The sequence below is a fragment of the Helianthus annuus genome, chromosome 13 (genome assembly GCF_002127325.2).
Source record: "Helianthus annuus cultivar XRQ/B chromosome 13, HanXRQr2.0-SUNRISE, whole genome shotgun sequence".
Lineage (NCBI taxonomy): Eukaryota > Viridiplantae > Streptophyta > Magnoliopsida > Asterales > Asteraceae > Helianthus > Helianthus annuus.
In genome coordinates, this window is record NC_035445.2 from 136135004 (window position 1) to 136279182 (window position 144179).

Below are 144179 nucleotides of genomic sequence, written 5' to 3' on the forward strand. Positions count from 1 at the left end.
TTAAAAGCTTAAAATGAAATAACAGCTTAACGGTGCTAGTGTTTAATCAGCAGTTGATATGATCCTCTTGCACGAACTCACAAAAATATGTTTGTATATATTTCATTTCTGCATTTTAATTGATGTTATTGCATTTGTGTTTCATTTTTGAAAAATTCAAAAAGATTTTCGACAACTGATGTTGGAGAGCTGAAATTCAAAATTTCAAAAGCTAAACATGATGAACAAGAGGGTTGGTTAAATTGGTTTGAAATGTTTAATTAGATTTTGGAAAGTTTAATAAATTGTTAAATGTGAAAGATTCTTGAATATTCTTAGATGATTAGTTGATTCATTAAGTTGAATCACAATTGTGTTTGTTTGTAATAGATTGTTTGAGTTGTGCAGGTTTCTGATCCTGTTGCTACGGAAAGCCAGGAGATACATCAGAACCTGAGAAGAAGTTTAAATTAATAAAGCCAGGAGTTGATTTCAATGGTGATAACGATTTCCAGACGGCGATCCCAGCATGATGATAGGGGGAGTCTGATGAAAGTTAGAGCCAGAGAAAGATCCGGGTACATAATTCCAGGAAGAGTTCCTGAAGAAGACCGATCAAGATTGAAGAGCTGTCAATGTCTGAAGACTCTCACTAAAGATTCCGTCAACATTCAAGGGGGAGTCTGTTGGTGCAGTTGTCTGTCGACTACATCTTAGTTCGAGTCTTAGGCTAGGGCTGATTGTATAGTGAACGGAAATCGAGAAATCATGTATTAGATAGGTCCGCTTATAGGTCATATCAGGAGGTCCGCTTATTTGTCACTTAAATAGGTTCGCTTATCTGACATGATGATAGGTCCGCTTATATGGACATGTCTATATAAGCGAACCCATGACTCCTATATATAAGGGTGTCATTCAAGCGGATCTGTGTGCGTGTTTTGTGTGTGAAACGGCGAAGCCCTGCCTGTTTGTCTCCGGAACTTGTATATTTGTCAGATAAGGAGACGTTAAATAGTGAAATCAAGCTACACGAAGACCGAATCAATGAATTCCGCCTCTGATTCTGTCTAAGCACTCTTCTGATCGATTCGTCAGGTCGTATAACGATCCTACAATGTCACGCCTCCTGCGGTGATACTCCGCTAGTGGATTTTGGGGGTGTGACACCTAATGCCTCCATCATTTACTTACTCGGGTTTAAATTGGTAAGGACCGGGAATGTATCGTCGTGATAAGTTCTAGAGTTGTAAGAAACCAAGCGGCTATTCACACAAGAAACGAAAAATGAGCATTTAGTTTAAAGATGTGTATTTGTATGCTCAATAAAGGCTCAAAATTCACTTTTATGAGAATAAGTTTTTATGTAATCAAGTATATATAATCAAATTTTAACTAGATTTGTCATGTCGTTTCATAATTTTCTTATGTTGGTTCTTTTTATCACGACGCTATCGGTTGTAAATTTGTAAAAATATAACCTTTTTTAAAACTTGTAATTCCCCAATTAAACCAAGACAAGTAAAAAAATGAATTTTTTTTTTTTGAAAAAAATTTGGGGTGGTTAGCGGTTCCAATAGAGTTTTGTGTAAGGCTTGTGATTAGGTTGATTGATTGTGTAAAAGTGTGCTTAAAAAATAAGTTTTAGGTTGATTGATTGTGTAAAAGTGTGCTTAAAAACAATTTTTAATGTTACTGGGCGTCTGGACACGGGCCCGTGAAGAAAGTTTGAAGAAGCAAAGGTCTTTTATGAGTCAACAAATCTTAAAGAACAACAAATAATATTCAATAGATCCTGCTCAACAGAGGTTTTCAATGTAATAGTGCTTAGGCTAATAGCACATGTAGGGAGTTTGTTAGGCTATTAGATGTTTTGCATTAAAAGCAGTTGTTTTTAAATATAATTTTACTTGTTTATGTTAAAATGTACACGTTTTTTCCTGCTAGATTGTTTAACCTACAGTGAATTGAAATCTGACCTTCGGGCTGTAAGATATTTCACTATATAATATCATTGATTTAGATTTTGTTGATGTTGAATTGTGTTTGAGCAGATGTTTGGTAAGTCAACAGTTTTTTGAAGAATTTCCTCATGTCATTTACAAATACTCAACATCTGCTACTCTAAATGTCTGTTAAAGGTAAATTTTACCCAAAGAGAACATCTGTTAATGAAGACAAAGTCTGAAGAAAGTTTGAAGAAGCAAAGGTCTGCTATGGGTCAACAGGTGTTAAAGAACAACAGATGATATTCAATAGATGCTGCTCAACAGAGGTTTTCAATGTAATAGTGCTTAGGCTAATAGTAGATGTAGGGAGTTTGTTAATTTGTTAGGCTATTAAATGTAATTGCAATCTTTATAAAAGCATGATGATTAAAGCATTCTTCTCATTATCCCTGAGTTTCATTTAGATTATGTGGATGTTGAGTTGTGCCTGAACAGATGTTTCGTAAGTCAACAAATGTGAAAATTTTAAAAGACAATAGTTGAAGTTTTAAAATGCGGATAATGGTAAATAATCATTTATAGTGTTTAAAATGCGTCTTATGGTAAATGAAGAGGTTAATTGTTATTATGATAACCTGTTTTTTTTAAGGTTTAAAATTTGCCCTTTGGGTTTCTTGATATTTAATTTTATAGTTTTCACATGAAAACTTATTTTTGAAATGTTTTACACTACAAGCCTAACCATCGTCGCATCATATTATTTAATAGTAAGTTAGTCTCACCATCTATTTAGTCATTACCGCCTTCATTGGGTATATAAAATAAATTTATTTGCCTTACAGTGGGAAACTGCTTTCATCATTACCGCTTTCATCCATCTACTCAATCATCTTCATTTTTTTTTGTTTATCAATATCATTACAGTCTCTTTGGCTTTTAAACACACATTTGTTCACCACAAAATCAAGACACAAACTGAAGCATCGTCGCATCATATTCTTTAACAGTAAGTTAGTCTCATTTGACAATTGTAAAAATGTCTCTTTTTTATGATTCTCTTGAGATTTTACAATCAAATTATGAATCCTAAAGTTAATCAAGAATATTGATTAAAATTTTACTTCCACAACAATGTATCTTATCTAATCCTAAATTTTTTTTGTTTTAACTGTCATTGTAGTTACTCTGTTCATTAAAATTATGATCGGTTTTGTAGTTACAAATATGATGTTTGTTTTTTAAATTTTTGGTATATTTATATATAGTAACATCCTTATTTCTTATTTATAAACATTTACATATACAATTATATTTTATTTGTTGTATTTTTTTATTGTAGAACATATAGATCATAAAATGGAAAACATTGGGTTTCAAGTGATCGTTGATGAAATTTTCACAAGGCTCCCTGCAGAAGCTATTGGTCGTTTGAAATGTCTTTCCAAAAATTTTCATAGAGAACTGTCAAGTCATGCATTTGAGATGATGCATTCTCTCCGAAGTGGAGATTCACTACAAAAGAAACTACTCTCCTTTAAAGATACGTTAATTGTTGTTGACAACATAGTAGCTAGTAATTTTGATGTCGTTACAAGCAAACCCATAAGCTTTCCTAACAATGTCCACCATGCCTTCTTACATATTCTATCATCATTTAATGGGTTGTTGTTAGTTTGCAATGAACGTATTTGCTGTGACCTGATCCTTTGGAATCCAACAACCAGGTGCTATAAGTTTTTGTCTGATGACTACTTTAATAATAGTCATGATCGAACCTCTGATACAAGTGGAATGTATTTTGATGAATCTAATGATCTGAAAGTGCTTCACATCAGATGTTACCGTAATGTGGTTACTGCTCGTGTTTACTCCCGACGTCGTGAGTCATGGAGAACAATAAATTTCTTGAGCGTAAATAATTATGGTTCAAGCAATTATTCATGGTCTCCCGGAATTTATACCGGTAAAACCATATATTTCATGGTTTCAAATTATTGGTATCCACCAGGTGAGAGGAACATAGTTGCTTTTGATATTCTTTCTGAGACTTTCAGAATGCTTCGTTTTCCCGAGAGTATCGGAGTCAATCCTTGCCAAGGGCATTTTTTGACCATCGCAAAGAGACTGCATGTGATTGTTGTTGGAAAGTCTGCTGAGCTAACTGCTGATTTGCTCAAATATGAAGAAGAAGAAGGCTGGATCAAGGTGTTTGCTTTCAATAATCCTCGTGTAGTTGATTAGGTAGATAGGCGCTGAATGTTAGGATCCGAGGCTGACATGATTGTGCTTGTTTGTATGAATTGAACATTCAGAGTATATGAAATGATGAGAAGTGCAGCGGAATTGTATACAAACTTTGTAAACACAATCAAAGGAGAATATAGTTTGATAAACAATTGCTTTTTCATAGAGTCAAAAGATTACATTAAAAGCAAAAGATTACAATGCAAGCTTACAGACTAAACTCCCCTCAGCCAGATACTTCAGAGTTGGTTGCACAAGATGAAAGGATTGAATTGAGGAGAAGAACTCACTCAAAACGAATCAAATATAACAGTACAGAGTACTGTTATATTTATAGGCAAACCAAACTACTGATGTACCTCAGCTGACGTCACCATGATAGTGACATCTAACAGCTTAACAACCTATAGACACTGTTCTATACAAACTACTGATGTCTTAACAACTGATTGATAATACAATACAAAACAAGTCTAACACTGTTCACGTTCCACTGTTGTAGCCTAAGCACTAATTATTTGAACATCAGTGCTTTCTTCAAAAGGTGATCAGTCTTTGAATGAGCAGTGCTTGAATCTTCAGCAGTGCTTAAGAGACAACAGTAGATAGAGCTCAGCGTTTGCCTTTTAGCAGTCTTTAGTTGTTTCATCAGTGTTTGGTTCATCAGTTGTTCTCCTGAGCAGTGTTTAGAATGTATCAGCAGATAGGTAGCCACTGTCAAGGGGAGAGCTTAGTGTAAACATCTGCTTATTGTGAATCCACTGTTGTGATCAGGTTTTGGCTTTACATTATCTGTTCCTCTGGTAGGGTTCAATCCCAACAATCTCCCACTGGAACAGATAATGCCAAAACCTGTCATTATTCTGGATCTTTATTCTTCATCAGAAGTTCCTTTGCTTTTCTTTTAAAATCTTCTTCAAACTCTTTGGAACTTAAATCAGCCTCATCCCTGCACAGTGTAAGCTCAAGGAGATCTTGTAGATCTTCAACACTTAGGCCTAGTGCTTGATTCCTTGATATATGCCTCACTTCTCCAATGGTTCTGATCAGAGTCAATACGTGGGTCTTTTGATCAGAGAGCCACTTTAGTATTTTTAAACCAAATGGGTTTCTTGGGAGAGGTTTATTGACTGATGAACTTAAAGTGTTTGGCCTAGAGAAGAAGTGTAGAGCAGTATCATGAGCTTCAGACACTCGTGTGAATGCTTTTTCAATAATCTCATTAGCTGCAGCCATATCTGCTTCAACTTCTTTGTCATACAGCTCACTGTTTGTGACATCTGCTGATGACTTTTGGCTTACTACTTTGACCCTTTTGGCAAGGTCTTGTAGTTTTGCTAATCTTTCTTTGTCTGAAGCTATTTTCTTGATAGCTTCTTCAATCTGATCAGCTTCTTTGTTCTCTTCTTCTCCAGCAGACAACATTTTCTTCCTTTCTTTTCTTAACTCTGTGACAAAGGCTTCTGCTGTGCTGATCTGTGTTTCAAATGTCTTGACTTGCTCTTGTAGCTTTTTGTAGTTAGACTTTTTAGGAGTGTCAGAGACTTTCAACCTCTGCTTCTCAAGCCTTTCATAAGCTTCATCCGTTTGCTGCTTTGACCATTTTGCTATGGCATCCGCAGTATCCACCTTTCCATCCACCAACTCCTGCTTCTTTCTTTTATGCTCGGAAATGAGATCAGCTATGAATTTGTTGTATTTGTTCCAGTTTGGAGCTGTCCTTTTCTTCCGTGGATCAAGTTTAATCTTTTCAATTATGTTAGCCTCATGCTTTAGTGCAATGATTGGCCAGTCTTTGAATTTTGTTTCTTCAGCAGGATAGAACTTTTCTTTCATTATGTATGCAAGATATTCTTTTCTCAATTCATTTCGTTGTTCTTCAGGGAATAAACTTGACATTTCTTTGTTCAGATCACTTGCATATTCTTCCATTTGTTTGACTTTGTTTAGCAGGAACTCCCTTCTTTCCAAAATGGCTTCATCACCTTGATCCTTGTATTCAACTTTGGCTCTTATCCTTGCTTGTCTTGCTTTCATTTAAAGATACTCATCCATGTTTTCTGGAATTATGAAACCTATGAGAGAAGGAAATTTCCTTTTTGTAGGATCATCTTCAGTGTGAAACTATTTCATCTCATTTTTCACAGCTTCTAATTCCAATGGATATTTAGCAGCAACAGGATCATACTTTGCATCAGTAGCCTGTGTTGTTTCTCTTTTTCTTTTGAGAGGCTTTGAAGGTTGTGATGCCGGAATGATGAGATTCAGTGGTGGATGTTTGACTAACAGTGGTTGAAACAACTGGTGTTACAACCGCTGTTGTCATTACAACTGCTGATATGTCAGCAGAAGTCTTCTGCTTTTGAGCAGGGGATGGAAGATGTGAGATAGTATTTGATGGTGGTGATGGTGGTGGTGACTCATCATCAGGAATGAAAACCCTTCTCCCTTTTATTGTAGGGGAGGCTAATGATGTTTTGGGTGGATCAGTGGTTTGAGATTGGATAGCAGTGGTTTGTGATTGTGATTGACTGACAGTGGTTGAAACAACTGGTGTTACAACCGCTGTTGTCATTACAGTAGATGTTGTAACATCTGCTGTCTTCTGCTTTAAGGCAGGAGGCAGCGGTGGTGATATGATTGTAGGTGATGATGGTGGTGGAACAGTGGTTGTGATGGTGTGTGATAGAGTGGTGTGTGTTGGAGGTGTGTGTGTTGATGACATGACAGCTGTTTGGCTACTGACAACAGTTTTTGTAACTACTGATGTATCAGCTGTTTGAATTGAAGTTTTGGATTTTGTGGTTTGAGATAATTTAGATGATTGTTTTTCTTCTTCTGGTTCAATATACAGCCCATCTTCTATTCCTTTCTTTCTTAACTTGATTTTTTCCCCCTTTTTGGCATTATCTGAAAGGGGTGTATTCATGAAAAGGATGGGAGCTGGAACTTTTCCACTGTGGGCAGTCTTTTGTATGCTAGCCTTTATAGCCTTGATATCTGCTTGAGTGTCTTTAAACCTTGATTCCACCATGTTGGTCAGCATTTGTACTTGAATTGCATGCTTTTGATCAGCCATTTGTTGCTGTTTTTCAAGCATGGGTTGAAAAATATTCCAAAGCTCATTTGCAGCAAATGCATGTTGTGCAGGTGCTTGAGCAGGAACAACAGTAGCTTGTGCTTTTTGAGCTTTTAAAATCTCTTGCACCATATCTTTAATTTCAGCAACTGAATCTTCAAGTTTTTCAACTCTTTTCGTCAATTCCTGATATTTTGAATCATCACCTACATGAATAGGATCATCTGAATCCACACCAGTGGTGGTTGTACCAATGTGTGACTTAGGAACTGAGTCCCAAACATCATCCATTGATGCCCCTTGTTCTTGGTACTGGGGACTTCTTTCTTCAGCACTCGATAGACCTTTGATGGTACCGGTGGTTAAAATCAACTCACTGGTGGTTACCGATGTTGCCATGGAAGAAATTGCCTTCAAGGGAGTCTTATTTGTGAAACAACTGTCCAACTGAAGATCTGTTGATCCATCAGTTGTAGTTGCTGCTCCACTTGAACTACCACCGAGAGTTACTTGTAACTCAGGGGGTGTAACCTCCTCAGTTGTTGCTGGGATAGCAGAGGTATAAGCATCAGACCCAATCACTTGTGGAGGTATGCTCTCAGTAATGGGTGATAGAGAGGAACTGGTTTGTGTCTGTGCAATATCAACTGCATGCAACAGGGGTATTATTGATTGTGGCATTATGATTGGTGAGGGTATGGGTGTTGAAAGAGACATGTCCTTGGGATCAGGACTGTGGAAGATAGATCCGAGTGGATCCAGAGCTTCATAATTTGGTGTCCCTGTGGTTACAACCTGATCCTTTTGTGAGGATGCAGGAGGAGTTTGAGGTTGGGGTTGAGATCTTTCTTCCACCTGCTGTGAGGAAGTAGCAGCAGTGGTTATTGGTGACTTTTGTGCTGTCACTGGCATTGTCTCTGGGATCTCATCTTCCAGAGATGCCTTTGTTTTGGGTTTGGTGGGTTTTCTGGATGTTTTTCTTTTGGTCTTTTTGGTAATGTCAGGTGTGGGTTTCAGAGCAGTGGTTGTGCTGCTCTGATCACCTGGAGTAGTGGGCTCAGCAGAAGTTGCCTGAGGATCAGTGGCAGTTTCTAAAATCTGCTCAGGCTCTTTTGCTTTTAATTTTATTGGTGCCATCATTCTTGAAAATGTTTCAATTGTTAAACCTTTTATTTGAAAATGGACACCTTGTTTGGGCAAATTTTCATCCTCTTTTTCAAATTTTTGTTTAAACTAATAGCCCAGAAATCTTGGAAAAAGAAGAAATGATTTGCTGTCAACATTCTTTACCATGTCATTGAAGATCTCCTGGGAATAGTTGTAATCTTTATTGTTTAGAATAGCATATCCCAGGCATTGAATCTTCAATGGTATTTCATTAAGCGCTGTTGTTTTATTAGAAACACAACTTAAAAGTGTGTGGAATAATGATGTGTGTAAAATGCAACATATAAAACACATCAATTAAGGCATAAAACTAACCCTTTTTAAGTACTAATGTTGGAAAAAGAGTGTTTTTGTCTTCCTTTTGTATTTTCAGGATGAAATGAGCTCAAAATCACAAAAGAAGCAAAAAGACCACTAATTCTACCATAAATACAAGAAAAGGAACAAAAGTAAACTGCCCGGACCCTCAACGGCACCTCCCAAGACAAAGAGAAGAGAACAGAGTCTGAACACGCCCCGTGTCCAGTGAACACGGGGGCGTGCCCAGGAAGCAGCAGAAAAGACAAACCAGTAGAAGCTTCCATTGCTCACCACGGGGCCGTGCCCAGCGGGCACGGGGGCGTGTTGAAAGTACAGCAGGCGCATTAATTGTAATTCGCAATTACAATTAATGAAGAGAGAGAATGTCAGACGGGCACGGGGCCGTGTCCAGCGGACACGGGGCCGTGTCCAGCGTTCTGTTCAGCCTATAAATAGAGGAGCTTGGTTTCATTCTCTCTCATCCCTTGGCACACCACCTCTCTCACACTTCATCCACCACCCATCACCACCATAACACCATCATCCACCACCATCATCCATTGTCCATCGTAGAGTGTGTGAGTCGTCTCGGGATCCAAGATTGATCGTAAGAGTTCTTGACAATCAAGGCCATGTTTGCCTAAGTCTCTTACATCACTTGGTGAAGACAAGTGTTTAGTATAATACTTTTTATTTTTAATCTTTTGCACTTTTTATTTGGTTTTGTATTAATGACTTTAATAACTAGTTACTTATGTTGAAGGTGATCTTTCCTTATCGTTTGTCCGTGGTGTCTTGGCGTTATTTTACTGTCTATATAAAATAAAAGATTTTCACCATTCATATCTCCACGGTCTATATGGAGGTATGTTGGCTACCTGGTCGGGGGTTAAGGGAACGGTTTGGTAAGGGTCTTGCCCTTGTTCAGCGTTTAGAGGTCCTGCTTGGGACCTGGGTCAAATTTAGTAGGATCTCCTTCAATGCCCATAGGTATTGGATGGCGGGGATCCAAACTCTTTGATCCCCTCATAAGCTAACTACTATTAATACTATAACCCGACTATTTAGGACTGTATCCCTGCTGACTCAGACTACTTAGCCGAGGGTAACGTCACCGCCAAAAGCGGGGCCTACCATAATTTGCATTAATAACTTAATTCATTATCTTTCAATAATCCGACCCTTTAGGATTGTATCCTTGCTGACTCAAACTACTGGGTTGAGGGTAACGTCGCCTTCAAAAGAGGGGCCTACTACAATAACTAAGATAATCTCTTAAACAAGTGCAAAAGTGCGAAAATAATCAAAGGTTATACTAATACACGAGTCGGATCCAAGTGATTCATCTTGTCTATCTGTTTTTATTTTATTTTCTTTTTCAGCATTTAGTTAGTTTTTATTTTTCTTAGTTTAAAACATTTTTCTAACTTTTTGATTTGATTAGACGTTGAGGATAAACCGGTATTAAAAGCTCTTGTGTCCTTGGACGACCTCGGTATCTTACCAACACTATACTACGTCCACGATGGGTGCACTTGCCCATATGTGTGTTTAGTGTTAGTGAATATCGTGTTTTATAAATTTAAAACTTGGCTAAAAGTGTAAAAAGGGCTTAAATAAACATCTAAAAATATATTACACTACACACGCATCAAGTTTTTGGCGCCGTTGCCGGGGACACAAGAATTTTAAGAAAGTTAGGAATCAACGGCCTAATCATCTTTTTATTTTTCTTTAATTTTTAGGATTTTTTTTTAGATTTTTCAGCTTCTGCAGAGCTCAGCACGGGGCCGTGCCCGCTGAACACGCCCCGTGCCCAATCATTGGAACTGGCAATCCTGTTTTATATCAGACAGTAGGCTGAACACGGGGCCGTGTCCACTCAACACGCCCCCGTGCCCAAGATTCAGTTGCTGAAAACAGAACCGTTTGATCCCGGCGGTTGGTAACTTCTGATACAAACATGAGTAATAGTGATTCTTTTTACTTTCGGCACTCTTATGGTTTGTGGTGTCAAATATGTGGAGGCGAACACGAGGAATTAAAATGTTTCTTCCTCACTTATAGGCCACACTATATAGACCCACCAATTCCTTGTAACCTTAAGAGGGGCGAAAGTAAAAATAAACACTATTTCTCCCTCGAATGCGCCCAACCGGATATTCTAGGAGATATGCTCCTTGACGAGCTATTTCAACTAGAAGAACTACTTCTAAATTGGTCAAAAGAACTTAGGAAGGATTTCTTAGATCCATCCCAAGATGATGACCATGAGGAAATGTTGGAACCGCATTCTGACAACCTCGTTGCTCCCAAAAATACCTTTCTTCCTAGACAAGACGTGGACGATAGTCGTCCCTGTGCCGATTGTGCCGTGAAGGACTCCCCATCGACCTCGTTCGGTGCATACATAGACCTGAGCGATTCGGCATACACCTTCTTTAACGAGAGCCCGGGAAAGGGTTGGACTTGTCCACCTAGAATGAAAATAGGAATTACCCTCACCGACAACCTCTTGCGTTCTCGCCTTAGTATAGGACAATTAAGGTATCTTAGGCATTTTGGGGTTGTTCCAACAAGTCAGGAGCCACCCGATAAGAATTAGCTCCTTAATAAAGACAAAACTCCATAAAACAGCCCTCTGACACGGGGCCGTGTCCGGTCACCACGACCCCGTGTTCGCTCAGAAGATTTTCTGCTGATTCTGTCAGAATACGGACAAAATGTGTCAGGATTTTCTCTGCACACGGGGCCGTGTCCGGCGGACACGGGGCCGTGTTCAGTGTGCTGTCGTTTTCTTTAAATGCAGCCTGAATCCTGCTCATTTTTGACCACTCCACCAAGCAGAGATTCCTGGAATCTTCACATATACCATCCTAGGTAAGTACCAAAAGAAGGTTCCTAAGGACCATCTTGTCTTTTCCACTTTTGTTCATTTCCTCTTCTTCCAAAGATTTTTCAAACCCTACCTCCATGGAAGCTTGGAAACCCATGATTCCAACCTTCTATGCAAAGTTTGTAGGAGTTTTAGCTATGGGTTCTTGTCTAAAGTTAGTTCTATAACTTTGTTTTTTTTAAATTATCTGAGCTTATAACACAACGTAAGTATATGGAAATAATTTAAACTAGAACCATTAGACAAAAAAAATTCCTGCAGACAGTTGAACACGGGGCCGTGCTCACTGAGCACGGGGCCGTGTTCAAGGTACTGTTTAGCAAAAATCCAGTTATCCTCGGCTTATTTCGCAGAAAATGGCCAGCCGAAACAGCGGAGCGTCTTCAAGGAATAACCGAAATGGAAGGAGATCATCCGCCGCAGAGGATTCCCTGGTAAACTACGTTTACGCTTTAAGGGAAGCCGTAGATGAAATGACAAGTGTAGAAGAAGCTTTGGTGGACCGCATTAATCATCTGACAATAAGCTTGGAGGGCTGCTTGCAAGAAGTGAACCTTCTGCACCAAAGGTTAAACCTTCTTGCTTCCCCGCCTTTGGTTCCGGTGATAACACACAGGGCGTGGAATGTAGTACCCGAGGTTATCATCCCAGCAGAATGGCACACCTTGCACCAAGTACCTCAACCAAGAGTAGTGCAAGGAGTCCCGGTTAGCGCTCCTCCTCGAGAAACCGAAGAAAATGAGGCTACCTTCTACCTCCCAAGGGAGATAGAAGAATGGCTTTGAGTGAAAACCGAGGAGCCATGGGCTGAAGAATGTTTCTACATCGGGAAACTATTCCCGAAATTTTCCTAAATAAGTAGAACCTTTATGATAACCTTATGTTTCCCTTAGTTTAATTAGCTATGTAATTCCTCTATGGTTAGCAATATTATGATGGTTTTTATGATTTATGGACTAATGGTGGTAATGGATGAAAAAGGGAACGAGAAAAAATGGAACCGTGCAGAAGAACAGAACAAACCGACAAAAATCTCCATAACAGAAGGCTCCACACGGGCCGTGCCCAACCAACACGGCCCCGTGCTGAGCCCCCTGCAGGAAATCACCTAGTTCAGGTAACTGAACACGGGCCGTGTTCAGCGGACACGCCCCCGTGTCCAGGCTTCTGTTTCAATTCTAAAATTTTTGTTACTGGCACTTGACCACGGGGCCGTGCCCGGTCAACACGGGGCCGTGTCCAGAGCGCCAGTAACACAAATCTTTGTTTTCAAACACACTTTTACATATTCTAATCAACCAAAAACTTTATTTTTGGACACATTGAGGACAATGTGTAATTTAAGTGTGGGGGGGGGGGATGCTAAAACCTTGGAATTTTGCAAAATCCTAAAACAAGCCTTACACAAAACTCTATTGGAACCGCTAAACACCCCAAATTTTTTTCAAAAACTTTTTCATTTTTATTTTATTTACTTGTCTTAGTTTAAGTTGGGAATAACAAGTTATAAAAGGGTTATATTTTTACAAACTTACAACCGATAGCGTCGTGATAAAAAGAACTAACATAAGGAAATTATGAAACGGTATAACAAGTCTAGCTAAAATTCGATTATATATGCTTGGTCACATTAAAAACCCATTCCCACAAAAAGTGAGTTTTGAGCCTTTATTGAGCATAAAAATACACATATTTAGATTAAATGCTCATTTTTCGTTTCTTGTGTGAATAGCCGCTCGGTCTTTACAAATCTAGAACTTGCCACGACGATACATTCCCGGTCCTTACCAACTTAAACCCAAGTAAGTAAATGATGGAGGCATTAGGACTAACTATTTTTCTTTCAAAACCATTATTTTTCATTTTTTTTTACCTACCCAAAATCCCCCTAGAAAACCCCTTTGAGCCTAAACCTTTCATTTCATTACCCCCAAAACAAAATTTTTTTTTACCCACCAAAAACCTTTTTCATTTTTTTTTCACCTTTATTTTAGTAACAAACTCGGTTTTTCATAAACATACCCTTTACGTGACAAAAAAAAAAAAAAATGAAGTCAAAAACAAACATAAGCTACAAAAAAGCTTGTTTGGAGAAATACTTCAAAAATAAATGTCACCAAAAAAAAAAAAAAAAAAAAAGGTATTTCACGAAAACCGACACTTGTTACGATTTTCGCCCTTTTTACTAACCACTAACCAACCACCCACCTTTAAACCCGAGCCTTCACCCCAAAAGACCTCTTGATATTTACAAAGGTAAAAAGTTAAAAAGGAGGAGGATTGATCGCTTGGCAAGCATATGGAGAATGTAAATTCGTGCCGCTCTCGAGCGATTCACTTAAATATACACCTTCGGCCGAGTGATTGAGTGATCTCCCGTGAGGTATGTGAACTTGTATATAAATGGAATTTTAATAAGGCATGCTATGCCCAAATAAGTAGTTTATCTTATGAAAAGTTCAAAATAAACCATGACGAATAAGATTGTAAATAAAATAAAAATAGAACCTATACAAACCTTGGATTCCCGACACTCTAGGACAAGTTAAAAAAAAAAAAAAAAAAAACTTCTCTTCTACCTATTCCATTTGGGAGTGTAAGCCACATTAAAAGAGTTTTGCTTGAGGACAAGCAAAAGTTCAAGTGTGGGGGTATTTGATGTGTGTAAAATGCAACATATAAAACACATCAATTAAGGCATAAAACTAACCCTTTTTAAGTACTAATGTTGGAAAAAGAGTGTTTTTGTCTTCCTTTTGTATTTTCAGGATGAAATGAGCTCAAAATCACAAAAGAAGCAAAAAGACCACTAATTCTACCATAAATACAAGAAAAGGAACAAAAGTAAACTGCCCGGACCCTCAACGGCACCTCCCAAGACAAAGAGAAGAGAACAGAGTCTGAACACGCCCCGTGTCCAGTGAACACGGGGGCGTGCCCAGGAAGCAGCAGAAAAGACAAACCAGTAGAAGCTTCCATTGCTCACCACGGGGCCGTGCCCAGCGGGCACGGGGGCGTGTTGAAAGTACAGCAGGCGCATTAATTGTAATTCGCAATTACAATTAATGAAGAGAGAGAATGTCAGACGGGCACGGGGCCGTGTCCAGCGGACACGGGGCCGTGTCCAGCGTTCTGTTCAGCCTATAAATAGAGGAGCTTGGTTTCATTCTCTCTCATCCCTTGGCACACCACCTCTCTCACACTTCATCCACCACCCATCACCACCATAACACCATCATCCACCACCATCATCCATTGTCCATCGTAGAGTGTGTGAGTCGTCTCGGGATCCAAGATTGATCGTAAGAGTTCTTGACAATCAAGGCCATGTTTGCCTAAGTCTCTTACATCACTTGGTGAAGACAAGTGTTTAGTATAATACTTTTTATTTTTAATCTTTTGCACTTTTTATTTGGTTTTGTATTAATGACTTTAATAACTAGTTACTTATGTTGAAGGTGATCTTTCCTTATCGTTTGTCCGTGGTGTCTTGGCGTTATTTTACTGTCTATATAAAATAAAAGATTTTCACCATTCATATCTCCACGGTCTATATGGAGGTATGTTGGCTACCTGGTCGGGGGTTAAGGGAACGGTTTGGTAAGGGTCTTGCCCTTGTTCAGCGTTTAGAGGTCCTGCTTGGGACCTGGGTCAAATTTAGTAGGATCTCCTTCAATGCCCATAGGTATTGGATGGCGGGGATCCAAACTCTTTGATCCCCTCATAAGCTAACTACTATTAATACTATAACCCGGCTATTTAGGACTGTATCCCTGCTGACTCAGACTACTTAGCCGAGGGTAACGTCACCGCCAAAAGCGGGGCCTACCATAATTTGCATTAATAACTTAATTCATTATCTTTCAATAATCCGACCCTTTAGGATTGTATCCTTGCTGACTCAAACTACTGGGTTGAGGGTAACGTCGCCTTCAAAAGAGGGGCCTACTACAATAACTAAGATAATCTCTTAAACAAGTGCAAAAGTGCGAAAATAATCAAAGGTTATACTAATACACGAGTCGGATCCAAGTGATTCATCTTGTCTATCTGTTTTTATTTTATTTTCTTTTTCAGCATTTAGTTAGTTTTTATTTTTCTTAGTTTAAAACATTTTTCTAACTTTTTGATTTGATTAGACGTTGAGGATAAACCGGTATTAAAAGCTCTTGTGTCCTTGGACGACCTCGGTATCTTACCAACACTATACTACGTCCACGATGGGTGCACTTGCCCATATGTGTGTTTAGTGTTAGTGAATATCGTGTTTTATAAATTTAAAACTTGGCTAAAAGTGTAAAAAGGGCTTAAATAAACATCTAAAAATATATTACACTACACACGCATCAAATAAAAATCTGGGTACAGATGGAAAATAACCTTTTTGTAAGGTATCTACCTTTGATTGTTCTGCATACCCTCTTTTCAGAAAATCAGCTTTTAACTCGGTTTTATCAAAAGAAGTTTTACCTTTCAAATCATCGAGTTTGAAGACCTTTGAGATTGATTGTGGGGTGATTTGAAATGCTTTACCCTGTATCGAGGAGTTAATGGCTACTACTTTCTTGTCTTGTTTTTCAAGATTTGCATTTTTCCAAAACTCTCTCTGGGTTTGCAAGTAAATGGGAGCATCTGATGTCAACAAAGTTTTATACTTTGATGCAGATAGTGTATCAATGATGGAGTCGAAGGTGTGGTTATCGGTAGGTTTTGTGAGGAGACCCACGTAGTTATGAGGTGATTTGTATGGGATTTCAATAGTTTCTTCGGTCGTTTGAGCGACCTCTTTTGAAGATGATGGTGATTTTGGTTTAGATTTTGATTTTGATTTTGACTTCGTCATTTTGATGAAGAAGAATCAGAGAATGTTTTGAGAAGAAGGGTTGGAATCTGCTATGAGAAGAGAACTTTGGAATTCAATTCGACAGTGTAAAACCCTGTTTGGGGGTTTAGGGCAGGGTTTTATTTAGGGAAAAAAATGATCGCTGATGTGGCAGCGGTTATTTTGATCTGAAGGCTAAAAACTGACCACGTGTCAAACACTGATGAAATGGATGAAGAGTGGAGAACAGTTGTTTTAAGAGCCACTGATGAATCAAGCATCAGTGGTTACAACGGTAATAATGTGAAAACAGTAGAAGATTTTTACTATCAGTGGATAGTATATCATTGGATAAGACACTGATTTTGAGCATCAGTGCTTGTCTTAGCAAAATGAGAAATCAGTGGTTGACTTTCAGCAGTGGATAGTTTTTAGAGATCAGATGTTTGAACAAAACAGTGATTAGAGTAAATGATACAGATTTGAAGAACAAATATTTCAGCAACTGTTTTGAGAATTTTCATTCAAGGTTTTGCCACATGTCAATTTTGAAGAACAGTGGTTAAGTACCCCAGATGATGAAAACTTTTTACTAAGGCATCTCATTATCGTTTAATATTCAAATTAAAACATAAATACCTCAGTAGTTTAAGCACTGTTTAGCAATCAACCTTTGATGTTTAAAACAACCCTAAAAATGACATGACCTTGACATATGTACCTTTTCCTCTTGACCCATTTATGAGGACAATAATACCAACAAAAATAAGGTATTATATCCTGACAGGTAACAGAAACAATTGCCAATAAAAACAAGCAAAAGTTCAAAATATATTATTCTTTTAAAAAATTGAACAATATATCCTGGTTATTTGAGAAAATCCTTTGAAGGGAAAAAAAATGATTAAGGAATTTTCTGAAAACAGCATCAAGGAGGATCTGGTAAAATTTTCAATAAGATACGTAATCATATCATTCTTAAGTTTAACAAAATGGTCAGTTGATTGCAAACATGAGGACACATGGATGAAAAATTTGTCTAGTCCTCTTTGGAGTTCATTCTCCGGAATCAAAACCTTTTCCTGAGCAAATGGATGCACATAGTTGCTTAATGATCATTATTACTCTAAACTATGACTCATAAGTGTTTTATGTTTATACTCTTTTCTTTTGACTTGAAAAGTTTTGAGATAAACACACTTCTGAGTTTTTGTGGATTTTCTTCTTCCCTTTTTACCCTTCCCAATCATAAGTATTGAAATACTTAATGAGGGGTATTTATTGTAGGAATGCATGTTCCAGAATCATTTTGCAGTAATGTTTTAAGAGATTTGGTCATTTTTGCACATGTTTATGCCAACCTTCTCATTACCTATGATCTGGACATTTTTGACTCCTGATTTTCTTGATGTATTTTAACACAGTTGATTTTGCCCTATTGAGGAGCTCAACCTGTTTTCAACACATAAGATCTGAATGACTAAAGTTTTAATTTCCCTCTATTATGTTATCAAAAACACTAATGTTTTAAGAACATAGGTTTTTGTTAATCTGAGGTTCATACTTTAGCTTTTAGTGAAAACATCACAAATATTAAAACAACAAATGAAATCAATTTTGAAAATATCGAACGATCCCATAATTTATTAGATATTTTACAGATCTGAAAACTATGAGTGACATGTGCATGATATCACTTGTTGCTTAAAATTTGTGTGTCATATGACATCTTGGTTGACTTACAGAGTTTCTGAATAACCATTTTGATCATGATTCACTCGTTACTCTGTTTTTCAACTGAATACAACCATCCTTAGTATCAATAAATTTTGAGCTGAACTATCATGTCAAATTGATTGTTAGATCGAATTTGACTGTCCAGGCTCTAATACCAATTGTTAGGATCCGAGGCTGACATGATTGTGCTTGTTTGTATGAATTGAACATTCAGAGTATATGAAATGATGAGAAGTGCAGCGGAATTGTATACAAACTTTGTAAACACAATCAAAGGAGAATATAGTTTGATAAACAATTGCTTTTTCATAGAGTCAAAAGATTACATTAAAAGCAAAAGATTACAATGCAAGCTTGCAGACTAAACTCCCCCTCAGCCAGATACTTCAGAGTTGGTTGCACAAGATGAAAGGATTGAATTGAGGAGAAGAACTCACTCAAAATGAATCAAATATAACAGTACAGAGTACTGTTATATTTATAGGCAAACCAAACTACTGATGTACCTCAGCTGACGTCACCATGATAGTGACATCTAACAGCTTAACAACCTATAGACACTGTTCTATACAAACTACTGATGTCTTAACAACTGATTGATAATACAATACAAAACAAGTCTAACACTGTTCACATTCCACTGTTGTAGCCTAAGCACTGATTATTTGAACATCAATGCTTTCTTCAAAAGGTGATCACCCTTTGAATGAGCAGTGCTTGAATCTTCAGCAGTGCTTAAGAGACAGCAGTAGATAGAGCTCAGCGTTTGCCTTTTAGCAGTCTTTAGTTGTTTCATCAGTGTTTGGTTCATCAGTTGTTCTTCTGAGTAGTGTTTAGAATGTATCAGCAGATAGGTAGCCACTGTCAAGGGGAGAGCTTAGTGTAAACATCTGCTTATTGTGAATCCACTGTTGTGATCAGGTTTTGGCTTTACATTATCTGTTCCTCTGGTAGGGTTCAATCTCAACACTGAAGGACTAATATAATTGAAAACAACAAGTGACTGATAACAAGCATTGGGGGGGGGTATGATTGAAGTTGATATGAGCAATGAAGTTTTGAAATACCTCCAACATGTTGACAACTACAATGGTCCGAAAGGAGCTTTATTTATCGAGACTATTGTTTCGCCCATTGATTAAAAATTATTATGCTGTCTTTTACTGAATGGTGTTTGGTTTTTCGAACTTTCTTTATTATATAGTTAGCTCTGTTTGACACTTTCATATTTTATATAATTAGTTGTGTTAAAATTATTAACCATGTCTGTTATTTAAATTAATTAAATAAATATTTAGGGTTGAGAGTTCAAAAGCTTGTAATAGTGGCAAAGGTCCGTTTATCTTTTGAAAGCTCTGTTGTTGTGAACAGATGTTTGAAAACAAAACAGTGGTTGATACATCTGTTGACTTTGGTCAACAGATGGATGAAAATGGATGTTTGAAAGCACCGTTAGGTTAAAACAGAGTTTTGTGGAGAAAACAGTGGTTAAAACTGCTGTTGAGTTAAAACGTTGGTTTAAAACAACTGCTGGGTTAAAACAATGTTTTGTGGAGGTTGAAGGTGATTGAAACGACTGTTGAGTTAAAACAATGTTTTTTGGAGAAAGAACATGCTTGAATGCAAATGTTATTTCGTTCACAAAGATTAATACATCGTATATTTTCATATTTTTATACTCTAAACTTTAAGTATTTACCGACTGACTTATCTATTTATATAACCATATTCATCATTTATATGTGTTATGCATGGTTTTCTAAAAGCCACCCGTGTTTGCAGACGGGTCTTACCTCTAGTACTATATAATAAAAGAAACCACTTTGGGGACACATGTCGCTTTATGAGGTGGTCTCAACTAAAATTTGTAGAAGATATTTGATGATAAAGATAAAGATAAGTGATAAAATTAAAAGATTTTGATGATAAGAATAAGGATAACTGATAATCATATATTAATTAATAACATTAAAAACTATATATTAAAGTTTTTATTATTCATAAAGATAGAGATAGTTTTAATTGTTTATATAAAGTTTATAATCTTTATCTTTATTTACTATCTAATAACCGACGGGTCGGGTTATTTTAATATATGAAATTATACTTATTAAAAAAAACACTTTAATTGCATTAAAAATAAAAAAAAACAAGTTACAATCCACGTCATTACTCGACGTTAGCATCAAATAAAAAGGAAAAAAGAAACAAAAATCCACATCATTACGGTTTCCTATGAAATGGATGTAAAACCCTTAATTTTAATGAAAAATAAATGTTGAGTGATCTGATTAGAACACTTTTGAAACTTAAGTGACCTAATTGGAACACTTTTAAAACTTGGTTACTATTATACAAAGTTACCCCATAATATAAAAGTTATATTTATTCAACCCGTGTAATAACAACAACAACAACAACAACAACCATACCCAGTATATCCCACAAATAGCAGAATTATTCGTAGGGTCTGGGGGAGGTGGGATGTAGGCAAACCTTTCCTCTATCCTGCGAATAGAGAGGCTGCTTCCTGAGAGACCCTCGGCTCCAAAACAATCAGCAGGCAGATATATGAAAGATGGGTAAGTAAATAGCGTAGCAGTAGTCAGATAGATCATTAGCATGCAAACATAGGCATAGATACACGAGAATCATCATATGTTAACCTACCTAAAGTGTAAAAGAAAAGAAACACCCCTTCCCAAGGCAATGCTAGGGCACGTCTATACCCTCACCTACAAGTCCTTAACCTTAATCCTACGTCTCCACGAACTCCTATCCTGAACCATGTCCTCAGAGAGGTGCAACTCTACCAAATCTTTCCTAAGTCTTTCATCCCAAGTCAACTTTGGCCTGCCTCTACCCCTCCTTCCTTCCACTGTTATGGTTTCCACTGCTCTAACTGGTTCTGTTAACTGCCTCCTCTTCACATGCCCAAACCATCTCAATCTCCCCTCTTTTAACTTGTCTAATATACTAGCTACTCCTAACCAATCCCTATAAACCTCACTTCTTATTCGGTCTAACCTCGTGTGGCAACACATCCACCTCAACATTCTCATCTCCGCTACCTCCATCTTGCGCGCTTGAGTTTTCTTGATGGCCCAACACTCTGTCCCGTATAACATAGCTGGTCGAACTGCTATCCTATTGAATTTTCCCTTCAATTTTGTCGGGAACCTCCTGTCACACAATATCCCAGTGGCTGCTCTCCACTTACACCAGCCAACCTGGATGCGGTGAGATACATCACTATCTATCTCCCCGTCCCTTTGCACAAACGATCCTAAGTACTTGAACTTAGTCGTTTGTGGGACCACTTGACCTTCAATGATAACCTGAGTGGCCTCGTTGTCACCTGCACCGCTGAAATTACAATAAAGGTATTCAGTCTTAGACCGACTAATCCTTAAACCATTGCCTTCTAACGCTGTTCTCCATTCCTCTAGCCTCGCATTTAGGGTTTGTCTAGTTTCCGCAACTAGCACTATATCGTCCGCAAAAAGCATGCACCACGGAACTGTCTCTTGAATAAACTTGGACAACTCATCCAAGATAACCGCAAAAAGCAACGGGCTCAATGCGGACCCCTGGTGGAGTCCGACTTCCACGGGGAAAGACTCTGTATCTCCTACTGGCGCACGAACCCTAGTCACAGTCCTATCATACATATCCGTAATTAAGTCTATATACTTCGCCGGAACTCCCCTACCCTCCAAGCTTTCCCAAATCAGTCTCTCCTAATTAAGTCAACCCGTGTAATACTCGGGTTTATAACATACTAATCCATAATCTAATACTTTAGATATCTCTAGTTTGTTAATGATAATAATATATTTCTTTTAAGATAAGACAGAGACTAACCGAAAAAATTCCAACTTATAATCATAAATTAATTAACCTTTAGATCTCATAACAAAACATAAAGATTCATTAATTAAACACTTAATAATAAATAAATTATAACATTAAACACTTAATAAAAAAAGTCAAAAAAGAGTATATACAATAACAACAAGATTCAAAATTGCCGACGAAAATTGGTAACCAGCAGCTTTGACTATGATCACTCCACCAGGTGTCAAAAGCTATCTACACCTTTACAACTATACCCAACAACAACTACAACTACAACTACAACACAACTTGGTTGATGTAAATGTAATCACCGTTTCGTGCATATACGGCGGCATCAAACTCAAAAAAATCTCTACTTTTTCCAAACCCTAATTCCCCCTTTCTTTAATCTCTCTTCAAGATCCAATTTTTCACCCTCAATTCCACCTAAAGATCCACCCACATTCCAAGATTTTCATCAACAAACAAAACCCACAAATCTTTTTCTTAAAAAATTATGGATTCTCGTGAATCTTTAGCTCCCCCACCACTACAACAACCGCAACGCCACCAGCCCCACCACCAGCACCACCACCAGCTTCCACCAGGGATGATGATGCCACCCAATTACCACCACCACATGCCCAACACTTCCACAACTGCTGTTAACAACAATAATAACACTAGTAACATCATAACCCATGAATCTTTGCAGCAGAGGTTTGCCTTTGATGGGTCGGATCAGTACGGTGATGGATCGTCGCCTCCGGGTGGGTTTCGGCCCGGAGGGTTTAACATTGAGCCGGCCCGGAAGAAGAGGGGCCGGCCCAGGAAGTATTCGCCGTCCCCTGATGGCAACATTGCTCTCGGGTTGGCTCCGGCGCCGGTTAGTGGTGGCGCGGGTGGGGGCGGTGGGAATTTGGAGAGTGCGAATGATGGCGGTGGAGGCACGCCGAATACTGATTCCGCTGCGAAGAAGCACCGCGGAAGGCCGCCGGGTTCAGGGAAGAAGCAGTTGGATGCTTTAGGTGAAATTTTTGTTTTTGTTGTTGGGAATTTTGTGTGGATCAAGTGATTTAGAGTAGTGTTAATGTGGGAAATTTTATTTTTAGGTATTAAATTGAGTAATTGATTAGTTTTGTGATTACATTTTTCTTGTGTGATTCTATTGTGAAAAATGAGGGGATATGATCTTAATTTTTTGTAGATCAAGTAATTAAAGTAGTATAATATTTATGTGGGAAATATTATGTTTATTATTATATTAAGTAAGTGATTAGTCTTGTGACTGCATTTTTTGTAGATCAAGTAATTAAAGTAGTATTAATGTGGGAAATTTTATTTTTGTTATTAAATTGAGTAATTTATTAGTTTTGTGTTGACTATGTGATTCACTCTTATTAGAAGTAGTATTATTCTGTTGGAAAAAGTGAAGAGGATATGATCCTAATTTTTGTAGATCAAGTAATTAAATTAAAGTAGTATTTATGTGCAAGATCTTATTTTTATTATTAAATTAGTAACTGATTAGTTTGTGATTAAATTTGACCATTTGATTCACTCTTAGTAGTTAGTAGTAGTATCATTCTATTGTAATGAATGAAGGGGATGTGATCTTGACCTTATATCTTTTATATTAACTAGTATGATTTAGTGATTTTTTTTTTTCGCATTCTTATTAAATATGTCAATTAGTTAATAGTTAATAATAATTCGGGTTTATAGTGTGATCTTTTGTTACAGTTCTTAAACTTTGCTGATCTTTTGACAGGTGCACCTGGTGTCGGTTTTACTCCTCATGTCATCACGGTTAAAGCAGGAGAGGTAATGATCTTCATCTTTCTTATATAATCTTGAAATTGATATGCATTTGAATCTTGTCTTTTATTATTTTTTTTTATTAAAAATGGATTATAATATTTTTTCAAGCAAGGAGCTTTAAATTAATTTTTTCATGTTGGGAATTGATGATTTGACTAGTCAATTTACATATGTAATTAATGAATATATAGTATTATGAGTTGTATAGGTCTTTCATTAGTACTATATCCAAGTAGCATTAGAATGCATTGCTATTTGTGTCCAAAATGAATAAATGGATATACGAAATGAGTCTCTTTAACTCATGCAAATGATTCCTTTGTTAACTTGGTACCAAAATTAGGGCAGAATATACGGTTAAACGTGATAATTATTGTGAAAATCGAAAACATGATATTTTCATTTCAAAATTTTTCTTATTCTTCTTCTTCCGTTCGATAGTTTTTACATTATGTAACCTTTGTCGCGTGAAAGTTATCAAAATCTTTATTTTAGATATGTCCCATTCATAGTCACATGGATCGCAGTTCGCTCCGGTACGCAGAACGAAAACGGGTACGCAGTTCATGCATTTCTAAAATTCGGGGGGGGGGGTAGGTTCATTCGGAACGCCAATTCGGTATGCGGTACATCGCACCATATAGTTTGGTACGCCGTATCGTATACAAAACAGTTTATAGATTTTTTTTTTCGAAAAATTCCAATTTAAAATAACACATTTTATAATAGATATTTATACATACCTAGATGTGAATTAGCGCCTTTAAAAACAGCGGGAAAGAAGAGTATGTAACAACGTAACTGAAGAGTCAGATTTTAATTCGCATTCCAAAAGTCTAATTACTGGTCTGAATCAGCCTTTTCGGTTACCGGTACGCGTGTTGGAGCGTTCCGGAATGCCGAATTTGTCAATCGGAAACGCATTTTTATATGATTTGGAATGCCTTTAGTGACAATCCGGTACGACCAATTTCTCCGATCCAGATCGTGAACCCGTAGCATTCGGTTCGATTCTATACCCGACTTCGGTACGGACGATCTGGTTCGGGATACGTGGGAGGGTCTGCGAATCCTGTGACTATGGCCCCTTGGTTTTAAAATTCGCGCATAATGCGTGATGCGCTGATGAGAGCGCATCGCCACAGCTCATGCGTTGCGTTTATGTGATGCGAGAATATTGCGCCGATTTCGCATAATGTGCTCCAATGCACGCAACATTGTTTGTTATGTTTAGTTTTCCATATTTTATGAAATAGGTTGGGTTTTTTCAATAATTAATATCTTAGTATGCTTGATTTGGATCATTATGGTTCCTAAACACTTCTTGTGGTTCTAGAAACAATTTAATATGCTTGATTTGAACCAAAAGAACAACTCTTTATCTTCTTATTACGTCAGTTGTTTAGTACTTTTTGTATAAATAATTTTTAAGTATTTTTTTTTATGAAGAGCGCATCGCATACGTGATGCGCTCGCATCACGCATCACGCTTCACGCATCAGATTTTTGGATCGCATCTAAGCGCATCAGGCAATTTAAAACCAAGGTCCCTCATAGTATGTGTGTCATGTATTTTCATCATCCTAAACTTTTGGTTCATTTTTAATTTTTAACACCATATGTGCGAATCATGACATATAAACCACTTATTGTGTATGTGTTTTAGTGTTTATAAATGTGCATATATTTATGTGCATGCGTGTATTAGATTCTTTAAGTGGTTTTCTATACCTTCTAGATCCGTATCCTTGTTTCATTGTATTTTGTTTTAGGCGTTGACTATATAAACATTTGTGTGTTTAAACTCTGAACATATGCATATATTTATGTGCATGTGCGTATATATATTTCAAGATTCTGTATAGTGTTGCCCTTGTATACTAGATCCTTGGACTATAATGGTAAAAGATTATTTAGATTTGACTAATATCAACATATACCTTGTTTTGTTGTATCTGCATTGACTATAGTCTATATATGCATATGTATAATGTATGTACGTATTTACGGGTGTGTGTAAATATATATATTTCTAGTTTTTATGAACGTTGTCTTTGTATTATGTCTTGGGTTATTCTAGCTATTATATTTTTGTATATTTATCGTCTGTATTTATAAAGTCAATGGTGAGTAGGCGGAGCGAGGCTGGCTTAGGTGCCTCGAAAAAATGCAAGGCCGCCATCTTCATTAAGTGCGGCAAGCGCCTCAATCCAGGTGTTGCGAGGCGGTCACTTGGTATTTGAAGTCTGGCAGTTTCTGCTTCTCCTTTCTTTTTTTTCTTAACGCTACATCAACCTGCTTCTTCTTTCATCTCTTCTACACCTCTAACTGTCGGTGACCTATAAAATGAGTTTTGGGTCTCTTTTTTTCTCTCTTTTAATTTCTTTTTATTGTCTGGACCTTTTATTTTTTGTTTAGGCTTTCTTTCTTTTCGTTTGGAATTTCTTTTCTCGTGTTTGCACTTTATCTACAATATCAATGATTAATTAGGCAGAATTATGTAGTATGCAACTAGCTATATTAGATTTCATTTTAGTCGGACGATTTTCAAAGGTTTTCTAACTCTTTTGGGGAGTAGGCAGTAGCATTATGTGTATGTATACATAATATTCTTATTATTGTGCTTTTTTTTTTGTCTTGGCTCTGCGATTTTCTACGCCTTGTTCCTAGGCTAGGTGACATGGGAATTCTTTGTGCCTTGCGTGTGCGTTGTTTCTCTAACTACCTACGTATGTATATGTTATATACTTATATATTAATTATTAGAGTAAAATGCCATTTTCGTCTTTGAGGTTTGGCCGGTTTTGCGACTTTTGTTCAAAGGTTTGTTTTTTTGCATCTGGATCCAAAAGGTTTGAAATCTTGCCATTTTCATCCGCCTCGTCAATTCCATCTATTTTTCTCCGTTAAGTCGGGAATTTTCGTCTTTTTTGTTAACTTAAAGGGCAATTTGGTCTTTTGAATACTTGTACATTATGCTAAATGATTGTACAAAAGTGAAAAAGACCGAATTGCCCTTTAAGTTAACAAAAAAGACGAAAATTCCCCTGACTTAATGGAGAAAAATGGATGGAGTTAACGAGTCGGATGAAAATGGCAAGATTTCAAACCTTTTGGATCCAGATGCGAAAAAACAAACCTTTGCACGAAAGTCGCAAAACTGACCAAACCTCATGGACGAAATGGCATTTTACTCTAATTTTTAAATAATGTTCCCACATCTATGGTTTCTATGCTCAATGTTTGTTCTAACTATTGCTAAATATCAGGAATGCGTAAGAAAATAACCATAAGATCTAGGAGAAGGTTACCTATGTACATGTGCCTTAATAAAATAATAAACCGTTGTAAGGACTTGAGATATGTTTTTGCAGTTTTGGTACTATTTTAACATAAAAATGTTTGTTGTCAAGGGCTAAACAAGTTCCACGTAATTGTTTGACAAATGAGGGGCTCTACGCCTCTACTTGAAAATATATTTTAAGCTTTGCATGAGGTTTTACGTATGTTGTTTTTGAATATCTCTTTTGACGATTTATATCTATAAAATATAGCTAATTGATTGTTTTGATGGGGATTACAGGATATAGCCTCAAAGATGACTGCATTCTCACAGCAAGGTCCTCGTACTGTTTGTATCCTTTCAGCAAATGGTGCCATAAGCAACGTAACTCTTCGTCAGCCTGCAATGTCTGGCGGCACTGTAACATATGAGGTTTTTATCACCTTCATTCTACATTTATTCATTATATATGTGTGTGTGTGTATTCGTGTATGTATGTATATATGTTATATATAAGGAGGTTCAAATGAGAACCATTACATTATTAGGAACAAAAGAAACTATTTTCTGGCCCTTGGATCATGGTTTATCTCTAATAATTGCCCTATATGCGTGACTTTTAGTGTTTGGGTCATGGTTTATCTCTAATAGTTCAAATGTGCTACGAATAAAATGGCTCAAGCGGGTTGATAGGTGTTTGTTTATGCAACTTCCTAAATTGCTTTACTTAGTAACTTAGATTATTCGTGTAGATATTATAGATATTAGTGTAAATAATAAAGATTTCGTGATCATAGTTTTATTAAAAAAATTGGGCAACAAGTGTTCCGGGTCAAACCAACGTACATGTTGACCCAGCGTGCCACCTATAAGTTTTTTAATTTTTTATTGAACTGGAAATTCTGATTGGGCTGACGATGTCATCTTGTAGGGCCGGTTTGAGATAATTTCTTTATCGGGCTCGTTCCTGCTGACAGATAGTGACGGTAACCAAAGCAGCAGGTCAAGTGGATTGAGCGTTTCCCTTGCAGGTTCAGACGGTCGGGTTTTGGGTGGTGGAGTTGCTGGGTCACTGGTTGCAGCAACACCCGTACAGGTCCGTCTCTCTCTCCGTCGCACGCACACAGACCTGTGAATTTTTGACACAACCCGAAAACACGACACGAACTTAACACGAAATTCGTGGGTTTAGGTTTAGTCTAAACGGGTTCGGGTCAATGTCAGGTTGAACCGGTGAACCCGTTTAGCTAAACGGGCCGGGTTTGGGTTAACTTAGTTGGGTTGAAACGTTTGACCCATTTATTATATTATATTTTTTTACAATATGTTTCTTGTCATAAATTAATTTGGTGTGTATTTTATGCCATAATTATAACTTAAAAAAGAGAAATTAACATAAGATGTTATAATTTGTATTATATATATTTGTGTTTTCTAGTAAATTTTAGTTTTAATATATTAATTTGCGGAAAAAAAAAAATTAAAAAGTAAAAAAAGTTGGGTTGAACGGGTCTTGTTTTGGCCAACCCACGAATATTCAGGTCGTGTTCGAGTTTGTATGTATGATACGACTTTCGGGTTCGGGTTGAACCTACCAACCCGTGAACACGGCCCGTTTAGCACCCCTACACACATATCTATAGCATCAAGCAAACTAGTGTTAATCACTTAATCAGTCTCTTTCTTTCAGGTGGTTGTCGGTAGCTTCATCACAGATGCGAAAAAACCAAAATCAAGCAGTGGTCCAACGACACCAGCAACAAACATGTTAAACTTTGGTAGTGGCGGTGGCGGTGGTGGGTCCGTGCCCGGTGCTAGTCCAGCATCTGACGGACCATCAAGCGAGTCATCTGACGACAGCGGCAGCAGCCCTCTTCATCGGCACCCGGGGTCCTACAACAACGCTAGCCAACAACCGCAACAACAACAAGCTCCGCCACCGCAGATGCCCATGTATTCCAACATGGGCTGGCCAAACTCCACCATGAACATGCTCCGTAATTGAAGTTGAGTTGAGTCGGTTATCGGTATCCTTGTAACATAGGATCTTGATTACTATGTTTGGTTATTGTGCTATTTCGAATTGATTTGTAGAAGTCGTAATCTAGGAATCAGATTGGATGTGCTTGTTGTTTAGCCGCGGTATCAATCTAGGATTAATCTTGATGTTTTTTATTTGTATCCGAGTTATCTTATTTTTTTTCAATTCAAATTATTCGCTGTTTCGTTTCAAACTAACTTGCGACTAGAGGTGGTTGAAAAAACCGGTTCGGGAAACTGAACCAGAGGTGGACAAATCGGCTTTTTAAAAAAACCGGCCAGGTTAACGGGTTTTGTTTTTTTTTTTTTTTTTGGCACAAAAAACCGGTTTGATACGAGAACCCAAACTGGTACGAACCGGTTCGGTTTTAAAACTGCTTCGGGACAAAAAAATTGTAATTTTTTACAACCGGTTACAAAGATCACACAAACCGCCGGATCGGTTTGAGCCCGAATAGGTTTAAAAAAACCGGTTTTGGCATTTGTAGTTTAGATCCTAAAACCGTTTTTTTACATCTCTAAGCTGAACCGGGTTGAATCCAACCAAAACCGAAGATTGATCTGGTTTGGGAGGAACTGGTTTGGAACCGATTGAAATTGGAGGTTTGGGGGCGGTCGAGGTGAAGTGGGTTGAGACCCGATTAAACCGAACGAACTGGTAAAAACCCAAATTGGCTTGAAACCAAACCGATCATTAGACCGGCCTGGACAGAGGTTAATTGAGTCTATTTTATATTAACCGTCGGTTGACAAGGATAAAAACTTGTGCCGAAGCTAACCATGTTAACGTTATAAAGTTCGGTTATACAATGTTTTGATGGTAATGCATTCGACGAATTACACAATGGATGACTTAACATTTACGGGTCGAAAGATGGAATTTGATCCAAGGATCCATGTTTCATTTGCCACAAAAGCCTTTGAACACCACTTCTATAAGGATCCTCTTTTCTCTTCTTTAACAAATAAGCTATATTCTTTTCAACATCACTTCTTACCTGCAAATATAACTCTTGCAAATAACCATAGTCGTATAACATATGTTCCTTTCCTTTCGTTCGTATAGGCTTCCCGAACTTAAAGTAGACTCTACCGGGTGGCTTGGGCACAACTATCGGTATGTGAAATGGTTGCTTTGCGATTTCTCCTCCGACCCCCTCCCTGTCATGTCATCGAATAACGTCGGTAAGCAATGTACAAAGATTGGTCCTTATATCTAAACTGTGTGTGTAGTGTTAAGGGTCATTGCAGTAGCTTGTAGGTACAACACGGTCCAATCATCGGTGACAGCCAAAGCTGTCGCAGAACACAATTGCGACGGTTTTAATATAGACAAAAAATCTCGTTATTGTGATTAGCGACGAAAAATAAAACTGAGAAAAAAAGTACTACATTAGACAGATTTCACAACAAAAATTAAAAGACATTTTGTGACAACTTCAAGCGACGGGTTTCTTTTAAAAAAATGTGAGACCGCATTTTCGTTACCAATATGGTTGCAATTTCTGATGCTAAATTGCCACAGGTTTTCTCTCTCACAAAACCAGCGACACACATTTTCCATCACTAATACTGAGTTATGTAGTAGTGAGTGGCGTCGGATCAAGGTTGTTCGAAAAATGCTTGCATAAAATTGGCTCGTTTGTAAACAAGCCAAGCCAAATCCAAGCCAAGGTAAGCTCGGCTTGTTGGCTTGCTCCGTTGCTCGTTAGGATCGTTTAGCTGGTTGCTTGTTAGGTTCATTTTACACAAATACGGCTTGATCGAAAAAAACTTGCTTAAAATTGGCTTGTTTGTAAGCAAGCCAATCCTAACCCAAGTCAAGGTAAGCTCGGCTTGTTGGCTTGCTCGTTAGGCTCGTTTAGCTGGCTCTTTGGCTCGTTTAAATTAGATATCAAATTTTAATATATAGCAATTGTAACACCAAAAAGTGCAACAGAAATTTTAATAGAGGTATATGAAATTCATTAAGAATGTGAAGTTCACCTCAAGTTTTTCTTCCCTTGATTAAATTCATTCACTATGTAGTTGAGAAGAGGGTTTCTCTTCATGTCATTATAATCAACAATTAGCTGCCAACAAAGTAGATTATCATCATTAACAGGTGAGCATCAACATTTAACTAGTTATTACTACTTTGAAGACCAAGTTTAAGTCTATTTAAAGAATGAGTGTGTTCAATCTTACTTCTAATATGTCATCTTCCCCAACACTACCATATGGTATAATGGTGGCCCCAAACCTCACTGCCATTCTTACAAACTCTTGTTTATCAGGCCAAAACAACTTGCCAGCTTCACCCTGTCAAGAGACATTAATTTGTAATAATATTGCACAAGCAACCAATGTTTCTAATATGTGTCACATTTTTGTGGTGAAAAAGAACATTGTGTTGTCCTAACACATGTGACATAAAATCCAATGTATAAATAACATTACACCATGTGTAATATTGAATCCCCTTATCAAATAAATTTTGTTTTTTCCAAGAGAAAGAACAAGAAAAGGTCCCTTAAATGCTAGAATCCTGAAAAAGGTATTGTTTATTTTTCGTGGTTTGTGACAAAAACAAAAGCGTTGTAAAAAACGGCAAGTTTGATATGTGACTAATGTCACTTCAAACTTTCACTTTGGTTGCCAGAGCCGGCCCTGAAGGAGGGCGGGGAGGACAACCGAACAGGGCCCGTGATTTCGTAGGGCACGTAATTTTTAAAAAATCCGATATTATATATGCAAAAAAAAAAAAAAAAAATTAATAGGGTATAACCAAAAAAATATTAACATAGGCCCACTTAAAAAAAAATCATATTGTTTAAACTATTTAGCCCATTAGGTTAGTAAGCCCAATACCCAAATATTTTCTAAAAACTAATGTCGATTTCTGTTATGTCGATTTCTGCAATTTATGTTGTCGAACATTATTTAGGCATTAATTCAGTTAACTTATGTCGATTTCAGTTAACTTTTGTATTTTGTTAATTGCATTGTTTATTGAATGCTATATTTTTGTCAACGGTTCAAAGTTGTATGAAAAAAGTAGTTTAAATTTTTTATTTAGTTAAGACCTAAGGGCACGTTTTTTTGAGCTCGAACAGGGTACATGAATTCTTAGGGCCGGCCCTGTTGGTTGCCCAAGGGATATCTAGTCTAACAGAAAAGTAAATCCATCTGCCTCTAACTTCCATTTATGTTGTTTCATAACAATCTAGAACGTTTTGACAGGGAAATTAAATCAATTATTTGTTCATTAAGGGCGCAAACGGAATTACTTCAGCGTTTGTAGTGAAAGGCAACCAAAGTAAAAGTTTGTAGTGTACTTGGTCATATTGTAAGTATGAATTACCATCGGCTAATGGGTCATAGTTTGGATACATCAAAAGGGTAGTGTTTTCAAGAGAAATGTAAGCATAAGTACTTCACCTTACGATGGAGAGCCTCCCGTATGCCACCAGGGTAAAGTAATACATGCGACTTTTTCTCTAACAATTTGAAAAGGTTTCTTCCAGAAATCGGAATCGAGCCACCTAGCTTCAGTAGATCAATAATGGGAATCATATAGTACTCATGTTCGACATCGATATCAAAAAGTTCCGGGTGACTTAAACCATGAAGAGTGATTTTCTTTTCTCTCAAAAACTCCGCGATAAGCGGAAAAACATCAAACGCCATTAACATGTGATTACCAACAATTAATACAGGCCCTTCATCTGGAATCCCTGCAAGACCTCTTACTATCTTCCCATCTTCCATGGTTGAGAACATTACTGCATCGATATAAAGACGAAACCACCTGCATATGCTTCATTTTGTAATATCACCAACAATGAATTGAATCTTGCTCTAGTAAAGTTATATGTTGAATTACCAACTCTCTACAGGTGATGTTTTGAACTCTGTGATACTAGCAGGCAAGTAGTCCTTCAAGATATCATGCTTTGAAGAACGGCGGTACATGTAAGTAGTTTTAATAGCACTAAGCACGTTAACACCACTCTCCTGCACCAACAAAGAAGTGTCATCATTGTTATATCATAGCTTCTTTTTTATTTAACTCTTTAGTATTTGTTACAATGTTAATTAAAAGAAAATGAAAAAACTGTGCCCAGAACGTGATCTTTGATCTCTAGAACAATCGAATAAACTAACTTGAATATCTAAAATACATGAATGTTTTACAATAGAAATTGAAACCCTATTAATACTACACCAATGGATGCGAATGAATAGACGTCTCTCTTCACGAATAGGTATATCTCTTGAACTTGTGGATGAGATTGAAACTTGAAGAGGTGTGTCCCTTGTTCTTGGCTTGAAGCCGTCGATCAAATAGATGTCTCCACAGGAGATATGTCGATTTATTTAAGGAGTTGGTTATCAACTTCTGTTTTGCCACATCTAGTCCCTATACTTCATAACTATCTTCTAAACTATCTATTAACTATATAATCATGAACATCCTTGAGTTGTTGTAGATCTTGAACTCCGAGCAGTTCTTGCATTGTAGCAAACTTGACCCTTGCTAGTGGCTTTGTTAATATGTATGCCCGTTGTAATTCTCCACTGATGTGTTCCACATTGATGTGTTCGTTCTCCACGCATTCCCTTATGAAATGGTAGCGTGTGTCAATGTGCTTGCTTCTTCCATGAAAGACAAGACTCGATTATTCATGAGTGCTATTGCAGAAACATTATCCACCCTTAATGTTATCTTCTCTTCCCTTCCGGCCTGTAACTTCACTCAATAATCTTTTAAGCCACATGTTGCTGCAGTGGCTGTCATGAATTCTGATTAACATGATGATAATGCCACTGTTTGTTGCTTCTATGTGCACCAGGTTATAGGTGATTCTCAAAGTAGAATACCAGACCAGTTGTACCTTTTCCTTGGTCCGTGTTAACACCATAACTGCTATCACTATATAACCTGTGATCTTACATCCTTCTTGCTTTTTGTAGATGATTTCATGCTGTTTAGTTCCTTTGATATAACGTAGTACTTGCTTGACCACTTTCAAGTGATGCTCCTTTGGTTCTTGCATGAATCTACTAAGCAGACTGACTGAGTAACATAGATCTGGTCTTGTATGCAGTAAGTACTTGAGAGAACCTATTAGGCTTCTATAATGCGTTGCATCTACTAGTTCTCCTTCTTCAGTCATTGTTAACTGTGTTCCTGGATTCATAGGAATCTTTGTATCGTTGCAGGTTAACATATCAACTTCTTTGAGTATCTTGTTAACATAGCCTGTCTGCTTAATGGCTATCTCACCCCCCTGCTTGAATAACTTCTATTCCCAGATCGTATGCTAGCAATCCTAGATCGCTCATTCCAAACTTGTTTTCCATCTGAGACTTGAAAAGATCTATCTCCTTCCTTGAAGTTCTAGTGACTATCAAATCATCAACATAGACTCTGACTACCAATGCAGAAGTCTTACTTGTCCTTGTATCGATTGCTTGCTCTAAAGTGCACTTCTTGAAGTTAAGTGACTTTAGTGTTTGATCTAACTTGCTTGTCTCAATCCATACAGTGCTTTTGATAGTTTGTAAACTTTTCCTTCATCTCCTGGCTTTACAAATCCTTCTGATTTTGAGATATAGACCTCCTCCTTGAGATCTCCGTGTAAGAATGTAGACTTCACGTCTAAGTGATGTACCTCCCAACTTTGATATACTGCTAAAGCCAACATTAGTCGAACTCTCTCTATGCGTGCTACTGGTGCAAATACTTCATCAAAGTCTATCCGATGTTGCTGTACATAACCTTTTGCTACCAGCCTTGCTTTATATCTTACGACATCTCCATTTGCATCTTTCTTAGTCTTGAATACCCACTTTAAACCTATTGCCTTGTGATCTCTTGGCAACTTTGTCAATCTACATGTGTTATTCTTGTTTATTGAGTCTAACTCAGCCTTCATTGCTTCAATCCATTTTCTATCACTAGATGCTTCCTTGTACTTCCTTGGTTCTTCTTCAACAAGTAGTAATTCGTGTGGATCTACTTGAATTTCCCCCGTCTCTTCATATAGTTCTTTGAGACTTCTCAAGTTTTACTGGAGTGTCACTAATACTCCTTGTTGTACTTTAAGATGTAGATGGACCTCTACTTGATAAACTGCTTGAACTTCCTGATGAGTTTTGATTGTACAAATGTGCTCGCAGGGTTACATAGGAGTCTGGATTATTTTCTTACTGATCCACTCCTGAATCTTCATGATGTGGTCCGCTACTATCAGGACTACTTGGTGCATTTTTTTCTAACTCTGGTGGGTTGTCATCTTCTTGAATGATAAAGTTTTTCTATTCGGGATTTCCTGAATCTATAGCTTCCATATAGCTATTCCAGTTCCATGGTTGACCTTCCATGGACTTTACATCTCTACTAACACATATCTTGTTCTTTGCCGGATCATATAATCTAAATGCCTTTGATCCTTCTTCTATTCCAAGATATACCATAGGTGAACTTCTATCATCTAATTTCTTTTGTTGAAGTGGTAGTACCTTAGCGTATACTGTGCAGCCAAAAACCTTTGGGTGTTCCAGATTCAGCTTTCTTCCTTTTAATGCTTCATACGGTGTCTTGTTCACCAAAGCTTTCGTTGGAACCCTGTTTAGTATGTATATTGTATGTCTTATTGCTTCACCCCAAAAATTCCGTGGCATGTTCATTGCCTTGAGCACACTGCGAGTAATTGATAACATCGTCTTGTTCCTTCTTTCTACTACATTTTGCTGTGGGGAATACGGCGTTGTAAGCTGCCTTGCTATGTCGTTGTCTTTGCAATACTTGTTGAATTCAGCCAACATGAATTCTCCTCCTCTGTCTATCCTTAGAATCTTTAACTTGGATCTTGTTTCTGTTTCCACCTTTTCCTTGAACTGCTTAAAAGTTTCGAATGCTTGATCCTTGGAAGTTAGTAGATATGCCCATATGTAGTCAGTGCAATCATCTACAAGTAGAAATATATACTTCTTCCCAATATGTGTTGGTGGGGATATAGGACCACACAAATCTCCATAGACTAAATCCAGAGGTTTTAGCAATCTGAATTTCATCTGATTTGGAAATGTTGTCTAACTATGTTTCCCAAATAAGCATGCATCACATACTTGACTGGTATGACTTATTTGAGGGATTCCATGTACTAAGTTCTTTCGAGTAATCTCTTTAATAACATCGAAATGTAAATGGCCTAACCTCGCGTGCCATAACCATGCTAAATCTTCTGTGTTTGAGAGTAGGCATATTGGCCTTCCAATCTTCAACTTAACTTTGTACAACCTGTTCTTCATTCTTCCGACTCGCATCGGTAACTTTCTATTTCTGTCGCGAAGTGTTAGTAGGTCTCCATCCATAACTACTTTACAACCTATTTCCGTGAGTTGTCCAAGGCTCAATATGTTGCTTTTCCAGACTTGGAATGTAATATACTTGAGAAACAATCTTCTGTTCTTGGTTTTGACATTCCAATAGTATTGAACCTATGCCTTTAATCTCTACGTGCGACTCGTCACCGAAACGTACTTGACTTCTTACGTTTTCATCTAATTCTCTGAAGTGACTTCGTACACCTGTCATCTGGTTGCTTGCACCATTGTCTAAGTACCACAGACTTTCATCTTCTGTGGTGTACCTTGCTAGTTCTATGCGTTCTTCGTTTAGTAGAACACTTTCTTCAACAATGTTTTCTTCTTTTATTGCCATTAGCAATAATACTGGTGCTTCGTCTTCCTCGACGAGATTTGAGTGTTTTGTACGACTTCTTTTTCGGGATAGTCTTTCTTAAAGTGTCCAAACTTTTGACACATGAAGCACTAGATCTTACTTGGGTCTATTTGATTCCTTCCAAACTTCCTCCAATTCCTAGAATTTCCACCTCTAGGTCTATATGAAAATCCTTTGTTCTTAGTGCTTTGCTTGTCTTTATTGTCTCGCCAATTTCCACGCAATTAGTTGAACCTGCCACGCCTGCAGTTTCCGAACTGTCTTCCTCTGCCAGAGTTGTTGTCTTGATGTGTAAACATCACCCTGTCTTGGCTATCTCCTAGGTTTCCTTTCTTTAACCTGAGCCTTTCTCCGTAAGTGTTTAACCTTCCTTAAGTCTTTAACCTTTCAACTGCTTCTTCTAGCGTCATCGTGTCTAGATCGGAGTATTGTTCTATGGAGACGATAATCTGAGTAAATTTATTTGGTACGACGTTTAGGATTTTGCGTACCTGAGTCGGTTGTCTCAGTGTTGTCCCTAATTCACTTGCCCGGGTAACAACACTATTTATCTTTGCGGTGAAAGAGTCCATAGTGTCATCTTCCCTCATTTGCAATAACTCAAATTCCGACAAGAGTGTATGCATTCATGCCTTTTGTACCCGATCAACACCAACGTGTCTTCTTTTCAAATTGTCCCAAATCCCCTTTGCAGTTTTACAACTTCGAACTTGCAATACAACATCTTCCGGTATTGCTTAGAACAAATATGCAATTGTAGACTTGTGTTTTTTAACATCCGTCTGTGCATTTTCAGCCGATTCGATTGTTTCCAAAATTCCATTCACTTTCAAAATCGTTTTGATGCGAATTGCCCAAACCGTATAGTTTGTCGGTTTCAAAATTGGACATTGAAACTAGGAAAGAGAATTTCCCTCCTTTTGAATTACAATTTGTTGATTCAAACCTCCTATCGTTCCTAACATACTTTCTGACCGAACGATTTGACAAAACTTGTAATCAAACAACTTTCCTTGTTTCAGCATTCCCTAACCACCAATACAAAACTCCTGTACCGTAAACCTTGGCTTTCTTGGTTTCAATAAACCTTCAAATCGTTAACCCGTGTGTAAGCCCAACGCGTAATAACCGAAAAAGTATAACTAACTAATTCGCACTATAACTCCAAAATCAAAACCCTAGATTTCTAACCCTAGTTTGATACCACCAATACAAAACTCCTGTGCCATAAACCTTGACTTTCTTGGTTTCAATAAACCTTCAAATTGTTAACCCGCGTATAACCGCAACGCGTAATAACCGAAAAATTATAACTAACTAATTCGCACTATAACCCCAAAATCAAAACCCTAGATTTCTAACCCTGGTTCGATAACCTTGAACCGAAAAACTAAAACTTGCGAATTGAAAATTAGAATGATAAAACCTGATCGCGAATGATTCATGCGATGCCTAGAGCCTCATGCTCTGATACCAATTGTTGCCCAGAACGTGATCTTTGATCTCTAGAACAATCAAATAAAGTAACTTGAATATAACTTGAATATCTAAAATACATGAATCTTTTACTATTGAAATTGAAACCCTATTTACACTACACCAATGGATGCGACTGAATAGACGTGTCTCTTCACGAATACGTATGTCTTTTGAACTTGTGGATGAGATTGGAACTTGAAGAGGTGCATCCCTTGTTCTTGTCTTGAAGCCGTCAATCGAATAGATGTCTCCACAGGAGACATGTCGATTCATTTAAGGAGTTGGTTATCAACTTCTGTTTTGCCACATAAGGTCCCATACTTCAAAACTATCTTCTAAACTATCTATTAACTATATACGAAATAACCCGTGTACTTGGATGTGAATGATTAACGGTTTCAAAGACTATCCACATTGCAAAGCTCCCAAGGGTGTCCTGTCCCCCTCCATGTCAGCTTGCCCGCTTGAAATTTTCTCATCTCACTCCTGCTTTTCACGGGTCTCACTCGCTCTACTCTCTCCTCTCCCTCTCACAATATCGAACTCTAATGAAGCCCTATGGAAGGGCCTCTCCAAGTAGTCCAAGGGCATGCATTGGAGACGTTCTAAGTCAAGAGGGTTCAATAGTTGATTTCTCTTTTATTTTATGTAGTTTCTTAGTTTAGGTTGTTTTCATTTTCTTAGATTTATTTTTATATAAATAGATGTCCTTACCTCATGAGAAACACACAAATACAATAATTTCCAACCATGGGCATGTTAGCCTTAACCATATTGTTCACATGAGAAATGGGTCAAAATCAAGATTGAGGTGGAGAAGGAAGACGTTAGTCTTTAATTTAAAGAGAGAAAGATCATACGGGTTAGAGGTAATTTTTGGTGAAATATTTATTGAGTCTCTTATATTTAAATTAGCAATAATTGTTAGTTTGAATTAGAGTTAAATGTCATTTTAGTCCATGTGGTTTGGGCCATTTTGTTGGTTCAGGCCCAAAGTCTATACCTACACTCACATATAGAACAGAAGTATATATATTTGAATACTTGCTGCAACTCTAAAGAAATATGTATGTGAACAGTGGACTTGAAAGTGACGTTTCACAAAGTAAATAAAAGTTGAACAAAAGCTGCTGCACTTCTCATTAAACATGAACTTGGCTTTTATAGCCATACAAGATGCGAATAAAAACAGAATATAAAAGATGCTTTCCTAAAGAATTGGTAAAACCCATGACTCCATATTTATCCAACGTTTATATCCACCTCAAGATTCAGTCAACCCAACTACCAACTCTAACTTATTAAAAACTATTAAAATAAACCATAAAACAATAAATGCCATGTGCTTTTATGTCTTCATGTATCCAACATGCAAACTGCAAACGTGACACAAGAAAAATCCATGCAAACAACCATCTTATTCCATGCAAACTATCGACCAACTCATAACCCGCAACCCGCGACCCACGAACAAACCCGAATAAAGCCAACAATCACCCCCTTAATCGGTGCTTGTTCGTACCGCTTTCTTCACAACAATGTCAGTTCATCATCTTCACATCGGTTCAAGTTGAGCTCTTCCGTTTTCTCCCACTTTGGACACTCCGATATATAATGCCCGACCTGGTTGCACTTGTAACATTTAACACGACTCTTGTCCCATTGTAATCGACCGTCTCCTCGACCTCTCCCGGACTCCCGACCTCCACCTCGGCCACGCCCATAGTCTTCGCGGTTCGATTTACTACAACCACAATGCTCACACTTGTGCTCCTTTTTTTTGCCTTCTCTTCTGCACCTGCAAACAAGAGTTGGTTTTGATGCTCGGCTTGAGTCTCCTCATCCTTGAACCGTTCCTCATATGCCTTTAGCCGGCCAACAACATCATCAAAACCGACGGTCTTCAAGTCTACAAGCTGCTCTATAGACGCCACCATATGAATGAACCGTTTAGGTAACCCCATAAGAAATCTCTTCACCACCTTTGTTTCCTCTATTTCTTAGCCGAGTGAGGCGGCTCGCGAAGCATATCCCGACAACCTATTAGCAAAATCATCGATAACTTCTTGATCCTTCATTTTCACATTATCAAACTCTCCCATGAGAGTGTGAAGTCTTGCTTCTCGAATCCGTTCCGCACCCAAATGACGGGTTTTGATGGCACCCCACATCTCCTTCGCCGTTTTGAGATTCCCTATTTGCAACGTTTGTTCCTCGGGAATAGAATGAAACAAAAGAGCGATTGCAACATGATTCTTCTTCGCATCCACGTTGGTTCCCGGTTCGATTTGCTCCCACACCCCGTGAACATTGAAGATAACCCGCATCTTCATGGCCCATACCGTATAATTCGTGGATGACAACACCGGGCATTGAAGAGAAAGAGTGTTGTTCTCCTTAACGGTGACCAAAGCTTGATTCTCTGTATTAGGCATAGTTGTAAAATCCTGCTCTACCAAAGATTAATAATCAACTAAAACACTGCTGAAAGTTGTACCTGCAAACAGCTTTTGCTACCTTTCTCCTACTATTTTACACACTTGATTATTACCTTCTGGTCACTTAATCTCTCCTTCGTTCTTCCATCAACAACTGGGTTAACAAGCCCGCTGATTTGGCCTTAATCACGACTTGTCTCCGCTACCCCCCTCTTGATCCCCCTAGAACATAAACTCTCGAACCCGCTGACCTGTGATCACCTAGTTCTCTCCGATCACTGCTGATCTGTCGCCTTCGATTACTGCACACCGGTAACTTCTGATCGCTGCAGCCTTGACAACTCCGATCACTCCTTCCTACGATCAGATCAGAATGTAGCCCCTCTTCACTCGATCTAAGCTCTGGTCCCTTTTCTCGGAGGATCGAGAATAAACCTAAACCTTGTTATACAAACTCACTAGCGAGTGCGGAATCCAAGCTAGCGAGCAAACCGGGATGATGCAAGAACAAACACAAGAACACACAAGACTCAACGATTAACACCACTTGTATTAATGCGTAGAAAGTTTCCGGTTACAAGCACAGACTGTTACGTGTAAAACAGATAAGAATTGAAAGATACAATCTGTTCGAAAGATCAATATTTGTTCGAATGATCAACAAGGTTCGAAAGATCCTTGTTGAGTTTCGAACAAAGACTTCGAAGGATTGACTTCGAAAGATTGACTATACGAAGGATCCTTATCTTTCGAAAGATGATTTCGAAAGATTCTCCTTATGTTTCGATCACAGGTCTCGAAAGATGACACTTGTTCGAAGAATCAACAGTGTTCGAAGGATCACTGTTGATGGCTCGAACGATAACCTCGAAAGATAACCTTGAAAGATTCACCCAACACGAAGGATCCTTATCTTTCGTAATGAACAGTAACTCGAAGGATGTATCTATCGAAAAGATTCCTTGACTCGAAGGATAACACACTGACTTCGAAAGATGTTCGAAGGATGGTTATCTTTCGAATCTCCTTGATCGAAGGATGATCCTTCGAGCTCGAAAGTTATCTTTCGACGGTCTGACACACTGACAAAAGTACGACAGGTTGGTGAAAAGTTGATGTGGTTGGTGAGCCAACTTTCGGCAGAAAGGTATGTGCAGACACGACTTTTCACCAACTTTTTGACTTTCAAAAAGTTTTCCCAAAATGGCAACCTTATCAACAAGATCTGGTCACCGGAAACACACCGGAGATATGGCCGGAAAAATCAAAGTCACTTAAAAACAAGTTTTCAAGTTACCCAACCCAACCTTGAACACTCCCGAAGGTTTAGAAACCGTTTTTCAGTTAAAACAAGCAAGAAAACCACCAAAAACTGGTGCTAAACCAAGTGTTCAAACACACCAAGAACTCGAACAACCCGGTTTTAAACAAGGTAAAGAGCCAAGCTCTGATACCACTTGTAGGTCCCTTGTCGCGGAGGATTACGAACCTAAACCTTGTTATGCAAACCTACTAGCGAGTGCGGAATCCAAGCTAGTAGGCAAACCGAGATGAAGCAAGTAGAGAAACAACACACAAAAGTTCACCGATTAACACCACTGTATTAATACGTATGAAGGTTCCGGTTACAAGCACAATGTTTACAATCAGTTTGCAAACTCTCAAAGTGGATGTGTGTGTGTTTCGGACAGAACTCTCTCTAACTTTCTGTCTATGTGCATCTAAGTGAAACACAACACACTGCATGGGTATTTATACCCAGCCCATGTTGTCTATCCCGAAGGATCCGATAGATGGTCCGAAGGATCATCTATCGAGGACAAGTCACTCGAAGGATTAGCTGAGACCTCGAAGGATGATCCTTCGAGGTCTAACATTCGAAGCATATCTTTCGAGCACCTCGAAGGATCAACAGTATCCTTCGAGGCTATCCTTCGATACAGACAAACATACAACTTATTTGCCAAGTCAAACTAGGAGGATAGTTGACTTGGTCAACTTACAGACCAACTTAGGACATCGTTTACATACAGACCGAATACAGACAAAGTACAGACACAAGTGCACCAACAAGCTCTGATACCAAATGTTGGTTCAAGCCCAAACTCTATACTCACACTCACACTCAGGTACAGAATAGAAGTATATATATTTGAATACTTGCTGCAACTCTAAAGAAATATGTAGGTGAACAGTGGACTTGAAAGTGATGTTTCACAAAGTAAATAAAAGTTGAACAAAAGCTGATGCACTTCTCATTAAAAATGAACTTGACTTTTATAGCCATACAAGATGTGAATAAAAACAGAATATAAAAGATGCTTTCCTAAAGAATTGGTAAAACCCATGACTCCATCTTTATCCAACGTTCATATCCACCTCAAGATTCGGTCAACCCAACTACCAACTCTAACTTATTAAAAACTATTAAAATAAACCATAAAACAATAAATGCCATGTGCTTTTATGTCTTCATGTATCCAACATGCAAACTGCAAACGTGACACAAGAAAAATCCATGCAAACAACCAGCTTATTCCATGCAAACTATCGACCAACTCATAACCCGCAACTCGCGACCCACGAACAAACCCGAATAAAGCCAACACATTTTGCCAGTTTAGTTCAAAGGTTTCATTTTTTCATCTATGGGTCCAAAAAGGTTTCACCGTTGCCATTTTAGTCCACTGGGTTAACTTTATCCATTTTTTCTTTTAACGAGAAGAGCAATTCGGTCATTTTATATGGCTAAATTGCCCTTCTAGTTAACAGAATTAATAAGATATATCTAGTTGGTTTATTTATTTAGTTTATTAAATGGGTTTGAGTCCTTATAAGTTTAGAATTGTGTCTTTACAATAAGAGTTATGTAATTCATTTATTTGTGTGTTTTTTCGGTGTTTACATTAATAAAAGAGCGGTGTTCGTTTGTCTCGTTTTCTTGTGTTTGATCAGAGGTGTTTGGGCAACAGACCAGTTCCAGTAATCATGATTGAGTTGGAGTTTGTGTTTGTGTTCCAGTTTTCAGTAAAACTGGAGTTTTAACTTGTAGTTTTCTAGATAGATATTTTTGTGTAACAAGTTAGGCAAAATAAACACCTTTGCTTTAAACTGAGGACTTGTGTTATGTATGTTAGTATAATCTAAAGGGTTGATTTGGTTTGATTCAGTTTCCACGTTTAAATTTATCTGGTTTCCTTTTCTTAGCCTTGTATTTTATGCAAACAATTGTCATTTTTCAGATACATTTACATCACCACCATATCATTTTTTTCTTTTTTACTTTTATTGATGTCATCATGTCAAGAAGGTGCAAGAATAGGTCTTAATACCAATAGGATTGTGTGCCCATTGTCTGCGAACACACGTACATCGCAGTGCTTCAATAATCTTAAAAGCCTTCGGGCCTCGTCTATACTTGGCAAGATGTTGTCCCTGCCGCTGAAATGCAAATATTGTAGACATATTAGATTCCATAAGTTCATACGAATTCAGAAATACATAGAGAACACAAACTTTAAACCGGGGACTTGGCAACTATTAATTGTCAACTAATTGGCACAAAAATGTATAATAAAAAAGAATCAGCTATGATTATCCACAGAAGAAAGGAACCTAGCAAGCACAAGTACTTGAGATGTAATAGCATGGAGACGAGAATTGGCATAGGCAGCTGCTGATCGAACAAGCTTTACCCTCCATGTGAGTGTGTCTTTGGGTAATATTTTGAGCATCACCTAGCAGGAGAATCATAAAAGATAGGAACAGGATGGAGAAATATTGATATTAAATAGTAATTCAAACAAAGTGAAGTAACACAAAATAAAGCAAACTAACAGTATCAGATAAATGAGCCAACTCTACAAGATAAACTGTTTACTTTCAAGAGGTAGATCAAGTCCTCCATCGATGCTCACTCAATAAATTGTTTGTAATGAAATAAGCTTAACTATTACATTCCCGAACGCTTCTATATAGATAGTTAAAAAAATACCAAAACTACACTTACGTAACTAATTTAGTACCTAACAAAAGATTTGTCCAAGATTACACTCCTACAAGACAACAAGAAGTTTAGGAATTTATGTACCAACCAACTTCTCATACCAATCAATAATGTCCTTTTTCCGAGTTTTAACCTTGGAGTTCTGTCATCCACAACAATGCTTCTAAAACATGTTGGTGGTATGATACATGCCCACGTAACCGGAACTACTACCCAGTTTTTATTCTTTGCATGATGTTTCTTATTTTTGCATGTTTTTATTTTAGTTGATTGAGTGTGGAAACCAACTCACCACTCTTCCATCTAGCTGACAATTAGGAGTACTTTTAGTTCACATTTTCATCCATGTACTATTTACTTTCATGTATTTAAGTTGACAAATGATGAATGAAAAACTAGAGAAAATTGTTGCAAAACTAGTCTTGTTCTTGGAGCCTAACCATCTGTAGATTGACCATCTCAAATCGGCCTTTAACATGGTATTTGAGGTCAAACAATCTTTATGAAACCAATAACTCTCATGTCTATGTGCAATGAATACTAATGAATACTCATGTCTATGGATAACATTCTTTCATGATTTAGTTGCCATCCCAATGAATACTAATGCAAATTATTACGAAGTGAACTTTTGACCATTCCTTGATTCTCTTAGACTTAATACAAAATTAGCTTTTGTCCCAACGATAGCATTGGGATGTAAGACTCATAACCAAAGAAAGCTCTACTGCTTACTAGAGCTTGTTGTTGAATGTTTTGGGATGTGGTTTTTTCAAAAGGACCAACCCTCCTGTTTATACATGCTAGCCTAACGTTCAAGTACGATCCAAAACGTTCTATATCTAGACTATTTTGTACATGTATTCCTAGTTCTTACTAGCATAATCTAGACTTTTCCATGGATGTATCTTGACTAGTCCATGAATGATCTAGGTAGAATTTTCGTGACTAATACACGCTATGTATCTATGTATCTGCTACTTAAAATTTAGGCGTGCCATGACAATATGCCCCACTAGTGATTGTAGGATTGCAGGTGAATTCGTCGCATGCCATACAACTTGTCACTTAGCCCTTCTGATGATGAAAGAATCCTTGCGCTCTTGAGCTATGCCTTGTTGATGATGTATGATCCTTAGAGGAATTCCTTAATATTCTAGAGGCCAGGAGGATAGTTTCGATAGCTTGTACACTCTAGAGTATGCCCTTCGGCCTTCACGTATCAGGTATAGTGTATGTGCTTATGAAGATGGTTAAAAATTGTTGATACATTTTTGTGTGGACGCGGCACGTTCGGTTCGAGCCTATCTAATTTGTTTTGTAACGTTAAATGAACAATGCATGTTGCATTTAGATTATTAGTTGTCTAGGTGTGTGTTTATATAGTTCACTAGGCCAAATCTTCATGTGGGCCAAAACCTCATTTGGGCTTTGACTTCTTTGGGAAAAACTCCTGCATGACGAAACATGATGAAACACAAAGTGTTTCATCACACTAAATGACAAAACCATGATGAAACACAAAGTGTTTCATCACACTACAGGACAAAGGGACGACGAAACACACTTGTTTCGTCGACTGTTGGGCTTCTTCAGGCCCAATGTCTGGCCCAATGTTGTTTCGTCGAGCCCACTCTTGGTTTCGTCGATGTATGGCCCAGGCTGTTATATAAACACCTTTCTGGTTTCACTTTGAAACCAGATGAGAGCATACCCTGAGAGTTATTCTGTCAAACTGTGTGTGTATCAGTCAGTCTTGGTTCTCATCCCATTTAATCAATAGATTGTGTTTCATTGGTTAATTTCGTGTTGTTACTATCTGTGTTTGGTTTGGCATCGTTATGGAGATTCCGCACCCGTGACATTGTTTGTTATAAACAAGGATTCGGTTGTCGTTCTCGATCCTCAGATTTCGGGACCTACAAGTGGTATCAGAGCTTTGGCTCTTATCCTTGTTTAAAACCAAACATCGTTGGATTTTATCAAGTGTTAAAATTGTTTGTGGTTGATTTTCTGAAAACTATTGTTCTTGAAAACTCATAATTTTCTGGAAAATGAACTCTTAAAATCTGTTGGATGTTGTTTGTTTGCTAAAAGTTTTATCAAAAACCTTGTTTGTTTGCATGATTACATAGTAAAACCGGGTTTTTAGTGAAAGTTTTGTGCAAATTTGTTGTTCGGAAAATTTATCGGTGACCGGAATCTTCAAATCTTCATCGTGTTCTTCAGCAACCTTCAAAGGATTCTTCAAACTTTCCACTTTTTGATCCTTTATAATGTTACTGTGCAATTTGTTGGAAAATTAAAAATTATATTTGATTTGAAAATTGTGTTTTCAGGGCATGGTGTGTTGTTCGGTTGGTATGATAAGGCATGGTGAAGTTTGAAAATTGTGGAGTGTGTCAGTAAAAGATAAGGCAAAGTTGCAAAATATCTAACCAATCTCACCAACTCTTGAAACCTTATCCATTCTGTTTCGTCGACATTAATAATCATTCAATGTTTCATCGCCAAGTTCACAAACAGGTTTCGTCGTTTATTAATCATCCCTTCTGTTTCGTCGATTAACAAACATCAACCATTCAGTTTCATCGCCAAGATCTCAACATCAGTTTCGTCGCAGTCTTTCTCCATGTTTCGTCGATCTTAATTCAACACAAAACAGTTTCATCGCATACATATAATTGAGTTTCGTTTCATACATATAATTGAGTTTCGTCGTCTGATATCACAATCAGTTTTGTCGTTCATTATCAGAAAGAGTTTGGTCGAGATACTTGTCATTTTTAACAGAAGACTTGCAAAAGTGTCTTAACAGTGTGACCAGGTTTTCAATTTCATACACCAATCATGAGTTGTACTAGCCCTTGGGATTGGAGTACGGACCCACAACTACGTCAAAATCAGACTTCAATGGCCGAATATTTAATGAATTCCATACCTAAACAACAACATTCAATAAGTGCAAGTCAATGGGCATTGGTGTCGAATCAAAATCAAAACTTTCAAAATCTATTGCTTAGTGAGAGTGAGACGGGTAGCAACAATCGCCCGCCAAAGTTAAATCACATGAATGACTATCCATTATGGAAGGGTCGTTTCCATAATTACGTTCAAGGGCAAAACACAGAATTGTGGACGTGTTTCACCTCTGAATATAATCAAGCTCTTGAAGAAGCAGGATCAAATGCGACAACTTTCAATAATATGCAAGAAGCCAAGAAAAAGGCATATGATCTTGAGAAGAAGGCATTTTCTATTCTCACACAAGCACTCCACAAAGACATTTATCATCAATTCGGCTATTGTAAGAACACGAAAAATTTATGGGATGCATTAGTAGCGAGAGGAGAAGGAAATGCAGCTACTAGAAAGATACGCCATGATTTATTGAAGAAAGAGTTAGAATCATTTCAATTCTTGGAAAATGAAACCCTAAATGATATGACTTCTCGTTTTTATCATTCGATTAGTGAAATGAGTTGTTATAATGTTAATGCAACTCATCAGATATGATTGCACGGTTTACTGATGCTCTACCTCCTACGTGGAGTCCATTCATTGAGCTTCTAAAGCATACGGGCGCTTTGGATGCAGCCAATGTCAGTCTCTATGAATTCATTCAGAAGTTGGAGCACAAGAACGAAGAGGAAATTCGGAAAGCTAAAAGGATTGCAATTGCACCTCCTCAAAACACAGAAATGTATTTGCCTGGTTTTGGTCCTTCAGCTAGTTCTAGTTCCGTTCAGCAACCGAAGCTTCAAACGGCGTTTGTATCTAATACAAGCTCATCTCCGTTTCCACAGTTCAATCAAGCCCAACCACAGTGGCATCAAAGTGCTTATCTTTCACAATCCATACCTCCACCTCAAGTTACCAATACTCAACAACAGTGGAATCAAAGTGCTTATCTTTCACAATCTATACCCAAACCTTAAGCCCTACCACAACAACAACAAGCACATTATACCAACAATCCTTTACCCCAAAACACCAACAATGTCAGAGTTGATACTTCCAATCTTTCAAAAGTCAGTGTAGAAGTTGCCAAGGAACATTTGGAACTTCTCAACACAATGTTCAGTTCCTATTGTGGATTGGTAGCAGGTCAAATTGGAAACATCAATATGACCAATGAAGATTATCAGCAGATAGACCGTGATGAAATGGAGTTAATGGATATCAAGTGGGCGTTTGCAAGTGCTGTTAGAAGGGCACAGGATTTCATGACTCGAACTGGAAGAATTTCGTTGGAAAGCAAAAATGATACGAAGTACAGGTTTGATAAAGATGCGGTTACATGTTTCAATTGTGGCGAAAAGGGTCACTTCAAACGTGAGTGCACCCGACCAAGCAAACATGGCAATCATAATCCGTTTAGAAATCAGACGAGTACTTCTAATGCAAATCAAGACAATCGTGAACGAAGGATAGTAGCGGTGAAGAACAACCAGAACCAGTCTGGACCTTCAAACACCAACAGAGCATTAGTTATTCAAGCTGATGAAGGGTGTAATTGGTCTGTACAATTCAGAGATAATGATCAAGGAGGTGGAACCGCATGCTATGCAAAAATCATCAATCACATCAAGCATGTTCACAAGGAAGAATTTTCTAAGAGTGATGATAGCTCGGGTTATAGCAGGAGTTCAGATGAAGAAAGCTCGAATGCGGGAGATCATAATTCTGAAGATGGATCTTTTTCTTGTCAGACTGCCTTTATGGCAAATGTCTCAACCTCTACGAGTCAGGTAAAATCTGAAACTCCTGCTCCTAGTGTTTGTAATGTTTGTGCAGATTTGAAGCTTGAATCCGAAAAGGTTCATAGTCACAATCAAAGTTTAGTTATTGAACTGTCGAAGTGCAAAGAGGCAAATATGGCTTTAGCTAGAAACGAAAAGGATTTTAAATATGTAATTGAAACTTTAAAGAAAAGTGTTTTCGAATTAACAAAAATTGTTTTTAACAAACAAATTGGTATTAACAATTACATTAATATCATCTAGGAAACCAAAAAGGAGCTAGCCGTTGCCAAGTGTGAGCATGATGCGATCAAGCTCAAATTGGATAGTTATTCTAACTCCCGATATGTGCTTGATCACATCATAGACGTTCAAAAGCTGAAAGGGAACGTGAAAGGCCTTGGGTATAAGTCGTGTCCGCCCCCTTTGAGTCACAACTATTCCAGAATGCCCGATGAAGAGGATATGCCTCGTTTTGAACCCAGTGTGCCTCTTGATTATGAGGAAGTTACTACTGGCCTAGGGTTCAAATCGGACAGTTCTTCAAGTACATCATCTGAGCAAACAGAAACTTCAACATCTATGAAACAAAGTCCTCCAATCATTGAGGACTATGAGTCGTCTGATGATGAATCAGAATCAGATATGAATGACCAGGATGAATCACTTGATAAGAAGAAGGGAATAGAAATTCCAATTGAGAATCATATTCTTTGTGATCCTCATATTCCTGTTGTGCAACAAGTTGCCAAATAAGTGATTAATCCTGTGAAGGAAGTAAAAGAATCTGTGTCTATCATTAAGAGTAACAATGTGTTGTATACTTTGGTTGGTGATATCAAAATTTATTCAGACAAGGACTTTCCAATTAAAAACGTCAATCCATCTTTAATTGACAAAATTTTTGAAGATAATACAAGCAAATTTTTGGGAAAGACGATCCCTGGAGTTGTTGTAACTCAATGTGATCCCATTCCAAAATCCAAAGTCAGAAAACAATTTGAAAGTCAAAAATCACCAACAAAGCAACAACCTTTTTCTCCTAAGGGCAAACAACTAGTTCAACGAGCTCAAAGGCCTAACATTTCTAAATCAAAATATGAAACAAAAGGAGCTCGTTATCAGAAGAAAAACAGTAATGCATCGAAGGGTACGCATCGAAGGGTACGAATAAAACTGAGACTTTTGAAAACAAATCAAACACCCATTTTATCCAACAAGTCAAGATTTTAAAACGTAACAGTCAAAAAAATTACACTCAACATACAAACGGGTGTGATGAAAGAGCAAGTACCTCAGGTTCTACTGGTTCAACATCTGTTAGTCGATCAGATTCTCCTAAGTTTGTTGAAAGGAGAACGTGTTTTAAGTGTGGGGAGTTTGGACATATCATTAAAAATTGTACAAATACTCCCAAAGAGAAATTTGTTGAAAGAGCACCACCTGAAAAGGTTCACCCACAACGTCGTCCTGTTTCACCAAAACATGATAAAAGAACTGTTAAAGAACAAGAAACAAAACAATGACGTCAAAACGTCAAAGCAGTTGAAAAGGATTTAAAGTCTGAATTCAAATCTGTTAATAGGGAACCAAGTTCATCACAATCCTCAAAACCAGAAATTTCAAAATCTTTTTGTAAGAATCAAACGGGTAAACAAAAACAAACATGGAAACCTGAATCGGGTGAAAGTTCAAGGGGAGGTGCTGTGTTTGAAAATCATCAGGAAATTGAAATTACATTTCTTGATTCTCAGGGGCAACCCAAGTCTGTGAAGGCTTGGGTCCCCCTCTCCAACTAATCTCTGAGTGAGTGTGTAGGATGTTCCAGGAGGAACTATCGATAGTCATAAGATTGTTGATAGTGGAATGTTCACACACAAGATTGGCGACAAAAGATATTGTTGCCTTTGATGGAGAGAAAAAGAAAAGAAGACAGAATTGTCTGTCGAAAGAACTTGAAAGCTTCGACAAAATGAAAATCATTCAAAAGTTTGATTGTTAATGGCTTTGATCGGGTCTCCAGGATAGATTCAATTAAAATGTACGCACCTGCAGCACGTCTGAAGTTCAAAATCAACAAGATGAATGTGCGGTGTACATTTCTTCGCGGTGTGATTGAAGAAAATGTGTTTGTTGAACAAACCAACCGGGTGCGCGGATGCCTTGGCGTGGATTGAACAACCGCACACTACTTCTCAAGAGAAAGATAAAGACCTTCGCTGGTGCAATATGGAAGACCAGCCGGACCCAAAGGTTTATGAATTTGTTGCTGTGAGGAGTTTTCTCACTAGCTACAAAATCGACTTTGAAATCCACAACGGGTGGATATCCAGTTTGGGAGAGCACTCAAATTCCTGGCAATGCACGAAGCAGTTGCAGGATACGGTTTTAAATTTCTAATCTCTCCTATACTTGTCGATATTTAAGTTGCTTTATGAATTATTATTATCTCGTACAACACTCTTTGACCAAATACGCTGACCTCAAATATCACCTCACACGTGATCGTTTCAATATGAAACTTGTCAACATTGTTATGGTCTGCACCGCTTACCGACGTGCCAACTCATTTTCCCAAAATTCGATAACTCATTTTTGATTAAAATTAATTTTGGTAAACAGCATTGAGGTAAAACATGAGTTAATCTGACATCGGGAAATCGTTTTTTATAAATACCTTTGTGTTTTTAAAATTTATCATAGTTTGTTGATTTTAGGGGGAGTAAATCCAAATTTTAAAAATCCAAAAACATCGAAAAATTTCAAAACCCAAAAACAATAGAAAAAGAAAAATGAGTTTTCTGGCGAGAAAAAGAGAAAATGATAGTAAATCAGTGGTCTGTCGAATCCTCTTTAAACTGAAATGCAAAATGAAAAATGTTAAGCAGCTCTATATAAGATGTATCGGTAGGCTCACAATCATTTTAAAGTGTGCAGGGTGATATAAATCCTTAATCGACGGAAGATGAGGTGGGAACCATTCATTGGCATATGGTCTTAGTACCGAAATTTCGTTTGAGAGATTGCCGAGGTTCCGAGATATTCGATATTTATGCTGCTTATCATCTGGGTATCATGGTTGTATCTGTAACCGAAAACAACGGGGACGCAAGTCTAGATCTTCCATGATACTATACATACGTGTACATACTGCATACAACCTCAATAAGTGATCAACAATCACATGTCCCTCAAAATAAGTGATAATATATCACATTTATCCGAGAGTCAAGTTCGTCTCTCTGCTGTACGAAAGTACTGACCTGTTCACGGACTTGCTCCTGTGCCCTCATGCATATGAAAATGAAGTTCCTCATCAATAAGTGATTCTATCACATAGGGCTTGTTTTCAAATCAAAATAAGTGAGTTTCTCACATCTTTTATACGGTCAAACAGATGATAAACGGTATACTCACCGGTAAGATGAACTCTCGTGCATACCTTGATACGGGAATGTGTCGTGTGTGGATGAACACCGGTCGGTAAGTATAAATCATACACTAATCGTATCCCCTCGCCATGATTACATCTGATAAGTTGAGCTTATGTGGACAACAATACTTATAATTGTGATAGGATGCTTATCTTAATTTTTACTAAATGAACAAAAAGAGCGTTTTGGCATGACCGTACACTGATATGATTCTCTTATCCTCGAAACTCGCAAAAAGAATGTCCGTAAATATTTATTTACTGCTTTTAGTTTTTGCATCTTTCTGTATATATTTATTTATTGTTTTCCATCTTTACATTTGAAAAATGAAAAATACCAAAAAGATTTTAGGTGTGTTTTAATTTAAACTTTATAAAAGCCAAAAAGATTTTGCTTCTAGTTTATTTTTGATTGACCGATGTTGGAGCTCGAGTCTATCCTACCCAAAATCCTGATCGTAAGCCGGAAAACAACTACACCTGCATAAACAGTCGAAGTTAACAAGTTTTGAAAGTTAAAGGATTAAATCTGAACATTTTTAAACTTTCAAACTGTTGTCGGTCGGTGTTTGATTGAGATTTGATCTCATATGTGTTGTCTGTTTAATTTGTCTATATTCCAAGCGGTTGTTCTCATTGTGTGTTTAGCTTTCTTATATGTGCAGATGCGACATCAGAACCAGCTAAAAACGAAGAGAACGTGTCAGATGACAAGCCGTAAAGTGAAGACACGACGTTGATGCAATCAGAAGATCAAGATAATCGGGTTGTAGTTGATCAGTCATCAACACCACAAGGATCTAAAGAATTGAAGAACAAAAGATTCACGAGCATAACTCAAAGGAGAGTTTATCTTAAGGGGGAGTTTGTTAACACACTTCCTAAATGAAAAGTGAGTTTGTTGATACACTTTCTACTTACTTACGACGCGTGAAGACTTTGAAGATCCTCCGACATGAAAGACATGGAAGTCGAACCATCACAGCAGCGTCCAAGGGGGAGTTTGTTGATACATTTTTGTGTGGACGCGGCACGTTCGGTTCGAGCCTTGAAACAGAATGAAGACCAAGTCGGATATCCTCCTATCCCACTTGGGTCCGACAACTTTATCTAATTTGTTTTGTAACGTTAAACGAACAATGCATGTTGCATTTAGATTATTAGTTGTCTAGGTGCGTGTTTATATAGTTCACTGGGCCAAATCTTCATGTGGGCCAAAACCTCATTTGGGCTTTGACTTCTTTGGGAAAAACTCCTGCATGACGAAACATGATGAAACACAAAGTGTTTCATCACACTAATTGACAAAACCATGATGAAACACAAAGTGTTTCATCACACTACAGGACAAAGGGACGACAAAACACACTTGTTTCGTCGACTGTTGGGCTTCTTCAAGCCCAATGTATGGCCCAATGTTGTTTCGTCGAGCCCACTCTTGGTTTCGTCGATGTTTGGCCCAGGCTGCTCTATAAACACCTTTCTGGTTTCACTTTGAAACCAGATGAGAGCATACCCTGAGAGTTATTCTGTCAAACTGTGTATATCAGTTAATCTTGGTTCTCATCCCATTTAATCAATAGATTACGTTTCATTGGTTAATTCCGTGTTGTTACTATCTGTGTTTGGTTTGGCATCGTTACGGGATTCCGCACCCGTGACATTGTTTGTTATAAACAAGGATTCAGTTTTCGTTCTCGATCCTCAGATTTCGGGACCTACACAAATTCTATGTTCTGTATTATGCCTTGTGTTCTGTTTCCTATAGTGTAGGTGCTTATGAAGATGGTGTGTTATAACAGTCTTTGTTTCGTATAGCTAACAAAAAGGTAAACTAAAAAAAATCAAAGATAAAGATATAAGCACCCGAAGAACAATATTTAAACTTAATTATGCTTTTATGTATAAGTATTAGATGTTATGTTCGGATTGTATGATAACCTATTGGTGTGTGATAAGCGGGTGAAATTTAAATAACTGTTCCGGCAGTTATTCCCGCCAAATGGAACCGCCAAAATGCGCCGTATATATACTTGATTTCCGGCTTCATTTTCCGGTATCAAGACATTCTCTCATAAAGAATTGTCCATTTAATCTTATCTTTTCGAATTCCTTTGTTCTATTCTGCACACTTCCATACTTAGAATCATGAATATTGATTCGAATCAACCACAATCTTCCACTGAAAATGATCATGTTTCCCAACATAGTGGTATCAGAGCCATGTTTGGGAAACGTGCAGAAATCAAACCGAGTTCAACCATCATGCCATGTCAACACTATGTTGATGAGAAGAACGAGAAAGATAGACGGATCCCTCGTGTGAGGCTTTGCTACTACTGCCATCAACCGGGCCACCAAATCTACATGTGCAAGGCGAAAGAGAACGATGAAGCCACTCAACTGATCAAACAGGCGATCAACACCAGAATCAGAAGATAGGATGATGACGTTCACTGCCAGAACGAGATGATTGTCACCAGTACTTAGGGTGGACAATGGGGAGACATCTGGTACGTAAGTCCAACATTTAATCATCATTTCGCGGGAAATTTAAATGTTTTCAAACAAATAAAACATATGATCGGTGTTAAAACAAGATCAGGAGAGAACAATTTTCTGTTCATACGTGGGATAGGGGCTGTTGAAATGAAATATGGGAATGATACATTGAGAATACAAAGCGTGTTCTATTCACCGTAATTGGAACAGAACGTCCTAAGCCTTGATCAATTAACACTTCAAGGCTTTACGGTTAGAAAATCCGGTGACAAGTGCAAGATATTCCCAATATTTTCAACCCCTGTAATAAATAGGGTGAATGATGTGAATGGATTAACCAAAGAAGACGAACTGGGCTTAAATGAAAAACAGAGGATAAGAGAATTATGTACTAGGGAACGAAGAATTCAAAGAGAATTACTTAAATTCTTACTTTGAATCACTAAATGTTTTGAATGGTGATGAAAACGATTGGAGTCGGATGATTATACGGGCTCTAGAGTTTCATGACTTTGCGGATTGCAAGTCACTACTTGATATGATTGGTGACAGAGATTTTGTATTCAAATACAAGCATGATTTGGAGAAGAAATTCGAGGAATTGGTGGGTTGGTTTCTGAATGTGAAGATGGGAATATCTTCAAGACCTATTCCACCATTGATGCCTGATGACAGGAGAATCGATCTGCTGGGTTTATATGTAACTGTAGAGAGAGACGGAGGCTATCGGAATGTCACGAATGACAACTTATGGCCGGCAATTGATAAGAATTTGGGATTCGAATATCAAGACGAAGAATTTATGAGAATCATTTACGCCATGTATTTGGATGTCTTGATATATTATTACAGGTTCAAATCCATAAAGAGATCATTAGGGAAGGAGAAAGCTCGTCAACAACCACCGGCGGTGGCCATGAGAGAAGAAGAAGTGTAGATGCTGCACATGAAGAGGCTGCAATCGATCATTATGCTCTCTATGCCGGAAACGATTGGGAGGGAACCTGGAACCTGCATAAGAAACGTCGGAGGTTCAACTTCAATGAAGCCCGAAAAGCTGTTGATGAAGCAAATTATAGTGTCTTGATGTATGCTACAAAGCATAATCAAGTTTAAGGGGGATTATGTTAGAACAATATTTAAACTTAATTATGCGTTTATGTATAAGTATTAGATGTTATGCTCGGATTGTATGATAACCTATTGGTGTGTGATAAGCGGGTGAAATTTAAATAACTGTTCCGGCAGTTCTTCCCGCCAAATGGAACCGCCAAAATGCACCGTATATATACTTGATTTCCGGCTTCATTTTCCGGTATCAAGACATTCTCTCATAAAGAATTGTCCATTTAATCTTATCTTTTCGAATTCCTTTGTTCTATTCTGCACACTTCCATACTTAGAATCATGAATATTGATTCGTATCAACCACAATCTTCCGCTGAAAATGATCATGTTTCCCAACAGTTTCATATAGCTAACAAAAAGGTAAACTAAAAAAAATCAAAGATAAAGATATAAGCTCCCGAAGATGGTTCTTACAGAAAGGTTTGCTTGATCTTTACTAAACCCGACAAGCAATTGCCAAAGAGATTCCACATAATTTCTACCATAGAATTTAATCATTGAGATCTTTATATAATCAGCTGAAAGGAAAACATTTAATATAGTTAGTTTAGAAAAAGACATATAGCATAAGAATCCCCAACGTTATACATTATCATATCGTACATTGTATAAAAATATTAGAAGCATGGCTCAAATGCAAGTTTACTATGTTCTCATTCAGATACATATTGTTTACAAGGATTAGAGGCATTAAACAATTGTTAAGCAGTTAAAACACATTTTAACAGTTGCGAGCTAACTTAAGCAGTAACCTACCAACAAGGGGGCTAATGGCATAAGGAAACATCCCATAATATTCTTCGGGCATTTCCTCAATAAGTGGTGGTAAAAAAAACAATGGTGACCTCTCACAAGAAGTTGCTGAAATGGATACAATAGCACTTACCATCAGACATGCATACGTACATAGTGGAATATAGAATAGAATAATAATATATAGAGTTAACTGCCATTTACGTCCATGTAAGTTTCAAAATTGTACCGTTTTCCTCCCTCCCTGACATTCTCAAAACATGTCATTCAAGTCTAAAAAACTAACTCCAGTTAAAAAAACTCAGTTAGCACAGGGATAAAATAGTCATTTTACATAGTTTAAGCTTCTTTATAAACTTCAAATAATACTGTTGATGCATTTTTTTGCGTGTCTGTTACTAGTCTTGTATGTAATTTCGTATTTTGTACGGTCTTTATTAATTATCGAGTCTGTATTCGCAGTCGACCAAGTCGGATATCCTCCTATCCGCTTGTGTCTGACTTGTTTGTCTCTCTTTATTTGTATTGGTCGTAAAACAATGCTTGTCGCATACTAAGGGTAATTCTGTCAATATTGTAAGTGATGTTTGTGCCTTGTCTGTTTGCTGTCTGTTTACAGCAAACAGATAACAATCTGCAGACCTTGGCGAAACAGGCCTGTTTCGTCAAAGAGATGTCGACGAAACAGAGTTGTTGTTTTTGTTTGTGTTTCGTCAAGGTTGTCAACGAATCAAATGTGATTCGTTGACTGTTGGGCTTGTTAGTGGGCTAACTTCTGCTTCGTCAGCCCATGTTCTGATTCGTCAAACACAACAGCCCATCTGCTATATATAGGCACAGATAGTTCACAGTTTAGGAGTAGTGATGAGAGTTTACCCTTGAAGCTTGTAAGAACTGTGTTTGTATCAGTTACCAGATCTCATCCAGTTAATCAACGTTAATCAAACGATTGTGTTTCTTTGGTTAACCTTGTGTTTGTCTTGTTCTATGTTTGATTGGCTAAGTTAAGTGGATTCCGCACACTTAACTTTGTTTGCTATAAACAAGGATTCGGTAGTGAAAATCGATCCTCCGATTTAGGGACCTACAAGTGGTATCAGAGCATTGGCTCTTATCCTTGTTTAAAATCAAACATAGTTTGGTATTTGAAAGTGTTGTGTGTTTTTCTCTGAAAATTGTTCTTAAAAAAAATTATTATCATTTTCTGGAAAAAGGTTATCATAAACTGTTGACTGTCTTGGTAACTTTGCTAAAATTTTAGTGAAAACCTTGCTTGTTTGTGTGTTTTTCATACTTACAAGTTGGTTTTTGTTAAAATTAGTAGTTAAAGTTGGTTTTTGGAAATTGTCAGTTCATCCGGTTGTATTGTGTTCTTCACATCTTCATAATATCTTCAAGTGTTCTTATTAAAAGTGACATTTTAATCTAAAAGATAAGGTAGCTTGTATTTTGAAAGTGTTTGACCAACCTCTTTTATCCACCATACTTCTAAGTTGGTGGAATAGCAGGTTTGAAAATCGTGTGAATTGACAGCTTGGGTATAACCTTTTCACCAACTTTTACCAACCTCTGACAACCTCTTTTTGACGAATCAGACCTCAACGAAACACAAAGTCAACGAAACAGAAAGCATCTCGCCAAAGGTCTCTTTGACGAAACTGAAAAGTGTTTCGCCAAAGATCCCTTCGACGAATCAAATCTATTTCGCCAAAGGTCCCTTCGACGAATCAAAGTCTGTTTCGCCAAAGGTCCCTTTGACGAATCACATATCTGTTTCCTCAAACTTCTTTGAAGAAACAGGATCTGTCTCGTCGACTGTTGTTTCGTCAAGAGCTATTTCAGTTTCGTCAAGAAAGTTGAAAGTTTTCAACAGAAGGTTTGCAAGTTCATCATAACAGTGTGTTTTCAAGTGTTTGTTCAGGTTTCTTATTAGTAATTCATCACAATGAGTTGTACAAGTCCTTGGGACTGGAGTATGGATCCACAACCCGGTCAAGATCAAACTTCCGCAGCAGCATGGGCGAAAAGTATGTTTCCACAACCAGCAATCAGTGCCAGTCAATGGGCATTGGTATCCAATCAAAGTCAGAGTATTCAAAATCTTCTGATTAGTGAAAGTGAAACGGGCAGCAACAGTCGTCCACCAAAGTTGAACCATATGAATGATTTTCCATCATGGAAAAGCCGCTTTCACACATATGTGCAAGGGCAAAGTACCGAGCTTTGGACGTGTTTCATCAATGCATTCAACACCAATCTTGAAGTTGCAGCATCCACTTCAGCGGGTTATGCTAACATGCTCGAAGATGACAAGAAAGCTTATGATTTGGAGAAAAAGGATTTTGCTACACTTACACAAGCACTCAACAAAGATATCTATCATCAGTTCTCCTACTGTAAAGACACGAAAACATTGTGGGATGCTTTGGTTGCGAGAGGAGAAGGAAATGCAGCTACTCGAAAGTCTCGTCATGATCTGTTGAAGAAGGAGTTTGAATCTTTTCAGTTTTTGGAAAATGAAACCCTTAATGATATGACTACACGTTTTTATCATTTGATTAGTGAAATGTGTGCTTACGGAGTTTTGGCTACTCAACAGGATATGGTGAACAGGTTTGCTGATGCTTTACCTCCAAAGTGGAGCTCTTTTATTGAGTTGTTGAAGCATACGGGTACTCTAGACACAGTTAACATCTATGAGTTCATCCAGAAGCTGGAACATAAAAATGATGAAGAAATCAGGAAAGCTAAGCGAGTTCCAGCACCTCAGAATACAGAAATGTATCTTCCAGGCTTCGATGCCTTGGCCAGGTCTAATGCAGCTCAGCAACCAAAACTGCAAACTGCATTTATGTCCAACACAAGTTCCTTTCCGTTTCCTCAATCAACTACTGCTCCAGCTTTTGATCTAAGGGCTTATATTCCAACACCTCAACCTCCACCTCAAGTCAATCCGGCACAACCACAATTTGACCCAAGGTCTTACATTCCGGTGCCATCACAACCACAGTCACAACCACAACAACAAGCTCATTATGCCAACAATCCCCCACCCCACAACCCGAACACGATCAGAGTCGATACTTCAAACCTCTCACAATTTAGCATTGAAGTAGCAAAGGAGCATATGGAAATCATTAATACAATGGTCAGTGCTTATTATGGGTTGGTGGCAGGTCAAATTGGAAACATCAATATGACCAATGAAGATTATCAACGGATCGACAAGGATGAAATGGAGTTGATGGATATCAAGTGGGCTTTTGCTAGTGCGGTTAGAAGAGCGAAAGACTTCATGGCTCGAACTGGAAGAACTTCGTTGGAAGGCAAAAGGGATACGAAGTACGGGTTTGATATAAACGCTGTAACATGGTTCAATTGTGGTGAGAAAGGGCACTTCAAACGTGAGTGCACTCGACAGACAAAACAAGGCAATCATAACCCTTTCAGAAACCAGACGAGTACTTCGAGTGTGAATGCCCAGCAAGAAAACCGTGACAGGAGGATTGTGGCAGTCAACAACAATCAAAGCCAGTCTGGACCATCAAATCCCAATCGGGCTTTGACTGTTCAAGCTGATGAAGGATGTGACTGGTCTGTACAGTTTGGAGAAGGTGATCAAGGTGGTGGAACAGCTTGTTATACAAAGATCATCAATCACATCAAGCATGTTCATAAAGAAGAGTTTTCTGAGAGTGATGACAGTTCTGGTTATTCTGGAAGTTCTGATGAAGAAGGCTCTATTTCTAGGGATAATCAATCTGAGCTTGATGTGAAGGAGGAAGGAGGTGCTGATGTTCAAGATCTATTGACTGAAGCTGATGAGCTTAAATGTCAGAAATCAATTCTGATCAGGAAGGCTGCTATTGCATCTAAGGAAATGGAGAAGTTCTTTTCTGAAGATGGAGCTTTTTCTTTTCAAACTGCCTTTATGGCAAATGTCTCAGCCTCTTCGAGTCAGGTAAATTCTGAACCTCCTGCTCCTAGTGTTTGTAAATCATGTGCAGATATGAAGCTTGAATCAGAAAAGCTTCATAGTCATAATCAAAATTTGGTTATTGAACTTTCAAAATGCAAAGAGGCAAATATGGCTTTAACTCGGAACGAAAAAGAATTTAAATCTGTAATCGAAACATTAAAGAAAAGCGTGTCCGAAGTGAACAAAGTGGTTTACCATAAACAAGTAAGTATAAATGAGTACATTAACATTGTGGAGGAAACCAAGAAGCAACTAGCCATTGCCCAATGCGAGCATGATGCGATCAAACAAAAATTGGAAAGTTATTCTAACTCCCGATTTGTGCTTGATCACATCATAGGTGTTTAACAACTGAAGGGAAATCAGAAAGGCATAGGATATACGAAATGTCCGCCCCCTTTGAGGCATAACTATACCAAGATGCCTGATGAGGAAGATATGCCACGGTATGAACCCAGTGTGCCTCTGAATTTTGAGGAATTTTCTACTGGCCTAGGGTTCAAACCGGACAATTCTTCAAACACATCCTCTAAGCAACAAGAAACTTCAGCATCCATGAAGCAAAGTCCTCCAATTATCGAGGACTATGAGACATCGGATGATGAATCAGAATTGGATGTAAGTGATCAGGATAAATCACTTAGCAAGATGAAAGGAGTAGTTATTCCACTTGAGAATCACATCCTTTGTGATCCTGATACTCCTGCTGTTCCATCAGTCGAGAAACAAGTGATAGATCCTGTCAAAGTTGACAAGACATCTGTGTCAGCTGTTAAATGCAGTAATGTGTTGTATACGTTTGTTGGTGGTGATAAAATTTACTCAGATCGCGATTTTCCAATTGAAAATGTCAATCAATCTTTGATTGATAAAGTCTTTGAAGATAACACAAACAAATTTTTGGGAAAAACACTTCCGGGAATTGTTGTAACACAATGTGATCCAATTCCTAAGGCTGAGATCAGAAAACAGTTTGGAAATCAAAAATCACCAACCACTCAACAACCTAGTGCTTCTAATGGTAAACACCCTGTCAAGCGAGCTCAAAAGCCTAATGTCTCTCAAATGAAATCTGAAACGAAAGGAGCTCGTTTTCAAAAGAAAGTGAAAGATGTCGAATTCGTGTCATCCAAGGGTACTGATAAGATTGAGACTTTTGAGAACAAGTCAAACACCGATTTTGTACAACAAGTCACGATCTTAAAGCGTAACAGTGATAACAATTACACTCAACATACAAATGGGTGTGATGAAAAGGCTAGTACCTCAGGTTCTACGGGTTCGATATCTCATGGTCAATCAAATTCTCCTAAATTTGTTGAAAGGAGACATGCTTTAAATGTGGGGAATTTGGGCATATCATTAAAAATTGCCCAAACGCTCCAAAAGAAAAGTGTGTTGAGAAGTCACCACCTGAAAAGGTTCACCCTCAACGTCAGTCAGTTTCACCAAAACATGATAGACGAACAATTAAAGAACAAGAAACGAAACTGCGACGTAAGAATATAAAAACTGTTGAAAAAGCTTTAAAATCTGAAGTTAAAACAGTTAAAAGGGAACCAAGTATGTCACAACCTTTAAAACCAGAAGCATCAAAAACTGTTTGCAACACTCAATCTGGTAAGCAAAAACAAACTTGGAAACCTAAAGCGGGTGATAATTCAGGGGGAGCAATTGTACTTGAGAATCATCAAGAAATTGATATCACGTTTCGTGATGCTCAGGGACGACCCAAGACCACTAAGGCTTGGGTCCCCATCCTCAACTGATCTTTGAACGACATGTGCAGGGTGTTCCAGGAGGAACTATTAATAGTCATTGGATTGTTGATAGTGGAGCATCCAGGCACATGACTGGCTACTTACGGCTTCTGTATGACGTGAGAAATATTAGAGGAGGCTATGTCGCATTTGCGGGAGACAAAGGCGGATACATCACTGGAGAGGGAAGTATCTCCAATGGTATTGTGTGCTTTGATAAGATCAATTATGTTCGTCAAATTGATCATAATCTTCTCAGTGTGTCGCAAATCTGCGATAAAAAGTTCACCGTGCATTTTGATGATGCCGGTTGTTATGTGCTTAAACCTGGGTTCAAAATTCCACAAGAATGGATTCTCTTATCGGCTCCGAGAGTTAATGATCTTTATATTCTCGATATGAGCCAAGCGATTACAACATCTGCACAAGTCACTTGCTTTGTCTCGAAAGCCACAGAAAAGGAGTCTATATCTTGGCACAGAAGAATGGGGCACATTCACTTGAGGAAAATGAACCATTTGGTGAAAAACAATCTTGTGAATGGTGTGCCTGTGAGAAGTTTTCATTTACAAGATATCTGTGTCTCGTGCCAAAAAGGGAAGCAAACAAAGAAGTCTCACCCTTTGAAGAAAATCAACATTGTCAGCATACCTCTCGAACGTCTTCATATGGACCTTTTTGGACCTATGAATCACAAGACAACATTCGGAGATGCTTATTGTCTAGTGGTTACAGATGACTATTCTAGATTTTCTTGGGTATCCTTCATGGCACACAAGAGTGAAACTCCTGGCATCCTCAAGGATCTTCTTACAATGTTGGAGAATCTCTATTCGTTGAAAGTGAAGAGGATCCGAAGCGACAATGGAACCGAATTCAAGAATCAAGTTATGGATGAGTTCTGTACTTCTAAAGGCATTCTTCATGAATACAGTTCTCGTTATACTCCACAACAAAATGGTGTCGCGAAGAGGAAGAATCGGACGATAATCGAAACTGCAAGAACAATGTTAGTAGAGTCGGAACTCCCTGTTCAATTCTAGGGGGAGGCTGTATCGACTGCATGCTACACATTAAACTTTGTTCTTACAGTAAAGAGACATGGAAAAACTTGCTTCGAACTCCTTCAGAAAAGGAAACCGGATCTTTCTTACCTAGAACCGTTTGGTGCTCCATGTACTATGATTGAGCCGGATGGAAAGTTTGGAGCGAAAGCTATCGAGGGTTTCTTCCTTGGATATGCTACTCCGAATTTTCGTGTTTGGAATCTGGCTACCAAAAAGATTGAGCTATGGAGTGAGGTGAGGGTTCAAAGGTACACGAGTCCTGTTAGGGCTCCGGGTGATCCGTGGATGTTCGATTATGATGGACTGTTTGACTCCTTCGATCTGCCAACCTTTGACGAAGAATCAGCAGCTGCTAGAATGTTGTTTGAAAGTGACAATGCTACTATCTCGCCATTGGTTAGACCTGTTCTTGTTGACCCACAACGCTCTTCATCGGTTAACAATACGGTTCAAAATGAGGTATTTGAAGATGCTGCTGATTACAATGAGTCTTCGGAAGATGATGAATATCATGATGCAGCAGAAGGATCTTCAGCTCCAGTTGCTCCTGTTCAAGGTGCCTCTGTTGATACACCTCATGTGCAGAATGTAGACACTGCTGAAGGGAATGCATCCACCTCTACACACATTCCTGGTGTGGAGTTGGTTGTTGATCTTAATCCTAACAATTTGGGTATCAATGCACGTGTGTCAGAAAATCCTGAAATGAGGATTCATGATACCCATCCCCAGCAGAATATTATAGGAGATGTCCATCGCGGTGTGCAGACGCGTAATCAGCTGAGAAACAACCAGAATGCTGGTTTGTATTTAGCCATTAGAGAATCTAGTCTTCAGAATGATTGGTCCTTCGCGTGTTACGTGTCACAAGAAGAACCAAAATCGTGGAAAGAAGCCTTAAAGGATAATGCTTGGGTTGAAGCCATGCAGGAGGAACTGCAGCAATTTCAAAAGCTTGGTGTTTGGAAGCTTGTTGAAAGACCAGAAAACTACAAGAAAATTGGCACTCGATGGGTTTTCAAATGCAAGAAGGACGACCGTGGAGTGGTTATTCGTAACAAGGCAAGATTGGTCGTTCAGGGATTTCGTCAAATCGAGGGGATTGACTACAATGAAGTCTATGCACCAGTTGCTCGTCTGGAAGCTATTCGGATCTTTCTTGCTTATGCATCATTTAAAGGATTCAAAGTCTACCAGATGGATGTGAAAAGTGCTTTTCTTCATGGGATAGTTCAAGAAGAGGTGTATGTCGAACAGCCTCCAGGTTTCGAAGATCCTGTCCATCCCGATCGGGTTTGGTTGCTCAACAAAGCTCTTTATGGTTTACATCAAGCACCTAGAGCTTGGTACACAACCCTATCCAACTATCTTCTCGAGAATGGATTTAGATGAGGCCTTATTGACTGCACCCTCTTCATCAAGGAACAAAATGGAGATCTTCTGCTGGTGCAGGTATACGTTGATGATATTATATTTGGTTCTACTAATGAGTCTTTGTGCAGGCAATTCGAGAGTATTATGCAGGAAAAGTTCGAGATGAGCGCGATGGGGGAGATGAATTTCTTTTTGGGCCTACAAGTTCAGCAAACCGAGTCTGGGATATTCATCCATCAGACTAAATATGTTGATGACATCTTGAGCCGGTTCCAGATGTCAGATGCAACGCCCATTGGTACCCCACTTCCGCAGAATCACGGGATTACTCCGGATTTGAAGGGTGAAAGCGTCAACTCCTCCTATTATCGTGCTATGATCGGATCTCTCATGTATCTTACTGCTTCGAGGCCTGACATAATGTATCCAACGTGCCTGCTCGCAAGATATCAAGCTAATCCGAAGGCCTCCCATTTGTCAGCTGCAAAATGGATTTTTCGCTATTTGAAGGGATGTCCAGACACCGGTCTTTGGTACCCTAGGGATGACAGCTTTGATTTGACCGCATACAGTGATTCTAATTTCGGCGGTTGAAAAATTGACGGCAAATCAACAACAGCAGGATGTCAGTTCTTAGGAAGTCGCCTGGTGACGTGGCAGTGAAAAAAGCAGACATGTGTTGCTACATCAACCTGTGAAGCAGAATACATTGCTGCCTCCAGTTGTTGCTCCCAAGTCTTGTGGATACAACAACAAATGCGCGACTACGGTTTTGAATTCCTAACTACTCCTATTTTTGTTGATAACAATGCTGCCTTACAGATCACTAGAAATCCCGCGCAGCATTCCAAGACCAAACACATCGAAATTAAATATCACTTCATACGTGATTGTTTTGACAAAAGATTAATCGATGTTGTTCATATCCCCACCGATCACCAACGTGCCGACCTGTTTACAAAAGCATTTGATAAATCACGGTTTGATTATCTACTTTTGGTCAACGGCATTAAGGTGATACCCGAGTAAACCGCTTTGGCAAATCGATTTTGTAAATATTTTCTTTCAAAATTCGAAAAATACAAAAAAGATTTTCCTTTTAAAATCTTTTAGCATTTTAGGGGGAGAAAATTTCAAGAAAATACAAAAACATTAGAAAATCTCAAAAAAATCCAAAAAGATGTTTTTTTTGTTTCTGTCTTTTAATTTAGAAAAATTCAAAAAAAAAAAAAATAGAAAACCCAAAAATGAGTTTCTTGGAAAATGGAAGGTGATGATATTCACTGGTGTGGTCGGTCAACATGGTTAAAATCGTTAAACAAATGATAAGTATCTCTTCTAACGATGTATCGGTAGACTCACAATCAAACTAATATGTGCAGGATGATACAAACCTAACAGACTTCAAGTCAGGTGGGAACCATTCATTGGCATATGGTCTTGGTACCGAAATTTCGTTTGAGAGATTGCCGAGGTTCTGAGATATTCGGTCTTTATGCTGCTTATCATCTGGGTATCATGGTTGTATCTTTTACCGAAAAAGTAACGGGGACGCAAGTCTAGATCTTCCATGATACTATACATACGTGTACATACTGCATTCGACCTCAATAAGTGATAAACAATCACATGTCCAAACAAATAAGTGATAAAATATCACATTTATCCGGGAGTCAAGTTCGTCTCTCTGCTGTACGAAAGTACTGACCTGTTCACGGACTTGCTCCTGTGCCCTCATGCATCGAAAATCAAGTTCCTCATCAATAAGTGATTCTATCACATAGGGCTTGGTTTTCAAATCAAAATAAGTGAGTATCTCACATCTTATACGGTCAAACAGATAATAATCGGTATACTCACCGGTAAGATGAATTCTCGTGCATACCTTGATACGGGAATGTGTCGTGAAGTGGTTTTACATCGACTTGTATGTATAATTCTTACCGTAAAGCGTATCTCCTAAGTGTGATTATGTTTGATAAGCATGAGTTTATGTGGACTACAATATCGATAATCGAGGTAGTATACTTATCAAGAACTTTAAACAGAAATGAAATTATGTTGACTAAGACCGTAAGCTGGTATGATTCCTTATCCTTGAAACTCGCAAAAGTTGCATCTGTACAGTTGATTATCTTGTCAATTTCAATTGCATTTAGTTTAGTTTTCAGCATTTTAAGATTTATTTGTAGTGTAGTATTTAAGTCTGTTTTTGATTATGCCAAAGATGTTGCTTCGTGTTTATGACCGGAAGCCTGAAATCTACTTTATAAATCGTTCTTGTTTTTGAAAACTCAAACGAATGTCAAAATGGTAAATTGCTAAAACCCTGTGTGCAGTATGCAAAATGTTTCATGCCTTGGTGATTTTGGAATAGAAGTTGACGAATCAAAACTTGGTTGACGAATCAAACTGCTGTTGACGAAACAGAACTAGTCAAAGTCATAGTAGGAGTCTTGGTCAGCCTTAGGTCAATCTGGTTCATGTTTGACGAAACAGATCTGTCTCGTCGAAGACTTTGACGAAACAGGGAGCCCAAGTCTGTTTCGCCATGGGCTAATTTCACAGGCCCAAGTTCAGGCCCATTTTCTGTTTCGTCAAAGCCCACTCCTGATTCGTCAACATCTGTTTCGTCAAAAAGTGGGTCGGTGTACAAAAGTCCTTATGTCAGAGAAGTTGGTTCACTTTTTCAAAAACACTCAAGTTCCATCTCTTCATCTTCTCTCCAAACACCCAAAACCCCATACCGACAGTTACCTTCTTTTTCTCACTAAATCATCAGTTTTTCATCAAAAATCTACAAGTTTCAAAGGTGCAATGTTGTTTACTGTTATGTTTTTAGTTTTTGGCTCCGTCGAATTTGATCGAAAATTGTCGGAACCCTCATCTGTGACCGGATTTTCCTTGAATATTAAATGTGTTGATATTGAACTTGTATAGTTTGCCTATTGACTGTAAAATCTAAGTGTATAAATGGTTGTTTTGCCTATGTTTAGGTTTGAGTTTTGGGATGAAAAACAGAGTATTGTTTTGCCATATGAATGTTAGGGTTCTTAAATGGTTATGACTGAAACAGAGCATTTATCAATCTTAGGATAGATTTATAACTTGTTTTTGGTTATTCACTGTTGTTTGTGATAGTCTACACTTGATGTAACTGCTATTTGGCGAAACACCCAAATCTCAAACCCTAACTCCGGCGAATCTGAACGTCGGCGAATCAGACATTTGGGGAAACAGACATCGGCGAATCACATCCTTGAAGAATCAGATAGTCAACGAATCAGATTCGTTGACGAATCACAATAGTCTTCTGTTTCGTCAAAGGCTTGTTTGGCAAATCAAAATGGTCAACGACTCAGAACTGGTCAACAACCAAGTTCTGTTTCGTCAAGCGCAATTCTGTTTCGTCAAAAGGATCTTTTGACGAATCAGAATGGGTCAACAAAATAGATCTGGTCAACAGTCAGGCTCTGTTTCGTCAAACCATTCCCTGTTTCATCAAATGATGTCTGTTTCGCCAACCATGCCTTAGTAACTTTTACAGTTTGCAATTTGTTCACAGTGGACATGGCTTGACAGTCTGTCTGTCAAATGGATACATGAACTTGTATCCATACATGTCCAAATGTATATGTAAGTGATTATTACTTATTGTGGACGTTTTCAAATTGCAGATGGCACCTAAAGAAGGTAAAAGGAAACCGGCGACAAAGAAAGAAAATAAGACGGAGGAGGAAATCATGTCTGAAAAACGCCACAACCAGGTTGCATATTTGGATCCGGAGGAGAAGCTTGCTGAGCTAAAAGATATTACTAGATGGATCCGGGAATCACGTATCAACTACGCTGTTACATACTCAACGCCTGTATACAAGTCTCTCATCAAAGCATTCTGGAATTCGGCGAATGTTGGTGAAGTGGATGGCAAGGAAGTTATCAGTAGTGGCCTGGTAGAGAATGTGGATGTGATTGTGTCACCGGATATTCTTAATGGAGTTCTTCAGTTACAAGACAGTCCGGACGCTCCAGATTCTGTTCCGATTCTGTGTATTCGAGGCTGTTTATTACGGATGAAATGCACCAGAGATATCCTTAGTATGCAAATTAACAAGGGTGATCTGCCGCTAAGATACAAGTTTCTACTACACGTTCTGATCCAATGTTTGAGCAACAAACGGGCCGGTTACGACATGGCTAGCAACGAACTCATGGGTCTTCTGGTGGCCTTAGTACTAAACAAACCGTTTAGTATTTCAAGGTTCATCTTTGAGAACATGAAGGAGAATCTGACACGAACTGGAAAGAACAAGACCATTGGAAGCAAGTATTGGATGTATCCACGTTTTCTGCAGATGATAATGAATGTCCAACATCCAAGTCTTCCAAAAGCAGACAACGATGTGCTGAAGATAGAAGATCTAAATTTCCACTCATTACGACTTATCAAGAACTTAGCTCATAAAAGATACAAGGAGAGCGATCCTCCAAGGAAATTATTTGGTGCTCTTCATAACACAGCATATGTTGCTCCTGCAGACAACAAGTGGCGTCATGAAGACAGTCAATCTGATGATGAAGAACCTGAATTAAAGAGGATGATGAGTGAGAAGTTTGGTCCAGAACCAGAAGTATCCGATGAATATGACAGTGATGATAATGGTGGTGATGGTGGTGATGCTGGTGCCGTTGGTGCATCAAGTGTAGGAACCACTGGTGGCACATCAGCTGGTGGTACTTCAGCTGGTGGTACCTCAGCAGGAGGAGTGTCAGCTGGTGACACATCAGCCGGTGGTGATGAGGAGGCGGATTCTGACTATGATGATGATCTCTTGCTTGAACCTGGATACGAGATGTATCGGGATGAACGCGGGGTACGAAGATACAGAAAGATCAAACAGGAAAATGATCCGGAATACGTTCCTTCTGATCCTGAAACGGAACGTGCAAGAAAAAGAAAAGCCGGAAAATCAGCAGAGCATCAGAAGAAAAAGAAAGCTCGAAAATACTTGAGTACCTCCTCCTAAGGTTCTGTGCCACAAGCTCCTATTCCAGAACCACCTGTAGTCTCTTCTCCTCCTGTAGCTCAAACCGTATCTCCACAGCCTATTCCACAACGATCCATGGCTGCTGCAATCAGAGCAACCACTTCTCAACAACCGAGTAGTGAACGTCAAAGGATCTACTCGGAGATGACTCAAGATGAAAAGAATGATTTTCTGTTCCGTCAATATGAGGCTGCAGCAGACCGCATTCAAAGACAGACTGATTTTATTCGTATCACGAAGAATGATCAAATCCATCATCAGGTAGAGATTGATAGGTTAAAAGCTACTGTTGGTGAACAGCAAGCTACTATCCAACGCCAACAAGCAGAGATCAATCTTCTTAAAGCTGAAAATGAAAGGATGAAAGCTTCCGAAGCTGAAAGGGATAGAAGGAGTTCGGTTCTCCAAAAATTGGCTGAAGACCTGAGAAATAGATGCGATGTGATGAAAGAGTGGTATGACTCGCGGAATACCACAATACTTGAAGGGGCCAGGAAGATGAGTGCTAACTTCGATTTTCTCCGCAAACGAGTCGCTACCTTGTGGGAGGATAGGTGTAAGCAGCAAGAAATTCTGTAGAAAAGGGATGAAGATCCTGAGGATCAAGGGAATCCTGATTCAGCTGCTACACCACAACAGCCCCTAGCTGGTACATCATCTGCTGTAGTCGTTTATCAGCCGTCAGTGATAGGATCATCTGAAGGGGCATCCAGTGGTACAGTCGGCGAAGAACAATTTCTTGAAGCTTTAGCTGGTACACCCCCTGTCCCTTGTTCAGCTGATTTAGCATTGCAGGTTGTGCATCCGATTACTGGAGAATCTCTTGAAGAGGGTGAGATTGTTGATGATCTCACGCCTCAACAATTGATCATTTTGAAAGCAATGCGAGACGTTGATGATGAGGAAATTGAGAAGATGCCGAGTGAACCGGAATCTGCGAATGTTGAAAATGTTGATGAGATTGTCTTTGAAGGTGATGTGAAGAAATCATCATATGTGAGACAAGATGGTACCGAATTTGCTCCGTTTGATGAGGACTGGTTGAAAAACAACGTTGAAGATATTGATGAACACCTGAAAACCGTGATACTTCAGAGAATGCCACAGATGCGTTCGCTGCGTGGCGTCAACCGTTTTTGTCAAAGGTTTCAAAGCCAGTTCCAAAGGCTACACAAGTTGATTTCTTATAGCTAGAAAAGGCTATGTCAAGTGGGCGAATACTGTGTTGGATGTTTGTTAAGGAAATTCACTGTGTTGCGATCAAGAGGGAGTTCGGGATCCAGTATTTTAGGTCGCTGCTGAGCATTTTATCTTTGCCATTTTATGATGTGGCTGCCTTGACAAAGATAGATCTCATTAATCGCTCAGGATTTGATGGTGCGACGCTATTTGAACATTTGGTTCGAATGAACAAGAAATCGAGGTGGAAAGACAAGTCTTACAAGCCTCAGTTCCCTAGACATCAACAGATAAAGTTCACGCTTGATCCGGAAACCAACACCGGGAGATACAGGCTTGTGTACGAGCCGGTGAGAGTGGTTGAGAAGATTCCGTTAATGCCGATGCAGCAAGATTTTCTTGGTGACATGCGTTTGTGGTGCTACGATTCAGATACGCATGAGGCAGTGATTGTGTTCAACGATGATAAGAACTTCAGGATACTAGATCCGATGTGGCTGGTGAATATGTCTGCATCCGACATCGCCAAACTGTACCGACACGACATCTTTTACGAAGACAAGGATGCACACCAGGCACTGAAGTTTCAGCGCGTTTCTTGCTACTGCTATTACAGGGGAATCCATTCGGGCAGTTCCTGGTCCGAACATCACTGAGGAAGAAAGATATGAAGACCGAAGACAAGCAACAGACAAGGGGGAGTTTGTTGATGCATTTTTTTGTGTGTCTGTTACTAGTCTTGTATGTAATTTCGTATTTTGTACGGTCTTTATTAATTATCGAGTCTGTATTTGCAGTCGACCAAGTCGGATATCCTCCTATCCGCTTGTGTCTGACTTGTTTGTCTCTCTTTATTTGTATTGGTCGTAAAACAATGCTTGTCGCATACTAAGGGTAATTCTGTCAATATTGTAAGTGATGTTTGTGCCTTGTCTGTTTGCCGTCTGTTTACAGCAAACAGATAACAATCTGCAGACCTTGGCGAAACAGGCCTGTTTCGTCAAAGAGATGTCGACGAAACAGAGTTGTTGTTTTTGTTTGTGTTTCGTCAAGGTTGTCAACGAATCAAATGTGATTCGTTGACTGTTGGGCTTGTTACTGGGCTAACTTCTGTTTCGTCAGCCCATGTTCTGATTCGTCAAACACAACAGCCCATCTGCTATATATAGGCACAGATAGTTCACAGTTTAGGAGTAGTGATGAGAGTTTACCCTTGAAGCTTGTAAGAACTCTGTTTGTATCAGTTACCAGATCTCATCCAGTTAATCAAACGTTTGTGTTTCTTTGGTTAACCTTGTGTTTGTCTTGTTCTATGTTTGATTGGCTAAGTTAAGTGGATTCCGCACACTTAATTTTGTTTGCTATAAACAAGGATTCGGTAGTGAAAATCGATCCTCCGATTTAGGGACCTATTTGTTGATGCATTTTTTTGTGTGTCTGTTACTAGTCTTGTATGTAATTTCATATTTTGTATGGTCTTTATTAATTATCGAGTCTGTATTCGCAGTCGACCAAGTCGGATATCCTCCTATCCGCTTGTGTCTGACTTGTTTGTCTCTCTTTATTTGTATTGGTCGTAAAACAATGCTTGTCGCATACTAAGGGTAATTCTGTCAATATTGTAAGTGATGTTTGTGCCTTGTCTGTTTGCTGTCTGTTTACAGCAAACAGATAACAATCTGCAGACCTTGGCGAAACAGGCCTGTTTCGTCAAAGAGATGTCGACGAAACAGAGTTGTTGTTTTTGTTTGTGTTTCGTCAAGGTTGTCAACGAATCAAATGTGATTCGTTGACTGTTGGGCTTGTTACTGGGCTAACTTCTGTTTCGTCGGCCCATGTTCTGATTCGTCAAACACAACAGCCCATCTGCTATATATAGGCACAGATAGTTCACAGTTTAGGAGTAGTGATGAGAGTTTACCCTTGAAGCTTGTAAGAACTGTGTTTGTATCAGTTACCAGATCTCATCCAGTTAATCAAACGATTGTGTTTCTTTGGTTAACCTTGTGTTTGTCTTGTTCTATGTTTGATTGGCTAAGTTAAGTGGATTCCGCACACTTAACTTTGTTTGCTATAAACAAGGATTCGGTAGTGAAAATCGATCCTCCGATTTAGGGACCTATAAATACTAACAAAAAGAATTTAAAAAAAATGAAAAAAAATCTATGTAAAACGACCATTTTACCCCTGAGCTGTGTTTTTTTTTTTTTTTTTTTTTTAACTAGGGTTAGTTTTTGGACTGAAATAGCACGTTTGTCGGGGAGAAAAGTGGTTCAAATTTGAAATTTGTCCTGAAATGGCATAAGTGGACAACCCACAAGGACGTAAATGACAGTTAACTCCAATATATACATACATGAAAATGCCATTACCTTGAAAATAAATATAGGAAAAGCATGTAAAATGGCTGACCTGGATTTGCTAGTATAAGTATTAAGTCAACTGTAGGATTGCGAGCAGCGACGCAGAGTGCTAAGGCTCCGCCAAAAGATTCTCCAAGCAAATAAATTGGCTTATTTGGGGACAAAGTGTGCTCAATCATCACAATTTCTTCCACAATATGAATCAAACCTTCATGTAAGCAACGTGTTTATGAATTACTATAGAGATATTCAAAAGATATGACTTGTAAGTTTCTGAATTTATACCAAGTACAATGATGTATTATAAAATTTGATCTCATGCATATAAAAGTTATCCTAAAAGTTTGTAGGTTGCAGAGAGGCTTTAGGGTAACAAGCCATATATATGTGGAGGTTAAAATAAATTATGCTATCATTGTGTTACTATTAAGTATAAGGGTCTAAGTGTCATTATTATAAATTATGTTTTAGGATCAAAGTTGTATATTGTATCGTGTAAGAGTTAAATTATAATTAGGGATCATTAGGGTGTGTCGTGGTCAAATCGGAAACAAAAGAAGTTAAGAAGATTAGCAATCATCGTTAGATCAGAACCAACTGTTGATTCAACAAGTAAACGAGAATCACTAGTCTAATCAAGAAGATTGATATGATATCACACACACAAGATTTAGGGTAAACTCACGCATTATTGCAATAAGAAACTTACTCAAAACTTAATTGCAATAAGGGAGGGTGGGCGCCATGCGGGTTGGGCGATGGGGGTTGTTTGCCGCTAGGCAACACCGCCGCCACCCATGCGGCTTGTGATTGCGGCTACACCTTGCCGCAGAACATTGTAACAATGTGACCGCTCAATGGTCATAAAATTAGCCGTTGGCTATTTAAAAAATAAAAATAAAATAAAATAAACAATTTCTTTTAATCCTTTATAAATCCAATTCACTCCCATTTTAAATCATTATACTCATTTCACTCCAATTCACCCTTAATTTAGCCATGGATTCATAAACAAACATTGATGCCAGTTAAAGCAAAAAAAATCCCAAGGTGCCGCTTCAAGTAAACATGGTGGTGGTTCGAGCAACGATGTGGCATTTCGAACCGAGGGGGCATTTTTGGTGGTGACGTTTATAAAGCACATCAATCCACGCAACCTCTTCCAACGCAACACCACCAACCTAATAATTTTTATTGCAAACAATACCCGCCGAATTATTATTCACAACCTATGGTTCCACCGTTTGACTCGATATCTCTCAAGAAGCTCTCAATAACTTCAAGATGTTTGAATCGTATAGGAGCCCACCTCATCCCCCCCCCCTTTAATATGTGGATTGAGAATCCCCACCTAATTATGAAGTTGTTGATGATGATGAATATGTGCAAGATACACAATTCGATGCTAACTTGGATGAAATCAACGTGCAAAGTGACGACTTTATAGAAGAGAATGTGGCTAAAGTTCAAGGGAAAGAAAAGGGGAAATTCACTTACCGAGCCGAACGGGTGGATTGGACTTCCGATGAGGAAGTATTGTTGGCTAAATCATGCATTCACATTTCGGTCAACTGGATAAAAGGAAATCAACAAAAAAACATAGTTTGTGGAAGGCCGTTCGAAAACATTTCAAGGTGCTTGGGAGCAGAAGTGAGCGAACGACTGATCAACTAAACTGAAAATGGTAGAACTTGTTGGCTCAAATGAATTAGTACGATCAACAGGTTTTTTTTTCATTCAAGCGGTACAATTTAAATTTATTTTTAGTTACATTCGTTAGATTTTTTTTATTTAGTTTTAGTGTATATTTATTGTTTAGTTACATTCGTTATATAATTTTTATTTAAACCCTTTAGGATCACATACATAAAAGCAGGTGCAACGATTTGGATGTCATGGAAAGGGCGCTTGAAGATTACCGAGATAAATACCATCATGCTTTCAAGCATGTTGGTGCGTGGAGGGTTGTTAAAGACCGTGACAAATGGACTAAGGTCCCTTTGTTAAACGAGAAATCTGGTAGTAGTTCCAACAAGAGAAAATCATCGGATTCTGCCAACTTCGGTGGTGCATCCGAAGATTGTAGGACAACCGACAAGTCGGTGCTGGCTCGGTCCAACACAACTGAATAAAAAGGGTAGACAACCACCCGTTCATCAAACCAAAGTGGAGGATTAGGCGAGAAAATAGAAGCGTACACATTGATGCAAGCGTTGATGGATGCTAGGCAACAATATATTATGGAAGCTAAAGTGTTGTTTAAGGAACACCGTGAAAGTGTCGCCCAAATGAGGGTGGACAAGACTTTTAGACGTATACTCATGAGCATCTATAGTACGAAGTGCAAAAAATCCCTATAGAACAAATTGCGGCAAAATATAAATGGCAGATGGACCATTTAAAGGATATTTAGTTTTTTTTTAATTTTCGTATTTTATTTTTTTAGTTTGAATTATGTAACTTTTGTTTATTAAATTTTAGATACATTTAATTTATTTGTGGGTAGGCGGCACAGTGTTTTGGTGGTTCTAGAGTCCTTGGGTGGAATTGACATGACATTGGAGGATTTGGACGTGGCTAGAGTAATACCCTTAGATGCCCCTTCCACCCTAATCCCTTGTAACCATAACCCTAGGCATGATTATGATTATACGGGAAGACCCAACTTTGTTCCCAAGTTACATGCAAAACCATAATAACCCACCCCTAAAGCCCAAAACCAACATGGTTTATGACTCCGTGGGCCGGTGCCTTAATCCTAAACGATTAGTCCTGTAATAAGAAAATTAATCCAACATGGAACGTATAATTTGGTGACGAATGTCGCCTTGCTTTCTGAAATTCAAGTAATATCTCAATGAGTCCGGTGCAGTCTTCACTGTTTGACCATCTATTTGTGGTTTGCTGCTATTGGTTGTATCTAGAATTGAAGGTTCGAAGAAGCAGCCGAAATCATTTGAAGCTTTTGAAATCAATTTGAAGTATTGAAATCAGTTTGAAGTTTGAAAAGTTTTAAATCAATTTCAAAATTCAACTTTTGTACGACTAAGAGTACCAACAATTCGTTTATAAGCACATGGGGATAATAGTTAAGAGTTCTGGTCAATCAAAAGGAAAGATTTAAGGAACATTAATTAGAGAATGAAAAGAAAAGGTTAGTAATTTGATTGAAGAAGAATTTGATCAACTGCAGAAGATAAAACTAGGTGACCGGAAAACAAGGTTTGTTTCTCAAAATCAATTATAGTACAATTAGTAAGATTTCATTTATTTTCACTAAAGAAGAACAAATTAAAGTAGATTCCGATTAGCACTGTGAAGATTCATCAAAATTGGGAGAAGGAAGACCAAATCAATGGATGAACAATCATCCAAGAACAATGAAACTGTACCACTAAAGAAGGAATGGACTTCAGTGGTCAATGCCCAATTCTAAACACTACGAATTATACTATTTGGGTTGTGAAGATCTCATGAAATTTTAGAAGCAGTAGAACCCCCAGGAACTAATGTCGATTAACTAAAAGAAGAACAACACAACAATTGCTATATTGTTACATGCAATTAAAGGTTCAACATGTAGGAGTTTACAGGGTTAAGGAGGCCCGAATACAAACACTCATATCAGATTTTGAATCTCTAAAGATGGATGTTAGCAAGTCACTTTCTATGCAGGAAACATTAGTCAGATTGCATCACAAGCAAGCAGTCTTGGGCATATATTGGATGACAAAAGTTGGTTTGAAAGCATTTGGGTGTAAGATTAAATATATTATAATGTGGTATTTGATCTTGTAGCCATATAATCATTTATATAATATCTAGATCAAAATATATTAAACCTATTAAATAATTAGTTGGTAATTGTTAATGGACCATATTACCCTTATTAAAAGACAGATGGGGTTTCCAGATAAATGGTGTAAATGGATAAAGGGAGTGTTAGCGTCGGCTTCTTCATCGGTTTTGGTGAATGGTTCTCCTACGTTTATGTTTAAGTGTTCGAAAGGAATTAGACAAGGAGATCCTATTTCACCATTTCTCTTTATCATTGTTACGGAAGCTTTTGCTAGTATGATTGATAAGGCGACGTCTTTGAAGATATTTAAAGGTGTTAAACTTCCAAATGGAGGTTTGGAATTATCACACCTTCTATATGCGGATGATGCTTTGGTGATGGGGAATTGGTCGTTGGAAAATGTTAAAACGGTTACAAGACTACTAAGAATTTTTAACGTATGTTCTAGGTTGAAAATCAATCTGTTAAAGTCTAATCTTTTTGGGTTGGGAGTTACAAACACGGAAGTAGAGAGTATGTCGGAAGTTTTGGGTTGTAAGATGGGTACGGTTCCTTTCGTTTATTTGGGAATCAAGGTGGGGGCAAATATGAATAGAGTGAATAACTGGGATCCGGTCATTGAGGCTGTGAAGAATCGGTTGTCTAAATGGAAAGCTTCGGCGTTGTCTATTGGGGGAAGGTACCCGTTAATTAAATCTGTTTTAGAAAGTCTTCCTACGTACTATTTTTCGTTATTTAAAGCTCCGGTTAAAGTCTTGGGGGTTCTTGGAGGCCTGATAAAAAGATTTGTATGGGGTTATGTCGATGGAATTAAGAAGGTCCATTGGGTTGCGTGGGAGAAAGTCACGTATCCAAAAGGTCGTGGGGGGTTGGGTATCTCTCGGTTTGATTGGTGTAACAAATCGCTCTTGGCAAAGTGGATTTGGAGGTATCGTAACGATAAAGATGGTCTGTGGAAAAATGTGATAGACACTATTCATGGGGGAAGAGACGATGGGAAGGTCTTCCGGCTAATACGAGTTTATTGTCGAACTGGAATACTATTGTTAGGATGGAAAAATCGCTGAAGCTGGGAGGGAAACGTGTCACGGAAAAAATAAGAGCTCAGACTGGCGATGGTAAGAATGTGCGATTTTGGCTGGATGTTTGGGTTGGAATGGAACCGTTAAAAGACTTGTTTCCATTGTTGTTTAATCTGGAAACGGAAAAGAAGTGTAGCGTGTTTGATAGGTTGAAGGAGCGGAGGCTGCAGGGCATTTTTAATTGGAATTGGAGGCGGTAGTGGTTGACGGGTCAAGAGTTGCAGCAACTTGATAACTGCTGTGCGGTTATCGATCAGATGATGGTTCTGACCGATTCTAGAGATACTTGGAGCTGGTTGGGGTCAAAGGATAAAGGTTTTTCAGTCGCGGATGTTAAACGATTAATGATGCAAGACGATGTTGTTGTTAATGAAGGGGAGTATGTTTGGTGTAAATGGATTCCCATAAAGTGCAATATTTTTGTGGCGGGCTGAGCTGGACCGTTTACCTACGAAGGTTGCGCTTAGAAGGAGGAATGTTTTGGTGGATAACACGGAGTGCAATTTATGTGGAGAACATGAAGAAACCGCTGAACACTTGTTTACCGGGTGTCGCATAACAACGGGGGTGTGGTAGGCGATATCGTCTTGGTGTCTAATCCCATAGATTTTTGCGTTTTCTGTTCGAGACCTTCTGGATATTCATAAGTATGCTGGAGTCTCCACGTTGAAGGCCGATGTCATTAAAGGTTTGATTATTGTGACGTGTTGGAAGATTTGGAAAGCGAGGAACGATCGGGTTTTCTTGCAGCGGGACGTTAAAGTGGCGGACATAGTTGCTGAGGTGAAGTCGATCAGTTTTTTGTGGTTCAAATATAGATTCAAAAAGAAATGTGTCGATTGGCATAGCAGGTGTAATATGAACGTGATGTAATCGGGTGTTTGTTTGGGTTGCGTCTTCCTGTTTTCATCTTGTAACAGGTGGTCGCTGCTAGGCTTGTTTGGTTAATAAAATTGATCATTCAAAAAAAAAAAAAAAAACTAATTAGGTTTCCTCTTGGGTGTATAAAGGAGATAATTAGAGAGGTTATGGGTTACACAATTATTATCATCGCCATAACATCAAAATCATTCCCCTCTACATCTCTCTTTCCATACGAACTCAAACCCTAGAGTTTGATACTACCATCAAAAACATACACCCTAACCCTAAGGAGGATGTTGATACACTTTGTGTGGACGCGACTCGGCTCGGTACGACTTGGTTTCGACACGGTTAGGTCCGGCTCAAGTCCGATGTCACGACATTCCCCCGTCGTGCGTCCCAGAGTTCGACACGCGAAGCACGGAGAGCCGTGGACCCATTCCCTCGACACATCACCATGACATCATCATGATGATGTCATGATGATGTCATAGTTGTTGAAATCTTGAAAACATTTGACGAAACAGGTGTGTGGGCCGAGACTACATTTGGGCCTAAACCTCATTGGGCCGAATCATTGTGTTCAGTTTGCATGTCGACGAAACTAAGAAGTGTTTCGTCGACTTTGAAGGCTTGTCAAGCGTTTCGTCGAATTTTGTTTGTTTCGCCGAGTTCCTGTTTAGTTTCGTCAAGTCTGTGTCTGTGTTTAGTATATATAGCTCTCATTTGTTTCTTTGTGAAATCTGGACGAGAGACGAGAGCTGTGAGCCAGTCAGTAAACATTGTTTGTATATGTTTGTATTGTTCTCATCCCTAATCAATAGATATTAAATCTTTTGGTTACGCGTGTTCTTATTTTACACTTTGTTTGGTTTGCACCGTCACGGGGATTCCGCACCCGTTACCGTGTTTGTGATAAACAAGGATAGGTTTACGTTATCGATCCACTGGAAAAACGAGACCTACAATTGGAGCTCGTTACAAGAAGAAAGCAAAAGAGGTTAAGTTTGTGGCCTCCAAAGGTACTGATAAAGTGGAGACTTTTGAAAATAAATCAAATACCGATTTTGTACAAAAAGTCAACATTTTGAAACGTAATAGTGATACCAATTACACCCAACACACAAACGGGTGTGAAGCTAGTACCTCTGGGTCTACAACTTCTACGTCAGGTCGTCGATCAGATTCTCCTAAGTTTGTTGAAAGGAGAACTTGTTTCAAATGCGGGAAGTTTGGGCACATCATTAAAGACTGCACAAACTCGCCCAAACCAAATTTTGTTGAAAGAACCCCTTCTGAACAAGGTCACTCACAACGTCGTCCTGTTTCTCCAAAACATGATAAAAGAACTGTTAAGGAACAAGAAACGAAACAACGACGTCATAACATCAAAGCTGTTGAAAAGGCTTTAAAATCTGAAGTCAAAACGGTTAAAAGGAAACCTAGTTTGTCACAACCATTAAAACCAGAAATTGTACATAATACACAATCTGGTAATCAAAAAGAAGCTTGGAGACCTAAATCGGGTGAAAGTTCAGGGGGAGGTGTGGTGTTTGAAAATCTTCAAGAAATTGAAATTACATTTCTTGATTCTCAGGGGCAACCCAAGTCTATGAAGGCTTGGGTCCCCCTCTCCAACTAATCTCTGAGTGAGTGTGCAAGAAGTTCCGGGAGGAACTATCGATAGTCATAGGATTGTTGATAGTGGAACGTCCTTGCACAAGATAGGAGACAGAAGAAATTGTTGCCTTTGTTGGAGAGAAGAAGAAAAAGGAGTCAGAATTGTCTATTGAAGAGATTGAAAAACTTCGACAGAATGAAAATCATTTCAAAAGTGTGATTGTTAAAGGAGTTGATCGGGTCCCCAGGATAGATTCAAATTAAAATGTACGCACCTGCAGCACGTCTGAAGTTCAAAATCAACAAAACGAACGTGCAGTGTACATTTCTTCGCGGTGTGATTGAAGAAAATGTGTTTGTTGAACAAACCAACCGGGTGTGCGGATGCCTTGGCGTGGATTGAACAACCGCACACTACTTCTCAAGAGAAAGATAAAGACCTTCGCTGGTGCAATGTGGAAGACCAGCCAGACCCAAAGGTTTATGATCTTGTTGTTGTGAAGAGATTTCTCAGTAGCTACAAAATTCGACTTTGAAATCCACACCGGGTGGATATCCAGTTTGGGAGAGCGCTCAGATTCCTTGCAATGCACGAAGCAGTTGCAGAATATGGTTTTATATTTCTAATCTCTCCTATGAATTATTATCATCTCGTATAGCACTCTTTGACCAAATACGTTGACCTCAAATATCACCTCACACGTGATTGTTTCACTATGAAACTCGTCAATGTTGTCATGGTCCGCACCGCTTACCGACATGCCAACTGATTTTTCCAAAATTCGATAAATCATTTCTGATTCAAACTTAATTTTGGTAAACGACATTGAGGTAAAACATGAGTTAACCAACATCGGAAAATCATTTTTGTAAATAACCTTTGTGTTTTTTAAAATTTATCATAGTTCGTTGATTTTAGGGGGAGTAAATCCAAAATTTGAAAATCCAAAAACATCGAAAAATTTAAAAACACAAAAACATAGAAAATCAAAAAATGAGTTTCTGGCGAGAAAAAGGGAAAATGATAGTACATTAGTGGTCTGTCTAAACCTCTTTAAACTGAATGCAAAATGAAAAATGTTAAGCAGCTCTATATAAGATGTATCGGTAGGCTCACAATCATTTTAAAGTGTGCAGGGTGATATAAACTTAAATCGACTGAAGACTAGGTGGGAACCATTCATTGGCATATGGTCTTAGCACCGAAATTTCATTTGAGAGATTGCCGAGATTCTGAGATATTCGGTCTTTATGCTGCTTATCATCTGGGTATCATGGTTGTATCTTTTAGCGAAACGAAATGGAGACGAAGTCTAGATCTTCCATGATACTATACATACGTGTACATATTGCATTCGACCTCAATAACTGATCAACAATCACATGTCCAACAAAATAAGTGATAATATATCACATTCATCCGGGAGTCAAGTTCGTCTCTTTGTTGTACGAAAGTGCTGACCTGTTTACGGACTTGCTCCTGTGCCCTCATGCATATGAAAATCAAGTTCCTCATCAATAAGTGATTCTATCACATAGGGCTTGTTTTCAATCAAAATAAGTGAGAATCTCACATCATATACAATCATACAGATGATAATCGGTATACTCATTGATAAGATGAACTCTCGTACATACCTTGATACGGGAATGTGTCGTGTGTGGATAAACACCGGTCGGTAAGTATAAATCATACCTTAATCATATCCTCTCGCCATGATTACATCTGATAAGTTGAGCTTATGTGGACAACAATATCGATAATTGTTATAGGATGCTTATCTAAATGCTAACTAATTGAACAACAAGAGCGTTTTGACATGACCATACACAGATATGATTCTCTTACCCTCGAAACTCGCAAAAAGAATGTCTGTAAATATTTGTTTACTGTTTTCAGTTTCTGCATCTTTGTATATATTTACTTATTGTTTTCCGTCTTTATTTTTGAAAAATGAAAATTCCAAAAATATTTTAGGTGTGTTTTAATATAAACTTTATAAAATCCAAAAGGATTTTGCTTCTAGTTTATTTTTGATTGACCGATGTTGGAACTCGAGTCTATCCTACCCAAAATCCTAATCGAAAGCCGGAAAACAATTGCATCTTCAAAAATGTTCGAAGTTAACAAGTTTTGAAAGTTAAAGGATTAAGATTGATCATTTTCTAAACTTTCAAACTGTTGTCGGTCGGTAGTTGATTGTAAAATGGTCACATGTATCGTTTGTTTATGGAAACTATATTCCAAGCGGTTGTTCTCATTATGCGTTTAGATTTCTTGCATGTGCAGATGCTAAAGGCGAGGAGAACATGTTCGATGACAAGCTTTAGAATGAAGACACGGCATAGAGGCACTCAAAAGATAATGATGATCGAGTTGCCGATGACCCTTCATCAATACCACAAGGATCTGAAGAATTAACGATCAAAAGATTCACGAACATAACTCAATGGAGAGTTCATTCTAAGGGAGAGTTTGTTAACACACTTCCTACATGAAAAAGGGAGTTTGTTGATACACTTTCTTCTTACGACGCGTGAAGACTTTGAAGATCCTCCGACATGAAAGACACAGAAGTCGAACCATCACAGAAGACGAACCATCACGAGTAGCATCCAAGGGGGGGGTTTGTTGATACACTGTGGACGCGACTCGGCTCGGTTCGACTCGGCTCGGTACGACTTGGTTTCGACACGGTGAGGTCCGACTCAAGTCCGATGTCACAACATTCCTCCGTCGTGCGTCCCAGAGTTCCACACGCGAAGCACGGAGAGCCGCGGACCCATTCCCTCGACACATCACCATGACATCATCATGATGATGTTATAATGATGTTATAGTTGTTGAAATCTTGAAAACATTTGACGAAACAGGTGTGTGGGCCGAGACTACATTTGTGCCTAAACCTCATTGGGCCGAATCATTGTGTTCAGTTGGCATGTCGACGAAACTAAGAAGTGTTTCGTCGACTTTGAAGGCTTGTCAAGCGTTTCCTCGAATTTTGTTTGTTTCGCCGAGTTCCTGTTTAGTTTCGTCAAGTCCGTGTCTGTGTTTAGTATATATAGCTCTCATTTGTTTCTGTGTGAAATCTGGACGAGAGACGAGAGCTGTGAGACAGTCAGTAAACATTGTTTGTATATGTTTGTATCGTTCTCTTCCCTAATCAATAGATATTGAATCTTTTGGTTACGCGTGTTCTTATTTTACACTTTGTTTGGTTTGCACCGTCACGGGGATTCCGCACCCGTTACCGTGTTTGTAATAAACAAGGATAGGTTTACGTTATCGATCCACCGGAAAAAAACGGGACCTACAGAGGAACCAGATCATCCTGACAACTATGTCGAACTCCATGGCTGCATCCCTGACTGGATTCTCTGCTAGTCTGTCTGTTGTTACAAGTATTTCTACATGTTTTCCATTATATTTATATAGAACTAATCAACATTGGGCCTAATACCAAAATAGTACATTCAAATGGTCGCAACAATTGAATAATTTTTGGACCTTAAAAAGATAAGCTGTTGGAAGATTAAAAGCATTGGTAGAAAGGTAGAAAGCATTGAGAAGCCAACTTATGAGAGAGACATGCATATTATACTTCTATTCACCAAAGCAGATGTAAGATGTAATAGAGAAAGTTCAAAACCATAAATGTGAGCATTGTAGTTGTGGGAGTTCAATCCAAGAAAACCTTGGGTGTGGCCGAGGTAGAGGTCAGAGGCCCATGAAAAGTAAGGATGGTGAACATGTTCAGTGGGATAAAAGCCTAATAATGTGTTACAAGTGTAGCAGGCGACATACAGAATGAGAGAAAAAGGAGGAAACTAACTTGATCCAATACGAGGATGTTGAACCAGAATTATTGAGATGGCAAACTGAGTCTTGAAGATCTTCCTTAGACTAAATGCAGTTTAAAAGGGGTGTTAAAAGTTAAAAAACTTATGGTATATAAGGGTCTGAGTGCCATTCTTGTAAACAATGTTTTAGGGTCAAAGTTGTATGTTGTATTACGTAAGGGTTAAATTTTAATTAGGGTTCACTAGAGTGTGCCAGTGTTTTTACCCAAGCGTTGCGATGTTTGTGACGTACCGGTTTAGTAAGTTTATATAGGGCTATATAGGGCGTCACACATTGTAATTGGATGATCAAAGGTAATAATCAGAAATCAAGTTTTCTTGTGTTAATATATATCATCTTCATCTGTTTTCATCTTTGATTACCAACAAGATATGCTAGAGAAGATGATAACCTTCCAATGGTGTTCGATCCCAAACTGGAATATGCAAGCATTGAACATTGAAAACCCTGTCATTCGAGGTGAGAAAAATCATTGTATAATTAAAGCATTTAAAGACACATGAATGAGGTCTTACCAAAACACAGTTTTCTTAGATGCATGTTAACCACTACAAGAATAACGGGTAATAGGTAATAGTCGCCGCTAAAAGTGGTAAACCTTTAGCGGCGACAGGTAACTATAGCGGCGACGTAAGGACCAGTAGCGGCTAACCTTTAGCGGCAACATGTGGCCGCTATTACCAATAGCGGTGCAGATCATAGTTTGTCGCCGCTATTACCCGTTATTCTTTTAGTGAACAAGATGAAATTTCATGCTTGATATATTTATTCATCAACACATAAAATGATAAAAACATTATGTAGAACAAGCGAACTTACTTTCCAAGAGTTTTCTCATGTATAACAAGGCCGGCCCCGGTCCCATCTATCCCTAGAAATTAATGTATCACACCGATAAGGACATGCCAAACGATAGTTTAGGATCACTAAACAGACACCACCCATCATTATTAAGTGAGCAAGATAAAGATCCATACAAACTTTTAAATTTGCGAAAATTTAGTAGCAAACAAACACGGAAATTAACACTAATTACCAGGTAAATACAAAAGAACTGGAGAATCTTTTATAGGTTTGCCACAAGCAATGGGGCAGAACCACCTAGGAGGCCCTCCATCACTATTAATCAAAATCAAGGCCATTTCAAGGAGATCTTTAGTGGTTTGAGTACCAAAACCATCATCCCAAAATACTTTCAACTCTTCATGATCATCTTGCCTACTCTTTTTTCCTCCAACATCATATGCAGCTACATAGGCATCCTTCTTGTTTACAGAAGAAACACCACTGATCCTAATTGATTCCGGTGAATCATCATTACCTACACTCCTAACGTGAACACGCGATTGCAACCTATGTTTTTCATTTAGATTGAAAGGGAATGATAATGGAACACCGGAAAGCCTCAGAGTTACGGTCATTGTAGGATTGTAGGGAAAGCAATATGCTGTCAAGCTAAATGCAAACTGACTAACAACCTCACTAGCAAGAAACGCAATGAAATGGTTCAAGTTGCGTATTCAACTCAGCCTGGAAACAAAATGAAATGTAGGTCTCATGCATCATTCAATATGAATGACATATAAATACATCACAGAGGTAGTTGGGAAACAATTACTCATATGAATTCAAAACTAGAAATCTGCTCACAGACTCCAAACCACACGTAAGAAATTGTATATAAACATCACCAAGAATGGGGAAAAATCTCTTTTACCTGGAGGATCATATGGTACATCTGATTTACTTATTTAACTAACCTTTTTTTCAAATTAATATTCATTAGCTTACACGATGCACACAACATTTTTTTAAGTAAGGGATAGCATACATTGTTCAACCAACTATTCACAAGTTTAATTAAGAACATCCAAATATTAAACATTTACATTTTGTATATATATATAGGGAGCCGCTAGAATGAAAACCACCCCGAGTTGTAAGAACCGCGAGAACTACACCCCACGGGTGGGCGTTCACCATGATTTTTTTTACAACTAGATGTGTGTATTATAAACACAGCCGTAAAAAAAAAATTTTAAACGCCGCGGCCGAGGGGGTAGTTTTTTACACCACAAGTTTGGTGAAAAAAAAAAAAGAAAAAAGAAAAAAAATTAAAAACACCAAACTTGTGGTGTAAAAAACTAACCCCTCGGCCGCGGCGTTTAAATTTTTTTTTTACGGCTGTGATAAACACATCTAGTTGTAAAAAAAAATCATGGTGAACGCCCACCCGTGGGGTGTAGTTCTCGCGGTTCTAACAACTCGAGGTGGTTCTCATTCTAGCAGCCCCCTATATATATATATATATATATATACCAAATATGACCAAAAACGTACTGTTGGGGAAATAGAGATTGCAATGGATCATCAGAGATATGTGTAGTCACTTTCAGATAGGATTATTTTGGTGGTTCACCCGAAAATTCCAACCGATTACAACTCAGATTTGAGAACAAGTTTGTATGTGTTTTTTTGGTGTGAATTCGTGAACCAGAATGAGTGGCCAAAGATAGATTTTCAAATTAAGGATCAAACTGCTAGTGACTGTCTCCAGGCAGTTTATTATTTTCTAATGTCATTTTAATGAAGCCAGGGGCCTTGGACCCTGCTCCCAGGGCGCTCCCCCAGAATACCCAGTAAAATCCCACAAATAGCAAAGCTATTTGTAAGGTCTGGGGAGGGTGGGATGTAGGCACACCTTACCTCTACCCCTAGGGATAGAGAGGCTGCTTCTAGAGAGACACTCGGCTCCAAAACACCCAGGAAAGAAATAAATAGAACATGAGATGTGTGTGTGTATGAAGTTACCAATATAGCATGAGTTGTGAAAGAGTGCATGGTAAAACAGAACAAGTGTGACAACACAAAACAGCTTATACACCTAGTTACATATCTAGGACCATACACTACACCTAAAAACACAATTGTACAAAACATCCTATACACATAGTTACATATGTACGACCTTACACTACACCTAGAAACACAATTATACCTCTCCTAGAAATCCTTAACCTTAATCCCACGTCTCCACGAGTTCCTATCATGGACCATGTTCTCAGAGAGGTGCAAGATATGGTATAAACAAATCATATGACGTTCAGCCTAAAAAGAATATATAGTTGGTTGATAACCTTTTATAATATTTTCCCTTAAGCTAAAATCTTAGACCATGATGTAACATTTTCCCTGTGTATATAATAAGCAACTTTAATCAATTATAAAGTAAAATGGGATCGACTATGTTTCTCCAATCCTCATGCAAATGCAACTGAGAATATAACGACTTAACGATGTATACTAGTTGAATGTATAAACACGATCGATTAAAGTAATATTCTACCTTGATTGTATGTTGTGTTAAACAAGACACATTGTGTTGGAGGAGATGCATGCTAATGCCTTCACATACCATAACCATAACTATCTTCATTTTCTTCTAGATTCCATGGTCACCCACTACCAATGGAAGGGGGCCAGCCAATCCCACTGGACAGAAAATCTCGTTCACTCCCTTAAAAGTTTGATAAGACCCCCCCCCCCTCCCCCATTGCCATGTGAAAAAATCATGCGTTCTCCATTGTTCATGTTAACGGTTTGTGTCTCTAATCTGTGCAGAACTCTCATTCACTATGTTAGCAAATAATGTGAAGCTTTTCACAATAATCTCTACTCAAAAGAAGTGTGTAATATTTGCCCAGCTCTCCTCCACTATATTGGAAAATGATGTTAAAAAAATTTCACAATCTATGTGTAGGTCCCGCCCGATACGGATCGATCGTCGGACAACTACGAGATCTTGTTTCGGATGTCGAAACAGGTGCGGAATCCCTGTTACGACACAAACCGAGCGAGAGATAAACAAAAACAAATATATAACGATTAACGTTCACTAGTATTGATTATCAACAGAGATTGTAACAGATTTATACAATAAGAAATAACACAATATATAACGAATAGGTGATTCTTCGTGGACAGTCTTCGTCAGAATGGATTCTTCGCCGCATGAGAATTTGGAAGAATATTAAGTCTTCGTGTATATGTAGTCCGGACAAACATTAGTCTTCGTTGATAGATTGTTCGTGATAAGCCGTTGTTCGTCAATACATCATCCCACGAAGATTAACTATTCTTCGTGGATGTCATAACCAAAGTCCAAATATATATCTCATGGTCTTCATGCAGGTTATTCGAATACATGTCTCGCCCAATAACAAGTAATCTTTTGAGAAATGATTGGCCCAATAGTCATGGATTCTGCGATGACATTGCATGGCAGATTCTACAATTCTTCATGTTGCATACAAGTGGTAAAAGGACATGATTACATCATCATGACATCATCATGGTGGTGTCATGATGATGTCAGCTTGCGGCTCTTCGTGCTTCGCGTGTCGAACTCTGGGGCACACGACGGAGGAATGTCGCGACGACGGCATTGAGCCAAACCAAACCGAGCCGCATTCACAAAGTGCATCAACAAACTCCCCCTTGGATGCTGCTCGTGATGGTTCGATCTTCACATGTTGTTGGATCTTCAGATGTCTTCATGTTTCACAAACAGGGAGTGTATCAACAAACTCCCCCTTGAATGATGCTCGTGAATCTTTTGATCTTCAATACTTCAGATCCTTTTGGTGTTGATGAGTGGTCAGCTACAACTCGATCATCTTGATCCTCTGATTGCATCCATGTCGTGTCTTCATTCCAAAGCTTGTCATAGAACACGTTCCCTTCGCCTTTAGCTAGTTTGAATGTCGCATCTGAACACACAAGAAAGCTAAATGCGTAATGAGAACAACCGCTTGGAACATAGTCAATATAAATAAACGACACACATGTGACCAACTCTCAGTCAACTACCAACCGACAACAGTTTGAAAGTTATAAAAATATGATCAATTTTAGATTTTAACTTTCAACACTTCTTAATTTTGACCGTTTATGAAGATGCAACTGTTTTTCGGCTTATAATCACGATTTAAGATAGGATAAGACTCCAGATCCAACATCGTACAATAAAAAATAAGATAGAAATAAAATATTTTTGGCTTTTATAAAGTTTATATTAAAACACACCTAAAATCTTTTTGGTATTTTTGCATTTTCAAATGTAAAGACGGAAAGCAGTAGATATATATATATATATATATATATATATATATATATATATATATATATATATATATATAGATGCAGAAACTGAAAGCTGTAAATAAACCACTATGGCATCTTTGCTGACATCAACATACGAGTTGAATGCGAAGAACACGTATCTTGTGCGGAATCCAAGTACGTGTGTAGATTGAACATAAAGAAGTAATTAACTGTTGATTTCTATTATTGCTTTAACAATTTACAACCACGAAATCAACTGATAAGAGTTCCCCCTAGTCACAAAGATACCAAATGAACAAGACATGAAAGGTATTTATACTTCAAGCTCATCTGGACGAATACACCTATGAATGGACCTCCATTCGTACGGATGAACCTTGTACGAATGAAATACTAAAGTTACGAATGGACTGTTACGAATGAACAATGTTCATTCGTACTGTCGCAGCCCCCGACCCCTGCCCCGGGAGCGGGTGCCGCGAGACTCAGAGCTGGTGGTATCGGTGTTTATTAATATGGCAGCGAAATTCATACATCAGGACCGTAGTTAGGAAATATTTTTATCAGAGTTAAACACCAAACTTTTACAATAATAAATGGGATAAAACCCAAGTTCATTCGATAATACATTTGTAGGGATAAACCCTAGTTATTGAAAACTTTTATTAGCTTCACAATTTTAAGCCTTCAGTGCTCTCCAGCTGGCTTCTATTAGCTTCACATTAAGTTACTTGAAACGTACGAATTGATATTCTGTTTATTGTCTAGCTTTGATTATCCCTGCATGGTTAATATATAGTTCGTATTGTCTAGCTAACATACGAGTCTGAAAATTGACACAATAATTTAATATACAAAACTTGGGCAATAGCACTGTTGTCGGATCGATGAACCGACGGAAGGCCCATGGATTTTATTAAGGAAGTAAAATGGACTTTCTAAAATTATATGGATGTTTTCAAATAAAAACCTAATCAGAAAGTTTTCCTTGGAATAATATTGATTGTATGTGAATATGTGAACTCACCCTCGTTTGTGTTGACACTTGATTTTTAACGTGTTCTACAGGTACTTGAGTTTGGCTTCGGGAATCATGGCGTATCTTGTGTTTGAATGATGCATGTTGTTTGTTTGAAAATGTTGGACAACTTTTAAACTTTCTGGGACGCATGTAATAAGATCTGTAAGGATCAAAGACAACTTAACTATGTAGTTATTTCGTAAAATGTAATGTTTAAATAACTTATGTTTAAAATAAAACTATAACGTGCAACAATTAAATGCATCGATCGACAAGATATAAATGGGCACCAACTTCCGTCACTACTACGTTTTATATACCGCTGCGACGTTTTTGGGGTGTGACAGTCCAGCTTGTTGGGATGCAACTGGTTGCACCCGAACCTGAGGGACAGGAGCTTGGACATACTGAATTTGAGAAACAGTGGTGTGGACATACTGCACAGGAACAGGGGTTCCAGGGTTTGCAATAATGAGCAGTGCTTACATGGGTAGCAAGGGTATAATGGGAATACTGCACAGTGCCTTGGTTATTTTGTGGTCTTGAACTAGGGTGAGTGATAATAGGTCCATTGGTTTGACTCCTACATTCCCTAGCAAAGTGACCTAGCCTATTGCACTTGTAGCATTTGATTTTTGACTTATCCAGCTCTACATTTAGATTCCCATGCAACCCTGGGAATTTCCTCCCTGTCCTTTTGTAAAATTTGCTGGTTCTAACACTCAGCAATGCCAGTTGGTGTAATATGCCCATTTCCTCTAAGTCAGTTGGATCAAAATGCCGAAGGTCATTGAGTACAAAGCATATATTGTTAGAGTTCTGGCTTTCTCCATTTGCTGTGAAAGCATAATTGGATGAGTGAGGATCAGAGTTGAAATTTCCACCAGCAGTTATGTCAATAAAATGATCATAACTATGATCCTTTTGTAAGCCTCTTCGGTATTGCTTTGCAGGAGGTGCATCAGTCACCTGAACTTCTCTTTTAACAAAGGTTTGGTTCAGCTGTTTTGTAACAGCTGTTTGAACTGGCACAAACAGTGGTTTGTTCTTGACAGATGATTTTGATGAACTCATTGGTGTTTTTGACATGTACTCTTCCTTTTTGACCTCAAAGGATTTCAGGTACACACACTCTTGAGTGGAATGGTTTGATTTACCACAGATGGTGCAGCTCTTTGAAGGCACAACAATACTTGTTTCGTTTAGATCATATGCTTTTAAATGAAAACAATCTTTGGTCAAATGATTTTTCTTTTCACAAAAGTCACAAAACAAGTTTTTAATATTTTCTTCCTCTTTTCAGACTCCTTAGCAACAGAGTTTTGAACCACTGTTGGGATGTCCTTAAGAGGAATGACTTTGGCCTTTGGAGCTTTTACACCAGCAATGGTTGTGAAGTCCATTTGTTTGAAATTTTCAAGAATGTCACACTCATCAGACCATGTGGGTTTGAATTGGTATTTCTCAATCTCCTCAAAAGTTGAGGACCCCACAGATCTTTCCAAAGTGATTTTGTTACCAAGTTTGTTAGTTATTTTAACTTCTTGGCCATTCTTATTTGTTGGTATGATTTCAACAGAGGTTTGAACAGAATCATTTGCAGCAGTGTTTTCATCATGTTTTCTAAAACCTACACCAAATTTTACATTGCTTTTGATCTGTTTTTCAAGCATGACCTCATAACCTTTGCAGGATTCCACCCATTTTTCACAAGTGATTTGGGTGGATTCCAACTCCTTTTTGGAGGCTTGATATTTTTCTATCATAGTCTGGAGTTAGTCCTTGGTTATGCTATGCTCTTGTTTAAGACTACAGATTTCATTATCCTTTTCAGCCAATTTGATTTTCAGTTCTTTTAAAGACTTTTCAAATTGAACTTCATCATTTAAAACTCTATCTCTAAGGTTTTCATTCACCTCTTTAATGTTAGCAAATGCTATGATGCATTTGTCTGAACACAGATTTTTAAGAACCTGAGATGATACCTTAGCTGCAGCCATCATGACACAGTCACAAGCATGCTCTTTCTCATCAGTCACCTTATCTTCCTTCTCACCATGTTTCTTCTCTTCTTCTTCTTCAAACCATGGGTTAGACAGTGGTTCTAACAGGGTTTCTGAATTTTCTCCCAGCATTATTTCATCAGCAACAGCAGTAACCACTGCTTCAGCAATTTCATCCACTGTTTCAGCACTTGACTATCCTTCTTCAGCTTACAGCCCTTCTGGTATTGACTCCAATGCTACAAAGCAGAATTCATCACTAGGAACAACATCATTAGCATATAGAGCAAAATTTTCATCACCTAATTCATCAGGTAAGCTGCTCCAGTCAACAAAGCCTTGTGTGAAGAAGCTTTGCTGATCTGGTTGAACCACTAATGGTCCAGCTTGTTGAGGTGCAACTGGTTGCACTTGAACCTGAGAGACAGGGGCTTGGACATACTGAATTTGAGGGACAATGGATTGGACATACTGCATAGGAACAGGGATTCTAGGGTTTGCATAGTGAGCAGTGTTTACGTGGGTAGCAGGGGTATAATGGGTATACTGCACAATGCTTTGGTTATTTTGTGGTCTTGAACCAGGGTGAGTGATAATAGGTCCATTGGTTTGACTCCTACATTCCATAGCAAAATGACCTAGCATGTTGCACTTGCAGCAGTGTTTTCATCATGTTTTCTAAAACCTACACCAAATTTTACATTGCTTTTGATCTGTTTTTCAAGCATGACCTCATAACCTTTGCAGGATTCCACCCATTTTTCACAAGTGATTTGGGTGGATTCCAACTCCTTTTTGCAGGCTTGATATTTTTCTATCATAGTCTGGAGTTGGTCCTTGGGTATGCTATGCGCTTGTTTAAGACTGCAGATTTCATTATCCTTTTCAGCCAATTTGATTTTCAGTTCTTTTAAAGACTTTTCAAATTGAACTTCATCATTTAAAACTTATCCAACCCTACTTCATCATTTCTGTTGTGTCCAACATAAATTTCATTGGGTAATGCAGATGCAACGATGCTAAATGCCTTGGCATCCAGTTCAAATTTCTGAAAATCCAGTTCTGTATAATTTTCAGTTTTCTTAGGTTCAAATTTCTTTGGATCCTCAGCACTCGGCACCATTGGAACATGTGGTCCAAAGATAACCGACTTCAACATCCGATATTCTGTTGAGCAAGGATGTGACCCATCCTTCTCTGCCAGATGTTGTACTCATTTCGCTTTAACATGGGTGGTTTAAAGAGTGAACCGATGCTATTGTTAACATCTTGTGATTGTGACATCATCCTGGTTGTTTTACAGGTACTATTTAATCAACTTTGCTCGTGATTAAACCTTACTCTGTTTTTCAACAAAACAAACAATTATAGGTATCAACGATTATGAGCTGAACTTTTATGTCAAAATGATTGTTAGATCAAATTTGACTGTCCGAGCTCTGATAACAATTGTTAGGATCTGAGTTTCTTATGATTGTGTTTTGTTTAACTAAAACGAAGATGAACAAGAACAATTGCAGCAGAATTAAATGGAATAAAACTTTCAACATAATCAAACGGAAGATTTGCTTTCAACATACATTTTAACATGAAATCGAATGATTATATTTATTATAAGCTTCAATTACAATGCATGCATGAATTACAAACTCCCCCTCAGCCTGAGCTCTCACAAGTTTGTTCGTACAGAATGACAAGTGATGAAAGAGCTAATAGAACAGTACAGAGTACTGTTCTATTTATAGTACGAAGCAAACCACTGTGGCATCTTTGCTGACGTCACCATGAAAGCGACATCTAACCTCCTAACAACCTATAACCACTGATCTAATACAAGCACTATTGTCTAACTACTGATTACAATAAATTACAAGGAAATAAACTAACTACTGCTTCTCATTCCACTATTATACTCCTAGCAGTACTTTGTGTCTTCAGCAGTGCTTGAACCATGGCAGTAGATTGAGCATCAGTGTTTGTGTTCAACAGTCTTTAGCAGTTGTTGAAGGAGAGCAGTTGTTTTAGAGGATCAGTGGATGGAGGGCATCAGTTGTTAGGGTCACTTCCAAGGGGAAAGATTGAATACAAACATCTGCTTTTTCTGGATCCACTGATCTGATCCAATTTTAGCTTTAATCAATTGTTCCTTTGTAGGGTTCAATCCCAACAAGAGGTGCTTGGTTCACTTCAAAGGCATCCCTTAGCAAACCACCTCTCTCACACTTCACCCACACTCCACCACCATCACAACACCCTCATCCACCACCATCATCCATCATAGAGTGTGTGTAGTAGTCTCGGGATCCAAGATTGATAGTAAGAGTTCTTGACAATCAAATGCCATGTTTGCCTAAGTCTCTTACATCACTTGGTGAAGACAAGCATTTAGTGTAATACTTATGTTTCTTAATCTTTTCGCACTTTTTATTTGGTTTTGTATTAATGACTTTAATAACTAGTTTCTTTGGTAAGGTTCTTGCCTTGTTCAGTGTATAGATCCTGCAAGGACCTTGGTCAAGCTTACTAGGACCTCCTTCAATACCCACTGGTATTGGATGGCAGGGGTGCGAATGGCTTGATCCCCTCATATGTAAACTACTATTAAAACATTAACCCGACTACTTGGGATTGTATCCCTGCTGACTCAAACTACTTAGCCGAGGGCAACGTCACCTTCAAAAGAGGGGCATGCCACATTACGCATTAATTACTTAATTAATTATCTTCCAATATTCCAACCCTTTAGGATTGTATCCTTGCTGACTCAAATTACTGGGATGAGGGTAACGTCACCTTCAAAAGAGGGGCATACTACTATAACTAAGATAATCTCTTAAAAAGTGAAAAAGTGCGGAAAACATCAAAGGATACACTAAAGGCGAGTCGGATCCAAGTGATTCATCTTGTCTATCTGTTTTATTTTATTTTATTTTCAGCATTTTTAGTTTTTATTTTCTTGTTTAAAACTTTTTCTAAAATTTTGATTTAATTAGATGTTGAGGATAAACCGGTACTAAAAGCTCTTGTGTCCTTGGACGACCTCGGTATCTTACCAACTTATACTACGCTCATGATGGGTGCACTTGCCCATATGTGTGTTTAGTGTTAGTAGAATATCATGTTTTATAAATTTAAAACTTGACTAAAGTGTTAAAAAGGGCTAAAAATATACTTAAAAATATATACACACCAACACGCATCAGTGCAGGTACTGGCTCTGGTACAAGGGGTGCAATATCTAGTAATCCAAATGGGACATGGTCATGATCAGGAATCGACATAGGGTCGATAGGTGCAATATTAGGCTGGCCAAAAGGAATAGGGTCTGCCTCAGGGACACGCTCTGGATCGTGTGGAGGTGTGGGGTCTCATGTAGGGGATCCAGGTGCAACTGACATCGCGGTGTCATCATCAGAATCGGTAGCATAAAGCTGTAGTCCTGCCCCCTGCATGGCTGAGGAAGTCACAGACTCAAAGGAGTCTGAAACCGAATGTAAACTGGAGTCGGAGGATAACTCCAGAACTGGAATAGCAGGAGGGGGTCCAACAACGTCATCATCAACCTCCCCGTCGTCCAGGGCGTCAGCTGGGGGACCGTCCGCAAACAAATTGACATCATCGCCAAACAAGTCATAGAAGGGCCAATCCTCGGGAGGAATGACCACAAGAGGAACAGCGACGAGGATTGGAGCCACAATGTTCTCACCATCGGGGTGACCAATGATGAGATGATCGTGAACAGGAGTAGGAATATCAAAAGTGTGACAACCCGAACTCTTAAGGTTAATATTTCTTGATTCCTCGACTCCTAGCTTGCATGGTTGCGTCTTACGCCTCACTATTTATTAATCTAGTGTATGTTGCATTAAATACCTATTGGCTCTATGGGATTGCAATTATTTTATTATTGTAAAGTGTTATATTCAACTTGATGATGGGATAAGTCTAGCCACATATTTTTTTTTCCTTCAACAGTACACCCTTCGAATTATAGGGGCTCTCATCGGCCCAAATCTAAGTCCAAACCAAGCCTGGACTCCCTCTCATTGGCGGCACACATTAGATAAATAGGTTGATTATCTTTAACTAACTAATACGCAAATTACAAGACCCTCAAATACCTATCTTCTTCTCTCCTTGAACCCGATGGCAACACCCCTCTCTGGTGAAGCTTTTCTTTCGAGTTCCTCTAGCATCTTGATTTCCTTCGGTTAGTATATTTTCACTATATTGTAAATCAAATCCTCGTGTTATGCATACTTGTATCAATGCTTGACTATTAAGAATTATGCTAGTGTATGATGTTATGGGTGTTAACTGTTTGCATGACAATCGATGATTTTAACTTGATAATATAGATATTTTGTTGACTATGAAATACGGATAGTTTCAACCAATTGCTTAGGGTGATTAGGGTTTCAATAAATCACCAGCAATTGTTTGGTCCAATCATGATTAACTGAACTATTTTATAAGCAATATAAGATCATGAAACTATTAAAAGGGAGTATTGAAATCTGTGATGAATGGACGGTCTAATTAAATCATTGTGTATTAAGTATTGTTGTCAGGTGCATGTGGTTTTTAAGGAGTGAAAGCAAAATTGAGGGTCCAATAAACATTCAGATCATTCAGGTTGCATGTAAGATGACTTAAGAGATGCTTGTGCTAATGGTTAAGTTATTGGTATTTGAATAAAGTCTGACATGCACATATTATTGGAATTAATGAATTTGGTACATGCACCTGTTAATGAAATTGAAAGACATATAGGACAAATCTGTTGTGGGTGATGTTGATTGGACCGAACTTCTTTCTGTTGTTTCTTAGTGGGCCGATATTAGACTCCAATCAACACTAATTGCATATGACTTTTTGATGAATTGAATTGAGTGGGCCGCACATGTTGATGGTTTATTGGACCGAGCCCAAACCGAGCCCACCTCCCATCCCCATGTTTATTTTTAATTTGTGTTGTGCATGATGTGTGACCAAATTGTTATGCATACCAACTGATGCTATGATGAATATGTGATTATAGGCCCTGTTAACTATGCCTGAGACTATGTTGATTATTATGACTATATGCCGATGGTGTTTATATATATTACAATAAAGTATGATTCTGGTTGGTTAGATGTGTTAACATTACAACGAAATTGATGTTATCGGCTGACCTTGTTCACGTCCAAGTGTATCGAGATGTGTCACATAAGAATCCTTAAACCTTATAAACTGGTCATGTGTGTTTACTTGTAATTGGGGCCGCACCTAGGCTTGATCGCACTGGGCTGGGAAATACTTTAAGGATCATACTAAGTATGCGTAGTTGTGTTGTTTTGAGATTGGGCCGTAATAAATAACTGAGCTACGTATTTGACTTAGGCCCGTAGGTTGTTTGGACTATGTGTTTATCGAGCCGAACATGGTTAATGAATTTTCACGCAACGTGTTTAACTGATTAGACTAGTGTACGGAGCGATGCATGCCACTACTTGTATTTTGTGTGCACTATATGATGAATACATGTGGAACGATACGTACTGAACTTGTATGCAAACTGATTGTTACGTACAACTATCATAGGACTTGGGTGATCATTGTGTTAAACGGATAATTAATTCTACTGAGCAAATCAAAGGTGAGTTCATCTCTTGAGCATGCGTCCCGGTGGTTGGGACAGTCAGTGGGTATCCCGGGAAGGGATAAGTCTTTTGGGTAAAAACGGGAATGTTGGATAATATACTCTTCCTATCACCTTGAAAGTCCCTCCGTGTTGTTTGGTTACCTGGGTGGTAACATGGTATTAGTTAGTAGCGCTACTTAGGTTTGGCGACCTCACCCCGTTCCTGGGAGGACGGGTGTTGAACTAATGACCTAGTCATGACCAATGCTTTGATAGGAGCATTGGAGAAAGGGCAAAATGATCAGAAGCCGTCTTGTATTGGGGTATTATCAACATTGTTTTCAACATTACTTTCGGAATTAACTTCAATGGATTAACTAAACACTTGGTAACCAACGTTTTCGTAAAACTATGAACTCACCAGCGTTGTCTGACACACTTGTTGCATGCTCGCAGGTCGTTAGATATCTTGGATTTGGGAACTTGCTGTCTGGAGTAGCCGAAGTGGTCATGGGTCGACAGGAAGGATTTATGTGACTGATTTCTTGATACTATACTTTGGTTTTGAAACAGTTTGACTTCGTTTACTATTTGCTTCCGCTGAACTTATTGATTTTCGTTTAAACTTGTTGAAGATGTTTTTATTAATAATGGGGATTTTATTTATAACTTGTATGGGTTCAATGTAATTGGTGGCTCGTTATTGGTATGTCACACGCCTAACAGGGACACTCCCTATGTGGTAATTTGGGGGTGTGACAAAAAGGATCCTCAACGGGAACGCAATCAGCTATAGGTAAATCATCGCCAAAATCTAGTAACGTGAATAGCTGGAAGTCGTCCTCATCCTCGGACAACATCTTGGGATCACTCTCAGTGTCCGATGTGAATATCTCTGGATCAGGCATGACTTCGTTGTCCGAAACGACGGCCATTGGGTCGTGGGCGTCAGATAACCGACTCTCGGAGGAAGACATGATGCCTGTAACATAACAATCATAACATGTGCACATATGTTAACCACTATCACACAGTGCATGCAAACAAACAATCAATCATCACTTAGTCATGTATTCACATTATCCTTCATGAAACCTTTCTTTCTTAACTAGTCTACCCCATGTAAACTAAACCACCACTGTGACCTTGCAATCGTGTTTCTTGTCTTTCCTTTTGTAAAAAAATTGGTCCATGGATCTTGGCGTTTTGTGTATGCAATGAAAAATATTTGTAAATATATTTTCGTGAGAGAGCCCTAATGATTGTAGTCTAGACTCGAGAAGGAATCCTAGTTCGCTACAATCGAAGCTCTGATACCAAACTGTCACACCCTGACTTTTGCGGAAGCGTGTTACGTGTGACTTGCTTAATATCATTGCATTCAACCATAACAAACAACTATATGATAGAATCCTCGATGTTCATCCATTAAAGAGTTTCAAAATATTATAACCAACATTGTTCAACATCAACCAAGACTTCAAGTGCATGATACAAACCATCCAATTGTTTAAAGTTCCATAAAGGACTTGACACAAAAGACACTAATAAAACGAGGCTTTGAACCATGTATCCTATCAAAGATATAATACACGATTCAAACCCTCTAACACTGGATGACATCGTTTATTGAAGACATAACTTGAAATCTTGAACGCCCGCCAGATCCATAATCAGTTTCCTGAAATACATGTAGTTTGAAGACATCAACAAAAGTTGAGCGAATTCATGTGTTTTGTATGTGAGCTCATAATAAACTTTGTAACCATAGTATGAATGTGTTTGTAAACCGGTATGAAAGCGTCTATGAACAGATCAATTAATGTGTAGCTAATACGTTAATATGTGTGCAACGATGTAGGAAGGCTCAACCCTTTTATGTGTATTTTGTACCGGGCCATCCGGCGGGAACGACATAGTCACCACATGGTCCAACCCGCGGGCTCATGGGTGGGGCTCGCAACACCCAATAGATCTATCACTCATGCCCCTCAGTCCTTATACAAGGATTAATGGTCTTAAGTTAATCGCCTACCCATTCACATGATCTAACAGTTCACTCCTTAGCCAACCATACCATGTGAAATCATCGAACATTTGTAACATGTATTTCACCCCCGAAGTTATAAAATTGAAAACAGTTAAAAGAAAAGGGGGACATGAACTCACAAGCTTGCGTCTCGAAATCCGGTGTAACTCAAGGCTGCTTCTCGATCGCACGACTACCTACAAACGTGCTATGGTTTATTAGACGGATGGGTCGTGCCTTGACTTTTAGTCTTGATTAGTATCTTTGAGTTACATTTTATTGGGGTCATAATTACTCTAAACTATATAATTTTTTGTTAAAATAATAATATTTTAACTTAAATTATATTTATTATTTATTGGAATATTTGTTCAAATAATATATTTTGACTTAACACATTATGTGATTATACATGTATATCTTTCCCCCAAGGAGGGGTATTCTTACACTTGTATTCTTAGACTTGTGTATTTTTGCCAAGTATTGGTGGCGTATTCCGGTGTATTTATAAGTACGAGAATACGTATTTTTATTGTATTTATTAAGTATTCTTATACTTAATTTTGTATTTATTTTTCCGGAATAATATTTTCAATAAAAATCACCAATATACATATTCTTAAAATATATATATTTTAAGAAAAACTTTTATAGAAAATTATCTATAACTTTTCCCTTGGCAAAAATAATTGTATTTTTATATACATTTCAAAAATAATATATTTTCAAGATTAACTTAGAAAATATATATAAATCCATTTTCCACCCCAAATTATATATTCTAAATTTATTGAAGAAAATATATATTTTCTCCCAAAAATATTATATTTTTCTAATTGTTCAAGAAAACATATATATTTTTCTTTACCCAAAAATATTATATTTTCTTCTTGACAAAAATATGATACAATTTAATAATAATAATAATAAAATCATATTTTTTTTGTTTCCTTGGTTTCCAAAATACCGTTTTTTTCACTTGTCAAAATATACATATGAACTTAATTCCGGAATATTTTTGTAGTTCGTATTCCTTGTTCAGTTTGTTCCAACTTTTGGGTATAAATTATATATTTATTTTCTTGGAATTTTGGTAACATTTTGTATTGTAATTTTTGGTATTTTGGTGAGTTATATTATTTCAAGTCCTAAAATAATATAACTAATACTCATAATATACAAGTAATCACACAAATTGTGACATCTAAATATATATTTTCCTAAATACATATTTAGTCACTTTTATTATCCAAAAACCAACCTCCAATATTTATATTTTTTGTAACAAAAATTATGGCAATTTTTATATGAAAAGTCATGGTTAAAATGCACTTGTAAACACTTGTTTAAGAATATTTTTCTAAGTGTTTAATTTTTAGAAAAAAATTGCCATAGTTTCCCCTTAAAAATGGAGGTTTTCACGCTTTCTAAGCATATCATTTTCTTTTAAAAAAAACCATCACAAATCATCAACAATTCATACAATACTTACCAAGTGCCAAAATCATGCATTTTACACTACTTCATGAACTTGAAAGTTTGTAAAAACTTGTAGTAAATTAGTATGATGTTAAGTAAGCTTAGTTACCCTTTAAAGTGTGGTTATTTATTTATAAATCACATTCTTGATGATTTTGGACTTTTACAACTTGTAACATGATTATCTAAAAACATTTTGAATTTTTCTTGTTATTAACATGTTTCTACACTTGATTAACCACTAAAAATGTGATTAGTTTATTTAAAAATCAAGTTTATGTAAATCTTGTAATTTAACTTAGTTTCTTGAGAAAACTAGTTTTTGTAATCATTCATTCACAAGATTTATATTATACTTTGATCATCATTATTCAAGAAAACATCTTCATATTTCAAGTCCATGTTTACATAAAGTATGATCATCTTGGTTTTTCACAAGATCATCCCTCTCATCTTGCCAGATCATGTGTTTAATCACAGTCTAGCAAGTTTCATATGATGTTTAACATCATAAACACAAGAAATCAACAATCAAGAAGCATATAAACACTTAAACAACATAGATCATTATGATTTTGAGCTTTATGTTAGTGATTATGTTCTTGATTCTTTATGTTCTTCATGATTAGTTACTTATATCATCTTTTAACCAACATAACAAGAAGTAAAATGGGATTAGAAGGGTCTTACTACTAGCACAAGGCTAGGGATGAGATTCAAGAAGATGAAGATGATAATCTTGGTGGTAAATAGCACTAGAGAGAGGTCCTTCAAGCTTCAAGGTCACCAAGCTTCTTATCCTAGCTCCTTACACCTTATGATCACTTGTAAATGGATGAAGATGAGGCGAAGATGGTGGTGGTGGTGGCCCTTGTTCTCGGCTGAGAATGGAGGCGGAGGGAGAGAGAGTTTTGAGTGTGTTGTTTGTGAAATCAGAAATATGAATGGTCTTGTGGTTTGTATCTTTGAATCATCCAACAAGTGTTTAACCCATGTATAATGTGTCTCTAAAGTGAACATCAAGATCAATTAAATAAATCAAATAAAATCAAGGGTGGGGGCCACCCTTGTGACTGTAAATATGAGGGGATATGGTTGAGTTGGAATGGTAAATTAGGGATATTAGTTGAAATCTAAGTATATTTTTAGTGTTATAAGTTGTTATGTGAGATAATAAGATGTGTTATGATGTTCGGGGACCATAACTAGCTTGCAAATGATAAAACAATGCTTCTAGTGAAAAATTGGTGTTTCGGGTAGTGTTCATTAAGGTGCTAAATTACGTAGTTTAGTGTGCTTTATGTTACCTTTTGTGACAGTTTTAATTCCCGACACTTAGGAAAGTATTCTTGATCATTAAACCATAATTCTGCATAATATTTAGTTGTTTAAATGCTGAATTTTGCTGAATTCAGCAATTTATGTGAGTTTTAGGCACTTCTCGGCACTTAAACAATCACTAGGAAGGCAGTTTTATGACCCTTACTTTCCTACACACTATACTAGTGTAGCTCTTGGTTTCTGGCTCATTCTGTGTCTCAATACCATGTCTGTCTAAGTACTGAACTCCCGTCAGTATGTATTTCTGATTTATCTGATAACCGTGCTAACTTTGCTTTGTGCATCATTTGAATCATAAAGGGTTACATGCAATATGACATTATGCAATATGTGATGCACATGTATGTATATGATAATAATCAGAGAGCATTCATATCATTAAGTTAAATCAGCACAGTCATTAAAGTACTAATTATTATTTAATCATTGTACGGATGCATGAAATTTTGACAATTGTCACACGAGGAGCCTTATCTCGAGCCAGCCATCACTTCTTCCAACTACCTGATGTGCATACTAAAAGTAAGCTACGCTGAGTAAGTTGTAGTTCTAGTTTAACCAGACAACTATAACTTTAACAATGTCCATAGTCACTAATCATTCCACAGCCCTAAAGGTTCCGTTCCAATAGCCCTGAAGGTAACTGCCCATTTCGTGCAACATATTGTTCCGACAGCCCTTAAGGTAACTGCCCATTTCGTGCAACATACATACCATCATGCTTTACGGCCATTTACTTAAACTTTATCACTTTAAAAACTTTACATTTTATAGTTAGCCGAACCATTTTGTTTATTATCACATTTTAAAGAAACAATCGTCAATTTACTTTGAAAACTTTGTCATTATGCCCATCGCCCCATAATCGTAATTAAGAGGGGACTATGATAACTCGAACGTCACTTAATATGCACGAGAATTAACACATGAAACCCTATCACTATCTATACTATCACATGAATGTCACCAGCAGTGTCACCGGCAGTGTCGCGATACTAAGAATGTCTCTAACGTGTGCAAAATGCAACATATAAATTACATCAATTGTGGCATAAAACTAACCCTTTTTAGTACTAATGTTGGAAAAAGTGTGTTTTTCTCTTCCTTTTGTATTTTCAGTATTAAATGAGCTCAAATGAACAAAAGAAGCAAAAAGGCAGCAAAATATAACATAAATACAAGAAAATGAATAAATGTGGCATGCCCGATCCCTCGACAGCATCCTCCCAAGCAAAAACAAGAAAACAGAAGGTTGAACATACCCCGTGCTCAATGAGCACGGGGGCGTGCCCAAGTGTCTGCAGAAAAGACAAAGCTGTAGAAGCTTCTATCACTCACCACGGGGGCGTGCCCAGCGGACACGGGGCCGTGGTCAACTCTAAGATTCGCAGAATCTAGGGAAATCTTGATAGTACAGATACGCTTCTGCACACGGGGTCGCGCCCAGTGGACACAGGGGCGTGGTCAACTAATGCAGACAAACTGTAATTAATGAAGAAAGAGAAGAAGGGTGGACACGGGGCCGTGCCCAATGGACACGGGGCCGTGTCTGGGCTTCTGGGCAGGCTATAAATATGGGTGCTTGGCTCACTTGCAAATCATCCCTTGGCAAACCACCTCTCTCACACTTCACCCACACTCCACACTCCACCACCACCACAACACCATCATCCACCACCATCATCCATCATCCATCATAGAGTGTGTGTAGTAGTCTCGGGATCCAAGATTGATCGTAAGAGTTCTTGACAATCAAAGGCCATGTTTGCCTAAGTCTCTTACATCACTTGGTGAAGACAAGCATTTTATGTAATACTTGTTATTTTTAATCTTTTCGCACTTTTTATTTGGTTATGTATTAATGACTTTAATAACTAGTTTCTTATGTTGAAGGTGAGTCTTCCTTATCATTTGTCCGTGGTGACTTGGCGTTATTTTACTGTCCATATAAAATAAAAGATTTACACCATTCATATCTCCACGGTCTATATGGAGATATGTTGGCTACCTGGTCGGGGGTTAAGGGAATGGTTTGGTAACAGTCTTGCCTTGTTCAGTGTATAGATCTTGCAAGGACCTGGGTCAAGCTTAGTAGGATCTCCTTCAATACCCACTGGTATTGGATGGCGGGGGTCTGAATTTCTTGATCCCCTCATATGTAAACTACTATTAATATATTAACCCGGCTACTTAGGACTGTATCCCTGCTGACTCATACTACTTAACCGAGGGTAACGTCACCTTCAAAAGAGGGGCCTACCACATTATGCATTAATAACTTAATTAATTATCTTTCAATAATCCGACCCTTTAGAATTGTATCCTTGCTGACTCAAACTACTGGGTTTAGGGTAACGTCACCTTCAAAAGAGGGGCCTACTACAATAACTAAGATAATATCTTAAAAAGTGCAAAAGTGCGGAAATAATCAAAGGTTACACTAAAGGCGAGTCGGATCCAAGTGATTCATCTTGTCTATCTGTTTTTATTTTATTTTATTTTTATTTTCAGCATTTTAGTTTTTTTATTTTCTAATTTAAAACCTTTTTCTAAATTTTTGATTTGATTAGACGTTGAGGATAAACCGGTATTAAAAGCTCTTGTGTCCTTGGAAGACCTTGGTATCTTACCAACACTATACTACACTCACAATGGGTGCACTTGCCCATATGTGTGTTTGGTGTTAGTAAATATCGTGTTTTATAAATTTAAAACTTGACTAAAGTGGTTAAAAAGGGCTAAAAATATACATAAAAATATAGTACCCCCCACACACATCAGTCTCCAATGATACTATCACCCATGATATATGTCATTAATCATTGGTAAACCTCGGGATTCACACCAACATCTTCAACAGTTCCCTTGTCGGTGTCACCAGCAGTAGTGATAACACTGTAAGTGTTGCCACCTTAAACGTGTTCATTTTACCCGGTTCTTTTTTTCAGCCCAAAGTCACAACTTCGTCCAAAATGTTTCCATGACGCAAAATCCATTATGCATTACGTCCGTAACACAAAAAAAAAATCCAACTTTTTTAATAAAAACCCATATTTGACCTCAAAAACCCTAAAACCATTAAAAAACCCAAATCTGAGGTGATTTTTACCCGAATCTTTCACCAAAACATTGTTATGATGATATATGAACGATGAGACACAAATTCCAAGCTTCAAATCTTAAATCCCGTGTTTCAATTTCTCCCTCTAAAACCCCAATTTTATCTCTGTAACTTCTCTATAGATTTTGTGAAAATCATAAACAAATGAGATTAAGGTTCCATATTTTCCTTTATATGGTAAGGATTAGCGGCACAAAGCACATCCTAGACTTTCTATTTTGGGCCTAATTCATTCCATAAACTAAAAACCCATTTCCTCAAATCCACATCATCCATGAAATACTTTAAATTATTATGCCCTGAATACATGCCCATTGTTAGTGCATATGTCTGTTGACTTCGTCTTGTATCGAGCCATGTAACTAGAATAGATAGACCAGGACACGTTGTACGAGAGAAACGGGAAACAGACCTGAACCAACCACCTCACACGGGCCACCTCGCACGAGGTTACCAAGTTCATGCGGTGTGCGACCTGGGCCAGCTCGTGTGGACTGGTTCATGCAGTCTGGCTCTCCTATATATATGTGGTCTTGGGTCTTCATTTGTAACGATCTGATTCCGGAGCCGAAGTGCTGCCGAAGTGTCGAACGATCTGTAATCAGTTTCAAATCAATACAATCGACATTTAAAGTGATTCTACGTGTGTATCTAGCTATTATAACATCAATACGTCTGATTCCGCCTTTCGTATTGATCGAGAACTCTTCTGAATGACTCGTTTGATCGAATCCCGATCCTACAAGTGGTATCAGAGCTCATGAGGAAGAGTTCTTACCATACAACTTGTTTTTCACGGATAAAAATGATTTCTACTCAGTTTTCTACATTTTTTTATCAAATTTACCGAGATTCCACGGCTAAAATGATCTGATTTTAACAAATAACACGTAAAACACTGTTTTGAACAATCTGTGAGCTAATTTGACCGTAAATTCAACCTAAAAACTAATCAAATTCGACAAAATCATGAACTTTTGGATTTAGAAGTTTCAAACGAGGTAGATTTTCATCCAAACAATTTGAATTTTGAACCAGAAAGTTTGAATTTTGGCCAAATTGCGTGGAAAACCGTCAGATCGTTTGAGAGATTCTCCAGGTTGTAGGACCGGTTTCGATACCGTTCGATTGCGTAACGTACGTTCGACGTGCGGAATCCATGAACGTATGTGATCGAACACACAATAACGTACAAGAAAACGTGATTCGATTAATATGACGTCGTGTACAATGCCGTGAATCACTTGGAGAGACTTTCTCTCTCTAGACTTTCTCTCTCTACAACTAGATCTCTAATTCTCCAAATGAGCTCCAAGTCTTCCAAAAGTCTTAATCTTTACAACTTAATGAGCTATTTATAGGCACAAGGATTATAAGGATTTCTCCTTATTTACAAGTTTGCCACCTTGCCCTTTTTAACTAGTTGTAACCTAGAATGCTTAAAAACCTTCGGTTTCTTCGATTTCTGCTACGGAATAGATTGACGGAGGCGATAGACAGATATTGCACTAACAGACTCCCCCTTGGATATTGCCGTAGTCAATCTCGTAGCGCCTTCTCTTTCTCTCTCTCGAACAGAATCCCCGTGGATCTGTCTTCAGGCTCCCCCTTTCGCCAAGCTTCCATGCTTTTGGGATCGACACCTGGATTTCCGTATACAAGCTCTTTCAGGAATGATACCTGGCTCTTTGTACGCTTTCATTTTCCTTGAGCTCGTCTTCAGACTCCCCCTTAGACTAAGCTGTCGGGATCGTAGTCTGGCTTTCGTCGTTTCACAAGTTCAGGATCAATTCCTGGCTTTGTTCTGCATCTGCTCAGGATTTGAAACCTGGTTAACCTGCATATCCTCTACCTCACTATAAGTTTCACAAATTTATAACCAATTAATTCCCGTAAACTTACCGGTAGAAATCTTTTACAACAAACACATTAGTTACATCAAGTTCAAATAAATGACCTTGATTAACCAAATAAACCATTTATATATGTCATTTAAAGTTTTCAACATATTCCCCAAACTTGTTCATCATGATTAGCACTCGAATTTTGAATATCAGCTCTTCAAAATCAGCTGTCGAAAATCTTTTTGACTTTTCAAAAATTTATGCTAAAACACTCCGAAAATCTTTTTGGATTTTTGTTTTTGAATGAAAAGCAGTAAACAAATATATACAAATAATATTTTTGTGAGTTTGTGTAAGAGGATCATATCAGTTCATGAGACGAATCACTAGCACCGTTAAGCTTTAATCATTTTAAGTTCTAAATGATTCACCTCGATTGACGATATAGTTGTCCTCTTAAATTTTCACACAATTTTCAATCTATTCAGGATACGATTTAGATATTTTAGGAACTTAGCTCAATTCATGTGTCCCACCTCTTGAATATACTCCCATATCCAGAATCTCAATATTCAGTCTTACAGGCAAGAATACTACAATGATGTCTGTACATAAATTAGGGGTTAAATGCGAGAACTGAGGGATCTCAGGTCAGAACTTCCGTTCAGCAGAGAGATATCAGCTTCGACTTAGCAGTGTGTCCCCTTTAGAGGATCTTTTCAGCTACAACAGATGATTATCAATTTTATTGTCTAATCAGCTGAGGGCTTTATGCTATGTTTCAAGCATTTTGGTGAAAGTATTAGCCAAGGACTAGGTCAGAACTACCGTCCAGCAGAAGTCCCGGAATAATACCCCAGACATTATAGAGTATAAACACCTAGTATATCAGAATACGAGACCTTTCAAACGAGATTTCAGGGGTTACCTATATATCCAAGTAGTGTTCCCCACGAATTTCACAAGTTTGAAATTTTAGGTTTATATCCCGAATAAATCTACTAAATGTACGAAAACCTATCGTCACATCATCAGTGAGACCATTTATCACATTTTGACAATTCATTTCCTTAGCGTGCTGTGATAGTCCACTGATGTACTATCATTTCCTCTTTTATCAACAAAACTCATTTTTGCTTTTTCAACATTTTTAGTATTTTCAAATTTTCTAATTTTTTTAAAATTTTTCTCCCCCTAAAATCAAAATATGTTTCAATTTTGATTTTCAAGTAAAATTTGAAAACTGTACAAATAAAATGACAAACTAATATCGAATTACTTCAATTCGCCATTCATTTGGCATAACAATCAGAACTCCCCCTCACAACAAACTATTTTCCCATTATGATTTCAAAACACTTAAGTTTGTTTTAATCAAAATGGTTTTTCCGGAAAATTAGTTTTGTGTGTTGTTTCATAAACTCGGGGTTTCATCACATTGTTTTTCATATCATCACTTGTAGGAAAGATGAATCAAGTACAACTTAATGTCCCTGATTTATCTTTTGAAAGACGAAAAATCACCAGAGTGAAATTTCTCAAGAAATATGCCGATTCATGTTCCACGCTTACCAACCTGGGAACTCCGGCAAGTCAGGATTTTTCACTTGAAAAGATCCACCCAAGCCTGACCAGCCTTGGGTTTGATAGTTTTTACCTCAACAAGTGCCTCTTCTGGTTTTGTCGAACCAGAATCACTGCCTGAGTGTGGCTTGTCTGACTTTGATCTGTCAGATTCATCGCCGACACGTTTCTTTTTCTCCTTTTTCTCTGTTGTCCTCAAATTTGTAACTGATGAACTCGGCTTGTTTGACTTTGCAGTCGATTGAAGCGATTCATCAGTACTTTTATTCTTACCAACTGAAAAACCCGAGGACAAAATCCTCTCGAGATACTCTCTCGCCTTCTTCCTTTTCTTTCGCAGTCTGTCTTTTTGCCCCTGAGAAAGTTTTACCTTTGTTTCCTGAACTTTAGGTTGTTGAACCTTCTGTTCTTTGGGCTTGACTTTGACTAGTTTCTTTGCCTTACTTTGAGATTCAGCCCTCGATCTTCCCATTGATCTCCTTCGGCAATCTCTGGCAATGTGTCCTCGAATTTGGCATTCATAACACCTTCTCGTTTCAAATCTCTGACTTTGGCAGTTAACAGCAATGTGTCCTTGATAGCCACAAGAGTAACACATTCTGTTATCATACCTCTTCTCTCTTTCATATCGTATACCATTTTCATACCACACACTTAAATCATAGCATTGAGTTGCCTTGTGGTAGTCATTTCTCTTCTTGTATCCTTGATTTGGCATTTGAGCACTGTGGTCAAACCTGCACCACTTATTACCAACATTTTGTGAGTTTTCATTTTTAATTTTTTGTGGTTTTTGAAAATGATTGGATGACTTATCTGATGAACTTTTATTTTCTTTTTTAGGATTTTTCGATTTTTTATCTTTTTGTTTCTGTTCCACACTCTTCTTTACAGGTTTCTGCGTTGAGCATTCACCTTTCTCAGTAGAGTGTAAAACAGTATTTTTAAATTTTTCTTTTAAATCTAAAAATATTTTTCTTTTCTTTTCTTTTTCTTTTTCATCATCAGATATTTCATCACAATCTTCAATTTTGACTTTGTCAAAATTTGTGACCTTGTCAATTCTTGGAACAGAATTGATCGGTTTTGGACATGGAAAATTCAAACTATCAGATGTAATCACAAAACCTCTCAACTTCTTTTCAAGTTCTTCAATCTTGATCCTTGAATTCTCAGCTTCATTTTCAAGCTGAGATATTCTCTCAAGATGAGACTTAATTGATTTTTCATTTTCAATTTTAAGATTTTCAAGAACAGATTTTTCATTTTCCAAGACTTTTAACTGTTCTTGAAATCTTGTTTCATTTTCTTTCAGATTTTTGTTTTCCAAGTTTATCCAGAGATCTTCATCTTCTGAAGATTTTCTTTTGCTTTCAAAACCTTTTTCTTTTTCTTTCAAAATTTTGTTTTCTGTTGTTAAACTCTCAACAATCTTTAAAAATTCGTCATTTTCAGATCTCAATTTTTCGCAATTTAAACGTAAACCCAGAATCTGTTCTTCATCAGCTTTCTTCTCGATCTTCAAATTTTTGTTTTCCAATGTCAAACTCTCTATATCCTTCAGAAGTTTGACATTGTCTGTTTCTGATTTTTCGCATTTCAAACCATCTTCATTCATCTTTTCATATGTACCTGCACAAAAAAGTTTAACAAAATCAAGAGGATTCGAATCTTTATCAATATAACAACCCCTCTTAATATCGTATCTCATATTCTTTTTTGCTGCAAGACACACATCGATTCGTTTTCTTATTTCAATGATTATTTTCAAATCTATCTTTTCTGATTCTTCTTTTAGTTCCTCCAATAACTTCCTTTTATCTGCATTTTCATGAAACTGATGACTTGTAACTGTGTTGAACAGACTTCTTAGATCAATGCGTGATAACCTAGAATCTCGTTTTAGTTCATTATTCACAAATTTATTCCATTCCAAAGGTAACGCATCAACAAATTTTAATTTTTTATCATCATTTGAATACCAAACCTTATGTTTATCTAATTTGATGATTAATTCCCAAAATCTTTCTTTCAACATCTCCATCGATTCATCCTTCATACACAAGAAATTTTCGTATCTTTTTATATAAACCTCTTTATCATATCTCGTTTCATTCCAAGCTTCACAAGACCAATTATTTAAGTTTTCAAGATTCTTGTTCTCTTGTTCATCAAACATTTTTGCCAAATTTTGAATAATAGTGACTTGATTAAAAAAAATGTTTTTCGCTCAAAGCTCACACAATTTCAACTTCTTGGAATTTGCCCCTTGTAAAAACACTTCAAATTTCCTGCAACCACACAAACAAATGATCAGTTAAAAAAATGTTAAACTCTCAAACAACTGAATCAAATTGTAGTAGTGGGCGGCACAAAACATCCGATCAACAACACTTTAAACTAGCCGACCAATCAATCAATGATGTTTAGTAGTGGGTCGTTGTAGCAAATAACTGAGATTGGGCCTCACTAAGTAAGTCTTGGGCCTTTGTAATCAAGTGGGCGGTGCACAACAACAAAACTGATGTGTTTTCTTTTAAAATTGGCGGTGCACTAATGGGCGGTGAACAAGTGTGATTGGGTCTCTTGTATGCCGACAACACAAAGCAACATCTATTGTGATTGGTTTAATGGGACGGTGACTTAAAAGCAATCAACAACATCAATTCTTAGTGGGGCGGTGGAAATTGATAACACCTAGCTGATCAAAAATCACGTGGGGCGATGATGTTTTATGGCTGACAAAACCGATATCAACCTGCCAATAACATGTCAATCACATGTAGAAGATGACTAATAAGCGACCCCCAAACCTTTTGAGCGGACCACAAACTGACTGAAAAGCGACCCACACTTTACACTTTTGGAGCGGTCCACACGTGTCACAATGAGCGGTTTATAATATTGTCTTAAGAGCGAGCCAAGTAGTTCACAAAAGCGGTTCTCAACTATTGCCCTATGAGCGGTTCAAAAGGTGACACATGAGCGATTCATAACACTGCATTACGAGCGGTCCTGAAACTTTGACGCGAAACGGACCGAAAAATCGCGATTACTCCAAAACGGCTTGGAGTTTCGAGCTGAAACTTGGTAGGGTTGTAGATCGGGTCTAAACGCACAACATATCCAAAAATCAGACGAAACGGACCGTATTTACCTGTTCAATTTGATGAAAAATGATGAAAAACGTGAAAAGTAAGTAGAAGATGTGTTGGTGCATATTTGTGACAACAGCTTAGATTTGGTCTTTGGATATCTTGTAATTAGTTAAACGATAAACAGTTAGCGGGTTTAGCTTTGTAATAGTTAGTTGTAATGTTTGGGCTAACTAAACCCAAAGAATTGGGTGATGGGGGGCGTATTGGGCCTGTCCAATTCGCAGCCCATGATGTTTGACCTAGCCCAGTTGTGAACCTTGTGTTATATAAACAAGGTTAGACATTAGGGTTAAGGTTAATCAGCCAAAAACAGTTGTTTGAGAGAGAATTTCGTGAGAGACTAGGTCTTGGACGAATTTGGATAGTTGGTTAGGGTTTGATTGATTGTAATCAATCTTGATAGATAATCAATAAAACCCGGTTTGATTGAATTGCAGTTTCTGTTCTTCTACTTGTTTTCTGCTAATTTTGATCAAGAGGATTCCGCACTCTTGATTGGAAAGACGATTCTGTGACGATCCATAAGACTCAAGGGGACCTACAATTGGTATCAGAGCATCAGGCTCTTGATTGCTCGGTTCAGAATTGTTTGCTGCAGAAACAGGGAGTAAAATTTCGAAATTTGTGAAACCTGATAATTAGGGTTTTTAAAATTTTCGAAAATTTTGGTGTGTTTGATTTTGATTTTCGAATTTTGTTGGCTGTGTTGATATTCTGGTTTGTTTGATTGCTGTTTTGCAGGTTTTAGGGTTTGCAGGATTGTTTTTGGTTGATAGTTTTGAAGAATTTTGGCCGAATTTCTTGAAGATTCGAAGACTGTTCTTCGTGTTCTTCATTAATTTCATCAAAATTTTCATCAAAAGTTGACTGATTTGCTTGTTGATTTTGCAGAATTGTGTTGGAGAATAATCAGAATTTCGAAAAGATTAACTTTCCAAATTTGCAGATCTGCGAGATTAACTGATTGGCGAAATTAGCTGTTTTGACTGACTGGCGAAATTAACTGTTCTGACTAGCGAAATTAACTGTTCTGGCGATTTTGACTGATCTGCGAACTTAAACCAGCAAACTTACCGGCGAAGTTAAATCCAAAGGCGACTTTGGTGACCGTGTAATTTTCCACAGCGAAATTACCACGGTTTTTCGGCGAATTTACTGGTCGTTGGATAGCGATATTGACCAGCGAATTTAGCGAAATTAACAGCGAAATAGACCAGCAAAATTAACTTCGTTTACCAGCAAATTTAAGTGACCCAGCAAATTTAACATATAACCAGCGAATTTAACAGCATTCCCAGCGAAATTAGCAGCAAAGATAAGGGGTGGAATTTCCATTGGCAAGCGTCGGAAAAATTTCAGTGTTTTGCAAATAGAAATTGATCCGTAGCTCGTTTGACAGAACCGTTTGCACCATTGAACTCGTGTGATTTTTAGGACAAAAAAAAATCCCGATTGAACTCGTGGAAAATCCCGATTTCGGTTTTTGACATTATATATCATTGGATTCGTCTTTTCGGGACGATTCTAACGGTGTAATATTGTAACCACTGTTTTCAGAAAAATTTTGTACGGTTTTCTCAGTCTGCAAGTTTAAAATGTCGAACATGGCCAACTTGAATGCTCCTAAGATGATGAAAGTGGAGAACTATCTTACATGGAAGAACAGCTTCAAATCCTTCATTAAATCTCAGGATGCACGCATGTGGATATGTATTGAAGATGGGTACATAAACCCAGTACATGATTTTGAGGGCAGACGACGTAGAACAGACTACGTGAACATGAATGAGGCTGATAAGAAAGTGTATGAAGCTGAAAAGAGGGCTTTAGCTGCTATAAAGACATCCTTACCTGATAGCATCAAACATACCTTTACAAAGTACACAAATTCAAAGGATATGTGGGATGCATTACAAAAGAGATATCAGGGAAATGAGAGTGTCACTCAGGCATTCATGGCAGAGATAGTGCCAGTTGATGAGGCTGAAACTAGTGTGAGTGATGCTGAATCTCAAGTGGAGAATGCTGAAGCAAAAGTGGATGCTGAAGTAGGGAAAGAGAGTGAAGCTGAAAAGGTTGATGCTGATGAAACTACAGAAGTTCATGAGAAAGAGGTACATTCTAATTCTGTGTGTTTGAGGTGTCGTGAACTACAGGGTGAGGTTGACAGGTTGTCAACTCAAAATCAAAGTCTGGTGAGTGAGATGTCTAGCATAAAAGAGTCAAACTTTTTTGCTAAAAGAAATGAATCTCTATACTTGAAGAAGATAAAAGGTTATGAAAGTGAAATCGAAGCCTTAACATGCAAATTAAACGAAAAACTTCAAGTAATAGACTTAGCTCATGAAATGATGGCTGAGAAAACAAAAGAGAATTCTGAAAAATGCAAAGAGTTGTCAGATGCACAACTCAAAATCATTGAACTTGAACAGAAATTAAGTCAATTCAGAGATTCGTCTTTTGTTATGAAACACATGATGGGTGGGTTAAAGAAGAGTAATGACAAGACTAGTGTGGGATATAATGAAGTCCCACCTCCTCTTAGTCATGACTATTCTTTCCTCCCGGATGAAAATGAGCTAGCAGCCTATATGTCAACTGCACCAAGTAGTTTCGGATCGACATCAAGTCAAGGTGAAGGGTCTGAGAGTGGTGATGCCAGGAAGAACAATAACAGGGAATCTTTGAAAAATAAAAATTCACCTCCAAAGGGCAAAAATCAAACTTTTGTTAAAAAGATTAATTTTGTTCAAGGTAGTGATATGAAAAATGAAACTGCTGTTATTGAAAAAGAATCAAATGTAGAGTTTGCTAAAAATAAGAGCATAGAAAAATCTGAAATTAAGCAAACTGAACAAAATTCTTCCAAGGGATCATCACCTTCTGATAAAGGATCTACCTCAGAGACTCCTGCAAAGAAGTCTTTGAAGAGGAGATCGTGCTTCAGGTGTCACACCAAGGGACATGTAGCTAGCTGCTGTCCTAACAAAAAGAATGAAGCACAAGTGAATGAGACGAAGAGAGAGAAGTCACCAGAGAAAAGTGGTGATAAGCAGGAGAGAGAGTCCAACTCTCCAAAGAAATCTGCTCCTAAGCAACCAGAGACAGTTGTTGTTGGTGTGGATAAGGCTGAAAAAGGAACTCCACAAGTTCCTCGTTTTCAAAGAAATCAACCTAGATTTCAGCCTAGATCTCCACCAGGCAGATTTGAGAGACCTAGAAGCAGTTCACCAAGAATGAACAACCAAAATACAAATAATTTCAGAAGTCAAGGTCAATATCAAAATCGATACCAAAATAATGGTGGTCGAAATTTTTATAACAATGGCTTTAGAAATTATAACTATAATGCTTCTTGGAATCAAAATCAAAGTTTTCAAAGGTCAAATAGTCCAAACACACATAGGAACCCTCAGGACCAAAGACCTAGTGGAAATCAAAATCAAATTCCAACAGGTCTAAGATCCAAGACTCCAGTCAGGAGTAATGGATATTGGATGGATGTTCCGGTGGTTGGTGAATTTGGACGACCCAAGACCATTAAGTCTTGGGTCCCCCAATCTAACTAATTTCTAAGTTAGTGTGTGCAGGAGCTGCTAAGGAGGATTATCAACTTATGTTGATAGTGGCTGCTCTAGGCACATGGCGGGGGGTGTGAGATTGTTGATATATATTTTTTAAATGATTTAAATTGAAGTTCAAAGTGCTTAGTCGACACAGAGGATAACCTGGCAGATCTTTATACTAAAGCATTTGACAGGGCTCGCTTTGAACATTTAGTCGAACTCAACGGGATGAGGAATCCTGAATAACTGGTTTTTCATAAGAATTTTTGTAAATAGTTTACTGCTTTTCATAAAAATCAAAAACATAAAAAATTGAAAAATCAAAAACATAAAAAAAATAGAAAATCAAAAATGAGATTTCACTGTGTGAAAAAGGAGAAATGATAGTACATCAGCAAGTTAGACTGTCACACTGAAGTTGAACCATAAATTGCTTAAGTGTGATAGCAGCTTCATTATATGATGTACCAGTAGGCAAAAGCATGAAATAATCAACTTACCAATGTGATATAAACTTAAATGAACTGAATATGAGTGGGGAACATATCAGTGATGTATGGTTTAATGACCTTAAGTCTTGCGTTGATAGATTGCCAAAATCTGAAGTTTTGGGTCTTTATACTGTTGTTTCAACTAGGGATATCTTGGCTGTCTGTCTGTTAGAACTAAAATTGTACATGACCCCAGGAAAGATAGTCACTTGGAATTAGCTCATTTCTATTTGAATGTCTGTATATTTCCCGATACACACAATTTTGATCTGATTCTGAAATCTTCTCTGAAAAAAGTCATGTACCTCCTCTGCTGCATCCAGATACATGCTGACCTAGCTGTTCGTTGTCGCGCTATAGATCTAATACACCCGAAAGAGGCCCTCAAGTGCCCAAAAGAAACCCAAGAAACCTATATCAAACTGAGAAAATCTCATTTGATTTGTATATTATACCATCTCTACTAAAGATCTATTCTGTTCTCTTCTCAACCTATTCCCAGTTAAGATTTCAGAACTCTGGATTGGACTTGTGAAAATATGTGGTAGGGAAGATACTTGCATGATAGAGTCTGCTGTTTATATTTCCAGGATTTGATTAGTATTTGTTTGGGTGTTCATAGTTAAGCAATTAAAACATGATAAAACAGTTTAAATGCAGAACTAGACACAGTCAGAATATCTTAAAGGATGAATTCAGTATACTCACCTACTACGATGAATCCTTGTGCATACCTTGATCGTGGGGGTATATCCTGAAGTGGGACACGCTCGTATTTCAGAAAATAAAATTAACTAAACGTATCATATGGTAATGGAACTTGAAATGTTCATGAATTTTGTTTAAGTGGACAAACATACTGGTAATCGTCTTGAACTGTTTTCCACGAAAAATTGAATAAAGAATTATCTAATTGTGTGAAACATTTTAATTGTGCTGATATGATCTTCTTACCAGTGATTCTCACAAAAATAGAGTGTTTATTGCTTTTGTATTTACTTGCTTTCAGAAAATATAAAAATCCAAAAATAGTGTCATTTTCTGTTTAAAATTATTAATGTACGGAGAACTGTTATTCTTGGAGGAATTGTTACTGATAGGGGGAGACGGTGTTAGTAAGTGAGTTCAAATTTTAACTTCTGCAGGTTCTTGTGTGTTGAACAAAATGTTTTTGCGTGTTGGTGATGATTTTGAAAAAGCTTAATCTGTTATACAGTTTAACTAATCTCTTGAAAAATAATAATTTATTTAACTTATGTTGAAAAATTCTTATGGTTTCTCGAGATGTTTGTTTTATAGTATACAGATTGAAGAAGTTTGTTGCTGAGAAGTTGCTATCAAGTGTGAAGATGAGAGTTTGATTGGCTGCATGGTAGAACCTCCTTTCTATATTGCAGACAAGTTGAAGAGTTTGAAGATTGCTGTGCAAATGCTGAACTGGAGTTTACTCAAACGCTAACGTGTTGAAGATTTGGTGATTGGATGCATCAGCTTAGGGGGAGTCTGTTGCTGACAGAAGCTATTGAAGCTGAAGCTATCCAAAGACCAAACACAATGAAAGACAGTACTTGAAGATTGCAAGAAGACCGAAGACAAAGTTTTTGACTCAAGACAAAGTTTTTATAAAGCTATTGTCAAGGGGGAGTTTGTTGGTGCATATTTGTGACAACAGCTTAGATTTGGTCTTTGGATATCTTGTAATTAGTTAAACGATAAACAGTTAGCGGGTTTAGCTTTGTAATAGTTAGTTGTAATGTTTGGGCTAACTAAACCCAAAGAATTGGGTGATGGGGGGCGAATTGGGCCTGTCCAATTCGCAGCCCATGATGTTTGACCTAGCCCAGTTGTGAACCTTGTGTTATATAAACAAGGTTAGACATTAGGGTTAAGGTTAATCAGCCAAAAACAGTTGTTTGAGAGAGAATTTCGTGAGAGACTAGGTCTTGGACGAATTTGGATAGTTGGTTAGGGTTTGATTGATTGTAATCAATCTTGATAGATAATCAATAAAACCCGGTTTGATTGAATTGCAGTTTCTGTTCTTCTACTTGTTTTCTGCTAATTCTGATCAAGAGGATTCCGCACTCTTGATTGGAAAGACGATTCTGTGACGATCCATAAGACTCAAGGGGACCTACAAGATGAAGAAATAGATGAAATCGGATCAAATTCTGCTGAAATCTGGTACGAAAAGATGTGTTTGATCAAGCAATCGAGCTCCTAGCTCTGATACCACTTGTAGGACCGGTTTCGATACCGTTCGATTGCGTAACGTACGTTCGACGTGCGGAATCCGTGAACGTATGTGATCGAACACACAATAACATACAAGAAAACGTGATTCGATTAATATGACGTCGTGTACAATGCCGTGAATCACTTGGAGAGACTTTCTCTCTCTAGACTTTCTCTCTCTACAACTAGATCTCTAATTCTCCAAATGAGCTCCAAGTCTTCCAAAAGTCTTAATCTTTACAACTTAATGAGCTATTTATAGGCACAAGGATTATAAGGATTTCTCCTTATTTACAAGTTTGCCACCTTGCCCTTTTTAACTAGTTGTAACCTAGAATGCTTAAAAACCTTTGGTTTCTTCGATTTCTGCTACGGAATAGATTGACGGAGGCGATAGACAGATATTGCACTAACACAGGTTATACGGTTTTAACATCCAAGTTGCACGATCTGAACCAGGTCTTTTGAGAATATACTCAGATCGCACGATCTGAACCTGACTGTTTGAAAAATTAATTCACTCAGACTGCACGAGGTGGTTCAGATCGTTTGAAGTTGGTTCAGGTCGTTTGGAAGTTTTTCAAACCGCTTGAAATTTAACCAGGTCGCATGAATTAGTTCAGACTGTTCGAGCTCGTTTGAAACCTCAACTTGTTTAAGTTTACCAGATCGTTTGAATATCAGACTGTGTGAAATCCAACTCGTGTGAATCACTAGGTCGCTCCAAACATTCAGACCGTTTGAATCACCAAATCATTCAAAAATTCAGACCGTTTGAATTACTCACCCCGTACAGATTAGAGATTTCCAGCTCGTTTCAAAACCCCAGCTCGTTTGAAATTCTGTTTTTGTAAATCTTTTCACCAAAACATGGAAAACGAATTTTACAATGCGTTTGCTACTACTCCGGTCGCTCCAGTTACAGTCGCTGAAACTGTTGGTATCGAGAATGAAACAGGAACTTTCCAAAAGCCTCCAAAGCTTATGTACATTGAGGACTTTAAAGGGTGGCAAGACCATTTTGAAAACTAGGTACAAGAAAACAAGTTTGATGCATGGGTTTCTTTAGAGAAAGATTATACTTTACCGAAAGATGAACTTGGAAGGGAAAAACAATTAAGTCAATTTTTACCGGTTGAAATATTAAGATACACCAGTGAAAAAATGATGATTAGCATTCTCCAACAAGCAGTAAAAGAAGATATTTTTGTTTTGCTTCAACATGAGGGAACTGCTAGATCAATCTGGAGAGCGTTCATTAAAAAGTTTAAGGGTAGTGTCGATATGATCAAAAATAAACGAGCATTACTAAAGAAATTGTTTGATATGTTTACAGCTTTTGAAGGTGAGACGACTAGGAAGATTATCGAGAGATATTGTCATCTAGTCATGGAGATGAAAAGATTGGACATCAAGAAAGAAGATGAAGAATGGGTTAATAAGCTAGCCGATGCGCTACCACAGAATGAATGGGAAACATATTTGTTGATTTTAAAGCATAACCGACAATTTGAAGATATGAATTTGAGTATGTTTATCCAGAAGTTGGAATAACATGAGCTATCAATTTGAAAAACTGCTACAATGAGAACTCCGGGTGCTCAACAGGATGTTAGTCTGTACTACAGAGAAAACAAGATTGAGACTACTCCTAGTCTAAAGATTCAAACTGCGTTCAGTGCTGAAAATTCTTCCGGAACAAATGCAAGCAATACAAATGAGAGCAGTGGATATTCTTCGTCTTATTCAAGTTTTGAACCAAATTTCTCGACACCGAGTTCTCAACAACAAAGTTCAACAAATTTTACCGGTCAAGTATTGCAATGCAATGTTGCATTACATATTCAAAATGGTCAAAATTTTTCTCCAGATATTGCTTGCGAAGCAACACATGGCATCTCTTGTCACTGTGTTAGAGTCGTATGAAAGCTTAGTTGCTGGACGAATCGGAAATCCGATGCCTACTAAAGAGGATTATGATCAGATTGATTTTGAGAACTTGAGTTGATGGACATCAAGTGGTGTTTAGCTAGCGTTTTGAGAAGAGCAGAAAAGTTCAAACAGATCACCGGAAGAGATGATCTTCGTGAAGCTGCAACATCTCAGCTAGGTTTTGACAAATCAAAGGTTACTTGTTTTCGTTGCTGAGAAAAATGGCATTTTAAACGAGAGTGTACAAATAGAGAAACAACCGGAAGACAATATCCTTTCGGAAACAACGATTATCATAGAAAAGCAATTTATCATCAGGTTGCTCAACAACCATATCAACAACAATCTTCACACTCACGTACTATTCCGATTGAAGAATCAAAGGGTAAAGCTTGTTTTGGTCTGGTAGACCAAGAAGATGAAAGGATTCCGAAAGATTTCAATTGGGATGATTATGATCCTTCTAGACCTTCAGTTTCTAAAGCATTTGTTCTCGAATCTTTGAAGATTCCACCTTGAAAGAAGAATCAATCAAATCTAAGAACAGTCCTAGAAGACAACCGATTTTTATGTCTTCAGGAAGTGATGAAGACACTGATGATGTGGAAGAGTATATTAATAAAGCTAGAAAACAATTGGATCCTTATAGTTTTGATTTGTTTTTTGCAGATAAAATAGAGATATTGAAAGAGAAAACGGCTGCTAGACTGAAGAGAGAAATGGAAGCAAGAAGGGTTGCTGAAGAAAAGACTGAAGTTAAGATAGCAGCTGATAAGGAAAAAGTTGAAGAAAAATCGACAGAGAAGGTCGAGGTTGAAGAGAATGAAGTAAAGATAGAAGTTGAGAAAGAACCGATTGTGATTGAAAAGGTGGTGGAGAAAATAGTTGAAAAAATAGTCGAAGTTGAAAAAATTGTTGAAGTTGAAAAGATTGTAGAGGTTGAAAAACCTTGTGCTAAGTGTTTAGAACCCTGCAAAGATTGTGTCGAGAAAGATACAAAGTATGCTGAATTGGAGAAGCTCAAAGAGAACTTATTGCATAATGTGAGAAGCATAAAGGAATCATATGATCTTCTAAGCATCAAAGTTAATTGTTACAAAGGAGCTAGTGATGAGGATATCCAGATGAAGAATCTTCTGAAAGCAACAGTTCTTCAAAAGCAAACTGCAATCAACAAATACATTGAGATTATTGCAGGGCTGAAAGAAGAATTGGCAGCGATGACGATTGAAACAGAAAGAGTGAATACTTTACTTCGAAGTTATCAAAGTTCAGAGTATGTTATTGATCGCATCTATCCTACCGTTGCAGCTCATAAGTATGCAGAAGATGAAGAAAATTCTGGTAAGAAAACTGGTTTGAATTATAATAGAGTACCAAATCCAATGTGGGATGGCTATACCCCCCGACACTTTAAAACGATGGCTGAAGCACTGTAACGCGCCAAAATTCGAATTATTTAGTTGCCAGCATGTTGCCGCGTTTAAAAGAAGGAAATGTAATAACTAGGTTATTAAACCTAGTTAAATGCCTAGCAAAACAAGTAAGGAAATGAAATTTGGGTCAATATTGATCAAGTCACAAACATGAGGGGTTAATTTTGAATGAATAAAAAGATAAAATATAAAAATAAAATTAAAAGCCCCAAACCCACACCTGGGCGTGTGTGGGTGTTCGACCAGAGAAGAGAAAGAAGGGGGAAACCCCTTCTCAAACCCTAATCGACCAAATTGGATGGATTCTGGCTGAAATCGAACTTGCATGAACAAGATTCTTGATCGTTCAGCTCTGTAAATCACTTGGTAAGTTGTAATTTATGATTTGGTGATTTAGTAAGAAGTGGGTTTTTGATCAATCCACGAATTTTTTCTGAAATTAAGTGTTATTATGTGTTAGAATCACCATACGGAACAAGTGTTATGCATGATTTTGTTCAATTAGGTGTTTGGAGGTGAAACCCACCATAGGTTGATGGGGATGGCGACATGGGTATGTCACCCATGTCTAATCTTTGTTCGATTCTTGATATGTTATGTTATATGTGACCATCTTGCTAGTTAGAATGAAAATGGTATGAAATTGATTTGGTATTTTGTATTGCTAATGATTGAAAGTAAAGAACTAGGAAGAAAAAGAATGAAAATACTTGTACATTATGCTTAGATATTAGTACGCACGCCAAGGGTTTGATGAAATGGCTAAGTGAAGTTAGAAGGTGAAAATTGTATGCAAGAATTTGGCAATTTGGTTTAGAATGTGATAATGTTGTACTTGATAGCTAAGTTAACAAGAGATATGTGTTTTGGATGGAAATCGTGTGGGTAGTTGGTTGATGATGTAATTCGGCAAAAGTATGTTTTAGGAACTAGAACCCTATGCTTAAATGGTGGTGCACACCATGAGTCAGATTAGTGACTTAATGGTAATATAAAAATGAGTGTGAACTTAGTGTATAGAATGTGGACAACTAGTAAAGCATGATTTTACGAATACATTATATTGGCTAACTTGGTAAGTAATGGTCAATTGTAGGATCATGAAAGTGTTACTATGTGTAAAATTGATCTTGTGAACATCGGATATGAAATCAAGTAATCATGTAGTTATATGTACCACATAACATGAATATGAAATGTGTATGACGATACTGTAAGTAGTCTATCATATCAAGATGAATGTGTGTGTGTTCATAAGTTGGGAATAAGTAGGTATAATCGTTGACTTTCTGAAAAGTCAACGAATATGCGAGTGGCATGATTAGACTTATGAATATGTTTATGAGATTTTAAAGAATCATGTATATGTGTTAGAACAATTATGTGTACGTACGTATGATAATAAATTTGAGTAAGTGAATGTTGAACATTGTGGTTGTCGGTTCATGTCATATGCATGATAAGCTTGACTAATGAAAGTCTATGTAGCTATGAGCTAGGAATGGATGTGATATGAACGAACATGCATACTAACTATGATATGGACGTAATGACTTGAAATGATAGGAATCCCAATTGACATGGACTCAAGAATGGAAGGCTAACAGATCAAGGGTAAATAAAGAAGCTATGCACAAACTCGGACGCACGAGGTAAGTGATTCCAATTCACTTCTTAGTATGTACGTAGTATTTAATATTAATGTGTAGAAAAATATGCAAGAATCATGTAATGAATGAGAATTATTGAGGTAAGTGTTATTCTAGTATAACAAAGGAGTTGTTTATAATGAAAGTAAACTAGTAGGATTAAACGGGTCAAATAATGTATAAAGGTGTTTATAAGTCGTTTGCTTATAAGTCAGCTTTTGATGTGACCCGAAGTGATAAACGGATCCGTAATTAAATTACGGGTGCGTAGGAAAAAGAATCACGTAAAACGGGTTAGTAAAACGAATGTTATGGCAGTTTAAAGTTAGAAATTGGTTATTATTTGGAGCTGGACAACCGTAGCTCAAATTAAAGAACATTCTGTCGAAACAGGGCCTTGGCGTCGCGCGACGGCCAAGGGAGTTAACCGTCGCGTGGCGCGACGGGTATAATGGCTGGGAAATGTTGTTTTGTTGATGGTTTAGCTTAAGCAACTTGTTTAAATGGATTTCAAGCCTTCACAACTAATGTAATTATTGGTTTTGATCATAGGTAAATGATGGGAGGTTTAAGTATGGAATTACCCTAGTGTTAATGAAGAAAAACCGTAAGTAAAGGTATCTAGGAACGAGTAAGTAGTAGGTCGATATGTAAAATGCCTATATTATGTAAAATTATAACTGTGACCTGTTAGCATAAGTGTATGCGTGTAAAGGTAGTAGGCAGAAGCTCATAACCGTACATGAACGAACGTAGAAAAATAAGATTGTATAGTCATATGTAGTAACGTATGTAAGTAAGAAGTGGTTGCTAAGAATGCACGTAAGAATTAGGAATGTATACGTTTGTGAATGCGAAATGTTATAAATGTATAAAGGAATGGTATGGAATGGTTTCATTATGTTCGAGCATTAATTATTGCTAATGGTGTATTTGAGATTGAAATGTAATGCAGGTATATGAACACCGGGTTCTTGAAGTATCGAAGTCGAACTCTGAATAAGAAAATACGAGAGGATAGTTAAATAAATCAAAGTTTTATTGTTAAATGTTATTCAGTATTAGATTATTTGAGAATCATGTTGTATAATGTTGATAATGACTAATGGTTATGTTGTATGTGATGTTCACAGGTATTGCACGTATCTCTACCCCTATTATCGAAGATAAGCATGCATTGATCGAGCCGCAAATCAAGGATTATACGGGAAGAGGGGCCACATAGTCTGATTTATGTATTGTCTTGAAGCGTTAATTTAATGTGGTTATTGTTAATCCCTTTTTGTAAATATTTATTATTTGCATTTGAGTCTTTAAGTAATGTGTCTAAATAAGAAACAATTTTTGGGCTCATATTTTCCGCTATGTCATATATAAGTTCTTACAAGTTGGTCTTACAGGGAATCGTTCATTATACGAACGGGTCATGCCCGAATTTTGCAAATATAATACTTTTTAAATAAGTAAGAATTATGGGCGTAACAAGTTGGTATCAGAGCCCTGGTTTGAGAGAAATCAAGTAGAAGGAAGTAAATACTTGAACTCAAACTTGTGTGCTCTTGTGACAAGGAACCTGTACAATCCAAGACTCGATCAAGGCTTAAAGGTAGAAGCGAATGTAAGTATATATTAAAGTATGTATATGAAGGAACTAACATTATGTCATGTGTAAGGTAAGCATAGTTGTCTGGACAGGATGACCCGCGAGAGTGGTCTAGGACTGACACTAAGACACATAGTAAGATAAAGAGCGAATTTCAAGGATTGTCCTTTATCTTTGTACTCATTTTCAGGCATTGTCCTTTATGTTCAAAATTGACGAGTTTTGTCCTTTATGTTTTCATATCATACACGTTTTGTCCTTTAAGCCTAACTCAGTTAGTTTTTTCAGTTAAATTTGGTCATGTGCTTTGCCCATGAGGGCATTTTTGTCAATTCAAAGGTTGCAGAAGCTTTGAGCTGTAAATCTACCGTTGAACTTACCTTTTAATTGTCAAAAATGCTCTCATGTACAAAGCATATGACCAAATTTAACTGAAAAAACTAACTGGGTTAGGCCTAAAGGACAAAACGTATATGATATGAAAACATAGAGGACAAAACTCGTCAATTTTGAACATAAAGGACAGAGCCTGAAAATGGGTATAAAGATAAAGGACAATCCTTGAAATTCACTCTAAGATAAATTGGTTCCAGGTACGTATATTTAATATATGTAAGTACATGTAATGGCAAAACCCATCAATGAAAGGAGAATTTTTAAATGAAAAATAATAATGGAATAGTAATGTAGTTTTGAAAAAGTTACACGTGCTGAAAACTAATTCTTCAGACATAAGGTAGACATAAGGTGACGGTTACACGAAGACACGAAACTAGTATGTGGATTTTGTACCTGGCCAGTACACAAGAAGCATACGACGTTCTTGAGACCGTGATAACCGTTACAGGTATGTCCGTTAGAATTAGGGAGTAGGTGGACGTGAGGATGAAGGGAAAATGTGAGACTCTCAAGAAATTGAAAGTACCAAACAAGGAAGAGAAGGTGTGAATGATATGTTAGAATCCGCGAGACGAATTCGAAACATTGAAAGAACGAGAAAGTGTGAATGATATGTTAGAATCCGTGAGACGGATTCGAAACATAGAAAGAATGAGAAAGTGTGAATGATATGTTAGAATCCGCGAGACGGATTCGAAACATAGAAGGAGTGACGAAAATGAATGAGATGTTTGAATCCGCGTGACGGATTCAAAACATAGAAGGGAATGAATGATAGAATGAAAAAGTTCGAAATTTGTAAATAGGCACGAATCAAATAAGTAATAATGAATGACAAGAATGAAAGGCTCAAAATTTTAAGTAATTATAGATCGAATGAGTAAATATCCTTTAAGAAGTGGATATTATTATTGCTATGTTTTGAACTTATATATATATATGTAAACATATGAATATAATTACGTTCATGTATTGTATGCAAGGATAAATGAGTTATGCGGGTTAAATGGTGAGTACCATTTCAACACGGTATTTAATGTTTGAAATGGTTAAGTTATTTAATTGTAGGTGAGCATGATGTACGGTAATGTAATGTCACAAACTGGAAGGAAATAGCCAAGCAAAGTATGGATAACGAGTCAATGGATTTTGACTTGCGTCAGGTATGTATAAAAGTTATGCATTTAATAGGAACTTATGACTCGATTAGAGATGGATGCGTCAGAATAGAATAATTGATAGGCATATGTAAGACTGTATTTACAAATTAGACTTCCGAAGGTCAAACGAAATATAATGATAAGTAATAAACCAAGTAATAAAATACAGGTAAGAAAGTGATTGTAGTTGACTTTTGAAAAGCCGAATGAAGATGAATTGTTAATAATAAAAGAAGTAATAAAAGAATGGATAAAGCAGTTTGGTCCATTAAGTAAATATAAAACATCGAAAACGATTGATGTGGCAAGAAGTTTTAGCTATAAGAAATAAACCATGGATAAATTACAAGCGTGAAATATGTTAATACTCGACTCTAGAGAGTCAAAGTGAATGACAGGTTATGACCCGGGTGGAATACCTAAGTTTTAATGGAAAGGACAAGTATACGTGAGGAGCACTAAAGCATAAAGCATGAAATTGAATGCATGCTTGAATTGACAAGAAGTACAAATGTGTACTTCGTTATGTGTATTTATAGTAAGAAAGAAGTGGCAGGTTGACTTTGAAAAGTCAAACTGCAGAAGTTGATAAATAAGTTAAAGAATTGCGAAAGAACAGTTATGTATTGAACCATCGTGAACGGGTCAAACAACTAAAATAATATGTTAAGAAATGGTCACGTATTGACCTGTTTTGTACAGGTGAAACACATTAATGTCTTACGAAGGAATTGAGAAAGTATTAATATATATATATAAATAAGGAATCAGGATGGATGTGATGACCCTAGCAAGGTCAGTGAAAGAATGCTCATAAGCGAAAGCTCGTCACACGGATGAATGAGGTCAATCCGAAACATGGTATGGATGGTGACGAAGAGGACCGGCTCGTTGCTGCATGTTTAAGTACTGCGCCAAGGTAGTAAGGTTAGCAAATTATTTAATATATGAATGTAAAATTTTACGCTACGCTTGAAAAAGTATTTTTGTATAAATTATTGATAGCCCAAAATGTGACATGAAAAGGAAGGTTGACTCTTATAGGTCGACCAAGGAATGAACTTCAACTCAAACTTAATGTTATCGAGCTGTATGAATGCTAGTTCCTAATAAGTAATCCATGAAACGAGATTAACCAGCAAGTAGTAACTGAAAGACACGGATGATAGCCGTAAATTGCGGCGGGTTTAAAATGAAGGTTCGCCTTAGACTCTAAAACCTGTAGGTGAATAGAACTTGAACATACAAATGTGTTAAAATATGTTATATGTATGAAGGGACGAAACTTGTTAATAAGTAGGTCTATTGTTAGATGATTATATGCATAAATATGTACGATATGTTGAATGCGTACGAGTGAATGAGATTGTATGCGGAAATGAATAAAATAATGATGACTAGGGATTGGTTTTCGCAAGAAAATTGAAAATCTTGATAAGTATGAATGTATGTCAGGATGCTAGTTTCAAATTACGGACTATGGGATGTGTGACTAGTGATAATTCTCATAACATACTTATGTAAGTCTTCCAATGTAACTCGAATGAGTGAACAAACGAAAAATAAAACTAGACGGGTTGTAGAAGAAAAGAAAGAGGTTTCGGGGACGAAACCTTCTTTAGTTGCCAGTATGTTACCGCGTTTAAAAGAAGGAAATGTAATAACTAGGTTATTAAACCTAGTTAAATGCCTAGCAAAACAAGTAAGGAAATGAAATTTGGGTCAATATTGATCAAGTGACAAACATGAGGGGTTAATTTTGAATGAATAAAAAGATAAAATATAAAATAAAATTAAAAGCCCCAAACCCACACCTGGGCGTGTGTGGGTGTTCGACCAGAGAAGAGAAAGAAGGGGGAAACCCCTTCTCAAACCCTAATCGACCAAATTGGATGGATTCTGGCTGAAATCGAACTCGCATGAACAAGATTCTTGATCGTTCAGCTCTGTAAATCACTTGGTAAGTTGTAATTTATGATTTGGTGATTTAGTAAGAAGTGGGTTTTTGATCAATTCACGAACTTATCTGAAATTAAGTGTTATTATGTGTTAGAATCACCATACGAAACATGTGTTATGCATGATTTTGATCAATTAGGTGTTTGGAGGTGAAACCCACCATAGGTTGATGGAGATGGCGACATGGGTATGTCACCCATGTCTAATCTTTGTTCGATTCTTGATATGTTATGTTATATGTGACCATCTTGCTAGTTAGATTGAAGATGGTATGAAATTGTATTGCTAATGTTTGAAAGTAAAGAACTAGGAAGAAAAAGAATGAAAATACTTGTGCATTATGCTTAGATATTAGTACGCACGCCAAGTGTTTGATGAAATGGCTAAGTGAAGTTAGAAGGTGAAAATTGTATGCAAGAATTTTGCAATTTGGTTTAGAATGTGATAATTTGTACTTGATAGCTAAGTTAACATGAGTTATATGTTTTGGATGGAAATCATGTGGGTAGTTGGTTGATGATGTAATTCGGCAAAAGTATGCTTTAGGAACTAGAACTCTATGCTTGAATGGTGGTGCACACCATGAGTCGGATTAGTGACTTAATGGTAATATAAACATGAGTGTGAACTAAGTGTAGGATGTGAACAACTAGTAAAGCATGATGTTACGAATACATTAAATTGGCTAACTTGGTATGTAATTGTCAATTGTAGGATCATGAAAGCGTTACTATGTGTAAAATTGATCTTGTGAACATCGGATATGAAATCAAGTAATCATGTATTGTATGGACCACATAACATGAATATGAAATGTGTATGACGATACTACAAGTAGTCTATCATATCAAGATAAATGTGTGTGTGTTCATAAGTTGGGAATAAGTAGGTATAATTGTTGACTTTCTGAAAAGTCAACGAATATGCGAGTGGCATGATTAGACTTATGAATATGTTTATGAGATTTTAAAAATCATGTATATGTGTTAGAACAATTATGTGTACGTACGTATGATAATAAATTTGAGAAAGTGAATGTTGAACATTGTGGTTGTCGGTTCATGTCATATGCATGATAAGCTTGACTAATGAAATTATATGTAGCTAAGATCTAGGAATGGATGTGATATGAACGAACATGAATACTAACTATGATATGGACGTAATGACTTGAAATGATTGGAATCCCAATTGACATGGACTCAAGAATGGAAGGCTAACGGATCAAGGGTAAATAAAGAAGCTATACACAAACTCGGACGCACGAGGTAAGTGATTCCAATTCACTTCTTAGTATGTACGTAGTATTTAATATTTATGTGTAGAAAAATACGCAAGAATCATGTAATGAATGAGAAGTATTGAGGTAAGTGTTATTCTAGTATTACAAAGGAGTTGTTTATAATGAAAGTAAACTAGTAGGATTAAACGGGTCAAATAATGTATAAAGGGGTTAATAAGCCGTTTGCTTATAAATGAGCTTTTGATGCGACCCGAAGTGATAAACGGATCCGCAATTAAATTACGGGTGCGCAGGAAAAAGAATCACGTAAAACGGGTTAGTAAACGAACGTTATGGCAGTTTAAAGTTAGAAATTAGTTATTATTTGGAGCTGGATAACCGCAGCTTAAATTAAAGAACATTCTGTCGAAACAGGGCCTTGGCGTTGCGCGAGGGCCAAGGGAGTTAACCGTCGCGTGGCGCGACGGGTATAATGGCTGGGAAATGTTTTTTTGTTGATGGTTCAGCTTAAGCAACTTGTTTAAATGGATTTCAAGACTTCACAACTAATGTAATTATTGGTTTTGATCATAGGTAAATGATGGGAGGTTTAAGTATGGAATTACTGTAACGGCCGGCTCTTTTGTACTTTCCATTTATATAATGTTTTGTTCGTATTTCTATTTTTGGAAACCTTGTATTCTTGTAATCGTCCTTTCTTTGTAATCATTTTCAAACCGATACTTGGATCATTAATGAAACTTGTATTTTGTTACATTTATGTTGTACGCACTCTAACTATGCTCGTATGTTCGATTGGTGAATCAATTTGTGCTTGGACGTTATTCTTGGAAACTATGTGCTAAACTTGTAATTAAACTAAACATGTCCCTAAACTATCAAAAAGGCATCAAAAGAGAACAAATATACTTCGATTATGATCGTCGTGCTTAAATACACCTTATACTATGCTTTTATATCAAAACATGTCCCTAAACTATCAAAAAGGCATCAAAAGAGAACAAATATATACTTCAGGGGCCTAAGTGTAACAAAACGAAAGTGTGGAGAACCCTACCCGCCGCGTGACGTGAGGGGGCTTGGCGTCACGCGAGCCCCCTGTTTCGGCAGAATGTGTGTTTCTTTGAGCTGGTTGCACGAACTCCAACTCTCCAACCTCACCCAATCACCTTTAATCCACCTTTAATCACCTCCAATCACCTTCTAACTCTTTCATTATAAATACTCACCTTCTCCAACCCTTTTTACACTTTCACAACTCCTAATCTTCACTAAATTGCTCTCTAATCTGCAGTAAATCTGAGTTTTGGACAGATTGTATCTTCACTAAAGTGAGTGTAACTTGGTCATTTCTCAACCAAATCACTTGGTTCTTCTTCCTATTGCTTTATTATGTCCTTGGGTTTGAATCCTTGGTTTTTCCATGGAAGAATCATGCTTGGATTTGCCCTAAAATGGGCTGAAACTTTATGTTTTGTTTATTATTATTCAACAACTTGTCATTTCTTATCAAACTTTTGTTTACTCATCTCAAACCTATGTCCCAATGCTTACAACACTTTTCGTGGTTGGTTAAGCTTAAAAACAACGTTGAGACACTTAAAAATCAGAGGATTAAACCTCATAAACTTGGTGTTTTGTTTAGGGTTTTAACCCACAAGACATGTCAAACTTAGACTTTGATGCATGAGTGATTATGGAACAACTTGGGTTGTCCAAACATACAATCCTCACATGATTTGATGATTTCTATTAGTTTAGTTTATCTTACATACTTGTATTAACCTTAGTTCATGACCCTCCTTGGTTGTCTTTACATCAAGTGTAGTGGTGAACATCAAAGGGGTGCCTAAATGGAAGCTTAGTCTTCCTACCCCATCCATGACACCCATGTAACTAGAGGTGCCTAAATGAAGATTTAATCTTCTACCTCCTACTTGAAATATTGGACCTAAAATAACATATAATATCTATCCTAAATATAAGCACATACTCATTCGAACCTTTGATGTTAAACTTATGTTTACATGTTAAAGAAGTAGGACATCATCCAAGACGTAAACCCTAATATGATTCTAATGGGTATACTACCCATGAAATACATTAAATAACCATATTGGTTACCTAGTGTCATATGATGGTTATAAGGTTTAAAAGATGAATATTTTTATACATATATATTTTCTTTACGCTAAGTTATTCCATATTCTTAATCTTCCGTAAACGCCAAACTCACACACCTACGTTTCCTCATGTAGAAGGACTAGGTGCTCCAAGCTAAATCATCCACGAAACTTACTCTCGGATCTTCCAAGTCAAGACTTGTAAACCGTGAGTATACTCGATCCCTTTTTCCCCTTTACACTTTGGGATGCAACATGTATACCTATTCAAAACAACTTTTATGCTTAAACAAAAGGGACAATTGCATATTTCCCCTTAAAAAACTGCTTAATTGCATATTTACCCAAATTAAAATTAATATTGCATATATCCCTTTCCTTAACTATTAAAATTGCATATATCCCCTTCCATAACTAATATAATTGCAAATTTACCCATTTTGATTTATTTTATTAAAAACAAGTTATATAATGACTTTTTTACCTTTATTTTTACTAAAACTTTAAAAAAAATATTTATTCATTTTTACTAGTCTTTGTGAATTTTTCACAATTCTTTTAAAAAAAAATTCATAAATTATATACAGCAAGGCAATATAAAATTTAAACAAAGAAATAACAAGTGTATATTCAAGCATAAAATCCTCTAATCTAAAAAACAAAAATAAAGTAAACGTAGCCCACGTCTATGGCAAAAACTTGTTCATGTTTATGAACCAAGTCAAACCTTATTATACGGTTGTCCTTGATCTTCTTAGAAATGAGAAGCTACTTTACAATTGTTAAACTAAAAATGCAGTAATTAGTCAAACGTTATATGTTATTGTGATAAGGTGTATTTCCTTTATCCTAAAGGTGAAGGGTTAAAATCCTGTAAAATGCAGTAATTAGTAAACAATAAAAGTATATTAAAAATAATGTAGTTTGTTGTTAAAAAAGAAGATATTTTCAGGTATATTAAAAATAATACTATTATTATTATTAGGAAAATTGGTTTTTAATAAACCAACCTTTGCCCCATTGGTAAATAATAATCCAACTTACAGAATTGGTATATAATAATCCTACCTATCAACATGTTGGTACTCAATGAACTTCCGTTAGTTTTTTTTAACTGAAGTTAGTTTTTAAGTTTTATTTATTACACAAACAGTCCCTATAGTTGTAATTTACTAGTTTTAACTATGATTTAATAGCCAAAATGGTCCCTGAGGTTTGCTCTCTCTCCAAACACCCTTCTTTCTCTTCTCTCTCTCTCATCTCTGTCGAACACCACCACCACACCACCACCGCCACCACCACCACCGCCACAACAATTGTTACCTGCAATAGTCTGACTATAGCAGAGAATGTACAACTAAATCAAACTTTAACATGTAAAATTTACCCTAATATTAAAATTTTGATATAGAAAATTACAGCATGAAGTTAGATATTATGTTCCTCGATTCATTACAAATTAGGTTAATAGTTTCATTAAAATCAGTCTAAACCTAAAGGATTTCATGAAATAAAACACAAAAACTCGAAGATTAGGTTAACTATTTACCTGATGAGCGATGATTTGATCGATTTCAAACTGTTGTTACTGAATCTGCATCGAAATATCTTCACTGAGAAACGTACGTTTCGTTTCCGGTTACCGTTTCGCACTGCTATATGATTTAAGCACCGGATTACCAGAATTAAGAGACAAACGTTGAACCGGTGAATCAATAACAACCGTGAACTAACAATTTACAGAGAATCGCCGATTTTAGTTCCTTATTCAGTTGCTTGGAAATCGAAAATCATTTACAATGTATCGCCGATTTCTGTTCGTGAGGAAGAATCCACCGGCGTCGGCGGTGCTGTGGCGGTGGTGGCGGTGCAGTAGTGGTGGTTGTGGTGGCGATGCGGTGGTGGTGGTGGTGGTGGCGGTGCTATGGCAGTGGTGGTAGTGGCGGTGGGGTGGTGGTGGTGTTCGACAGAGATGAGAGAGAGAGAAGAGAAAGAAGGGTGTTTGGAGAGAGAGCAAACCTCAGGGACCATTTTGGCTATTAATTCATAGTTAAAACTAGTAAATTACAACTACAAGGACTGTTTGTGTAATAAATAAAACTTAAAAACTAACTTCAGTTAAAAAAAAACTAACGGAAGTTCATTGAGTACCAACATGTTGATAGGTAGGATTATTATATACCAATTCTGTAGGTTGGATTATTATTTACCAATGGGGCAAAGGTTGGTTTATTAAAAACCAATTTTCCTTATTATTATTATACCGGTCAAAAACATCAATACATATTTATTTATTTTTACTAGTTTTTATAGATTTTTACTAGTTTAGCGGTTTATTTCAGTGTTTAAGTTTTAGTAAAAATGAATAAATATGAATTTTTTTTAAAAGAATTGTGAAAAATTCACAAGGACTAGTAAAAATGAATAAATATTTTTTTTAAGTTTTAGTAAAAATAAAGGTAAAAAAGTCATTATATAACTTGTCATTAATAAAATAAATCAAAATGGGTTAATTTGCAATTATATTAGTTAAGGAAGGGGATATATGCAATTTTAATAGTTAAGGAAGGGGATATATGCAATTTTAATTTTAAGTTGGGTAAATACGCAATTAAACAATTTTTAAGGGGAAATATGCAATTGTTTCTAAACAAAACATACTCTATCTATGAACATGACATGAAACTATTGTGAATATTTGCTATGATTGTATGCTCTATGAACGATTTGGAACGTTATATGCTCATTAACTTTGCTAGCCCACCTTAACAATTATAGCGCTATAGGATTGACGCCCCGCCCGTTATTCTTGTGGGTATTGTTAAGTTAAACTTTACCATCCCGCTAAACTTTTTGGATTAGGCTTGTTATGCGTTGTATTCTTGGGTTTAATCATATTGTACGCCAAAAATTGCATTGCTAGTAAATTTATTCATTATGTAACATGTTGGATATGAGTTTTTATTCTATTATGCTATGTAAACAAACTTGTATACTCGCCTTTGCTTTTGCATTGAACTCTATTTTAATACATGTTGCAGGTTAATTGTTGAGGTGATACTTCAAGATGAAACGAGATTTAGGGTGGACTAGATACACACCTAGATTAATCTATCTTTTATTTTTATGCTTTGTTATGAAACAATGTTGTTATTTCTATTTGAATCTTGTATGACGTTTAGTGCTGAAATGAAATTTGAATTTAATTAAATATTGTCACATAGTGTTATGAAGTCTCTTGCAATCTATACACACTTCGTCTCATCCCGATGTTTCCGCCATCGGTTGGGGTGTGACAGATTGGTATCAGAGCCATAACTATAGGGAATTAGGAAAATTGCCATGCTTTTGCCCTAATCTATAGTTCTAGGAATTTTGCCTCTTATTTGTTGTTTAAAACTTTGTACTCTACCATGCATGCTTCCTAGCTATACTTCTTGTTGATTAAATTTATATGCCTTTCCTAAGGCTAACACGAATACACTTATGCTATTTTTATACTCTTGTAACATCAACGAGAAGAATTTACCAAAATAGGCGTGAAACCCACAATTTGGTAAACGACTCTCATTCTACCTTTAATCTATTTTTTTTTTTTTTTGAACGAAATTTCACCATTAAGCTAGGAGTGACATCCACAACTTAATGGTAATTTCCATTTCAACTCTAGTGGACCCTCGTCAAAGTGTCAAAATTTTATTTTGATCGACGAGTACCAACCACATTTGGGGTACGAAATCGTCAAGTTAGGGGTGAAACCCGCATCTCGTCGATTAAGTCCCATTCCTCGATTTTTATTCTCGCCATAGTCCCGAATGTTTCAATCATTTAGAGATGTGTAGTAACCGGAAGGGTAAGATACCGTTAATCGCTCCTCGACGAGAGTATCTTACTTATAGGCCAAAGCACCATATCTCTAATTCGAAAGAACTTTCGACCCACTTTGGAATAGTCGACGTTTCTCTACCCGAAACAATCCAATGTTTTATTGAGCCTCTCTTTTATGTACCTCAATTTATATGTGATTTTTATACTTGAACGTTCGTTCATTTCAAATGTCATTTTAATCATTTTGCACGTTATCGCAATCACGAACAATAATAATTCCTCTCGAACAAACTAAATTTACAATGCTTTCATTTATTCATGTTATACTATGTGGAATTCATGATTATGCTATGTGAGACGTTTAAACTTTTATGCTATGCAAATCAAGTTGAACCATTTATGCTATGTGACACTTTATACTATGTGATCAATTTCTTTTTCTTAAACAAACATTATGATCAAGTCTCACCTATTCGCTCTTTTGAACCTTAGATGTCTTCTCGTCACTCCAACGCATCTAAGAAGTCAAAGTCTCGCTCCACCAAGAAGATGATGGCTTTCATGGCCGATCAATTTGCGCGTGTCGTCCCCAAAGTCATTTCCGAGATTCGAGCTTCCGAAGCTCCTCACTCTTCCGTTGACTCTAAGGTCGAAGCACGCAAGCCCGCTTCGTGCAACTTTAAACACTTCTCGTCTTGCAATCCCAAGCCATTCACTGGCAATGATGGGGTAACCGCCATGCTCGCGTGGTTCGATAGCATTGAGGTCACTTTCATCAACAGTGACTGCCCTGAAGAGCTCAAAACGCGTAGTGCGACTGGGGTATTCCAAGCCCGAGCTCTTGAGTGGTGGACGAGCGAAAGAAACATCCGTTCGAACGAGCTAGCGTATGCACTAACATGGGAGGAAGTCAAAGCCTTGATGATGGACGAGTTTTGCCCTCCGCACGAGCAACGAAAACTAGAGGAAGAATTTTGGGTTCTTAAGCAAGTGGGAGATGAAAACCTCGCCTATACAACCCGGTTAAAGCAACTCAGTTTCATAGCCCCTCACCTTGTTTCGACCCCTGAGCGCCAGAAAAGCAAGTACATCAATGGTTTACCCCCTACCATGCGCGATACGATCGAGGCAGCCAAACTCGATAGCATCGAAGCCATTTACCGTTTGGCCGCTTCTTTGAACAACAACCGTATCCGTGATAAACAAGCCGCAAACCCCGTTTCTTCTAAGCCAGCCCACCAAATTACCCAACAATCGAATAACAATAGGGGGAAGAAGCGAAAGCAATCCAACCCCGTTTGTAACGCGATTGTGCCGCCTGTCAACCCGAACCCTGTTGCTCCTGTTGATGCCCCCAAGTCGTACACTGGGATTCACCCCAAGTGTGCCACTTGCAATTACCATCATCCCGCCAAAGCTAGGTGTCGCCGTTGTGGCAGTTGCCATCGTTATGGGCACGATACCGCTTTTTTCCGCCTTTACCAGCAAGCTCCTCCAGCTCCTCCAGCGCCTCCAGCTCCTCCAGCGCCTCCAGCTCCACAAGCTCAACAAGCTCTGCCTGCCCCTCAGAACGCAAGACCACCTAGGGCATGTTTCAAATGTGGGGATGTTAATCATCTTCGTCCCCAATGCCCTCAATGGATCCAAGAGCAGCAGCAGCCTCCTCGTGGACGCGCCTTCAACTTAAACGCAAATCAAGCGCGCAACGACAATGACGTCGTTAACGGTACGTTTCTTGTTAACCATCTTTTTGCTTCGATACTATTTGATACTGGTGCGGACAAAAGCTTTGTGTCCTTAGAATTCGAATCATTGTTAAATTGTGCACGCTCTAAGCTACCTAAGTCGTTTTCCGTTGAAGTCGCCAATGGCAAGTCTATCTTAGTCGATTCCATTCTCCTCGATTGTCGTCTTACTCTTAACGAGCATGCTTTCTCTATCGATCTTATACCTATGCAATTGGGTAGTTTCGACGTCATCATAGGCATGGATTGGCTCCAAAAGAACCATGCCGAAATCTCTTGTCACGAGAAGTTCATTCGCTTACCTCTTCCATCCGGTGATGTTTTACACGTTTATGGAGACCGACCTTCAAAGGGACTAAAGTTGATGTCATGCACACAAGCGAACAAGTACTTACGCAAACAGTACTTTGCCTTTTTAGCCCACGTTGTGGAAGAAAAGGGCAAGGGAAAAAGTTTAAGTGATGTTCCAGTGGTGCGCGACTTCCCTGACGTCTTTCCTGAAGATTTACCCGGTCCTCCTCCTCCTCGATCTGTTGATTTTCGTATTGACCTCATACCTGGTGCGACTCCTGTTGCCAAGGCTCCTTATCGTCTTGCATCTTCCGAGATGCAAGAATTATCTACGCAACTTCAAGAACTCGTCGATAAGGGTTTCATTCGTCCAAGTACCTCTCCTTGGGGTGCTCCTGTGCTATTCGTTAAAAAGAAAGATGGTTCTTTCCGCATGTGTATCGACTATCGTGAGCTCAACAAACTCACCGTCAAGAATCGTTACCCTCTTCCGCGTATCGACGACCTCTTTGACCAACTTCAAGGCGCTACCTGTTTTTCCAAAATCGATCTTCGTTCTGGTTATCACCAACTTCGGGTTCTCGAAGAGGACATTCCAAAAACCGCTTTTCGCACTTGCTATGGACATTATTAGTTCGTGGTTATGCCTTTTGGCTTGACCAACGCACCCGTTGTGTTCATGGATCTCATGAATCGTGTTTGTAAGCCTTACTTGGATCGCTTCGTGATCGTCTTCATTGATGATATTCTCATTTATTCTAAATCTCGAGCCGATCATGAGCGTCATCTTCGCCTTATACTTGAACTCTTGCGTGTTGAACGTTTATACGCTAAGTTCTCTAAATGCGAGTTTTGGATCAAAGAAGTTCAGTTCCTTGGACACGTTGTTAGTGAAAAAGGAATCCACGTTGACCCTTCAAAAATCGAAGCCGTGAAGAATTGGACCGCGCCTAAATCTCCTTCTGAAATTCGTTCCTTCTTAGGATTGGCGGGTTATTACCACCGGTTCATCTCGAACTTTTCAAAGATCGACGTTCCTCTCACTTCGTTGACTCAAAAAGAGAAACCTTTTGCTTGGGGTCCTGAGCAAGAGGAATCCTTTCAAACTCTCAAGGAGTTGCTTTGCAACGCTCCCATCCTCGCTCTCCCTGATGGGAATGATGATTTCGTAGTGTATTGTGATGCCTCAAATCGTGGTCTGGGTTGTGTGCTCATGCAACGATACAAGGTCATCGCTTATGCTTCCCGTCAACTCAAAATACATGATAAGAATTATACTACCCACGACCTCGAGCTTGGCGCAGTTGTTTTTGCGTTAAAGATTTGGCGACACTACCTATATGGTACTAAGTGTGTGGTTTTCACTGACCATAAGAGCCTACAACACATCTTTGACCAAAAAGAACTCAATATGCGACAACGACGTTGGGTGGAATTGCTCAACGACTACGACTGCGAGATTCGCTACCACCCTGGTAAGGCGAATGTCGTGGCCGATGCACTTAGTCGTAAGGCTCATGTAGACGTCATTCGTTGTTTTCATATCTCGAGCGATCTTCACAATTGCATTCGTGAAGCGCAGTACTCATCTATCAACGAAGGTTCCATGGCTGTAGAAATACATGGAGCATCTGAAAGTCAACTCGTTTCAAAACCTGATGGTCTCCTCTATTGTTGTGATCGCGTTTGGATACCAGATCGTGACAACCTTCGTGATCTCATCATGAACGAAGCACACAAATCTAAGTACTCGATTCATCCTGGTGCTGACAAAATGTACCATAATCTCCGTACATCCTATTGGTGGCCCGGTATGAAGAAAGACATTGCTGTGTACGTTTCCAAGTGTCTTACCTGTTCGAAAGTCAAAGCCGAGCATAAACGACCTTCTGGCCTCCTCGAGCAACCTGAAATTCCGGTTTGGAAATGGGATAGCATTGCGATGGACTTCATAACTAAACTCCCACGTACACCTTCTGGTTACGATAGCATTTGGGTAGTCATTGATCGTTTGACCAAGTCCGCTCAATTCATTCCTATTCGCGAGGATTTCAAGGTTGAATGACTTGCTCGTATCTATACCAATGAAGTCATACGCCATCATGGTGTTCCTCTCGACATCATTTCTGATCGTGATGGTCGATTCACTTCGCGTCTCTGGCAAACTTTTCAGTCCGCTATGGGTACTCATTTAAATCTCAGTACGGCTTTTCATCCTCAGACGGATGGACAGACTGAACGTACTATCCAAACCCTAGAGGACATGCTCCGTTCTTGTGTCATCGATTTTGGTGGTAGCTGGGATGTGCATTTACCTTTGATCGAATTCTCGTACAACAATAGCTACCACTCCAGTATTCAAATGGCTCCTTTTGAGGCATTGTATGGTCGCAAATGCCGATCTCCTTTAAGCTGGCACGAGATTGGTGACAAATATTTTACTGGCCCTGAGATCATACAAGAAGCAACGGATAAGATTCTCCAAATCCGTGACAATCTACTCAAGGCTCGAAGTCGTCAAAAAAGCTACGCTGACAAGGGACGCAAACCTATGGAATTCAACGTTGGCGACCATGTCCTTCTCAAGGTGTCTCCTTGGAAGGGAGTGGTTCGTTTTGGTAAAAAGGGAAAACTTGCCCCTCGCTATGTCGGTCCTTTCAAGATACTCGAAAGGATTGGTAAGGTGGCTTATCGACTCGATTTACCTCAAGAGCTCAACAACGTTCATCCAACATTCCACGTCTCGAACCTAAAGAAATGTCTCGCAGATGAAGGACTTCGAGTTCCTCTCGAAGATCTCCAAATCAACGATACTATGCATTTTGTGGAAAAACCTGTAGAAATCATGGACCAGGAAGTCAAGTTGCTAAGGCGCAGTAAAATTCCTATCGTTAAGGTTAGATGGGAAGGAAAACGTGGCGCCGAATTTACTTGGGAACTCAAGAAGGATATGAAGTCGAAGTATCGTCATCTCTTCCCTACGTCTTCCTAAATTTCGGGACGAAATTTCCTAAAGGAGGGGAGACTGTAACGCCCGGCTCTTTTGTACTTTCCATTTATAGAAAGTTGTAACATCTGTGCTTGTAATCATTGTGAACAGTTCAATTATCAATAAAACAATGTTATTTGATCCCAATGATTTTTTGGTTGTGTTTTACCTTTTCATGTTTTGACTTTTGTTCGATTTTAAACTCTACGTCGCTTTCTTGAGAATTATACGCAAACTGGTGCGTAAACGTACTCGGTTTAATGCGACAAATACTCTGGAACATCAACATATACTCAACATACCTTAAATAAGCTTTACATAACTTAGAAATAAGTTTTAAAGGCTTAGGTATGACAAAAACAAGTTAATTCGCTTATAGGGACTAAACTTGACAAACTGCGAAAGTATGCCAATTTGAACTATAACAAACATTCCGGAATATGACCATAAGTTAAACAGACCTTAAATATCCTTTACATAGCTTAGAAATAGGCTTTGAGAGGTTCGGTGTGCTAAAATAAACTTTTGGGTCATTCAGGGACTAAAAGTGTCAAAAAGTGCATAAGTTTGCATTTTCGCGCATAACTTACATTCTGAATACATCCGGACATCCAAAAATTTATGTAAGCATTATAATATTATGCCTTAGTGCTTGGCATGAGAAAAATCCATTCGTCACGCATTTTGGATCGTTTTTCGCGCTTATGCGCATTCCGTCGTAATAAAACCGAACATCGCGATCGTACGGCCAAACGAATCAACATCCGACATATTTTTAAGCATGTTTCATGTCCTCAATGTTTAAGCATCATTTTAGGGCCTTAAAGATGGCTTAACGGGCCTTAAACGTGTCGGAAATGGCCTTAAACCATAACAGGGACCTAAACTGTCATTTTTGAAACTTAGTTTTTGATCAGAACCTTCAGGCGGGGCGCGTAAGACCATGTCCAAGTCTTACGCGGGCCGCGTCATCCCTGCAGATGCAGAAACTCGTTTTTTTGCTGTTTTTGGCCTTTCAATCACTCCAAAGGGCAATGCCCCTTCACAATCTCTGGAGTTAGGGTCATAATGTGATACCACAACATCTTGACAAGTGTACGAATGAGATCATGGCACAAAATTCAAGAAACGATCCTAACGGTTTTGCTTTTCCTATAAATACCCCCCCCCCATTTGGTGTAAAACCCACAAAACTGATCAAAGAGCTCTAAGTTGATGCCATTGCTTCGTACCTGAGCTCCTGGATCAAGTTTAGCTTTCGGGGACCCTTCGTAATGTTCTTTCGTTCTTTTAATCGCTTTCTAGTGCTAAAGTCAAACTTTGTTTGACTTTCTGCGTTGACCAGCTTATGGTCAACACGAAGTTCGTTGGAACTTCATAACGTGAGCGTGATCACGATGGTTATAGTTCGTAGTGACTATACCTACTGATTACCACGTTATCTAGGCTTAGTGACGAGTCGTAGTTTCGGCCAAAATGCGCATTCTTGCGTATTTTGTAACCAAACTACTCATGAGCATCAAGGCCGTTTGTTTTGATGCCAAACCTGTTTTCTAAACTTAGTTAAGCATGTTCTAACGTGCTTAGCTCGTCACTTTTAGTATAGTGCTTATATAGGGTCGTAAGGTAAGCGATCTAAACAATCGCTTATACTTTCGAACCCGACCCATTTGGTCGATCATTAGGATCCGACCAAACACATTAGGTGACCATAGTTGTATAGGGAATAACCTTCCGAGGTTATACCTTATGGTCACGATGTTAGGCGTTCTAAACGCGTTTTACGCGAACGACGCGTTAAGGTAGCATAAGCTACCTAAACGGCTCGTAATGGGT

General features: G+C 37.9%; 3 protein-coding genes across 8 annotated transcripts; 2 read left to right on the forward strand and 1 right to left on the reverse strand.

Annotated features, from left to right (window-relative positions):
• Positions 1-3284: 3284 nt before the first annotated feature.
• LOC110893105 (F-box/kelch-repeat protein At3g23880-like) lies at positions 3285-4169 on the forward strand. Its single transcript, XM_022140227.1, has one exon. It carries the CDS (start codon positions 3285-3287, stop codon positions 4167-4169), a length of 885 nt encoding a protein of 294 aa, XP_021995919.1.
• An 18041-nt stretch (positions 4170-22210) lies between these two features.
• On the forward strand, positions 22211-29348 carry LOC110918168 (AT-hook motif nuclear-localized protein 8). The gene is made up of 5 exons (XM_022162526.2): positions 22211-23038; positions 23782-23834; positions 27415-27546; positions 28046-28210; positions 28805-29348. Exons 1-5 carry the CDS (start codon positions 22528-22530, stop codon positions 29117-29119), a joined length of 1176 nt encoding a protein of 391 aa, XP_022018218.1. The 5' UTR covers positions 22211-22527; the 3' UTR covers positions 29120-29348.
• Positions 29349-29900: 552 nt separating this feature from the next.
• Positions 29901-87080, reverse strand: LOC110903272 (acyltransferase-like protein At1g54570, chloroplastic). Of its 6 annotated transcripts, none has more exons than XM_035982534.1 (14): positions 86401-86533; positions 86184-86290; positions 85756-85811; positions 85336-85406; positions 74187-74345; positions 57371-57475; positions 57029-57132; positions 44419-44540; positions 44136-44244; positions 33020-33150; positions 32575-32944; positions 31342-31455; positions 31141-31226; positions 29901-30315 (listed from the first exon to the last, which is right to left on the reverse strand). In XM_035982534.1, the coding sequence occupies exons 3-14, from the start codon at positions 85794-85796 to the stop codon at positions 30015-30017; spliced, it is 1713 nt and encodes a 570-aa protein (XP_035838427.1). In that variant the 5' UTR covers positions 85797-85811; positions 86184-86290; positions 86401-86533; the 3' UTR covers positions 29901-30014. The 6 variants fall into 6 exon arrangements, with proteins under 6 accessions (XP_035838427.1, XP_035838426.1, XP_035838428.1 ...); XM_035982533.1 differs by having other exon boundaries at positions 86184-86235; positions 86401-86486; XM_035982535.1 differs by having other exon boundaries at positions 86184-86229; positions 86401-86483.
• Between the last annotated feature and the right edge of the window lie 57099 nt (positions 87081-144179).

Excerpts from the sequence above, each read along its gene's own strand:
- LOC110903272 (XM_035982530.1), bottom strand. The coding sequence starts at position 86,785 with ATGACCGTAACTCTGAGGCTTTCCGGTGTTCCATTATCATTCCCTTTC. Across the intron at positions 57,133-57,370 it reads TGCCATTAGCCCCCTTGTTG|CTGATTATATAAAGATCTCA; the intron begins GTAGGTTACTGC and ends TTTTCCTTTCAG. Across the intron at positions 30,316-31,140 it reads CAAGGGAAGAAAAACTTGAG|GGAGGGGGTCGGAGGAGAAA; the intron begins GTGAACTTCACA and ends ATGACATGACAG.
- LOC110918168 (XM_022162526.2), top strand. The coding sequence starts at position 22,528 with ATGGATTCTCGTGAATCTTTAGCTCCCCCACCACTACAACAACCGCAA. Across the intron at positions 23,039-23,781 it reads GAAGCAGTTGGATGCTTTAG|GTGCACCTGGTGTCGGTTTT; the intron begins GTGAAATTTTTG and ends ATCTTTTGACAG. Across the intron at positions 27,547-28,045 it reads GCGGCACTGTAACATATGAG|GGCCGGTTTGAGATAATTTC; the intron begins GTTTTTATCACC and ends GTCATCTTGTAG.
- LOC110893105 (XM_022140227.1), top strand. The coding sequence starts at position 3,285 with ATGGAAAACATTGGGTTTCAAGTGATCGTTGATGAAATTTTCACAAGG.